This window comes from Hordeum vulgare, chromosome 4H, assembly GCF_904849725.1.
Source record: "Hordeum vulgare subsp. vulgare chromosome 4H, MorexV3_pseudomolecules_assembly, whole genome shotgun sequence".
Taxonomy (NCBI): domain Eukaryota; kingdom Viridiplantae; phylum Streptophyta; class Magnoliopsida; order Poales; family Poaceae; genus Hordeum; species Hordeum vulgare.
Window position 1 is genome coordinate 407,643 of NC_058521.1, and position 144,179 is coordinate 551,821.

General features: G+C 44.5%; 8 protein-coding genes across 11 annotated transcripts; all 8 read left to right on the top strand.

The window, feature by feature from the left end:
- The first annotated feature begins 1,500 nt into the window (after positions 1–1,500).
- LOC123446793 (LOB domain-containing protein 11-like) lies at positions 1,501–3,053 on the top strand. The gene is made up of 2 exons (XM_045123337.1): positions 1,501–1,945; positions 2,086–3,053. The coding sequence occupies exons 1-2, from the start codon at positions 1,601–1,603 to the stop codon at positions 2,416–2,418; spliced, it is 678 nt and encodes a 225-aa protein (XP_044979272.1). The 5' UTR covers positions 1,501–1,600; the 3' UTR covers positions 2,419–3,053.
- A 22,560-nt stretch (positions 3,054–25,613) lies between these two features.
- LOC123446795 (AT-hook motif nuclear-localized protein 20-like) lies at positions 25,614–27,639 on the top strand. The gene is made up of 2 exons (XM_045123339.1): positions 25,614–25,884; positions 26,187–27,639. Exon 2 carries the CDS (start codon positions 26,375–26,377, stop codon positions 27,236–27,238), a length of 864 nt encoding a protein of 287 aa, XP_044979274.1. The 5' UTR covers positions 25,614–25,884; positions 26,187–26,374; the 3' UTR covers positions 27,239–27,639.
- A 6,399-nt stretch (positions 27,640–34,038) lies between these two features.
- On the top strand, positions 34,039–35,290 carry LOC123446796 (spidroin-1-like). The gene has a single exon (XM_045123340.1). The coding sequence runs from the start codon at positions 34,175–34,177 to the stop codon at positions 35,153–35,155; it is 981 nt and encodes a 326-aa protein (XP_044979275.1). The 5' UTR covers positions 34,039–34,174; the 3' UTR covers positions 35,156–35,290.
- Positions 35,291–51,759: 16,469 nt separating this feature from the next.
- On the top strand, positions 51,760–53,943 carry LOC123446798 (ATG8-interacting protein 2-like). The gene is made up of 3 exons (XM_045123341.1): positions 51,760–51,952; positions 52,084–52,809; positions 53,531–53,943. Exons 2-3 carry the CDS (start codon positions 52,108–52,110, stop codon positions 53,612–53,614), a joined length of 786 nt encoding a protein of 261 aa, XP_044979276.1. The 5' UTR covers positions 51,760–51,952; positions 52,084–52,107; the 3' UTR covers positions 53,615–53,943.
- Positions 53,944–56,612: 2,669 nt separating this feature from the next.
- LOC123446799 (atherin-like) lies at positions 56,613–58,592 on the top strand. Of its 2 annotated transcripts, none has more exons than XM_045123342.1 (2): positions 56,613–57,024; positions 57,750–58,592. In XM_045123342.1, the coding sequence occupies exons 1-2, from the start codon at positions 56,860–56,862 to the stop codon at positions 58,548–58,550; spliced, it is 966 nt and encodes a 321-aa protein (XP_044979277.1). In that variant the 5' UTR covers positions 56,613–56,859; the 3' UTR covers positions 58,551–58,592. The 2 variants fall into 2 exon arrangements, 1 of the variants encoding a protein (XP_044979277.1); XR_006631440.1 differs by lacking the exon at positions 56,613–57,024 and adding an exon at positions 57,239–57,607 and having other exon boundaries at positions 57,750–57,832.
- Positions 58,593–69,390: 10,798 nt separating this feature from the next.
- Positions 69,391–71,990, top strand: LOC123446800 (protein SOSEKI 3-like). Of its 2 annotated transcripts, none has more exons than XM_045123345.1 (6): positions 69,391–69,796; positions 69,886–69,955; positions 70,064–70,197; positions 70,295–71,231; positions 71,338–71,491; positions 71,580–71,990. In XM_045123345.1, exons 1-5 carry the CDS (start codon positions 69,553–69,555, stop codon positions 71,468–71,470), a joined length of 1,518 nt encoding a protein of 505 aa, XP_044979280.1. In that variant the 5' UTR covers positions 69,391–69,552; the 3' UTR covers positions 71,471–71,491; positions 71,580–71,990. The 2 variants fall into 2 exon arrangements, with proteins under 2 accessions (XP_044979280.1, XP_044979278.1); XM_045123343.1 differs by having other exon boundaries at positions 71,604–71,990.
- An 8,459-nt stretch (positions 71,991–80,449) lies between these two features.
- On the top strand, positions 80,450–83,689 carry LOC123446801 (ACT domain-containing protein ACR10-like). Of its 2 annotated transcripts, none has more exons than XM_045123347.1 (5): positions 80,450–81,086; positions 81,832–81,937; positions 82,371–82,710; positions 82,803–83,087; positions 83,181–83,273. In XM_045123347.1, exons 1-5 carry the CDS (start codon positions 80,684–80,686, stop codon positions 83,181–83,183), a joined length of 1,137 nt encoding a protein of 378 aa, XP_044979282.1. In that variant the 5' UTR covers positions 80,450–80,683; the 3' UTR covers positions 83,184–83,273. The 2 variants fall into 2 exon arrangements, with proteins under 2 accessions (XP_044979282.1, XP_044979281.1); XM_045123346.1 differs by having other exon boundaries at positions 80,456–81,086; positions 83,193–83,689.
- Positions 83,690–86,666: 2,977 nt separating this feature from the next.
- On the top strand, positions 86,667–87,656 carry LOC123450685 (histone H2B.4-like). Its single transcript, XM_045127819.1, has one exon. It carries the CDS (start codon positions 86,732–86,734, stop codon positions 87,626–87,628), a length of 897 nt encoding a protein of 298 aa, XP_044983754.1. The 5' UTR covers positions 86,667–86,731; the 3' UTR covers positions 87,629–87,656.
- The last annotated feature ends 56,523 nt before the right edge of the window (positions 87,657–144,179 follow it).

Consider the following 144,179-nt stretch of genomic DNA (forward strand, 5'->3'; position numbering starts at 1 on the left):
ATGATCACATTCTCATCTCTCTTCTTTTCTTTCTGGACCAACCCAACCTAGCTACTATCCACTTTACTCGCTTCTTCTCCCTTACGTACACACAGCTAGAGCATATTTACAAACCAACTCCTGTAATCAATTCTTCTTCAGGAAAGAAAAGATTACTCAGGGGACCTGTGTATGTGCATACAACAACTTACTTCTTTGACATAAATATCATCTGACAGCAACCAAATCAGTCCAACAATACAGAGTCAAAAGTGAAAAATAAATGTCATTAGGAACACCGCATCATCATTAGTTCTACTTTGTAGGATGCGAGAGGGGGACTAGCAACTAGTGATTAGTGCCTTTCAGCTTTTCCCTTCTACTATACTCTGGAAAGCTACACCTTTGTGGTTAAATGCTAATTATACTATTTTAATTTTTTAGATCAACTGAACACAGCTGCATATGTCTTGTATGTGTCCAACAAATTAAAGTGCAGTACGGTGGTTATGCGGCAAACAAGTATGCATAACAGCCTGGGAAGATGACTAAGTGCAGAAGCAAAGATGAACAAGTGCAGAAAAGATGACGCGTATTAACTCTCCATTAACTACTTCCTTTCCGAAGCAAAGATGCACTTGTGGGGTGATCAACTGTGGTTCAAGTACTATTTTAAGTTTTAACCATTCAAAAAAGAACCAAAAGTAATGAAACTTGCATAAGTTAAGCAAATAAATAATACGCGGTCAGTTCTGGACAATTAATTTGGTTTCTATATTTCCAGTGATACATGTTTTTTTCCCTGTTGTGGACGGTAACACCTACAGCTTTTTTGCAGGAACAGATGCAGGGGAAATACATATAAAAAAGGCGTAAGAGGTTCCCCAATAAATCAATAATGACTAAAAAGGAAAGGCACATGCTTGATATACACAAAAATGAATGAATAAACACTCGAACAACCCCCTTAGCTAAATGACCTCCATTACAATTAGTAAGGTATCAAGCAGAAAAACAGAGGAAAAGTATGGCTAGAAGGGCATACGGCTAATAGTATGGCTAGGAAGTAGGTTCTTTACAAGAGTATTATGCGCATCATCAAGGGCTTGACACATAGGATGAATGAACATAATCGCATAATCATCTCACAGCATTACGCGGTGAGCTACTTGACATGGGCTTGAGAATGATTATATATATGTTGAACAGCAATCTGTTTCTTCGGTTTCATTCTACTAGCTTTCCCCATACTCACTGCCTTTTAACTCATTGATTGATTGCTGAAGTTACGGCATTTCGCCGCATGTAAGGGTAGTACTAAGTTTGTCAGACATGTTAAGAAAAGGAAAAGTTGGACAACCCATAAGCTGAACCAACGATCAATTGTGAAATAAGGTCTCTCAAGCAAACACATATGGGCTGTGGGCTATTGTTACCTCCTTTGTCGCTTTAGCGCTTCTGAAAGGAATGTCAAATTGGTATGGAACTGGGAACCGGGCTTTTGGATAATGGAATCTGCAGGCCATTAGGGAGACCATGTCAAATTAATTACTCAACAAACTGAGCTAACCCTGGTACGTACCCCCACTGCTGGAGTAGCCTTTATAAATGGGAAGGATTGATGATTCAGTTCACAGGCTGCAAGGAACAAGAGTACACTACCAATATCGATCAGGCACCAGAAGCGATGACAGGGTTTTCCTCTCCATGCGGAGCATGCAAGTTCCTTCGGAGGAAGTGCGTCAGTGGGTGTGTCTTCGCCCCACACTTCTGCCATGAGCAAGGCGCTGCACATTTTGCCGCCATTCATAAGGTCTTTGGTGCAAGCAATGCCTCAAAGCTCCTCATGAGCCTCCCTGCGACCGACCGCCGCGAGGCTGCAGTCACCATCTCTTACGAGGCACAGGCCAGGCTACATGATCCAGTATATGGTTGTGTCGCGCACATATTTGCTCTGCAGCAACAGGTTAGTGAGTTCTGCATTAGTGTGTTGCACATACTTCAACAATAATTCTGCTACTTTCTGAATGTTCATTTGGTGAACTGCTAATTGCATGCACAGTAATAATATATTAGCAAAAATGATAGCTTGAAATGTTCTCATAGGTTGTAACTCTGCAAGCACAGTTGGAGTCGCTTAAAACTGGGGCGCCACAACTGGTGTCAAGCCTGGAAGAAGACAGTATTAAGGCCAAGATTATGGCTTACGAGAAAGGGGAAGCTAGGATGCCACAGCTAGGAGAATCGGTTAAGATTGAGAGTGAGAGCTATTTCGGAGATGATGTCATGGCCTGCACTTCCATGCCATATTCTCAGGGTTACAGTTCACATATATACACAACCGACTATACAGACTCGTTTAATGATGACAGTATCAACAGAAGCACCATGTTTCCCGTTGATATGCAAGAATATCTGCAAGAGAATGGGTATTACTGATACAGAGGGGCTCTAGTTGGTTGCCTTTGCATATATCAACTAGGTGCCACACCATGTTCTTTAGTAGCTGCAAAACAAGCAGTAGCCCTCCTTGGGTCAAATTCTAAGACATGGACAACCATTGTAGAATGTTCCATGAGCAGCCTGTACTAAAATGCTGAATAAAGCAGGGTGTAGAATCGGAGATACTTCATCAATTGTTTTTTTTTTTAGCCTAGTGAGTTGGCAAGAATCAGAGATACTGATATGCCAAGCTATGTTTTTCTTTCTCCTTTGATCATTAATTCATTGCCTGCAAGCTAGATATTCTGTCAAGTTCATTTCACACATTCCAAACCAATACAGTACTAGGTGGAATGGAAGTGAAGATCTGACTCAATGGAAATCAGCCAAATAACTAGTCCACGCCAAAACTGCCCGTGGCCGAGTGGCGGTTCCTAGGTGTGTGACAGAGCCGGAAAGCAGATGACAAGTCTCCGATTGTGATAGATTTAATCAGAAGGTGCAGTATGCAATCCTTAATTAGTAAGATGGGATGGCTGCCATGTTTTTTGTGCGGATTAGGAGGAGGCATTTCGTCGAACAGGTTGAGTTCATGGCGGGTGATACTTGGAGTCAAAGATAGGTCGAGGTAGGCTGACCTGACCTGCACGGTGGACGGGTTGCATAGTGCTGTCAGACGAGGCATCTCGTCTCCAATCGATCAGCCAGTGACATCTCGGACGCCGGCGATCGCCGGAGGCGAGCGGGATTCAACCGGGCGGCCAAATGGTAGTATGGGCCTGGCTATGGGGGATGGGGTGGGCCTCCAAGCTTGAAGGCCTACTTTATCACATTTTTTTATAAGGAGGAAACGAGCCCCCGGTCTCTCATCAATCGATGCATGCAACTATATTATTAAAGATAAATAAAATAGTATCTCAGATCCAAAGAGCTCAAAAAGCCCAAAGCACACCTCAACTCAGCTCTGACTGACCCTAAAGAAAAACTTAGCTCTGACTATCCCCTGCCCTGAGAAGTGAGAAAAAATAAATTAACTCTAACATTTTCCTTGTACAAAGAACATTATGTTCCCACCGTTTATTTTAGCACTTACTCCCTCCGTTCCTAAATATAAGTCTTTTAAGATATTTCACTATGAGTCTACATACGAAACAAAATGAATGAATCTACACTCTAAAATATGTCTATATATATCCGTATGTTGTCCACTAATGAAACCTCTTTAAAGACTTATATTTAGGAACGGAGGGAGTATTTACTAGCTAATCAACATTCATCCAAAAGCAAACAAATAGTAAGAGTAGCACTTTCTCAGCCAGGCAAAAAAACCCTTTGAACTCTATTACCAAAAACGTTGTCCACATAAAGTTGTTTTCTTATGGTGACACGACACGGGTTCAAGCGCAGAAAAGTGAGAACAAAAATATCAATGAAACCTACAAATGAATATCTACAAGTTAAGCAGTTCTATAGATATTCTAGTAAAATTACTTAAGATTACATCAATGTAAAATGCATAACAACTGTAATACTCTAGAAAATGTTAAAACTCGGTGAGGAATTTCAAGAAAAACCAAACGTATTCAAGAAAATTAACCATGGATACTCGTAATTTCACCTAATTGTTATAACATAAGCAAGTTTTTGACACTACACTAGTGTAAAAAAAATCTTTTATATTATGGGACGGAGGGTGTAGTTATTTTTTTGCACCCCCGCCCCCTCAATTTTTCTCATTGTCTTTTCTAGGTTCTTTGTTTCCCGTATAGTATCACTTTCGTGATTTTCCTGTATTCTTATTCTGTTTTCCCCACATTTTATTTTGTCTAGTTCCTTTTAAAAATTGGTTAATTGTATAAATGCCACTCGAATTCTAGCGATTCAAGAAACACCACTGCAATTTTCAAACTTTGAAAAATTTCATTTCGAGTGGCATTTTTCAAAGTCCGCGGCGGCATTTTTTGAAGTTTGCAAAATTTGCAGTGCCGTTTTTCAAAGTTTGGAAATTGCAGTTTGGAATCGCCAGAATTTGAGTTGCATTATTTTTTATTTACCTCACTTTCCTCGTGTTTTCTAAGTGGGAACAAATACTTGATGGTTTTAGGAAGTGAGAGTCTATATATTTTTTGCGCGAAGAGAATAGCTCACTTAGTGGGGGACGATAGTGTAGAATTGTACCTTCTAGGTTCAAGTCCTCCAAAGCATGAGTCGGAAGTCACATTTATATTTTAATGGAGCCCCTTATAAAAAATTTAAAAAATCTATATGGTTTTGGCACTATTGGGAGACCAGAAGTTTTATTTCACTTCCCTACTCACGTGACCCCTCAAACCATGGGTACCTGTGATTGCACCTAATCATTAGTTATTTTGTATTTCCCCTCAAATTTCCTTATTTTATTTTCCCTAAAAAATGCTAGGCTCTTCTTTTTGCAGGGAGAGAGCCTAGCTCACTTAGAAAAACTCTAGCAGACCCCGCATAATGCCGGTCCACAAAACGCGTTTGCAGTTCGCGCAAAATCACTTTTGCGGGCCGGCGCGGGGTGGCACAGATGCAGACCCCCCCAAACGGACCCGTATAAAAGTATATTCGCCAATTATGCTTTTTTACGCGTCGGCTTTGCGGGGTCTGTTCGGACACGGCCGCGACGACCAACAAACATAAAACACTCAATTCTCGCATTTGACATAAGTTCACACAAATAAGTTCAAATTCAAACAAACATAACACACTTTTACGCGGAAATAAAAACCAAGTTCGGTAGGACAAACGCAAAAGATGGCCTTGCATCATCTTGGTCGATCTTCACTCCTTGCCATATCATGGCAATGATCAAGATCTATCTCCTTGCCATATCATGCCACCATATGGAGCAGAGTCTTCCATCCTCCTCTTCAAGATCGCTCTACTTGCCATATCATGCCATGTTTTGGTGATGTCGTCCATGTCATTGCGGTTCATTGACATGATCTTGTTCTCTTCGGCGAGCAAGAAAGATTCTTTGTCGATCAACTTTCACTTCTCGCACGTTTGGAGCAACTCCCAACAATGCTCTAGTTTGAAGAATTTGCCTTCCGAAGCTTCCATGTCTTTGTATCTATGTTGGGCAATCTTGTCTACACAATGTGAACAAAGTGATGTAATCAATTCTCATATGCAAATATGATTACACACAACTTGAACAAAGGCAAAACAAACTCACATAGTCTGACTCCACGGTGCCACTTGAAAGTGCATTGGGTACTTGGTCCAAGCAAGCTGCCCAACGGCTGCACATAGGCTTGATATTCTCCCAACGCCCTTCAAGCGACCTAAATGTGCGTGGAGTTGTATTGGGATACTTTGCCATAATGCGTAAGTATTGATTTTCGATCCTTTGCCAATATCTCTTGGCGGTTTGAAATGTACCCGTGCATGCATCAAGAGACACCGCACTCCATGCTTGGATCAAAGCTTGATCTTCCAAGATCGTGTAGCTCTTTGATCTTTGAACGATTGACAAGTCACGAGCTATCGCAACAAATGGCGCAAACGAAATGAAATGACCATGACCGAAGACGCATACCTTCCGGCCATTTCGTCGAACACCTCGCTTGCGGGGTGAGCGACACCGTTGAACGGCATCGCCGGGGCATCCCTTTCCGGGATGGGGTGAGAGGACGAAGGAGGAGCCTGAATCCTCTTCCTCTTGACGCCCGCGGCCTTGGTGACCTTCTCCACCGTCGGCCGAGATCGCACAACAGCCTTAGCGCCCGGAGTGCGAGCCTTCGCGGCGGGGGCTCTCGGATTTCCGTCCGGCACGGCGTAGGCGGGGCCAACATGGCCGGCGACGAGAGCCGAGGAAGGAGCGGCGCTAGCATGAGCGACGGCGGGGCCAACATTGACGGCGACAAGCGCCGGGGAAGGAGCGTGCGCGACCTCGACGGTGACGGGCGGAAGGAAGGAGGCGTCCATGGCAGCGAGGACGGCCGCGGAGGATGCACCGGAGCTTGCGGTGGTGAGGCATTGGTGGCGGGCGGGTGGGGAAAGCGGGAAAGGCCGCGCGGAAATGTCCCTCCCGCCAAATCTTGCTGCAGATAGAGGCTGAGCTCGGGTCGGCCTCCCAGCCCGTGAAACTAGAGGTTGGGGGGAATTTTTGCCGCGCCCTGCAAAAATATTTACGGGCCGGGGCGGGATGCGGTGTCTGATCGGGTAGGTTTTTCCGCCCCGACCCGCACTTTGACGGTTATTTTGCGGGTCGAGGCGGGATGCGGGGTCTGCTAGAGTTGCTCTTAGTGGGGAGGACGGTGTATAATTCTACTGTCTAGGTTCAAATCCTCCTAGGCGTGAATTTGAATTCACAATTATCATTAGTAATTTTTTTAGGGGGGAAGGGGGAGGGGGAGCGGAGCTTGTAATTTATTTGTTTGAAAATAACCTATTTAGTTCTCATTCACTTTTCTACTCATGTGACCTAGGCGACCAAGGGCGGTGGGAAGTCAACCGTCCACCTTTCCGAGGTCGTAGCTCCCCTCCTTTCGTCTGTCCCTTCGGCGATGGGAGTGGGTAGGGACCCCAAGGCTTCAGTCCAATGGTGTTAGAGTTAGGAGTAAATTTAGGTTAGACGAAGACGTCATTATCGGTGTGGAATAAGGTCTTCATGTCTCACCCTTGTGTCGGTGGTGCTTCTTTATATTCTCAAGGTTTGTTTTCTTTATTTGCAGATTTGTCTCAATGGGGTAGTCCTTTGTAGAAGACAATGTGATCATGTGTCTTGGCCTTCGTCTCTAGTTTCGAGTGATGAAGGTTGGCCAACCTCGGTCTCACCTGTGTGCGCGCGCGTGTGTGTGTGTGCGTGTGCGCGTGCGCGTGTGCGTGTGTTCTACATGCCCTCTTTGGCTTTTTATTCTCTGGGACCACCGACATTTTCTGATCTACATCCACGACTTCTCGACCGCCGCTTGTACAAGCTCATGATTTATATAAAAGCTTGCTCTATTGAGACGGAGGCCTAGAAATGTCTACATGCTTTACTCAAGGCGCACCTCCGTCCGATGCGGGAGGAAGGAGACTTGGGCACTCCAAAAACTTGAATGTATTTTTTAATTTCTGTAAGGGTGTTTTTGTTGCGGTCCCCTCTACTTATATACGGCCTTTTCAAATGGAAAAGAGAGACCAGAAGTTTCCCGTAATAAGATTAATTTAAACTTTAGAAATAATTGAGACACCAAAACATATTCTTATCCTTCCATCTATCCATGCATATGGACAACTATGTTGTCGTCTACTTGTTCTAGAACATGTTAAAAGGAGAATGGGTAACCCGCAACATAAAAATATAAGGAGAATGGGTAAGCTGTTCTTCTAGCAAGTTGTGCTGCTTTTAGCATGACCGAATACACGTGTCGAGTTAAGGAGCAAAGCTTACTCTAAATTAACCAACCAGCAGGATTGATTACATAAACAAAACATGCATGACGATGACGGCCAGGATCATCGATCTTTGATTAGTAGTTGGCCTGGCCAGTACGTAGTGGATCAGTGAGTACACAAGTAGTGTTACTTGGCAACTTGTGCTTAGGACCACCACTAATAGAGCCAAATGGAATCTCATCACTACTTCTCAGTACTTTAAATTAACGAGGGATCAAAGCTAATCGAGACTTGCATGTTCATGTAACATCAATAGAACCAAGCCCCCATGCCATTAGAAGATATACTAGCTAATTCAATAGTTATTTTTTATTTTTGTTTGTGCATGCAATTATCATTATTAAACTCTATATCACCGTTGATCTTAGGTGTCCGGCACGGCCTGGATTTTGGTTTGTTCTTTGAAAGCCCTAGCTACTCCGAGGTTTATGTTTGTTCTCTCTACAATACAGGTTTTCTAGGGTTTAATGTAGTCTCCAAACATGTAGATCACATAAAAAATGTAAAATCATATTTTATGATGAGTTTAGTACCATTAATTTGGTGTTTTATATGCTAGTGACATTTCCTTTATACTAGGTTGTCAAATTAAAAATGTTTAACTGGAAACTTCTATAGTGATTTACAGTTTAGAAAAGATTTAGTATATTATTAACTAATTACTGGAGAGGAAATCAAGTTTATGTTCATCTAGTTATCAGTTGATTCCACTCCCCCTATAGATCCTAAGGATGGCCACTACTTTCAAGGTCAAGGGTTATTACAATGAAACAAAGGGTGAACGATGGTGTGATGTAACTCTACCTACAGTTCAACTTGATGACAATACTAATGTTGTAATATATAGGTTGAGCATAGGTTTACTCAAGTCAGGAGCACAATGGGCATATCAAGTATAACAAGTCCGTTAAGATAGTGACATTGGCAACCACAACGGGCACATCCTCACAAATACTGATAGGAATGACTGTTGACTTGTCAACCATCTGCAAAGAAATCTCAGTAGGAGTGAGTTTGTTCAAATCAAGTCTTTTATATAAAGAGAAAGGCATGACACTAACACCATCCCCCAAATCACATAAAGCAGTTCTAACATAATTTCTCTTAATGGAACAAGGTATAGTAGGTATACCTGGGTCTCCCAATTTCTTAGGAACACCATCCTCAAAAGAATAATTAGCAAGCATAGTAGAAATTTCTGCTTCAGGAGTTTTTCTTTTGTTTGTAACAATATCTTTCATATATTTTGCATAAGGAGGCATTTTCAACATATCAATCAGGCGAGTATGTAAAACAACAGGTCTAAGTATTTCAACAAAGCGATCAAAGTTTTCCTCCTCCTTACTCTTGCAAGGTTTAGGAGGGAAAGGCATGGGCTCTAAACCCATGGTTCTCTTTCCTTACCGTGCTTTCTAGCAACGAAATCCTTTTTCTCATACCTTTTGTTTTTAGGTTGTGGGTTATCAAGATCCTCATCTGGTTCAATATCGATATCATTATTTGGTTTTCCAACATTCTCTCGTTGAGCATCTGTTGGGGAACGTCGCATGGGAAACAAAAAATTTCCTACGCGCACGAAGACCTATCATGGTGATGTCCATCTACGAGAGGGGATGAGTGATCTACGTACCCTTGTAGATCGTACAGCAGAAGCGTTAGAGAACGCGGTTGATGTAGTGGAACGTCCTCACGTCCCTCGATCCGCCCCGCGAACAATCCCGCGATCAGTCCCACGATCTAGTACCGAACGGACGGCACCTCCGCGTTCAGCACACGTACAGCTCGACGATGATCTCGGCCTTCTTGATCCAGCAAGAGAGACGGAGAGGTAGAAGAGTTCTCCGGCAGCGTGACGGCGCTCCGGAGGTTGGTGATGATCTTGTCTCAGCAGGGCTCCGCCCGAGCTCCGCAGAAACACGATCTAGAGGAAAAACTATGGAGGTATGTGGTCGGGCAGCCGTGAGAAAGTCGTCTCAAATCTGCCCTAAAAGCCCCATATATATAGGAGGAGGGAGGGGGACCTTGCCTTGGGGTCCAAGGGATCCCCAAGGGGTCGGCCGAGCCAGGGGGGAGGACTCTCCCCCCCCAAACCGAGTCCTACTTGGTTTGGTGGGAGGGAGTCCTTCCCCTTTCCCACTTCTTCCTTTTTTTTTTTTCTTTTCCTTTGATTTTTTCTCCCTTGGCGCATAGGGGATTGGTGGGCTGACCCCCCAAAATGCCTATGGGCTTCCCCGGAGTGGGTTGCCCCTTCCGGTGAACTCCCGGAACCCATTCGTCATTCCCGGTAACTCCGAAAACCTTCCGGTAATCAAATGAGGTCATCCTATATATCAATCTTCGTTTCCGGACCATTCCGGAAACCCTCGTGACGTCCGTGATCTCATCCGGGACTCCGAACAACATTCGGTAACCAACCATATAACTCAAATACGCATAAAACAATGTCGAACCTTAAGTGTGCAGACCCTGCGGGTTCGAGAACTATGTAGACATGACCTGAGAGACTCCTCGGTCAATATCCAATAGCGGGACCTGGATGCCCATATTGGATCCTACATATTCTACGAAGATCTTTATCGTTTGAACCTCAGTGCCAAGGATTCTTATAATCCCGTATGTCATTCCCTTTGTCCTTCGGTATGTTACTTGCCCGAGATTCGATCGTCAGTATCCGCATACCTATTTCAATCTCGTTTACCGGCAAATCTCTTTACTCGTTCCGTAATACAAGATCCCGTAACTTACACTAAGTTACATTGCTTGCAAGGCTTGTGTGTGATGTTGTATTACCGAGTGGGCCCCGAGATACCTCTCCGTCACACGGAGTGACAAATCCCAGTCTTGATCCATACTAACTCAACTAACACCTTCGGAGATACCTGTAGAGCATCTTTATAGTCACCCAGTTACGTTGCGACGTTTGATACACACAAAGCATTCCTCCGGTGTCAGTGAGTTATATGATCTCATGGTCATAGGAATAAATACTTGACACGCAGAAAACAGTAGCAACAAAATGACACGATCAACATGCTACGTCTATTAGTTTGGGTCTAGTCCATCACGTGATTCTCCTAATGACGTGATCCAGTTATCAAGCAACAACACCTTGTTCATAATCAGAAGACACTGACTATCATCGATCAACTGGCTAGCCAACTAGAGGCATGCTAGGGACGGTGTTTTGTCTATGTATCCACACATGTAAATGAGTCTTCATTCAATACAATTATAGCATGGATAATAAACTATTATCTTGATACAGGAATTATAATAATAACTATACATTTATTATTGCCTCTAGGGCATAATTCCAACAGTCTCCCACTTGCACTAGAGTCAATAATCTAGCCCTCACATCACCATGTGAATTACATTGTAATAAATCTAACACCCATACAGTTCTGGTGTCGATCATGTTTTGGCCGTGGAAGAGGCTTAGTCAGCGGGTCTGCTACATTCAGATCCGTGTGCACTTTGCATATATTTACGTCCTCCTCCTCGACGTAGTCGCGGATGAGGTTGAAGCGTCGTTTGATGTGTCTGGTCTTCTTGTGAAACCTTGGTTCCTTTGCTAAGGCAATGGCACCAGTGTTGTCACAGAACAAGGTTATTGGATCCAGTGCACTTGGCACCACTCCAAGATCCGTCATGAACTGCTTCATCCAGACACCCTCCTTAGCCGCCTCCGAGGCAGCCATGTACTCCGCTTCACATGTAGAATCTGCTACGACGCTTTGCTTGGAACTGCACCAGCTTACTGCACCCCCATTAAGAATAAATACGTATCCGGTTTGCGACTTAGAGTCGTCCGGATCTGTGTCAAAGCTTGCATCGACGTAACCTTTTACGGCGAGCTCTTCGTCACCTCCATACACGAGAAACATCTCCTTAGTCCTTTTCAGGTACTTCAGGATATTCTTGACCGCCGTCCAGTGATCCACTCCTGGATTACTCTGGAACCTACCTGCCATACTTATGGCCAGGCTAACATCCGGTCTAGTGCACAACATTGCATACATGATAGAGCCTATGGCTGAAGCATAGGGGACGGAGCGCATATGCTCTCTATCTTCATCAGTTGCTGGGCACTGAGTCTTACTCAATCTCGTACCTTGTAACACTGGCAAGAACCCTTTCTTGGATTGTTCCATTTTGAACCTCTTCAAAACTTTATCAAGGTATGTTCTTTATGAAAGTCCTATCAGGCGTTTTGATCTATCCCTATAGATCTTAATGCCTAGAATGTAAGCAGCTTCTCCTAGGTCCTTCATAGAGAAACTTTTATTCAAGTAACCTTTTATGCTCTCCAAAAGCTCTACGTTGTTTCCAATCAGTAATATGTCATCCACATATAATATTAGAAACGCCACAGAGCTCCCACTCACTTTCTTGTAAATACAAGATTCTCCAACCACTTCTATAAACCCAAATGCTTTGATCACCTCATCAAAGCGTTTGTTCCAACTCCGAGATGCTTGCACCAGTCCATAAATGGATCGCTGGAGCTTGCATACCTTGTCAGCATTTTTAGGATCGACAAAACCTTCGGGTTGCATCATATACAACTCTTCCTTAAGGAAACCGTTAAGGAACGCCGTTTTGACATCCATCTGCCAGATTTCATAATCGAAAAATGCAGCTATTGCTAACATGATTCTGACGGACTTAAGCATCGCTACGGGAGAGAAAGTCTCATCGTAGTCAATTCCTGGAACTTGTGAAAAACCCTTTGCCACAAGTCGAGCTTTATAAACGGTCACATTACCGTCAGCGTCCGTCTTCTTCTTAAAGATCCATTTGTTCTGAATAGCCTTGCGGCCCTCAGGCAGCATCTCCAAAGTCCACACTTTGTTCTCATACATGGATCCTATCTCGGATTTCATGGTTTCTAGCCATTTGTTGGAATCTGGGCCCACCATTGCTTCTTCATAATTTGCAGGTTCATTGTTGTCCAACAACATGATTGATAAGACGGGATTACCGTACCACTCTGGAGCAGCGCGTGATCTCGTCGACCTGCGTGGTTCAACAGAAACTTGAACTGGAGTTTCATGATCATCATCATTAACTTCCTCCTCAACCGGCGTCGCAATGACAGAGGTTTCCCCTTGCCCTGCGCCACCATCCAGAGGGATGAGAGGTTCGACAACCTCGTCAAGTTCTATCTTCCTCCCACTCAATTCTCTCGAGAGAAACTCCTTCTCGAGAAAAGTTCCGTTCTTAGCAACAAACACTTTGCCCTCGGATTTGAGATAGAAGGTGTACCCAACTGTCTCTTTTGGGTAACCTATGAAGACGCACTTTTCCGCTTTGGGTTCCAGCTTTTCAGGCTGAAGCTTTTTGACATAAGCATCACATCCCCAAACTTTAAGGAACGACAACTTTGGCCTTTTGCCATACCACAGTTCGTATGGTGTCGTCTCAACGGATTTCGATGGTGCCCTATTTAAAGTGAATGCAGCTGTTTCTAATGCATAACCCCAAAACGATAACGGCAAATCAGTAAGAGACATCATAGATCGCACCATTTCTAATAAAGTACGATTACGACGTTCGGACACACCATTACGCTGTGGTGTTCCAGGCGGTGTTAACTGCGAAACAATTCCACATTGTCTTAAGTGAGTACCAAACTCGAAACTCAGATACTCACCCCCACGATCAGACCGTAGGAACTTGATCTTCTTGTTACGATGATTTTCCACTTCACTCTGAAATTGCTTGAACTTTTCAAACGTTTCAGACTTGTGCTTCATCAAGTAGACATAACCATATCTACTTAGATCGTCAGTGAAGGTGAGAAAATAACGATATCCGTCGCGTGCCTCCACGCTCATTGGACCACACACATCGGTATGTATGATTTCCAACAAGTCACTTGCACGCTCCATTGTTCCGGAGAACGGAGTCTTAGTCATCTTGCCCATGAGGCATGGTTCGCACGTGTCAAGTGAATCAAAGTCAAGTGACTCCAAAAGTCCATCAGCATGGAGTTTCTTCATGCGCTTTACACCAATATGACCCAAGCGGCAGTGCCACAAAAATATGGCGCTATCATTGTTTACTCTAACTCTTTTGGTCTCAATGTTATGTATATGCGTATCTCTATCAAGATTCAATATGAACAATCCTCTCACATTCGGTGCATGACCATAAAAGATGTTACTCGTAGAAATAGAACAACCATTATTCTCAGACTTAAAAGAGTAACCGTCTCGCAATAAACAAGATCCAGATATAATGTTCATGCTCAACGCAGGCACTAAATAACAATGATTTAAGTTCATCACTAATCCCGATGGTAGTTGAAGTGACACTGTGCCGACGACGATTGCATCAACTTTGGAACCGTTTCCTACGCGCATCGTCACTTCGTCTTTCGCCAGCCTTCGTCTATTCCGCAGTTCCTGCTTCGAGTTGCAAATGTGAGCAACAGAACCGATATCGAATACCCAGGCACTACTACGAGAGCCGGTTAAGTACACATCAATAACATGTATATCAAATATACCTGATTTTTCTTTGCCCGCCTTCTTATCTGCCAGATACTTGGGGCAATTGCGCTTCCAGTGAACCATACCCTTGCAATAGAAGCACTCTGTTTCAGGCTTAGGCCCAGCCTTGGGCTTCTTCGGCGGATTGGCAACAGGCTTGCCGCTCTTCTTGGAATTGCCCTTCTTGCCTTTGCCGTTTCTCTTGAAACTAGTGGTCTTGCTCACCATCAACACTTGATGCTCTTTACGGAGTTCAGACTCTGCGACTTTCAGCATCGCAAACAACTCGCCGGGAGACTTGTTCATCCCTTGCATGTTGTAGTTCAACACAAAGCCTTTATAGCTTGGCGGCAGTGATTGAAGGATTCTGTCAGTGATAGCTTCTTGCGGGAGTTCAATCCCCAGTTCAGCTAGACGGTTTGAGTACCCAGACATTTTGAGCACATGTTCACTGACAGACGAGTTTTCCTCCATCTTGCAAGCATAGAATTTATCGGAGGTCTCATACCTCTCGATCCGGGCGTTCTTCTGAAAGATAAACTTCAACTCCTGGAACATCTCAAATGCTCCATGACGCTCAAAGCGACGTTGAAGTCCCGGTTCTAGGCCATACAAGACTGCACATTGAACTATTGAGTAGTCCTCCTTACGCGCTAACCAAGCGTTCTTAACATCCTGATTAGCCGTAGCGGGTGGTTCATCTCCTAGCGCAGCATTAAGGACATAATCCTTCTTTCCAGCTTGTAAGATTAGCTTAAGATTACGAGTCCAGTCTACAAAGTTGCTTCCATCATCTTTCAACTTAGCTTTCTCTAGGAACGTATTAAAATTGAGGATGACACTTGCGTGAGCCATGATCTACAACACAAATATATTCAAAGTGGACTTAGACTATGTTCAAGATAATTAGAGTTTAACTTAATCAAATTACATGCTAAACTCCCACTCAAAAAGTACATCTCTCTAGTCATTTGAGTGGTTCATGATCCACCTACACTATCCCAAGTCCGATCATCACGTGAGTCGGGAGTAGTTTCAGTGGTAAGCATCCCTATGCTAATTATATCATCTATATGATTCATGATCGACCTTTCGGTCTCATGTGTTCCGAGGCCATGTCTGCACATGCTAGGCTCGTCAAGCTTAACCCGAGTGTTCCGCGTGCGCAACTGTTTTGCACCCATTGTATGTGAACGTTGAGTCTATCACACCCGATCATCACGTGGTGTCTCGAAACGACGAACTGTAGCAACGGTGCACAGTCGGGGAGAACACAATTTCGTCTTGAAATTTTAGTGAGAGATCACCTCATAATGCTACCGTCGTTCTAAGCAAAATAAGGTGCATAAAAGGATTAACATCACATGCAATTCATAAGTGACATGATATGGCCATCATCACGTGCTTCTTGATCTCCATCACCAAAGCACCGGCACAATCTTCTTGTCACCGGCGCCACACCATGATCATCCATCAACGTGTTGCCATCGGGGTTGTCGTGCTACTTATGCCATTACTACTAAAGCTACATCCTAGCAAAATAGTAAACGCATCTGCAAGCACATATGTTAGTATAAAGACAACCCTATGGCTCCTGCCGGTTGCCGTACCATCGACGTGCAAGTCGATATTTCTATTACAACATGATCATCTCATACATCCAATATATCACATCACATCATTGGCCATATCACATCACAATCATACCCTGCAAAAACAAGTTAGACGTCCTCTAATTTTGTTGTTGCATGTTTTACGTGGTGACCAAGGGTATCTAGTAGGATCGCATCTTACTTACGCAAACACCACAACGGAGATATATGAGTTGCTATTTAACCTCATCCAAGGACCTCCTCGGTCAAATCCGATTCAACTAAAGTTGGAGAAACCGTCACTTGCCAGTCATCTTTGAGCAAAGGGGGTTACTCGTAACGATGAAACCAGTCTCTCGTAAGCGTACGAGTAATGTCGGTCCAAGCCGCTTCAATCCAACAATACCGCGGAATCAAGAAAAGACTAAGGAGGGCAACAAAACGCACATCACCGCCCACAAAACCTTTTGTGTTCTACTCGAGAAGACATCTACGCATGAACCTAGCTCATGATGCCACTGTTGGGGAACGTCGCATGGGAAACAAAAAATTTCCTACGCGCACGAAGACCTATCATGGTGATGTCCATCTACGAGAGGGGATGAGTGATCTACGTACCCTTGTAGATCGTACAGCAGAAGCGTTAGAGAACGCGGTTGATGTAGTGGAACGTCCTCACGTCCCTCGATCCGCCCTGCGAACAATCCCGCGATCAGTCCCACGATCTAGTACCGAACGGACGGCACCTCCGCGTTCAGCACACGTACAGCTCGACGATGATCTCGGCCTTCTTGATCCAGCAAGAGAGACGGAGAGGTAGAAGAGTTCTCCGGCAGCGTGACGGCGCTCCGGAGGTTGGTGATGATCTTGTCTCAGCAGGGCTCCGCCCGAGCTCCGCAGAAACACGATCTAGAGGAAAAACTATGGAGGTATGTGGTCGGGCAGCCGTGAGAAAGTCGTCTCAAATATGCCCTAAAAGCCCCATATATATAGGAGGAGGGAGGGGGACCTTGCCTTGGGGTCCAAGGGATCCCCAAGGGGTCGGCCGAGCCAGGGGGGAGGACTCTCCCCCCCCAAACCGAGTCCTACTTGGTTTGGTGGGAGGGAGTCCTTCCCCTTTCCCACTTCTTCCTTTTTTTTTCTTTTCCTTTGATTTTTTCTCCCTTGGCGCATAGGGGATTGGTGGGCTGTCCCACCAGCCCACTAAGGGCTGGTGTGACCCCCCCAAATGCCTATGGGCTTCCCCGGAGTGGGTTGCCCCCTTCCGGTGAACTCCCGGAACCCATTCGTCATTCCCGGTACATTCCCGGTAACTCCGAAAACCTTCCGGTAATCAAATGAGGTCATCCTATATATCAATCTTCGTTTCCGGACCATTCCGGAAACCCTCGTGACGTCCGTGATCTCATCCGGGACTCCGAACAACATTCGGTAACCAACCATATAACTCAAATACGCATAAAACAATGTCGAACCTTAAGTGTGCAGACCCTGCGGGTTCGAGAACTATGTAGACATGACCCGAGAGACTCCTCGGTCAATATCCAATAGCGGGACCTGGATGCCCATATTGGATCCTACATATTCTACGAAGATCTTTATCGTTTGAACCTCAGTGCCAAGGATTCTTATAATCCCGTATGTCATTCCCTTTGTCCTTCGGTATGTTACTTGCCCGAGATTCGATCGTCAGTATCCGCATACCTATTTCAATCTCGTTTACCGGCAAATCTCTTTACTCGTTCCGTAATACAAGATCCCGTAACTTACACTAAGTTACATTGCTTGCAAGGCTTGTGTGTGATGTTGTATTACCGAGTGGGCCCCGAGATACCTCTCCGTCACACGGAGTGACAAATCCCAGTCTTGATCCATACTAACTCAACTAACACCTTCGGAGATACCTGTAGAGCATCTTTATAGTCACCCAGTTACGTTGCGACGTTTGATACACACAAAGCATTCCTCCGGTGTCAGTGAGTTATATGATCTCATGGTCATAGGAATAAATACTTGACACGCAAAAAACAGTAGCAACAAAATGACACGATCAACATGCTACGTCTATTAGTTTTGGTCTAGTCCATCACGTGATTCTCCTAATGACGTGATCCAGTTATCAAGCAACAACACCTTGTTCATAATCAGAAGACACTAACTATCATCGATCAACTGGCTAATCAACTAGAGGCATGCTAGGGACGGTGTTTTGTCTATGTATCCACACATGTAAATGAGTCTTCATTCAATACAATTATAGCATGGATAATAAACTATTATCTTGATACAGGAATTATAATAATAACTATACATTTATTATTGCCTCTAGGGCATAATTCCAACAGCATCTGCAAGAATCCCATTAGTAAAATCAGGTGTATGTTCATCACCTGATTGGGTTTAAGCATCAGAAACAGAAACATCACGATTAGCATCACGAGGTTTTTCTACCTCAGGTTCACTAGAAGCATGCAAAGTTCTATCATTTTTTTTCTTCTTCTTCTTATAAGAACTCAGAGTATCAACATTAGTTCCGTGGGAGTCTTGTTCAATTCTCTTGGGATGTTTCTCAGGATAAAGAGGATCCCGGTTCATCCTAACACCCCTAGTCATAACTCTAACAACATGATCATTCATATTTCCATTCATTTCAAATAGCAAATCACTTTGAGATTTAGCAACTTGTTCTAACTGAGTTTGAACCATAGAAGCATGCTTACTAACTCCCTTAACATCATTGACAATCCAAAATAGCAAGTCACTCAAGCGATCAATAGCATGGGCATTATGTTCTAACTGTTTCATAACACGAGCGTTGAACTAATTGTGCTTGCCAATATAATTATCAAACTTGAGATACACTGACGAGGAGTCTTACCAAAAGGAACATCATTTTCATCAAACTTCAATAAATAATTTACCTCTACCACCAGTGGTGATGGTGGTGCATTAAGTCCATGTATTTCTTTGATCGGTGGTAAAATTTTAACATCTTCAGATTTAATACCTTTTTCCTTCATGCACTTCTTTGCTTCTTTCATATCTTCGGGACTAAGAAATAGAATACCTCTTTTCTCCGGAATGGGTTCACGTGTTGGCTCAGGAAGTGTCCACTCATTATCATACTTTAAAATATTCATTAATAATTCCTCCGCTTGAGTAACGGTTCTTTTCCTGAAAACACAGCCAACACAACTATCTTGGCAGTCCCTAGAAGCATCATTAATACCATTATAGAAGATATCGAGGATTTCATTCTTCTTCAAAGGATGATCTCGCAAAGAATTAAGTAACTGGATAAGCCTCCCCCAAGCTTGTGGGAGGCTCTCTTCTTCAACCTGCACAAAGTAAAATATCTCCTGCAAGGCAGCTTGTTTCTTATGAGTAGGAATCATATCCTAGGGACTACGCACACAACCAGGAGCAAGAGTATTGTACGAAGCTTTAGCATCTCCCTTTAGTGAAAAGGGGAACAACTTAAGGATATAGTAGTAGCGAATCTTTTCCTCATGAGTAAACAAAGTAGCAATATCATTTAACTTAGTAAGGCGAGCCACAATAGTTTCAGACTCAGTACCATACAAAGGATCAGACTTAACAGAGAATTAATTGTCCTTATCAAAAATAAAGATGGGAGAGGTAGCAAACTTAGGATCACACCTCATCCTCTCCCTCATAGATTTTTCTTTTATCTCTGCAATCACAGTTAGAGCCTCTTCTCTAGTATTGCAATTGAGAATACCTAAAGAAGATTGTTTATCGAAGCATTATTCATCACGTATTTCAGCTCTAGCAACATGGCGAAGCAATAAATGCAGATCAAGTTTTTCAAGAGTTTCAACACTCTCGGCTCTCTCAACCGCTCTAACTCTAGCAAGTTGTTCATCAAAAAAATCACCAAGTGGCACAGTAGTATCAAGCATAGTGCTAGCATCATCAGTAGTATCATTCAAAGCAGAAGTAGCATCATTCATATTCATAGTAGAAGTAACATCATCAATAACATGTGACATAGCATAATTCATAGTAGGTGGTGGTGTCGCAAGATTACTTAAAACACACGGTGAATCAAGTGCAGAGCTAGATGGCAGTTCCTTACCTGTCCTCGCAGTTGAGGGGAAGATTTTAGTTGTGTCATCCTTAAGATTCTTCATACTGGCAACCAGATATAAATTCCAAGTGACTTCACAAATATTGCTATGCTCCCCAGCAACGGCGCCAAAAAAGGTCTTGATAACCCACAAGTATACGGGATCGCAACAGTTTTGAAGTGTAGAGTATTCAACCCAATTTTATTGATTCGACACAAGGGGAGCCAAAGAATACTTGGAAGTATTAGAAGTTGAGTTGTCAATTCAACCACACCTGGAGGCTAAATATCTGTAGCAAGTGATTAGTATCAAGATAATATGATAGTTTGATAGCAAGTAACCAAAGCAGCAGCAAAGATAGTAGCGGTAACAGTAGCAAATTGGTAGCAAGTGTAATAGTACCAGCAGTAATAATAGTAACTTAGCAAGTATCAATATGTGGAAACTCGTAGGCACTGGATCGGTGATGTTGGGTATGTGTTGGATGATATCGATCATGTATCAGTTATAAGCTAGGGCGACACAGAACTAGCTCTAGTTCATCAATACAATGTAGGCACGTATTCCATAAATAGTCATACCTGCTTATGAAAAAGAACTTGCATGACATCTTTTGTCCTACCCTCCGGTGGCAGCGGGGTCCATAAGGAAACTAAGGGATATTAATGCCTCCTTTTAATAGAGAACTGGAACAAAGCATTACACATAGTGAATACATGAACTCCTCAAACTACCCTAATCACCAGAAAGAATCTCAGTTATTGTCACCCTGGGGGATGCGGATCATAACACATAGCAGGTGCATACAACTTGCAAGATCGGATCTAAAACACAAATATGTTGGTGAAAACATAAATGGATCAGATCTGAAATCATGGCACTCGGGCCCTAGCGACAAGCATTAAGCATAACAAAGTCATAGCAACATCAATCTGAGAACATAGTGGATACTAGGGATCAAGCCCTAACAAAAGTAACTTGATTACATGATCGATCTCATCCACCCCCTACACCGACCAGAGAGCCTACGAAGAGATTACTCACTCCCGGTGAGGAGCATCATGGAATTGGTGATGAAGAGAGGTTGGTGATGACGAAGACCGAATATTCCCCTCTCCGGAGCCCCAAATGGACTCCAGATATGGCCTCCCGATGAAGAACAGGAGGTGGCGGCGGTTCCATCTCGTGAAACGTGATGATTCTTCCTCTCTGATTTTTTTCTCCATGAATGTGATTTTATAGGTTTGGAATTAGGGTCATATGGGCCACCAGGAGGTGGCGGCGTCTCGGTTGTTCTTTGCTCCAATATTCCTTATTAATTCCATAAAAATTCCTTGGAAAGTTTCAACTCATTTGGAGAACTTTGATTTCTGTAGAAAAAACAACACCATGGCAATTTTGCTGAAAACAGCCTCGGTCCGGGTTAGTTCCATTCAAATCATGTAAGTTTGGGTCCAAAGCAAGAGCAAAAGTGTTCGAAAAAGTAGATACGGCGGAGACGTATCAACTCCCTCCGTGCAGATCTGGTAGTGTTCGCGGTCACCTTGATCGCCACCACTCGTGCGCGGCGCACCACGAGAGTCACCGCCAGCGTTGTCGGGGTAGCGGAAACCACCTCTCCGGTTGTTGTTGTAGCCGCCACGCCCGCCGCTGCTGCCACCATCGTGACCGCTGCGGCTGTAGTTCCACGGCCGCGAGACGCGAGGTTGGCAGAGTGGTTGGAGAAGGTTGCTTGCTGCGCCGTGATGCGAGCCTCCAATGCTAGGATCAGCGAGAAGAGCTCACTGTTGTTGATCGGCGTCGCAGTTTTGGGACGACTGGAGATGGCAGGCACGAACCCATTGTAGTGGGGTTCGTGCAGCAGCCCTTGAAGGATATGGGAGACGACATCTTCTTCTTCGAGCGTCATCCCTGCGGCAACGAGTTCATCGGTGATCCCCTTCATCTTGGTGAAGTAGGAGGCAACAGAAGGATCTCCCTTGCATGTGTTCTCGAGCACGGAGCGAAGCTGAATAATTCGCTCCCTGGATTGTAAGGAGAAGCTCTAGAGAAGTGCTTGCCTTATGCCAGCAGGAGGACTGAAGGTTGAAAATTGGAGCACAACCTCATGAGAAAGAGAAGCAAGCAGAAACGTCAATATCTGTTGATCCTACGTGACCCAAACGACATGTTGGATTCGGTTTGGAGATGACCTGCTTCTTCCTAGCGGCCTCCGTTTCAGAGAGAAGAACAACAGTTGGCTCCTTGATTGAGCCGTCCAGGTACCCCATCATACTCGTCGCCCGAATATGAGGGTGTACTTGTGCCTTCTACGCTAGAAAGTTCTCATGGGTGGACTTCTCCGTGATGGTGTGGCCAAGCGGTGCGAGCAAAGGGGCGGCCATGACGACGAGGGGGGAGGAGGACAACATAACCTAGATGCGTTGAAAGAGAAAGGTTTGTATGCCATGTGAAAAGTATCGTAGAAGCGTATGCATTTCAGGAGGGACGCGTGCCTGTTTATAAAGGATCTGAGGCCGCAGATTACAGAAGGAGCCGGTCGTTGGATTGATCTCCAAGACTGCATAGAAGGAGCATAGAAGGAGGTAGCGATCCTGGAGGAAAGAATCCCAACTACTTGTCCTAGATTACAACAACCACACGCACACAAAGTCCTAGCCCTATACGGTTTATACTCTCACCGTCTCAAAATTCTTGTCTTAGATTTGTCTAGATATGAATGTATCTAGTCATGTTTTAGTATTTAGATACATCCATTTATAGATAAACCTAAGACAAGAATTTTGGGGCGGAGGGAGTACATGTTTAACACATCCATATGGGTGGTACACGACAGTGTGACAGCCATATTGTACAGAGTATTAGCCCTAACTATTGGGACCCGTACCTAGTCTAATCAGGTGATTAATTTATTGAATTAACAAGTAGGACGGATTTTGGAAGTGTTCGAATGGTTTAATCAACAACAGTGAATCATACGACCACGTGATTATTTTCAGTGAGCAAAGCCATAATGCATAATGCAAGCTACTTCTACTATATACTCCCTCCGTTTTTAAATATAAGTCGTTTTTAGAAATTCCACTACGACCTTCATATGAAGTAAAATATGTCTATATACATCCGTATGTTGTCCATAATAGAATCTCTAAAATGACTTAGGGCTTCTTTGATTCAAAGGAATTCTATAGGATTTTTGGAGGATTTAAATCCTTAGGAATTTTTCCTGGTCCTTTGATTCATAGGATTGGATTCAATAGGAATTTTTCCTATGGGATCTTTTGTACTACATTTCATAGAAAATCAAACATCCACTCCAACCTCTTTTTACAATTCCTTTGTTTTTTCCTGTGGCATCAAACACTCCTTCCTAATCCTATATGGTTCAAATGGACATGCCACTCCAACCATCTATTTTTCCTGTTCCTGCGTTTTCAAAATCCTTCAAATCAAAGAGGCCCTTAGATTTAGGAACGGAGGGAGTATATTTTTCATGGTATTTCCAGTTATGCACGTGTAATTCCTTTCGATCATATCTCTTTGACGTGATATTGTAAGCATTGAAATTTCTTTAAGGACTTTCATCAACATACTGTATGAATCGAAGTGAGCTTAGCTCAGATGGTTATGTTCCTTCTTAAGGAACCAACCCACCCGAGTTGATGTACAAGATGTTGTTCTTGCCAACTACAAGGTGCCTATGACGATTTTATCAATCTTAAAATTTGTTGGTTCGGCCTTTCGGAAGTGATCATAGGGTATGCGTATGTAAGTGTCTGCGTTTGTACTTATCATGTTTCTAAACTACAAGGTGTAAAGTACATGTATATGAACATGGCAAGTCAAAAGAAACAAATACATGATTCGCAAAAAAGAAAAAGAAAAAAAAGAAACAAATACATGGTTCATATATGTAAAGTACATTAACCATTTCAAATCTCTTTTAGCACGCTTTTGCAACGTATTTATATAATTGTAAAACGCTAGTATTTTCACTAGCTAGCAAACAAGCAACAGCTGTCCCGTTTGTACAAAGCACAGATAGGTGGAAGAAAATAAATCAAGCTACATATGATACCTACCTACCTACGTCAGCATGCATGCAACGAAAAATAAATTAAATAAATCAAGCTACATATGCGTCCATGCGATTCTTGCAAGGAGTCCTAATCTCCCTCCTACCCAGCCTAAATGCACTCGTTCCATTGTAAAATATATGAGCATACATAGTATAATTGACCCCACCATTCACCAACACCACACCAAATAATGGTCTTTCACGCATAATTAATTAAGGCATACCCAATAATCCGGTATTGTCTGCCTCTGTCATTTTAATGAAAATTCTGATGCGTGAGTTGTATATATATGTTGATACTCTATTGCTACTACGTTCTCTAACGCACTTGCAATTAATTAATAAACTGTTCCATGCACCGACTGATAGAAAGGTTGGTGGTTTAATCTCATGTTTGTAAGAAAAGAAGTAGGCCATATTATCATTTAGATTCCTCTATTGAATCCACGACTGTTATCCATTTTCCAATACAAATCAGCGTTGAGATGTATCACGGCGTAGAGAAGCTAGTATTCCCAATAGTGATCTAAACGCTCTTATCAGGGAGTACATCTTATATTTAACATAAAATGAAACAATTTGGTTGGGTTGGTAATATATGCCAATCCACATTTGATGGTATGATGGTTTATTTGGAAGTATATACTTAGAGGTAGCTATAAAAGTATACCTTGATCTAGGAATTGGAACTGTTCTACTAGCCATGGGCCAATTTGATCAAACTTAAAGGTCACATTTGGGGGTGGGATATATATATACCTAAGACTTTCGCAATTGTAACATGCTTAATTATATGCACAACATGAAAACCCCAATGGGTACCTCTCACAAAGTGCGATATTTTCCTGACACGGGTCTTGTTAAAATCTTACGTGTGAGGGTTTCAAAACGGATGAAAAATTGCCTCACTTCATCGAACCGGCCTAGAAGTGTGGGTCGTCGAGTTTTGACTGGACTGGCGAGAGTGCCTTAGAGCCCACATACTTGTTATGTAGAAGATCTTCCCAAACCCCGTCGTGAATCTTTGTGCATACATGGTAGATCTTTCTACTTGGATCGACGGTCATTTTCATTTTTATAAACAAATCATGAAATCGGTGTTCAAATTCACGGCGTTGAAAAGTATACCTTGTATTAATTTAACATAAATAAACCGGTTGGTGGGGCTGGTAATATATGCCAATCCACATTTGATGGGAGAAGGGTGACTCATTTTTAAGTAGAATACCTATAGGCAGCTAAAAAAATGGAACCAATAGTGGTCCATGCAATCATACAAAGTATTTTTTGTATGTGGGAGTTGTACTCCCCACCACGTTACCCACCGTAAAATATAGTAAACCAACTTATAGGGGTGCACTTAGCCTTAATTTTCTGTAAGAAGAACAATGCCATGTACACATACTGATAGAGTACTAGTATACATACATACATACATATCGATCGATCTATAGTGAAGTTACAAAAATTATAACTATAGTGGGATGAATTAGCTTGGAGGCAGGTGTGGAACAAGTACAACTAGAAGGTACCCATCAACACACCTCATGCATCCCTCTCCATGACAAAAGCTTGCTTACTCAGCTTCTTTGCAGCAAGCAAGTCTTCCTCCTCCTCCTCTTCATCTACCCTCTATCTATCTAGCTTTCTGGATCCCCCCATATATATATAACACACACCAGCTGAGGCCTCAGCTAGTGCACACCAAGAAAAAGAAGTGGAAACCAAGATCATATATACTAGATCGATTGATGGGAGCTGCTAGCTAGCTAATTCTCGAATAGTTAATTAAGGTACTCATGTAGTTCTTCTTCATCTCCTAGCTAGCTAGCTAGATCGATCAGGGTCATCGATCCCAGCCCATTTAGTTCCATTTCTGCTTTGTTCATGAAATCAAAAGATAACAAGGAGCTTATTCCCAATCCGATCGATCCCCACACATATGCTTAATAAATTCTGTAAACAAGTAGTACGTGCATCCTCTTCTTGTTCCATATATATTGTTCTTGATTTCTTGATTACAGCATGTCCATGTTAATGTGTAGCTAGTTTTCTTGGATCTCTTGTGTGTTGATCTTCATTTGTATATATGCAGATCGAGAAAGCTAGCAGGGCATGATGGTGAAGCTAGCTGGGCAACAAGACAAGTAATTAGTCAAGAAAGCTTGCTACCAAGAAGAAGAAGAAGAAGAAGAAGAAGAAGAAGAAGACCAGATCGAGAAAGGAAGCAAGCACACAGATCATAACTTAGAGAGAGTTAGGTTAGGTCCATCGATCGATCAGATGGCCAACAGGTGGTGGGACGAAGGCCGGCTGGCGGAGGCGCCGTCTGCATCAGGCCTCGCCAGCAACAGCAACCAGAACCAGCAGCAGCTGGAGGACGCCATGGCCATGGCGGCACCCAAGCTGGACGGGGAGAGCAGCCACAGCGGCGGAGGGAGCGGGCAGGAGCAGGACGACGAGCCCAAGGAGGGCGCCGTGGTGGTGCCGCCGAACCGGCGCCCGCGCGGCCGGCCCCCGGGCTCCAAGAACAAGCCCAAGCCGCCCATCTTCGTCACGCGCGACAGCCCCAACGCGCTGCGCAGCCACGTCATGGAGGTGGCCGGCGGCGCCGACGTCGCCGAGTCCATCGCTCACTTCTCCCGCCGCAGGCAGCGCGGCGTCTGCGTGCTCAGCGGCGCCGGTACCGTCGCCGACGTCGCCCTGCGCCAGCCCGCCGCGCCCGGCGCCGTCGTCGCGCTCCGCGGCCGCTTCGAGATCCTCTCCCTCACCGGCACCTTCCTCCCCGGGCCCTCGCCGCCGGGTTCCACCGGCCTCACCGTATACCTCGCTGGAGGCCAGGGCCAGGTGGTCGGGGGAAGCGTCGTGGGCGCGCTCACCGCGGCAGGGCCAGTCATGGTGATCGCGTCCACCTTCGCCAACGCTACCTACGAGCGGCTGCCGCTGGACGACGCCGAGGAGGATCACCAGCTGGAGGCCGCCCGCAGGCACGGCGCCCCGGGCTCCGGTGTTGCTCTTCCTCCGATGATGGCCGGCGACCCCTCCGCGCCGGGGATGCCGATGTACGGCGTGCCGCCCAACCTGATGCCGGGAGGTGGCGGGCACGCGGCGCCGGAATGGGCGGCGCATGCACGGCCGCCCTACTAACATCAATCAATCAGGACTTGAGGAGGAGGAGTCCATGTGTCGATGTCTCCGATCGAGCATCCATCAAGATCATCTCCTCTCCTCATTGAAATCCATCCATCCTACAAATAACTAGACAACTTGCACCTGCATGCATCTACATATATATAGCAGCTGGTAATTAAGTACAATCTCTGGTTTTGCCTTGCTTATCTGCCAAAAATCATCTGGAGTTGCTTGCTCCGATTCATATGTATGATGAGGAATTATAAATGGGCTCCTCTTCCTGCCTGCAGATTGGTTAATTAGTGATTGTATATGGTAAAATACAAAATCTCCAAAAGTATGACTCTTATATATACTCCATGCATCTCTCGGATTATTGCGTGCATATATATCCTACATAGTACACAAAGTTCCTTCAACTTAACTAGATATATTTAGGCGAAGAAGGAATGGTGAATATATATACATATAGATCGTTTCATGCAATTGTAATTCTATGAGCAGAAGAAGCTACTGAGAAATATTGATAATGAATTCCACATTTCTCGCAATAATGTTGCAACATTAATCAGTTCTGCTTGGTCCAATAGATCAATGTATACAAGATACAAATATAATTTTCTTTCTAATTAAACTAACTTTACTTGAGTCATTTTTTTAGCAATTTTTACTTGATCGACATTGCTCATCCTTGGGTTACATGAATTTCATTCCACATTTCGAGAACTTTTTTGACAAGTAGATGTTGCCATGAGCGCATGAGGTGGCCATGTGTGATCAGCTCATCAAGTTTACGGGCCTTTTGAGTCGTGTATGATCCCCCAAACATAGGAATACAAAGTTAATACACGAGAATTAAGTATATTCACATGTTTCTTTATACGTGAATGTATAACGATTAGCATAATTCCTTCACATGTCATGGGGTTTTTGTGGTGGGATTGTGGATATCTTGTTGCAAGGAAGATCCATATTGGATTGCCTCACTTTTTTTTTCTTTATGTTTTGTACGACGATTCGCTCACCATCTTTTCTAAGCTTCACTTCGTACCACTAAGTATTCAGTAATATATGGTTGTGTGCATCAACTAATGCAGAGGCCTGCTATCCTACTTTTCGGAAAACAAATAGTAGTGTGTGTATGGTTGTAGCACCAAAAAATGTTGTTTTTTTCTTTTAGGGATTTAGTGCATTCTTATTAGGTTCCTTGTTTAGGAAAAAATCACAACATGCCTAATTTCATAACAGTTTTGTTTGTGATTTGTCGAACAAAACATTTACAAGGAAATTACAACAAGAGTGAAAACAAGTCGGGTTCAAAGTTCAGGGACACATCTACTTTCATGGTTTGGCAATTCAATATATATAGCTTAATAACTAACCATGCTGTGTAGTTTAATTGTATTTGCTGAACTTATGAGACAGAAGATATCAGTAGCATAACTTGTTCAAAAGTTTAATTGTAGTTTAATTGTATTGACCATTTGCATTTAGAATTAATCAAGTAATAACCAGAAGAGCAGTGTAGTACCTCATCCCATCCAAAACATAAGGTGCAGTTTGAGTGTCCAAATTCATGTTTTATCCATGAATCTCCCGTACAATGTTTAGTCAGGGGTCACATACGGTAGTATTTTGAAATGCTCATCTGATGGTGGATATTTCATGCGACACAAATTATGTATACTGCTTGACTAATTCAAAGGATTAATTTGGATAATCAAATTAAAGAAGTCCAATTAATAGAGGGTATAGTACAGTACGGTGTATAGTACTCCGTCTTGATCCCATCAGTCTAAAAATTTGTCGTAGAAAGGCGACGAGTCAACATGGTGGTATGAGACTTGTGATGAGTAGAGTATACAATGGCGTGGTCCAACATTTGATCATCTCTCTCGCGTGCTTGCAACGGACAGATCGATATGAAAAAGGCTGAGTAGCTAGCTATAACAGATCGATTTTAAATTTAAAATCAAAAGCAAATTGAATCGATCGTAGTGCACATTGGTGTTGATTTTTTGCTGGATGGGATAGCTATGGGACCGATCTACTATTATGCTGGCCGGTTATTAGAGGTGCATGTCCGTACTTTGAACCCCAGATATATGTGTGCGTGCTTCCATTATTCTAGTATACAACTTGCACCCACGCTCATGCATCCTCTAATACACTAATCCTCTTAGAATCACTTAAGTTCTTCAACTAAAATTTGGTCATTCAATTTTGATCGGGTCAACAATTTCTTAAAATTCTTTCATTTAATTTTTTTATACAATACACTATGCTTCTTAATTTCTAAATCTTCAAAATTAATCAACGATTAAAATCGCGGGCGAAATCTAAGCGATCGCGGATCTGAAACCACTCCGCGATTTGCTGCCTTCCAAGAATCACGGGAGATCGCACGACCATCGCGGGCGATTGTGCTGTTTCTTCCTTAACTGTCGCGGCAAAAATCTCGGCCACGATTCCCTCTCTCCCGTGATTTTAATATTTGCAATTAACTGAAATTTAGAATTGGGTCATCCAATTTTGATCGGGTCAACAATCTCTCAATAAGCATTCTCGTTCAAATATTTTAATTCAGACGCTTACTAATTTTGATGCTCTCACATTTGATTGACGTATGCAATTTTGAATTTGGTTCACATTTTGACAGCATCAACGATTACTCAAATCAATCTTCAGTAACCGACGAATAAGAACTTATCAACCTAGTGCACCCTCTCGCCACCTAGAGAAAAGTAGTACCAATGTAGTACATTCAGCACCACATGTAGTTAATGATGCAGAAAATTTCCTCATGCAAATATGGATCAATTAACAGATAACACAGAATCACACCACTGAAGACCAACCAAAACACCACATTAAATAAAAAAACATACTTCTTCATCTCGCCTACTCACCAAACCAAATATTTCGTCAATTCCAAAATGTTAAGTGTTTGAAAAGTCAATTTTTTATACTACGACCTTGTCAGACTTCAGAGCAAGTAATATCAACATTCACAATACTATCTCTATAAGTTAATATACGATTTTTTTTCACATAGACAATGTAAAAAATGTCTTATATTAATTTATGGAGGATGTACTAAATAAATAAAATATGGAAAATATTTTATAATGAATCCAACGACACTTATTTAATATTATGAATATCGATTTTGTACATATTTTATCAAATTTAAAAGAGTTTTTACTTTTGAAAAAACAAATACACCATTATTTTAAAACAAAGGGAGTAAATAAATAGCAAACCCAACATCAACGGCGCAGCAAAGCACGTTTAACCCTACTAGTATACATACATGCGCGAGCGCAAGCACACACCCTGGATTTGTTAGATTTGTTATTTGAATGGTTAACAAACGGCTGCAGCCATTATTGTTGCATTTCAATTATTTGCATGTTTTCCTTAGCAATATTTGCAAGGGTATCCAATAACTAAGCTTAAAAAAGCCTTTAGATTAGAAAAAATCTTAATACATCCTTTTGAACGAGTAATATGTAATGGATGGTCCTAGATGTCGGTCGTCCAATGGGCAGAAACATGCGTCATTCGAACACTCCATCGTACTCCTCGGATGAGTTTGTCTTCTTCACCCGCCCCTGCCCCTCACCACACCGCACGGCTCCGTCCATCAACACAGATTCAGTTGTCGTACCTTACTACATGGGCCAATCTAACCGCACGAGAACGGTGGGCCAATATGTATCATTTGCCATATGTAATTGGCTAATTGCCACAAATAATTTCTTCACACACTTCTCTATTGCAAACTCTTCCATGCAATGGCGGAGACAAGTTTGGGGCAGGTACCGCACGGCTATCACCCTAGGGCTAGTACCAAGATCCCTTATAGTTCTTTTTCTATAAATTACTGATTTTTTTTAGAATTTACCGTTCAAGCTACCCAGCCCTAAACGTAACTCGATGCTAGCTTCGCTACTGTTTCCGTGCATGCTCTTGCTCCAATATTTTCTTCTCTTGAATAAATAACAATGTTGCCAATTACCGAATTAATTTATTATTTTTTTCACAACATAAACTTTAGGCCAAACACTTCTTAAATTGCATGCATCTTTCCAAAGGAACCAGAACACTAAAGAAAAATTGTTCTCAAGGTCCACACACACATATAATGTGTTATGTCCACATATTGGATTGCTATGCAGGTACGCTATACATTTGTTTTTCAATTAATTCAACTACCAGTCGAGAGTGATATTTCGCTCCGAGGCTCAATGAAACCTGGTATTTTAACAATCAAAAATGATATTTGAACTTCCAAAAGAATCAAATATTTTTCATTTAAAATGTATACATGTTCAGTACATATGTGTAAACTTTCATTAAATAATATGGTGATCGGTAAAACCCAAATTTCCCTCCCAGAAAAGGGCCAATTGATATACCTATTTGTCATTTTGTGTACACCACATAAAAAATTGTTATAAAATTTCATACTTACATATTATACATATAATTTGTATATATGCACACTTTTACCATTTTTTCAATGTGGACATAAAGTTTTTTGAGAAAAACAATAAAATCATTAATATGTAAACACACACAGAGAGAGAGAGAGAGCGCAATTTTAGGACCGATGGAAAGATCCACGGGTGGACCGGCCCAGTTAGCGGCAGCGCCTGCGAGTTTGCTGTTTCGTTCGTTTCTTTTTTTTCTATTGTTTTTTTTTTGTATTTTTTTGTTTTTATGAGTTTTTCTTTCTCGACCTTTCCTGTTTTTTGTTTGGTTGGTTTTTTATTTCCCTTTTTTTAATTATTTTTCTTTCTTTTTTCTTCCAATAATACTCTCTTCGTTTCTACATAATTGTAGTTGGAGAGAACTCCCCAATTACAATTATTTTGAAACTCCCCAACTGCGATCATTTTTTTCATTAATATATTATTATGATGAACAATTTGTATTTTTTTCTGTGTTATACAAGATTTAATCATGTAATATTAAAAAAATTCGTCACTAAATGGGATAGATCATCATTTATTTTGGAATTTTAGTAGTGTCTCGCTATGACATTTCCGCAAAACCATATTTATTATGTATTTCCTCCGTCCGAAAGTACTTTGCGTTGAAATGAATAAAATGGATATATCTATATCTAAAATAAGTCTAGATACATATATTTCTATGACAAGTATTTTCGGACGGAGGGAATACATATTACTTAGGACTGAAGAGATTACAGAGGTGAACTACTCTTTTAGTTTCTTCATTGTATTATTTGGATGTATCCTAATTAAATCTTGTGCAGTCCCTTCGAGCCCGAGTAATACTCCTTCTGTTCATAAATATAAATTATTTTAAAGATTTGATTAGCGAATTACATACGACTGTATATATATATATATTTTTTAAAATAAAGATTTATTTATTTTACTTTGTATGTAGTTCCTAATCAAATATCCAAAAAATATATATATTTAAAACGGAGAGAGTAATGTATATCTAGAAGCAAAGATATGATATGGCAGTACTAGTATGTATGTTCAGTGTTAATTTGGAGGATCCAATTCGGGTAGCTACTCATTCATTGTGCTCCTTAATTTCTGCATGTCACCTCCTAATAATAATTAAATAGATGTTGTGCAATCCCTTCGATCCTAAGTAATAATAATTTTTCTGTATATGTGTATGTGTGATAGCATGCTTTACATGTGTGTGGGTCAGGCCTAAATGTGAAGTAGCCCGATCAAGATAGATATGCCATCAACTTGTTCGATGGGTATTTGGGCCATCGTGACATCAAAGTCCCACCACTTTAGTGGGCGTGGCCCAGCCCAGCTGGTCATCAAGATTGACTCCAACAATGATCATTATCAATGCAAGTTTTTGAAAAAAAGGAATTGAATTGGTCATGCAATGCATTGCTTTCATTTAAAGGGCCAATTGTTTAAAAAAAAATATTACAGTCAGGTTGTTCAAACTTGAAAATTCTCATCACTCAAACTAGACTTAATTTGGAAGAATCCAATCCAGTTAGGAACTACTCATTCATCCATTTACTCATTCTAGTCCATGCGCTAGTAAAATCATATTTATCACGTACATACGTATTACTTAGGACCGAAGAGAATCTTGGAAGTGAACTTTTCTTTTAATTTCTTAACTGTAATATTAGCATGTATCCTAATTAAATCATGTGCAGTCCCTTCGAGCCTGAGTAATATTCCTTTCATTTATAAATATAAATATTTTTAAAAAATTCACTAACGGACTACACATGAATTTATATAGACACATTTTAAATTTTAAAATATAAATCCACTTATTTTACTTTGTATGCAGTTTTTAATAAAATATATCTAAACAAACTTCTATATCTATAAATGGAGGGAGTAATATAATATATTTCTAAAAACAAAGATAGGATATGCCAGTACTAGTACTCATTAATTTGAAGGATCCAATTCGGGTAGCTACTCATTAATTTCTGTATGCCACCTTCTAATTAAATAAATAAATGTTGTGCAATCCCTTCGACCCTAAGTAATAAGAATTCTTCTAGATAGTACTCCGAAGATAGAGATAGGATATGCCAAATATTTGTTTTTGTCATGACAACGTACTTAGGACCCTCCCTCGACGCCGTGCCAAGAAAAATACAAAGAAAATAAGACCGTTGACCCCAACCGCACCGCATGCATCCGCACCTAAAAGCATTGAATAGTTGAGGCCGGACCCACTTTCCAGTCAAACATGGCGGGCTGCGGCCCCACCATCCATCCCCAGTGGAGACGCGCCCGGCCCGAGCCGCCCCGCCCCGCCCCGCACGCGCTCTCTATCTCGCCTATTTATGCCGTCGCCACCGTCCACCGGCACCCACCCACTCCACCACCACCGTAGCCCATCGTCATCTCCCACGCCGCCTCGCCGGAGAACAACCACCACCATCCTAGCAAGACCAAGGACAAGGCGAAGATGGGCTCGCGGTACGAGGTGGAGGTGACCGTGGGCGCGGCGCGGGACCTCAAGAACGTCAACTGGCGCAACGGCGACCTCAAGCCCTACGCCGTGCTCTGGATCGACGCCGGCGCCCGCTGCTCCACCCGTGTCGACCTCGACAACGGCGAAAACCCCACCTGGGACGACAAGGTCGTCGTCCCCTTGCCCCCCGCAAGCCGCCTCCAGGACGCCGTGCTCTACCTCGACATCGTCCACGCCAACGCCCCCGAGGGCGTGAAGCCCCTCGTCGGCTCCGCCCGCCTCCCGCTCCGCGACGTCGTCGACGACGCCGGCGTCGGGGGCAAGGTTTCCAGGAACCTGAAGCTCAAGCGGCCATCGGGGCGGCCGCAGGGGAAGCTTGACGTCCGCGTCGCCGTCAGGGAGCCGGCCAGGTACTACGACCCCAACCCTGGCGCCTACCCGGCGCCCGCGGGGTACGGCTCCTCCCGCGATGCCTACGGTGGTGGGTACGGTGCCGGTGCTGGAGCTGGAGGCTACGGCGCCGCGGCAGGGGCTGGAGGCTACGGCGCGTACGCTGCCGCGGCGGCGCCTCCGTCGGGGTACCCGGGCTACGGCTCCACGGCGCCGCCTCCGCAGGCCGCAGCACCGTACGGATCCGCTCCAGCGCCCTACGGCGCCGCGCCTCCTCCTCCTCAGGGAGCAGCTGGTGCGTACGGGTCCTCTGCTCCGGCCTACGGCGCGGCGCAGCCGGCTCAGGGAGCAGGGTACGGGACGACGGGCGTGGCCCTGGACCAGAGCGGCGGGAAGAAGAAGAAGGGGATGGGGATGGCGGGCGGGCTGGCGGTGGGCGCGGCGGCGGGCGTGCTGGGCGGGCTGGCGCTGGCGGGCGGGGCGAGCTACGTGGAGAACAAGATCGAGGACCGCGTGACGGAGCGCGTGGAGGAGGACATGTACGGCGGTGGGTACGGCGACTACGGCGGCGACGACGACTACTAGCCTAGCCTAGCAAGTGATGAATGCATGGATCTGAAGGGAGGCCATGAATGAATGAATGAATCTTTTATGTTTTCGTTGCTGCATGCATGATCATTCCGAGAGTTGAAAAGAAAGATATTTTAAAGTTGAAATTTAGACAATTGTTCAATGCATAGTTTTGTTAATCTCCATCTATGCATGTCGATGAGAATCGGTGTTGAATTTCTTGGTGCAACTTGCAATGGCGGCTTCCACCACAAAATCTTTGTTTCTTCTTCCTTGCAATGGACGCAAGTTGATGACGATGGAGCGACACAACTTGTAGTGGAAGCCGATAAGATAGATGCGAGTGTGAGTGATTTTTCTAGCGGTCTCGGTTTCAATCAAGTAGTTGGATGCCACATATTTTAATTAAAAATGTGTGCATCTGTTGCTTTATTACGGCAATATCACACTATCTTCTCTTTCCTTCAATTCAGCTAATTTTCTTACCCACCTCTCTGACATGTGGGACAACTCGCAGGACCCACCTATCTGGCATGTGGAACAACTAGCAGGACCCACGACAGAGACTAGTGACTAGGGGGAAGGTTGAAGTAAAACAATAATATTACATCACATGCATCCTATGCTATTCAATCTGATTTCATAGTTTGTATCAATTATATCTTGTACACAACATATCCGATAGACAAACCGTTTGGATATTAGTATTCATGATATTTAAATTTTCGAAACAAGATCAATTTTGGACACGGTTGATTTTTCTTTTCAAATTCAAATTATTTGTTCGCTGCAAGTTTTCATTGTTTTTTTTATTCCCGATATCGGGTACTATTTCACTTGAGGTTTCGTTTCTATTTTTGGAGTCTTGAAATAATTTTTCATATCATTTTGTCAAATCATCTTTCATGGTTGGGCTGAGTTTTAAAGGTGTTATTTTCATAATTTTTTTATACGATTTCATTTATGTGGCACGACTATTTTACATCTTGTCATTATTGCTTTTGTGCATTTTCTTTTGCATGTTTCATTATTTTACCATCCGGTATACGCTCTCCATCCACAATATCATATGGCATGCATGTCACAAAAAGCACAGCTCCAATTCCTATGTTAAAGGAGTTTGTGACGTTATAATTTTAATGTCATACTTCTCATGATATTAATAATTTTATCATTGGTCAAAAGGCTACCTCGAAAGACATATAAGAGCATATATATAAGAGGGTGTTTGTTTTCAGGGACTTAAAAAAGTTCCTATAAGTCCCATCTAAACCAAACAGGAGGGACTTATAGGGACTTATAGTGGTCATTTGAGACTTATCAAAAAAGAATCTCAGGGAGGAACTTATTGGGACTTATCGATCGGCCTGCACCTACCCCGCATCGCCCCGCACCTACCCCGCCTCGCTCGTTCCCCGCCTCCTCGCCTCGTTCCTTCCCCGCCTCGCTCCAATCGCCGCCACCGCCGGCACCCTCAACCGCCCCCGCCATGGCCGATGATGAGGAGGACCAGATCCCCTTCTTCTCTCAGTTCTCTTAGTTCCTCTTCGACCAGTCGGCCGGTCATGGCCTTCCTCCGGTTGGACCTGGTCGTGGGAGGCCCGTGCCCCAGGGCGGAGGAGGTCGCAGCCGGTCTCTGAACATGGGAGGGTTATGAACAAGGGTTATGTGAACAAGTGTTTTATTATTAGGGGTAACATGGACTTATAAATCCCTGTAAACAAACAGGTAGGGACTCGGGACTTATAAGTCCCTGTAAACAAACAGATAGAAACTCAAGACTTATAAGTTGGCCCTGTTTGTTTCATAAGTCCTTGGACTTTTTTAAGTCCCAACTTATAAGTCATAAGTCCCTACCTGTTTGTTCATAGGGACTTATAAGTCCCGAGTCCCTACCTGTTTGTTTACAGGGACTTATAAGTCCATGTTGCATTTAATAAAATACACTTGTTCACATAACCCTGGATCATACAAATGAATTGCAGAATAGTGACAACCGAAATAATAATTGTTCATAACACTTGTTCATACAAACGAATTAACACTTGTTCATAAGAACCAAAATAAGACAAAGTACATAACAACCGAGATAACAGAAATTACAGAAGCGAAGAACACTTCTTCATATCATTGTTGTTTCAAGGACCACAACCCATCAGCGACCCAAGCTCTGAATTGATTCATAGCAGCACTGTCCATCTCATTTGTTGAATCATTTGTTGTAGTCGTTGGCATAGACAATGGTACATAATTTTCATCTTGATCACACAAGTCGAAATCTATATCGGCGAGTTGGCTTTGTCTAATAAAATTGTGCAATGCAATGCAAGCCACAATTATTTTGCTTTGTTTCTGCTGTGGATAACTAGGCAAGTGAAACAAAATCCTCCACTTGTTCTTCAGGACTCCAAAACACCTCTCGATGACATTTCTAAGTGAAGAATGGGTGAAATTGAAGTGTTCCTTTTTTCCTCTAGGCATTGTGCCATCACGGTACTCCTGGAAATGATAGGTTAAACCCTTGTATGGTGAAAGATAACCCGGTCTATTTGGGTACCCTGAGTCGACAAGATAGAACTTATTAGGTGGAGGTTTTGGAAACTTGTCATCAAATCTGGATCGGGCATCATTGAAGACCCTCATGTCATGCACTGATCCTGGCCAACCAGCTAGGACAAATGTGAATCTCATATAAAAGTCACACACACATCACATTCTGACTCTTCTCCTTATGTCTATTCCTATGCTGGGCAGCAGTGGCAACTGGTACCACAACTTGTATGTGTGTACCATCTATTGCACCAATGCAATTATCCATAAACGGTGCATACTTTCTAGATCTTAATTTTAAATGCACAGTCCTGAATTGACGATCTATTGGCCTGATGATGTCTTTTGCAAGCTGTTGGGGAACGTCGCATGGGAAACAAAAAATTTCCTACGCGCACGAAGACCTATCATGGTGATGTCCATCTACGAGAGGGGATGAGTGATCTACGTACCCTCGTAGACCGTACAGCAGAAGCGTTAGAGAACGCGGTTGATGTAGTGGAACGTCCTCACGTCCCTCGATCCGCCCCGCGAACAATCCCGCGATCAGTCCCACGATCTAGTACCGAACGGACGGCACCTCCGCGTTCAGCACACGTACAGCTCGACGATGATCTCGGCCTTCTTGATCCAGCAAGAGAGACGGAGAGGTAGAAGAGTTCTCCGGCAGCGTGACGGCGCTCCGGAGGTTGGTGATGACCTTGTCTCAGCAGGGCTCCGCCCGAGCTCCGCAGAGACGCGATCTAGAGGAAAAACCGTGGAGGTATGTGGTCGGGCTGCCGTGGAAAAGTTGTCTCAAATCAGCCCTAATACCTCAGTATATATAGGAGGGAGGGGGAGGGAAGAGGCAGCCTCAAACCCTCAAGGGTTGGCCGAAATTGGAGGTGGAGGAGTCCTACTCCAATCCTACTTGGAGTAGGATTCCACCTTCCCACTAGGAAACTCTTTCCACCTTGTGTTTTTTCCTTCTCAAACCTTATGGGCCTTAGTGGGAACTTATTCCAGCCCACTAGGGGCTGGTTTATCTCTTCCCATAGCCCATGAGACCCCTTGGGGCGTGACACCCCTCCCGATGGTCCCCGGCACCCCTCCCGGCACTCCCGGTACACTACCGATGAGCCCGAAACTTTTCCGGTAATGCACGAAAACCTTCCGGTAACCAAATGAGGTCATCCTATATATCAATCTTCGTTTCCGGACCATTCCGGAAACCCTCGTGACGTCCGTGATCTCATCCGGGACTCCGAACAACATTCGGTAACCAACCATATAACTCAAATACGCATAAAACAACGTCGAACCTTAAGTGTGCAGACCCTGCGGGTTCGAGAACTATGTAGACATGACCCGAGAGACTCCTCGGTCAATATCCAATAGCGGGACCTGGATGCCCATATTGGATCCTACATATTCTACGAAGATCTTATCGTTTGAACCTCAGTGCCAAGGATTCATATAATCCCGTATGTCATTCCCTTTGTCCTTCGGTATGTTACTTGCCCGAGATTCGATCGTTAGTATCCGCATACCTATTTCAATCTCATTTACCGGCAAGTCTCTTTACTCGTTCCGTAATACAAGATCCCGCAACTTACACTAAGTCACATTGCTTGCAAGGCTTGTGTGTGATGTTGTATTACCGAGTGGGCCCCGAGATACCTCTCCGTCACACGGAGTGACAAATCCCAGTCTCGATCCATACTAACTCAGCGAACACCTTCGGAGATACCTGTAGAGCATCTTTATAGTCACCCAGTTACGTTGCGACGTTTGATACACACAAAGCATTCCTCCGGTGTCCGTGAGTTATATGATCTCATGGTCATAGGAACAAATACTTGACATGCAGAAAACAGTAGCAACAAAATGACACGATCAACATGCTACGTCTATTAGTTTGGGTCTAGTCCATCACGTGATTCTCCCAATGACGTGATCCAGTTATCAAGCAACAACACCTTGTTCATAATCAGAAGACACTGACTATCATCAATCAACTGGCTAGCCAACTAGAGGCTTGCTAGGGACGGTGTTTTGTCTATGTATCCACACATGTAAATGAGTCTTCATTCAATACAATTATAGCATGGATAATAAACGATTATCATGAACTAAGAAATATAATAATAACTAATTTATTATTGCCTCTAGGGCATATTTCCAACAGTCTCCCACTTGCACTAGAGTCAATAATCTAGTTCACATCACCATGTGATTCCAACGAATCCAACACCCATATAGTTATGGGGTCTGATCACGTCTTGCTCGTGAGAGAGGTTTCAGTCAACGGTTCTGAAACTTTCAGATCCGTGCGTTCTTTACAAATATTTATGTCATCTTATAGATGCTGCTACTACGTGCTATTCGGAAATGCTCCAAATATCTACTCTACTATACGAATCCGTTTCACTACTCATAGTTATTCGGATTAGTGTCAAAGCTTGCATCGACGTAACCCTTTACGACGAGCTCTTTAACCACCTCCATAATCGAGAAAAATTCCTTAGTCCATTAGTTACTAAGGATAAATTTTGACCGTTGCTAGTGATTCAATCATGGATCACTCTATGTACCTCTCAACATACTTTGAGTCAAGGCACACTTCAGGTGCGGTACACAGCATGGCATACTTTAGATTCTACGGCTAAGGCATAGAAGACGACCTTCGTCTATTCTCTTTATTCTGCCGTGGTCGGGTTTTGAGTCTTACTCAAATTCACACCTCACAACGCAACCAAGAACTCCTTCTTTGCTGGTCTATTTTGAACTCTTTCAAAAACTTATCAAGGCATGCATCTTGTTGAAACTTCTATTAAGCGCTTTCGATCTATCTCCATAGATCTTTGATGCTCAACGTTCAAGTAGCGTAATCCAAGTACTCCTTTGAAAACTTCTTTCAAACAACCTTGTATGCTTTACAGAAATTCTACATTACTTCTGATCCACAATATGTCAACCACATATACCTATCAGAAATTCTATAGTGCTCCCACTCACTTCTTTGGAAATACAAGTTTCTCATAAACCTTGTACAAACCCAAAATCTTTGATCATCTCATCAAAGTGTATATTCCAACTCCGAGATGCTTGCACCAGTCCATTGAAGGATCACTGGAGCTTGCATACTTGTTAGTATCTTTAGGATCGTCAAAACCTTCTGGTTGTATCACATACAATGTTTGCTCAAGGAAACCGTCGAGAAAACAATGTTTTGACATCCTACGTGCAATATTTCATAAATAATGCATCAACAACTAACATAATTCCAACAGACCTTTAGCATCGCTACGAGTGAGAAAGTCTCATCATAGTCAACTGTTTGATCTTGTCGAAAACATCTTTGCGACAAGTCGAGCTTTTCTTAATAGTGACTTATCACCATCATCGTCTGTCTTCTTTTAAAGATCCATCTTTACTCAATAGTCTTATGACCATCAAGTAGTTCTTTCAAAGTCTACACTTTGTTTTATACATGGATCCTCTCTCGGATTTCATGGCTTCCAGCCATTTGTCAGAATCTGGGCCCACCATCGCTTTCTCCATAACTCATAGGTTCACTGTTGCTCAACAACATGACCTCCAAGACAGGGTTACCGTACCACTCTGTAGTAGTATGCGACCTTGTCAACCTACGAGGCTTGTAGTAACTTGATCCGATGCTTGATGATCACCATCATCTGCTTCCACTTCAATTGGTGTAGGCGCCACAGGAACAACTTCCTGCACCCTGCTACACACTGGTTGAAGTGATGGTTCAATAACCTCATCAAGTTCTACTACCCTCCCACTCAATTCTTTCGAGAGAAACCTTTCCTCGAGAAAGGATCCGTTTCTAGAAACAAACACTTTGCTTTCGGATCTGAGATAGGAGATGTACCCAACTGTTTTGGATATCCTATGAAGATGCATTTATCCGCTTTGGGTTCGAGCTTATCAGACTGAAACTTTTTCACATAAGTGTCGAAGCCCCAAACTTTCAAGAAACGACAGTTTAGATTTCTCTAAACCTCAGTCTATACTGTGTCATCTCAACGGAAATACGCGGTGCCCTATTTAAAGTGAGTGCGGTTGTCTCTAATGCATAACCCATAAACGATAGTGGTAATTCGATAAGAGACATCATAGTATGCACCATACCAAATAGTGCGTGGCTATGACGTTCAGACACATCATCACACTATGATGTTCCAGGTGGCATGAACTGCGAAACAATTTCCACATTGTCTTAACTGCGTACCAAAACTCATAACTCAGATATTCATTTCCATGATCATATCGTAGACAGTTTATCCTCTTGTTACGACGAACTTCACTCTGAAACGGAATTGAACTTTTCAACATTTCAGACTTGTGATTCATTAAGTAAATACTCCTGTATCTACTCAAATCGTCAGTGAAGTAAGAACATAATGATATCCACTACGTGCCTCAGCACCCATTGGACTGCATACATCAAAATGTATCACTTTCAACAAGTTACTATCTTATTTCATCTCAATGAAAACAAGGCCTTGCTCATGTGGTATGATTTGCATGTCACTAGTGATTCGAAATCAGGTGAGTACAAAGATCCATCAGCATGGAGCCTCTTCATGCAATTTATACTAACATGACTTAAGCGGCAGTGCCACAAGTAAGTGGTACTATCATCATCAACTCGTATCTTTTGGTACCAATATCATGAACATGTGTAACACTACGATCGAGATTCAATAAACCATTGAAGGTGATTATTCAAGAAAATAGAGTAACCATTATTCTCTTTAAATGAATAATCGTATTGCAATAAACACGATCCAATCATGTTCATGTTTAACGCAAGCACGAAATAACAATTATTTAGGTTTAACACCAATCCCGATGATAGAGGGAGCGTGCGACGTTTGATCATATCAATCTTGGAAACACTTCCAACACGTATCGTCACCTCGCCTTTAGCTAGTCTCCGTTTATGCCGTAGCTTTCATTTCGCGTCACTAATCACTTAGCAACTGAACTGGTATCCAATACCCTCGTGCTACTAGGAGTACTAGTAAAGTACACATCAACATCATGTATATCAAATACACTTCTTTCGACTTTTGCCAGCCATCTTATCTACCAAGTATCTTGAGTTGCTCCGCCTCAGTGATTGTTCCCCTCATTACGGAAGCACTTAGTCTCGGGTTTGGGTTTAATATTGGGTCTCTTCATTAGTGCAGCAACTGTTTTGCCGTTTCACGAAGTATCCCTTCTAGCCCTTGCCTTTCTTGAAACTTAGTGGTTTTACAAACCATCAACTATTGACGCTCCTTCTTGATTTCTACTTTCGCAGTGTCAAACATCACGAATCGCTCAAGGATCATTGTATCTATCCTCAATATGTTATAGTTCATCACGAAGCTCTCACAGCTTGGTGGCAGTGTCTTTTGGAGAACCATCACCATCTCATCTGGAAGATTAACTCCCACTTGATTCAAGTGATTGTCGTACTCAAACAATCTGAGCACACGCTCATCGATTGAGCTTTTCTCTTTTACTTTGTGGACAAAGAATCTTGTTGGAGGTCTCGTACCTCTTAACAAGGGCACAAGCATGAAATCACAATTTCATCTCTTTAGAACATCACTTATGTTCCGTGACGTTTTACAACGTTTTCGGCGCCTTGCTTCTAAGCCATTAAGTATCTTGCACTGAACTATTGTGTAGTAATCAGAAACGTGTATGTCGGATGTTCACAGCATCCACAGACGACGCTCGAGGTGCAGCACACCGAGTGGTGCATTAAGGACATAAGCCTTCTGTGCAGCAACGAGGACAATCCTCGGTTTTACAGACTCAGTCTGCAAAGTTTGCTACTATCAACTTTCAACTAAATTTTCTCTAGGAACATATAAAAACAGTAGAGCTATAGCGCAAGCTACATCGTAATTCGCAAATACCATTAGACTATGTTCATGACAATTAGTTCAATTAATCATATTACTTAAGAACTCCCACTCAAAAAGTACATCTCTCTAGTCATTTGAGTGGTACATGATCCAAATCCACTATCTCAAGTCCGATCATCACGTGAGTCGAGAATAGTTTCAGTGGTAAGCATCTCTATGCTAATCATATCAACTATACAATTCATGCTCGACCTTTCGGTCTCATGTGTTCCGAGGCCATGTCTGCACATGCTAGGCTCGTCAAGCTTAACCCGAGTGTTCCGCGTGCGCAACTGTTTTGCACCCGTTGTATGTGAACGTTGAGTCTATCACACCCGATCATCACGTGGTGTCTCGAAACGAAGAACTGTAGCAACGGTGCACAGTCGGGGAGAACACAATTTCGTCTTGAAATTTTAGTGAGAGATCACCTCATAATGCTACCGTCGTTCTAAGCAAAATAAGGTGCATAAAAGGATTAACATCACATGCAATTCATAAGTGACATGATATGGCCATCATCACGTGCTTCTTGATCTCCATCACCAAAACACCGGCACGATCTTCTTGTCACCGGCGTCACACCATGATTTCCATCATCATGATCTCCATCAACGTGTCGCCATCGGGGTTGTCGTGCTACTCATGCTATTACTACTAAAGCTACGTCCTAGCAAAATAGTAAACGCATCTGCAAGCACAAACGTTAGTTATAAAGACAACCCTATGGCTCCTGCCGGTTGCCGTACCATCGACGTGCAAGTCGATATTTCTATTACAACATGATCATCTCATACATCCAATATATCACATCACATCGTTGGCCATATCACATCACAAGCATACCCTGCAAAAACAAGTTAGACGTCCTCTAATTTTGTTGTTGCAAGTTTTATGTGGTGACCGGGGGTATCTAGTAGGATCGCATCTTACTTACGCAAACACCACAACGGAGATATATGAGTTGCTATTTAACCTCATCCAAGGACCTCCTTGGTCAAATCCGATTCAACTAAAGTTGGAGAAACCGTCACTTGCCAGTCATCTTTGAGCAAAGGGGGTTACTCGTAACGATGAAACCAGTCTCTCGTAAGCGTACGAGTAATGTCGGTCCAAGCCGCTTCAATCCAACAATACCGCGGAATCAAGAAAAGACTAAGGAGGGCAGCAAAACGCACATCACCGCCCACAAAACCTTTTGTGTTCTACTCGAGAAGACATCTACGCATGAACCTAGCTCATGATGCCACTGTTGGGGAACGTCGCATGGGAAACAAAAAATTTCCTACGCGCACGAAGACCTATCATGGTGATGTCCATCTACGAGAGGGGATGAGTGATCTACGTACCCTCGTAGACCGTACAGCAGAAGCGTTAGAGAACGCGGTTGATGTAGTGGAACGTCCTCACGTCCCTCGATCCGCCCCGCGAACAATCCCGCGATCAGTCCCACGATCTAGTACCGAACGGACGGCACCTCCGCGTTCAGCACACGTACAGCTCGACGATGATCTCGGCCTTCTTGATCCAGCAAGAGAGACGGAGAGGTAGAAGAGTTCTCCGGCAGCGTGACGGCGCTCCGGAGGTTGGTGATGACCTTGTCTCAGCAGGGCTCCGCCCGAGCTCCGCAGAGACGCGATCTAGAGGAAAAACCGTGGAGGTATGTGGTCGGGCTGCCGTGGAAAAGTTGTCTCAAATCAGCCCTAATACCTCAGTATATATAGGAGGGAGGGGGAGGGAAGAGGCAGCCTCAAACCCTCAAGGGTTGGCCGAAATTGGAGGTGGAGGAGTCCTACTCCAATCCTACTTGGAGTAGGATTCCACCTTCCCACTAGGAAACTCTTTCCAGCTTGTGTTTTTTCCTTCTCAAACCTTATGGGCCTTAGTGGGAACTTATTCCAGCCCACTAGGGGCTGGTTTATCTCTTCCCATAGCCCATGAGACCCCTTGGGGCGTGACACCCCTCCCGATGGTCCCCGGCACCCCTCCCGGCACTCCCGGTACACTACCGATGAGCCCGAAACTTTTCCGGTAATGCACGAAAACCTTCCGGTAACCAAATGAGGTCATCCTATATATCAATCTTCGTTTCCGGACCATTCCGGAAACCCTCGTGACGTCCGTGATCTCATCCGGGACTCCGAACAACATTCGGTAACCAACCATATAACTCAAATACGCATAAAACAACGTCGAACCTTAAGTGTGCAGACCCTGCGGGTTCGAGAACTATGTAGACATGACCCGAGAGACTCCTCGGCCAATATCCAATAGCGGGACCTGGATGCCCATATTGGATCCTACATATTCTACGAAGATCTTATCGTTTGAACCTCAGTGCCAAGGATTCATATAATCTCGTATGTCATTCCCTTTGTCCTTCGGTATGTTACTTGCCCGAGATTCGATCGTTAGTATCCGCATACCTATTTCAATCTCATTTACCGGCAAGTCTCTTTACTCGTTCCGTAATACAAGATCCCGCAACTTACACTAAGTCACATTGCTTGCAAGGCTTGTGTGTGATGTTGTATTACCGAGTGGGCCCCGAGATACCTCTCCGTCACACGGAGTGACAAATCCCAGTCTCGATCCATACTAACTCAGCGAACACCTTCGGAGATACCTGTAGAGCATCTTTATAGTCACCCAGTTACGTTGCGACGTTTGATACACACAAAGCATTCCTCCGGTGTCCGTGAGTTATATGATCTCATGGTCATAGGAACAAATACTTGACACGCAGAAAACAGTAGCAACAAAATGACACGATCAACATGCTACGTCTATTAGTTTGGGTCTAGTCCATCACGTGATTCTCCCAATGACGTGATCCAGTTATCAAGCAACAACACCTTGTTCATAATCAGAAGACACTGACTATCATCAATCAACTGGCTAGCCAACTAGAGGCTTGCTAGGGACGGTGTTTTGTCTATGTATCCACACATGTAAATGAGTCTTCATTCAATACAATTATAGCATGGATAATAAACGATTATCATGAACTAAGAAATATAATAATAACTAATTTATTATTGCCTCTAGGGCATATTTCCAACACAAGCTTGATCAGACATGCCAAAACCTTATCAAACTTCCTTACAATTGTCTCCAATGACCTAACAAATCTGTTTTCTGCTTGTCTTACAGATTGAGGGGAACCTACTATCCATAAAAACAGGCCTAGAGACTCAACTGATGACATTCTTTTAGTGGACTTTAAACCATAGGAATCAACAAGCACACTATACAATTTCTCAAACACTGGTCTGTGCATTCTAAACATGTTGTAACAGGCCATTTCGTTGTGTAGTGTTGTCATAACCCAGTCATGCCCAGACTCTATTGGTACTCTTCTAGGTCCTTTGTTACAGTAAGAGTCCAAGTGGTACATACCAATCATGCAGGCCATCTGCATCATTCTTCTCTTTCTTTTTTGGTGCATGAACAACATCAGTGCTTCGTCATCACTGCTGCTCCCATCATCACTGCTTATTCCATCAACACTGTTGTCATCATCCTGAAACATGCAAACATTAGTACAACTTATTCATCATGCACCACCTCTGGAACTTGAAAACATTAGTACGTGCAAATTAAACACTTGAACATGGAATGGTCATTTAACAAGGTCACACAACACAAGTCCATTACATAGTTCTATTAAAAAGGACAATCAAGATAACTAGTACACTAGTACAACTTCTTCATCATGCACAACCTCTTCAACCAAGTCAGCCTAGCCTCATTAGTTGAAATGTTCTCAAATATGACTTTGTTTGCCTCATCTGCAAAAAGTTGAGTCGCCATGAAGTACTCAACACTTGTTTCTTCTGCACCACATTTAACTGCCAACAATTGACAATGAGTAATGGATTCCTTAGTGTTGTTTGATTTCTTCTCTCTTGCCTTGTCCTTTGCTTCCTGCCTTTTGTTTGCATATTCAGTGATCATGTCAGAAGTGTTATCACTGTTAATAGTATTGATGAGCCCTGTCATTAGTTTCACCATTGGGCTCTTGTGTTTCTTTCCTGGGCTTGAAGCTGACTGTTCACCGCCGCTGCTCCCCCTCTTCTTGCTCGTGGTGCTCATTGGACTCTCCTCATTTCCATCATCGGCAACATCATATTCTTCTTCATCATCTTCATCTAAGGGCACATAAGCTGATGATCCATCAACTGCCACACCTTGAAATAGCTCTATTAGCATATCCAAATACTCAGGATTGCCACCCTTGAATTTTCTGACATCTGGTCTCTCCTGCATCATTAGTTAGATAATTAGTACAAGGCTGAATAATGTAAACAAGTGTGAGCAATTCAGATGTAATTGGAAAAATAATGTATGTACCTTAATTATTTTTTTCCACCACTCATTTGATGCGGTTATAGCTCCATCTCCAGTTCGGCCACAACCAGTTTGCTGCCCCAACCACACCCAAGCAGTATAGTAGCTCTTGAGTCTAGCAATGCAACTTTTGAATTGCTTGGTACTATGCAGGAGGCCCACACGCTGATAAATTTTTTTCTTCATGTTATTGTATGCTCTACTTGTCCAAACACCATTCACACAGTGCCCATCCCTAGCTTCCTCACAGGCGATGTTACAAAAGAAAGTAATATGCGCGTCTGTCCAATCGGCCTTTGCAATGGTTTTCTAAACAAAAATAACAAGTGCACAATTCGAACATAAATAACAAGTAGACATTTCAAACCAAAAACAACAAGTTCACACAATTAGCTAGCACAAAAAAAAGATGAATTTTAACGCTGATACAAAAAAAGAACTATATACACAATTTAAAAAGTTACCTCTCCAAAACCATTGTTGTCATCTTCATCTTCAAAGCCTTCATTCCCGTCGACATCTTCTGAAGACGCAGCAGTTGACGACACACGTTGCTTCCCCGCAGTTTTTCCTCTAGTGCCGACAGATGAGGACGCATTGGCTCGACCTACGCCGCGCCCGGTGACCTGCGACACGGTCCTCCCACGGCCTATGACGCCCCCTCAACGGCAGCTACGGCCTGGGCGACGAACGGACGCAGGTGAGAGCCGGCTCGACCTCTGATGTTCAGAGACCGGCTGCGACCTCCTCTGCCCTGGGGCATGGGCCTACCACGACCAGGTCCGATCGGAGGAAGGCCATGACCAGCCGACTGGTCGAAGAGGAGTTGCTGGTACGAGCCCAATTCCGGGAAATCGTCGACGTTGCTGTTGAGATCCAAGGAACGCCCGAAACCCATTCCCCTCCCGAGATTTCCACCGGCGGATGAGAACTGAGACAAAAAAGGCATCTGCTCGTCCTCCTCATCAGCCATGGTACGGTCACCTCGGACGCAGGGATCCTCATCAGCCATGGCGCGGTAACCTGCAGTTAATATGAATCATCATCAGCCTAATTGTCAACAGCAAACTAGAAATATTATCATGTGCAAGAATTGATTATTAACTTGCAATGGATGTATGAGTGAGTGCACCGATCACAGTTTGCTACATGTGTTAGCAAAAATTCAACAGCCCTAATGCAGTACTCGATCAAGCTGAGACGTAGGTAGCATACCAGGATATATATGGGACAATGAATAATTAGATGTGCCAATCAATATAACCAGCCAGCAGAAAATATGAACCTGCAGATGAACTAGCGAACCTGCAGATGAACTAGGGAGACGAGGCGGCGGCCGGGCGGCGGCCGGGCGGCGTCGGGGCGGGCGGCGGGGCGGCGGCGTCGGGGCGAGCGGGCGGCGGGGCGGCGTCTGGGCGGGCCGGCGGCCGGGCGGCGACGGGGCGGGCAAGGACGGGGCGGGCGGTGCGAGCGTCGAGTCGTCCTGTCCCTGGAGCGATCGGGGCAGGCGGTGCGAGCGTTATGGGACCAGAATATAAGTCCCAATAAGCTCCTATTAGAGAGTCTTATTTCATAAGTCCCAATTAACCATAATAAGTCCCAATAAGTCCCTTGTGTTTGGTTTAGGTGGGACTTATAGGGACTTTTTTAAGTCCCAAAACCAATAAGGCCCTGTTTGTTTCATAAGTCCTGGGACTTTTTTAAGTCCCAACTTATAAGTCATAAGTCCCTACCTGTTTGTTTACAGGGACTTATAAGTCCCGAGTCCCTACCTGTTTGTTTAGGGGGACTTATAAGTCCATGTTGCACCTGCAGATGAACTAGCGATCAAGTCGAGTACTGTGGATGAACTAGCGAACCTGCAAATGAACTAGGGAGACGAGGCGGCGGCCGGGCGGCGTCGGGGCGGGAGGCGGCTGGGCGGGCGGCCGGCGGGGCGGCGGCGTCGAGGCGGGCGGGCGTCGGGACGGGCGGGCGGCGGGGCGGCGGCGTCGGGGCGAGCGGGCGGCGGGGCGGCGGCGTCGGGGCGGGCGGGCGGCGGGGCGGCGGCCTCGGGGCGAGCGGGCGGCGGGGCGGCGGCGTCGGGGCGAGCGGGCGGCGGGGCGGCGTCTGGGCGGGCCGGCGGCCGGGCGGCGACGGGGCGGGCGGCCGGCGGCGGGCGGCGACGGGGCGGGCGGCCGGCGGCGGGCGGTGCGAGCGTCGTCCTGTCCCTGGAGCGATCCGGGCAGGCGGTGCGAGCGTTATGGACGAGAAAATAAGTCCCAATAAGCTTCTATTAGAGAGTCTTATTTCATAAGTCTCAATTAACCATAATAAGTCTTAATAAGTCCCTAGTGTTTGGTTTAGGTGGGACTTATAGGGATTTTTTTAAGTCCCAAAACCAATAAGTCCCTGGAAACAAACAACCTCTAAGTCCCTGGAAACGAACACCCTCTTATGAAACAAACAGGGTCTAAGTCCCATTATTGTATCCAGTTGAATTTTGAACTTGTTCAAACCCTGTCTAATTTTTTTCTTGTTTTAAATATTTAAATGCGATGAATATAGATCTACAAACGGATCATTGGTTCAAAGTTAAAAGTGTTATGAAGTGAGTAATTAAGTCAAAAGTATGAGTTGATGAACCTAAGCTGAAAGAATAAAATATGTCGAGAGCAATAAATTCCTACTGTCAAACAGTGATTGAAGCCCAGCAAACAAAAGCAAGCAATCCCATGTGTTTAAGCAAAATGAATGAAATACTTCGTATCTGATTGCATACGCACACGTCAACCAAACAATGCCACAGAAGCCCGTAAGTTGATTCCGTAAAAAAAGTTCGTGGGTGTAGCGTTGTCCAACAATAATAATCGATAGAGGGACTTTGCTAGACGTACGGACTTTTACGGGGGATTTACAGGCTCCTTAACGTTGATTGGCCGGAATTGATTAAGATGCAGAGCCTCATCAGTGAAATTCAGGGGATGGCCAATTAGAAAAACGCACAATTCCGAGTTCGTAAAACTCTGTAAAATGTGTCCGTAAATTTAGCATTATTGATAGACAGATACCACATAGAAGAGAAAGAAGAACTGATGTATGGTTGGGCCGGTTAGTGCGGATGACACATGGAGCCGGTTCACATGGTAACGATTGTACTGCACCGTGCACTACAGCGGAGGATCCTGACCCGATGGACCCACCTACTTAGAGGTTGGGTAGTTGGGCCCACTTGGCAGCATACCTGGCCAAACGGCACGGCCCGTCATATTCATGCCCGGCACTACAGAACACGCCTCGTCAGAGCACGTTTATTAAACGGGTCGTACCGTGCCGGCCTGCGTGTCCGGGGTCCAGGCCCAAGCACAGCCCGCGGTACGCTGGGGCACGCTGACCCATTTGATTATTTATTTATTTTTAAAACAGACCAAAAAAAATCAAAAATCCCTCCTAAGCCCTCATAATCTCCCTCCTAAACCCACCCTCTCCCGCGCCTCCTCCCTCCCGCGGTCCCACCCCAGCCCGTTGGCCGCCTCGCGCCCTGCCCCGCTCCAACGGCCGGCCGCTCCCATCGCCCGAGGCGTGCCGTGCCGTGTCACGGGCCGGCCAACGCTAATCGTGTCATGCCGTGCTGGCACGCGGGCTCGGGGTGGCGGCCCACGGCGTGCTCGTGAGTGGCCCGAGCACGATTAGCCCGTGTCATGGGGATGTCGGGCCGGGCCGACTAGCACGGATCGTTTGGTGAGATTTGCTTGGCAGTACTTGGAGTTAAAAAAATAATATCCAATTCATGATGTTACCTGACGAGAGGTTGGTGTGTGTGATAAGTTTGGGACTTGTTTCACTCAACTGCCCACCCACGCCACGCAAGGAAGCAAGCAAGGAAACCGTCCGTCCCTATCTCTCATCTATCCATCCATCCACTTCTTCCTCTTCCTCTTCCTCTCTGCTCTGCTTTGCTTCTCGGCCAAGCCAAAGCCATCGCCTCTCTCCTCTCCTCTCGCCGGCGACGACTCTCCGGCAGGTAATTTAGGCGACCTCCCCTCCATTCTTGTAGGTTTCTTCTTCTGCTCATAGATGAATGGATCCATCCATGCACTAGAATCTGACAGCCAGCGCCTCTGTTCCTCTGCATCTGTATAATCAATCCCACAGGCCACACCAAGCAACAAGGAGGAAATGGCGGGCAGCGACTGGGAGGTGGTGTCGCTCACGGCCTCCACCTACGCCGCCGCACCAGGAGGACCAACCTCGCCACCGCCACCGCCACCGACCCTCCTCCACCCCCTCCACAACACAGAGACAGAGACAGAGCTTCCCCCTCTTCTTCTTGTCCCAAATCCTCCTGCTCCCCCTCCACACTTGTTCATGTCCCAGCACTTCAATCTGCCAAAGAAGGAGCCACTTTTTAGTAGTACCCATCTTCTTGAGAATACCGGAGGCCAAGAATTAGAATCCGACGACCCTGCCGTGCCGGACGCTGACGCCGACGGTCTCAACCTCAACATGCCCTGCCCACAAAACTACTGGGACGATGCGCCGGTTCTTGCTAGTCCCGCCGGCAGTGGCCCGCAGGAAGAAGGAGGAGGAGGGGAGGAGCCGCAGCAAACCACCATGCCCTGCTCTCTTCCTGACGCTGCTGCTGTGGGTTCTTCTGCCCTTCCTGACGACGCCACGGCGGCTGCTCCTTCCGGCGGAGGAGGAGTGGGCGCTTGCAACTGCAATGCCGCTCAGGCCTGGTGGGAGAAGACCTTCTCCTTCCCGCGCAGCGACGGCACGCAGCCCCTCGCCTTCCGCTTCGTCTTCGTCGCCGGCAAGCTGCAGATTCAGGAGGAGGACAACCTCCGCCCTGCCCCTGTCCCTGAATTCGGCCAAACCCAGGTAGTACCTACAAACTCCGCTCTGTTTTAGACCAACAACTCTGTTTTTTCTGCTGCTTAATTACATTACATACCATTATCATTGAGTAGCTAGATAGGATAGACACATGATGAGGAAATACCAATTGCTGATTCTGATTGAAACCAAGTAAGTACCAAGATTTGTAGACTGATTGACACCAAGCCGCTGATGATTAGCACTGGAGCAATAGTAATACACGTGCAACCAAGAGTTGCAATGAAATGTCAGGACAGTGAATAGTAAGCTAGAGCACTAGGGTAGTCCTGCATCATTCCGCTGTATGTAGTAGAGTAGTAGTATATGCTTGCTTGCCAATGACCCGGGGAATTACTTCTACTTTGCGCACAGCCCTTGCTTGTTGCAATTTTGCACCGGTTATGGATTCAAAATCTATGATAACATCACTTTTTTCTCTCTCTTTGCTGTGGGAAATTAATTATTTCACAAGATCTCAGCTGCACGGTGACTGAGAGAAAACCCTGGAGTTTGTGCAAGTGAGGCTCACATCTCATCTGTGTGCTAGCTAGCCAAATACACCACCACACTAGCATAATTGTGTTGTGTAGCCTAGATACAATTTTGACACTAAGTAATGCTAATGATGATTATTACTACAGCAATACATTTGCAACCAAGAATTCCACTGAAATTACCTGAACCTATAACATCCTTTTTTTTTGCCATTGTAAAATTATTTCAGAAGATAAGCTGCGTGAGTGAGCCACTTGGTCAGGTGAAAGTCGGCATGCTTGGTGGTGGAAGCCCTGTCGCTCAGCAAGGGTAAATTAAGTACACAAGCTGCATAGTATGTTGCTGACGATGACGATGATGATGAAAAACTAGTGTGGTAGCTAAGAAGTTGATGATGACTTCGATCGATGATGATGACGAAAATGGTGTGATGAATCTTTCTACTTACTGTTATATGTAAGTGGAGTGGTAGTAGTTAATCAGAGATATTTATGGTTGAGCAGTAGTATTGGTTAATTCCATCTTGCTAGCTAGAGTGGTGCTTGTCAAATAAAGTGTGTTTAAGCAAACAGAGATATATAATTCTTCTTAGAAGATCATCAAGCATATTGTATATGAGATGAATGCGGTTTTGTTGGCTTCTGTTTGGCGCGCAGGTGATGTGGACATGTGGTGATAAGTACTACCTTCCCTTTGTTGTTGTGCCTTAATATAACCCGTTTTTGAACGGAAAATGCCCCTGTGAACCTGGTGATAGATGAACCCTATAAACTATTTCACGGACGTTTTTTGGCAATTCAAGAGAAAGTCATAAATCTTTGAAACTTTTTTGCGAACAAACTTGACTTATTGTCCTACTTGTAAGAAAAATTGACAAAAAAAAAACTGCCTTAAGAAATTCTGAGTATAACAACAAATTGTCCTTGACAATATAGAGTGAATATAACACCTAGTCATTTCGCCCCCCAATTTTGTTTTACAGGTAGGTCAATAAATCAAGTTTGTTGCCAATAATTTCGTGATTATTCGACCAATTTTGACGAAAAACTTTAGCGTGTGTGCTAGCTAAGTAAGAAGTTGATGATGACTTGGACCGATGGTGATGACGAAAAGGGTGTGGTGAATCTTTCTACTAACACTGATATGCAAGTGGAGTGGTAGTAGTTAATCAGAGATATTTATGGGCGAGCAGTAGTATTGGTTAATTCCATCTTGCTAGCTAAAACGTGTGGTGCTTGTAAAATAAAGCGTGATCAAGCAAGCAGAGAGTATATTTCTTGTTAGAAGATCATTGACCAGGTATACATGAAATGGACGGGATCTGTTGACATCTGTTTGGCAGACAGGTTACGTGGTGATGTGTGCTACCTCTGTAATTTAATACTATAGGACATTTTAAAAGTTTAAACTTTGATATAAAACGTTTTTGTGCTTCAAGTTAAACTGCAAAAACTTGTTAAATTAAACTACGGGGGTAGTAAGAGCCAAAAGGTTGGTGTAGAAGATCATTGAGCAATTATTTTTTTTGCACGGTTGTAGGTGTGTGTGCGTTTGTGTCCGGTACTATAGAGATGGATTGTTGTTGAGTTGGGTATCCATCAACATCAAACATATAGAGCTAGATAGTATACTACTATCTCTGTACCATAATATTTATTGTTGAAGAGAACTAGTCTAGTCTAGTTCTTTCCGACAACAAGTATTTAGGAACAGAGAAAGTACTAGTTTGTTAATTATGTAAGTGCCAGACAATTAAATAGTGCAATCATAGCGTGTAAACAGTCCTAATATACTCATGGACAACACAGTGTTATTCAGATGAGTGTAATATTATGCGTGGTGTGTTTGTACGTATGTTGTACGCCGTTGAAGGTGATCTACTGTCATAATAGTACTACTCCGTAGTACTATGTTTGTGTGTTGTACGCCCCGGCCGGCCCTAATTGAAAGGCATGTAGACAGCGAAATATAAGTATGTTCACATCTATACCTTGCAGTCTAGTTGGCCCTAATTAAAAAAGTAACCTGGCCCAAAAAAAAGTTTGACCTGGTCGTGCTCGTGCATGCATGACCAGGTCAGCACTCCAGCTAGCTAGTATGCCACTAGAACGGGTCAACATATGGTATGCATGGATCAACTCAAGTGCACGGCGCATCCATGTCATAAACAAATGACGATTTGGGTGTCTATTTGGTCAAACCTTTTCCAAACACCCCCACGAACGTAAATTCAGTTATTTACATTTGTGACTATCTACTTGTTTATAAACATGATGCCTATATACATACTTGTTATATCTATTATAAAACGGTGTGAAAGCCTATAATTCAGCTCGTTTGGCATAGTAATATTGCACCAACTATTCTTCTTTTCGAGACTTCGCGTCTCTGAGTGAGAGAGGCATCATCAAATGCCATCGGCAACGAACGTCAGGGTCCCGAGCACACGACACGACAATTGTCGAGTGACCATATTAAGAAACTCCTCCATCGAGATTGGTGGTGCCTTGAGTTGAGTCACGCTCCGCTCGCCTTGCCCTGAGCAAGGGGAGAAACCCTCATATGAAGGTAAAAAAAACGTACGGGCCACGACTGCCGCCGTCGCACCCAAAATGACTATTGTCCAGAGGCGGCGCGCTCGGAGGGGCAATGGCTGCTGCCCACGGCGTGGTGTAGAAGGAGAATGGTGCCCGGATTCCCGATTTCAGGCCAATGTTGGAAGAGGTGAGGCCGACCATGGTGCGGCTTTGGGTCTCCCGTTGGAGAGCATGAAGTGCCAGTGAGAGGGCAAGAGTGTGGTGTGAATGAGAGTGGGAGGTGACTCGAGAAACATAACCTTCAATCTAAGACTACTATGCCACATCAGCACTTTCATGCGGGTCATCCTTGTCATGAACCGATTTAAACGAGCCAAATCGCCAACTCTTCTCACATGGTAGCGTTTTGCCACAGATTAAGAAAAAAGTGATGGTTTTCGGCATAAATTTGTAAAATGATAGTTTCTAAACACGTTTTCACGAAATGTGATAGTTCTTAGTTAAATACTCGTGCGAGGGCAATGCAATGGTGCATAGTGGGTGATGCGTGAGACAGATAGATAGATAGATAGATAATGCGTGATGCGTCGTTGTCATGGTGCACGAGCGTGCGCGCTTGTCGTGGCTTCTTCACCTTTGCCAATTGATTGACGACCCGATCAAACCGTCTCTTTTCCCTGTCGATGGCGACGGCGCCGATGGGTGCCCTGCTCCACACGTACGTACGTACGTTTGGGACAAACGGAGGAGAAGAAAAGGAAGAAGACAACACCGCGTTCCCTCCACCTTGCTTCATCTATCTATCTATATATTTTTCCTTGCTGGCTTCACCACTTCACCATGAGGGGATGCAGCTACTTTACTTCCTTATCAACCACCACCACCGATTAGCTGCTCTTCTTCTTCTTCTTCTTCCTCCTGCTGCTCCAGCTAGGACTAGCAGGCATCCTTCCTTGTTGCCATGCGTGCATCATAAATTAATTGATTAGCTAGTTAGTACATCGACTGCAGACGGGGTAGGATGCAGCAGGCAGCAGAGGCGGAGGGCAGCAACAGCAGCGTGCACACGGTGAACGCGGCCGCCGTCGTTCTGGCCGCCGCCGCCAGGAGCAGCGACGGCCTCCGACCCCAGCTCCACCATCTCCAGCAGGAACAGCTCCACGGCCACGACTCCGACTCCGCTACGGTATGCTTGTTTGGTTCGATCCATCCCTTTTTATCTTGGTGTATTTTTGCAGAATAATTAATACTGTACTAGGATAGCTTGGTCGTTCCTTCATCGATCGATCCTATCTTGATTCGTGCTTGTGTTTGACGTGTTTGAGGGGGTTGGCTTTGTCAAATCCGGCTGTAGCAGCTAGCAGAAGTGTCCGGTCGGTCAGTGCCTAGCCCTAGCCTACCATACATCTCAGCCTCGATCACGGTTGTGTGTTTGCTTGGCTTGGCTTATCTTACCTTTGCCGCACGTGCTGAATGAAACTACTGGTGCTGGCTTGCTACTAGTTGCTGTTGTATGTGTGATGTATCCATCCACACAGTTTACTTTTGACATTTCCTGCGTTCATGCATGTGTTGCCATCTTGTTGGCGCCAAAAGTCACTCACTCTTATTACCTCCACCACTCATCTCGATCAAATTTTAGGCAATTGGCAATGGCATCACTGTACGTGGAAACTAACAAGCCAGGGATAGAGAGTCAATTCTCCACCTGCATGCATCATCCATGAGCCACTCATTTTGTTCGGCTGCCTGCCAAACCAATTAACCAGGTGTTATATATTTTGTGCACTCAACCATATAGTACGAGTATAATTGATTGATTGATTGATTGATTCACTCCTTCACATTGCTTTGCCTCACAACTCACAAGTGCTAAAAAGTTACTGACAGTTGCTCTGCTTTGCTTTCCAGAAGAAACGGTGGTGGTCGCGGCTGTCGGCCACGCTCTGCTTCCGGCCTCACCACCACGGCCACCCGCGCCGCGTCATCGCCGCCGCCTACGAAGACGGCGACACGCCTTTGCCACGCGCGGCCGCCCACACCGCATCCGCGTCGGCCTACGTGCACCAGGCCCCGCCGGCGCAGCCAGTGTTCGCCTTCGCGGCGCCGCCCTCGTCGCCGGCCTCCTCGCTCTTCCAGTCGGAGGCGCCGTCGCCGGTGCTCCTCGACCTCCACGGCACGGCGGGGAGCTCGCCCAGCATGTTCGCCGTGGGGCCCTACGCGCGCGGGCCGCAGCAGCTGGTGTCGCCGCCGGTGCTCTACTCCGCGCTCACCACCGAGCCGTCCACCGCGCCGCGCACGCCCCCGGCCACCACCGGGCCGTCCTCCCCCGAGGTCCCCTTCGCGCGCTTCGTCCACGACGGGCACGAGCTGCTGTTCCACCACGCGGCGTACCAGCTGCGGCGGCAACCGGCACCGCCCCTCGCCTCGCCGGGACCGGAGGCGGGATCCCCTTCGTCGCCCTCCTCGCCGCGACTGTTCCGGAAGCTGCACCGGCGCAACGTGCAGGGCTCGCTTCTCGACGGCCACGTCCCCGTCACCTCCTCCTGTGAAGGCGCCGACGCGAGAGAGCAAGAGGACGACGATGTGCCCGATAGCGCCGGGGAGTTCGTGTTCGGCAATGCCGATGGTGGTGTCGCCGCGCCGGAGGAGGGCATAGACGGCAAGAGCTGGCATTTCTTCCCCACGGCCGAGCATCATGCTAAGATTTGAGTCAAAACCTCTAAACTTTTCCTGCTCTGCTCTTGGCTGCAACAACCAAATACTCGTGCTTCTGCTTGAATGCTAACTAGTAGGAGGATTAACCTCATTCTTCTTTCAGCAAAACAGTTATAAGAGAGAGAAAATTTTTGTAGTACTACAAATCTCCAGTACAAATCTTCTCTTCTTCATGTATGTACAAAGTATAAACAAGCGGATAATAATAGATTGTGACCACTACTTGGTCAGTAGCATGTCAACATATTTGACCAGGAGAGGGGGTTAATTCCATCTATCTATAGTGTGCTACTTCCTCTTTTTTTTAACCCGCGGCCTCTGTATCAATCGATGCATGCAACCATCTTTATTAATTATTTTATAAATGTCTGATAAAAATATACATCAAACCATCCAAAGCCATCATTCACATCTATACACTCGATAATGAGAAGTGTTCTTACTCCCCATATCTAAAATCGGTGTTATCGTCAATCCATCCACATAATGTATCGGGACCAACGGTCGATGCAGCAGACCTAAAGCGCACACCACATGCACACATTAAAAGCCGTCATCATCATTGGTCCACTGACCCAACTTCAGGAGAGAGATCCGTATCATCTTTGCCAGTCCGAACATCCATCGACGCCATCACGGCGCCAAACAGCGCCAGCACCCTGCGCTCATCCGTCCAGACGCAAAGATTCTGGAAGAATTGTCGTGCATAGCATGTGTCAACCAGACATGACTCAGTGTAGCACCTGTCGGCCAGGCATGACTTGACAGCTCCACCAAATCTCGGGGCAAGATGAAGCTGCTCCACCTCCTGCCTCTGTCATCCAACGCTTCTCCACAAAGCATGCTCCCAAGAGAGAAACGGCACCGCAGTACCGTCATCGTCCGATCTGGAAGGCCATATCTTAGGGTATTTTAATATTTGACGGGAAAACAATTTAAAATTGTAACTTAAAACAATTACTTCAACAATTATTTTGGTATTCCAAACAATATTTAAATTTTTTGAACATGTTTCAACAAGATAATAAATTTCAAGAATGAAAAAATGAATTAACAAAAAAAAAAGAACGAAAACGTAACAATAAAAAATAAAAAATGTTGAGCTGCTTGTAAAAATTGGCTTCATTCCTAATTTGTTACCATTATTCAAAAAGTGTTGTGCTTCAAATTTGGTTCACCTTTTAAAAAAATGTTTATGTTTTGACATTTTGAGCAATCTTGAAAAATGACACATTTTTTTCAAATTTCCATACCATTTTTAAAATTGTCAATATTTGTATTTTATGATATCTATTCAAATGCAATGATTTTTTAAAAAATTGTGAACAAACTTTTAGAAGTGTGAGTCTTTATTAAAACAAAGAAACGCAAATCAAAATAAATGAACAAAATGAATAAAAAAGGAATGGTGGGACAGTACCGGTTCGATTGAAATACAAAAAGGAACATAGAATGATTTTTTTTGAAAACAACAACAACAATACAAATAAGAAAGAAACAGTGCAAAAAAGACTGGTTCACTATAGTAAACCGGTCGCTAAGGGATTGTTCTAGTGGTTCGCATTTCCTAGTTAGATGTGAGTATACGTGAGCATATGTCGGGCCGGGCCAAAAAGATCATGATAATAAAAACCCAGGTTCGTGCCAAGCCCAGCCCGACTGGCAGGTCTAGTAAACCGGTCCCGACCTCGAGCCCGAAAAAGCCGTACATAGCCCGGTTGGCCCGGCTCGAGTACGGCTAAAATTGGCTTTTCACAAGACTTAGCCCGACCCGGCCAGATCGTCGGGCTCCATTTCCATGCCCGAGCCCAGCCTAAGGGCATGACCAGGCTCGGTCCGGGATTTTCGGGTCGGGTCGTATCCGGCCATCCGGGCCTAGCTGCCCATGCCCACGTATAGATGTTAGCGACGATACATGGGTTGGGCCACTTCCAGTTTTGCACAGTTCGGCTAAACGGTTTTGAAAGGTTACCTGAGTTATCGGCAGTGTGGCCAACCGGTTTTTTCCTTTGTTGTTATTTTCTGATTTTTTGGTTATCCTTTGTCATTTTTTCTTTTTCTTGTTTTGGCTTATTTTTATGTTTTCTTTCTTTCTCTTCAAGTTTGTTTTATTTTGAATAAAATGTTCACATTTTCCCAAATTCATTATATTTTAGAAAAAAATGCTTCTGTCAATTTTCCTTCAGATTTTTTTAAAATTATTTGCTTATCTTTAAAATGTTTACATATTCAAAAAAGTGTAGATTTTAAAAAGTTGTTTGGCAATCCGAAAAGCACATGAATTTGTTTTTCTCGCTTTTAAATTTTGTTCAGAAATTAAAAAAATTATGTTATAAAACTCGTTCGTGAATTCCAATAATGTTTTAGAATTTTGGAAAATTATTTTAAAAAAGAATCACAAATGAAAAATTCGTCATGTTCTAAAATTTGTTTTCGTATTAAAAAATAAATCAGGAATGTAAAAAGTCTTCATATTTTTGAAAAATTGTTCGTAATATTGGGAAATGAATGAGTTTTCAAATTTTGTTACTACTTTTAAAAAATGTTCGAAAGTTCCAAAAATATTTAGAAATTTTAAAGTTTGTCACATTTTTTTTTAAAAAAAAAACGTTCCTAGTTTCCAAAATGTTTTCAAACAGGTCAAAAATTTGTAGGGTGTAGGAGGAACACGCTAGAGTGAACATGTCGTTGCATTCAATTCTTGAATGATTTGCGCTTGAAGCTGTCACGGTCAATCGTTGTCTCTAATGGCTAGCAGCACTTGATGTCGTCTGTTTGATTGTTGCCAACAGGGCTTGCTTTTCGTGATTTTTTCGACATCGTTCTATTGCCTTGTACGACTGTTTCCCCATCTTTATGCACCTACGTGCTACTTCAGCTGCTAGAAGATGGATATAAGCTTGACACAAGTTTTAATTCTAGAATTACATACACGTCTATAAATCCATTGCAGATTCTTCAGGTCAAATCCACAACCCATCAACAGATTACATCCATGAAGTTGTTGTATGTATATGTGTGTGTGTGTGTGTCTTCCTTTCATTAAGTATACCACTCATATTAATGGTATCAATCAATAATGCGTGGTGGTAATTTTGTGTGCGTCTAGGTGTAGGCCGAGCGATGCAGGTGGATTGGGCTTGGGCTTGGGCTTGGGGGGTGAGGGCGTGGTGCTGCAGCGGAACATGCAGCCAACGGTCTTGAGGTCGCAGTTGGTGATGCAGAGCGGCAGGGTGGGACACGCGATCACGCAAGGGATCATGCACCCGAATACGCACGTCATCACCGCCGTGAAGCACCCCATCATGCACTGCATCATCCCATCCAGCTCCACCGGGTGCCCCATCGTCGTCTTTAACGCCACCGCGGTGTGAGCGTGAACGGCAAGGACGTCGGCGAGGCCAGCCAGGGTGACCAAGGTGATGAGGAGGGCGGCAGAGCCGGCGGTAGCCATGGTAGCTAGCTGATCTTCACTTTGCATGGTGAGATCCTCATTGATAACATAGCTCTTTATATAGGCCTGGGTTTAGCAATAGCGTATCGAACTCGACCTGCATTTCTTGTGTGTTCCTTCTATTGTTGCTTTTCCACTCACTCATGCACACATGACAAGTGTACATGTGATAATTATATAATGTATAATATATGGATGCATGAAATATGTGTGAGCCACGAAACGTGTATCAAATAACGCTTGTTTGTTTGTTTGTTGGACGATACCGGTGTATCTTCACTATCTTACTACTAATATAATTTGAGAAGGCACCATTGAAGCCTCTACGAGAAAATATTATCGTCTTTCAAAACATGTCCATCCGATTACCCTAAGCACAATCTGGATGAAGTATAACAATGAGCCTCAGTTTCTCGATCCACGGGTACGCCTCTTCGTCTTGTCCAAGTAGTTCCCCCGACATTTTAAATGGTGAAGAAGTTTCCATACTATAAAAACGTCCTTACAGTAAAAGTTAAGCAGTTATTGATCATTTGATGGAATCATATATTTCTAAAAAATCTCATTTTTATCATACCATTTATATGTTAAGTAACTAACTAGTACGAATGGTTGCATGAATTGATGCAGAGGTTGGGGGTGATCCTCCTTTTAATTATTATTTTTAACTAGTATGAGATAATAGCATGGTAAAAGTTGCATCAATTGACTTTTGTTTGCCTCTTATATACATTTACAGGACATTTTATTTGGCTTTCTTAGGTCTACCATATTTTTATAGAATTGTTATGCCACACATGTTTTCCTTTCGTTTTATGAAATGTAAAGGTGGTACTTTCAATATAAGCGGGAAAAAGACATTATTTACCAGACAATGGAAAATAGTCAAGGCCAGGTTCAAGTCCTGAACACCCAATGGTGCTAGCTCATCGGTTCTCCTAAATAAAAATTCCACATATGCTACTGCATATTGGACGAGTTTTTATAGGCACATCCAGTGAAGATACACACATCTAGAAAAAATTGTTTCGTGAATCCAGTCTGGCCCCGTGCAATATGGAATTCAACACCTTGCTATAATCTCCACATTATAGCAGGACACATAGAAACAATGGAAGCATTAAGGCTATGTCACTTGAGTATTGATTTACCGAAAGGAAAAACATTATGAAACATGTTGAGGTAGAAATAAGGTTTTACCAATACGTTTAATCTAGAGAAGCCACATGGACTCAAATACGAATATGAGAGATTGAGAGAGAGAGAGAGAGTTTTTTGATCCGAGAAAGATATTTTGGGGGTAGAGAGACCAGTTAATTTAGTCTGTGCCTTGAATCTTCTAGGACCGCAATATCTGGGAACGTTCGATACCAGAGATGGCATTTGCGAATGACTCAAATGTCATTTTTACAACATCAGCCAGATTGCATTTCTGTTTTTCTACAGGAAAAGTGACCCCTAGGACAACAGCTAGCTTGTATTTCTTTCTAGAATATAGAATTACATACACACATATAAAATTCCATTGCAGATACATGAGAAACTGACAACCCGTCGTGGGATTACATGAAGTTGGAAAATCAACCTAGCTGGTCGATTCGGTCTATATAATTGACGTGCATAACACAATCACACAGTTACGAGTTATGGATAGAGCATATCATATCATATCACTCCGTGTGATATACATATGCATGTGTCTTGTTTTCAGTCGATCCGTATATGTGTATAGCATATCACTTTTGTAGGTATCATGCGCGGTGATTGTCGGCGTCTGGAGGTGGAGGTCTTGGTCGTGTTATGGCCGGGCAGGCGGGGCAGGTGGCTTGGGTGGCGCCGGTGCCGGCGGCGAGGGCGTGAAGGCGCATTTGATCATGCCCATAACGTAGGTCTGGTCACAGCCGAACCAGCAGAGCGGCATGTCGGCGGGGGGCTTGGCCATGCACCCGAACACGCAGCCCATCACCGTCGTCCAGCACCCCATCATGCACTCCATCATCCCTTCCAGCTCCGGGACCGTCATTGGCTGGTTCGTCGTCCATGCCGGCACGAAGAGTTCCGCGGCGCGAACAGGCCTCGGGACGCCTGTGGCGGCGTGCAGGTCGGCAAGGCCGGCCAGGACGACGAGGGTGACGAGGAGGACGGCGGAGCTGGTGGTGGTAGCCATCCTGTTGCTGTTGCGGTTGTGGTTGTGGTTGTGGTGATCGATCGATGGGTTTTGTGTGGTGAGCCGTTGTTGGTTTATATAGGGGATGGAACACCTGCTTGTACTTGGCTGGGTTTAGTGTGGCGTATGACACTCGACTTGCGTTTTTGGTGTGTTGTGCCGTTGCTTTTCCGTTACGGGTGATTAACGTATGGATGCATGAAATATGTATGAACCAACAAGTAGTACGCAGGAGTAGCAATGTGAGTAGCTAATAATGTTTGTTGGGCCATACGGGCGTATCTTATATGGAAAACGATAGAGCTCACCCGACTGATCACGGTGCACGCATCGACTGCCTTGGATCGTCCTTTGATCGGACGGACCATATCGCAATTCTCTTCCATGCGTCCACGTGTCCATGCGTCCACATGTTGCAAACACCCGAGCGCAACATGTCTTAGGTTGCGTATTTATTTCTTGGTCGCGTTCTTTTGTCCGCCACATGTCACTGCTCTTACATCATAGGGTGCCCATCTTCACCTTAGAGCATCTCTTGTGGCTTGTCTAAATTTGATAGTCTATATCTTTACATGCATAACGCCGTAAAAAATTTATTTTAGACAACCTCGGTTTTTCAGCGGATTGTCTAAATTTGATAGTCTATATTTCCAATGCCTATATTTTTAACAACTATTTTTCAACGACTCTATTTCCGACGGCTCTATTTAAAACGCATCAACAAATTAGAAACAAAGATGATCATTCTCAGCTTCAAGATGATCTAGTTGAGCACCTTTAGTAGAAGTTTGGACATGAATGATGTAGTACAAGTGACAAATAGTTCAAGTGATAATAAATAGTTGGGAGAACAACAATTGAAGGTCGACCAGATGTGCTCTGGCAGCGAGCAGTGATCTCATCTTGTTTTTTTCTTGTATAATTGCTTATGTGCAGCACTCATACCAGATGCATGTGTCCATGAGCATGATTTTCTCCTCTATTTCAAACTGTTTTCGTGCATCCTCCCTCTCTTGCAATGCAATCTGCTTCTTTTGCAATTCAAAAGCTATCGCGTAGAGAGCAATTTTTGTGGCCTCTTTGATATCATCCTTCTCTATCTTCTCTGCCCACACACTTTCTAATGATAACTTGCAAGCACTATCAAAGGATTCAAAAGCTTTACCTTTCGACAAACGTTCTTTCTTGTCGTTTTTCATACCAGGTCTTAGCTCTTCTTCAAGAGCATTCGTGCATACGTCGAAGTCTTCATCATTAGAGGTTGTACCCGGACTTGCATTCGAGATCTTTTTTTTTCTTTTGAGGAGGACGGACGTGTCTGTCACTTTGGATACTTTTCAAACTCTATATAGCAATGCATCAGTGTAAATGGTTTTTTCTCATCCAATTCAATGTACAAGTGGTGTGCATCTCTTTCCTGCAAAAGGAAATGGAGAGTTAACACTTGCATACAACACATATGGAATATTAGAAGCGAATTAGAAAATAGATGCATACCTTGTCATAGAGAGTCATGCCGCCGCCGTTTCTATTTAATATCCGTTGAACACATGCACAGAACTTGCTCGTGAGTGCTGAAATAACGTTGTAGGGACAAGTGAGTTCATTAGAACCACGCTCCGGCCATGACAGTTTTTTGTGAGTGTTGTAGTAATCTGAAATCCTACCCCAATATGTAGTTGAATTATGATCCGTCCAGGTCACCACATCCAAACTAGTGTTTGTCCATGCTTGGATCAACACCAAACCTCACCACCTGACCAAAATTTCCCTTTTGTGGAGGTTATTTTTGTCGATCTTGGTTTCATAGATGAAGAAATTTTTTGAGTTGGCATGGTCACTTGTTCCCCGACTGGGATGCAATTTGCTGTTCCAACCCAATTTATGTCACTCGATCCCACATTCATCATGTGCAGAAATGAGGAGTTATTCATTTGTGAGTCGATCTCACTTGAGTTTTCCATCTGCACACAAACAATAATTCAACAGTATATGTAGATACCAGTAGCAGCAAAACAAAGAGCAATATATAATAATATATACAGAGGCAGAGCCAACCAAATTCTGGATGCTCTTATCCATCCAGAAACATCTCAGGAATCCTCATCCCACCTCCCCCCCCCCCCCCTCCCTCTCACTCTCTCAGCACCTACCGCTGCACAATCTGGGAGGCCACTCAATGCAGTCCATGTCACTTCTGCAAGCGCACCTAAGCATGGCAGAGTAAATGTGAAAACACAAAGACCATTACAGTTTAAACACGACTTACCTAAATTATGAGCTAAAACATTAGACCGCCGATGAATAAACTTGACCTGAGAAAAAGGGATGTTCGACATACCATCTTTGATCTCTGAGACCACAACACCCACGAGAGAACGATCACGGACATGGGCATTGACTCTCTGCACGAAGGAAAGGCAATCGGAGGTGAAGATCACCGAATCGCATCCCTTCTCGCGTGCAAGTTTAACTGCTCGCCGAAGGGCCCATGCCTCGGCTAATTCTGGTGCAGGGCTTCCATAGTTGGCTTCTTGACATGCAATAACATATTATCCATCAAAGTTGAGGGCAACCACACCTGCACCAAACTTACTCGGTTTGAAGAAGATCGCAGCATCATACATGAATAATACAAACCCTGGCGGTGGCGGAGAACAAAAAGTACCCTAGGCAATGGTCTCACGCCTATGCACAAGATTCGGTTTGTATAGGTGCCGAAAGATCAAATCAACATAAGGTTTTATCTTGAAAACTGTACGGACAGGATGTGGCTCATCTTCATTGTTTTGAAGAGAATTTTGTGCCTCCCAAATATACCTATGGGCCAGTTCTTTTGCTGGCTTCTAGAATAAGCTGGAATAAGCTATCCCATACTCAGCTTATGCTAGAAGCCCAATGATCAAATTTATGTTTTTAGAAGTCTAATAATTAAGACTTGACTAGTAGGCTTCTAAAAATATATTTTTGGTTGGGCTTCTAGAATAAGCTGGAATAAGCTATCCCATACTCAGCTTATGCTAGAAGCCCAATGATCAAATTTATGTTTTTAGAAGTCTAATAATTAAGACTTGACTAGTAGGCTTCTAAAAATATATTTTTGGTTGGGCTTCTAGAATAAGCTGGAATAAGCTATCCCATACTCAGCTTATGCTAGAAGCCCAATGATCAAATTTATGTTTTTAGAAGTCTAATAATTAAGACTTGACTAGTAGGCTTCTAAAAATATATTTTTGGTTGGGCTTCTAGAATAAGCTGGAATAAGCTATCCCATACTCAGCTTATGCTAGAAGCCCAATGATCAAATTTATGTTTTTAGAAGTCTAATAATTAAGACTTGACTAGTAGGCTTCTAAAAATATATTTTTGGTTGGGCTTCTAGAATAAGCTGGGTAGGGGCAGCTTATTCTAGAAGCTCAAAAAAGCCACCAAAAGAACTGGCCCTATGTGAAGGATGAAGGTTAAGGTTCGTTCTGCTAAATCTTGGATGTGTCTTAGCTCTATGCATTTGAATTTCATTATGCATGAAAAATTTAACATGCCCTGCTGTACCACTTTGATTATGCATTTGAATTTCATTATGCCCAAAATTTCGTTCTGCTAAATTCATTATGCATTTGAATTTCATTATGCCCAAAAGAACAATGAGCCTTGATTTTAATGCCGTTCGATTCAGTCGGTATCACTTTGAAGGAAATTCTGGCAATCGTCAATGTACTGTTGTTGGCGCTGCTGAAAGTACATTGTTCTTTCAACCAATTAATTTCTTAGCATTACCGACAGCTGCCATTCCTGTAAGGAAATCTCTTACTGATTTCAAACTGTCATATCCTTTTGGCTATTTATTTCTTTCATGACTTTGTGTCTCTCCAGCACATTTCAACATATGACTGGTACACAATTTATAGCTTTAAATCATCTACCTAGGTGGTCTCTGCTGTGTAGCTCTACTCTTTAAGTGGCACACAAAGTACAGTCGTGACTTCTGAGTCCTGTTTTCTACCACATGCAACATGCCCTGGATCATGGATCTTCATAGGAGTATATGGTTAGCTTATTGCTTGGTGAAAAAATGATATCACTTGGACATTGAGCTTATCTGAAATCTGAAACACATTTACTTACCCTCAATGAATTAAACACATTTACTTACTTACTTACTTACTTACCCTCAATGAATTTTTTTTAATGTTTATAGCTCAGCTGCAACTTTGGACGGAGATGTTCCAGCCTGTGAGGGGCCAGCTGCAGACATGCATGAGTTTGATTAGGCGCGCTGCTTAGTTGACATTCCATTCAGCCAAACAATAAAGTGGGGTAACCAACAATAATTCTGCCCTTTCTAGGAATCCTGAAAAGGGTTATAACCATGCATGCAGACCCAGCAAGTACTTGTGACTGAATTGCTCTTTGCAGAATGTGAAGATTGTCATCTAATAAAGTCGCCCATGCATGTCTGCTCTGCTAGAGACTAGAGTGGTTAGCACCTGATGCCTTTGCGGGTATGCATGCTAGGACCAGGGATAAATACCATATGCTAGCAGGTAGCCATTATCTATTGGGAAGGAAATAGGTTAAGAGTACTACTAGTACTTTTGTAGATATACTCCATGTTGAGTTTTGTTCTGCTCCATGCATCCGAATTTCTTTCTCCCTGGATAAATTTGAACTTCACTTTAGTAATGCTCGCTCGGTATCAAATTAAATTTTGTTACTTGTATCAATCTACCCCGTGCATACAAATTTCTCTCTTCCTTGAGAATTTGAACCTATCTTTAGTAATGGTTGGTTTGAAAGGAATTTTCTTATCACCTCCAGGTCAGGGGAATCAAAGAGGGCAAGAACCCAAGAGGCGCTCCACTAGCCTGCGTTCTGCACTGCAAGAGCAAGCATGGGGTGGGGGTATGTGGAAAAAGCTGGAGATGCAAAGGCAAAGGCAAAGCAAAGCTCAAAGGAAAGGAGAAAGGTGGCCGCACTGCATTGCTGTTGCATGGAGTAAAAGTGAAACCAACGAAACAAATCTCACTCACCCCCACGTACTCCGGCCATCACCCAGCAGAGCAAGAGCACAACCAACCAAAGTCCAACTGTAGTCCGGCCATCCTACATGTGCCCCATGTGGATGTGGGCAGCAACGACACCAAACAAACACTCGTCCGTCCCCGTATGTCTTCCTTCCTTCCTCAACACTCCTCTGGCTCCTCCTCCTCCTCCTCCTCATTTACAAAAGGGCTCAGGTCTCTTCTCAACACCAAACAGCTAAGCTTGGGAAGACGAAGCACAGCAATACCTGACGGCTGACAGTGAGTGAGTGATCATCCTCCATCCACAAGCAGCAGCAGCAGCAGCAGCAGGTCCACATATACCATACATATATGTCGTTGGAGGATCCACGGAGCGCCATGGAGGGGAGGGCGAGGCGGCGTGCCAGCCCGGCCGGGATGCGCACCAAGCCTACTGTCAGGGTGGAGCCGGAGCCGCCGCCGACGCCGCCAACCAGGAGGCACGAGCCAGGGACGAGGGCGGCGGTGGTGTACTACCTGACCCGCAACCACCACCTGGAGCACCCGCACTTCATGGAGGTGACCCTCGCCTCCCCACAAGGCCTCTACCTGCGAGGTTAGTCGTCTGTAAGCTGCAACTTGGCTCTGCCTCATCAGTCGGGTCGTTTGTTCTAGGATGAATGATTGCCTTACCTATTTGTTCAGATGTGATTGGCCGGCTGGACGCCCTGAGAGGGAACGGCATGGCCGCCAAGTATTCTTGGTCCTGCAAGAGGTAACGTACATACATACATACATACCCATCGATCGACCCGTCTGCGGTTGTGGAACCAAGATGCATTGTGTTCATCCATAAGTAGGGCAACGATGCGATGCAATGCAGGAGCTACAAGACTGGGTTCGTGTGGCACGACCTCTCCGCGGACGATCTGCTGCTGCCGACGCAAGGAACAGAGTACGTCCTCAAGGGCTCCGAGCTCCCGTTCCACCACTCAAACCTGCCTCTGCCGCTGCCGGGTATCCATTCCATGAACCTTATGAGAAACTCTAATCTGTTCCCTCATCCAACTACTGCTTAATCATATCATATATTACACATACACTGCTGTTTCAGATCATCAGCAGAATAATGCAGCATGTGCAAAGGTTCATCAGCCCTGCAAGCCGGCTCCACAACAAGACTCGCCTCCTTCTCCTGGATCATCATCAAACCAGGGGTGGGCATCGAAGTCTCCATCTCCTATCCCTACAACTTATCCTGCGGTTCCAGCCATCAAAGAGGACTTCAAAGTACCGCCGCAACCACCGTCACCGTCACCATCACCACCACCAACGACAACAACCAGTGCTGCCGTCGTTCCAGCCATGAAAGAGGACGCTGTGTCGCCGTCAACACCGTCTGCCTCCTCGAGCAACTCGTCCCCTAAGACGAGCATGGCTTCTTCCTCGGGCACAAGCTCGCCCAGCCCCACCAAACCCGCAGCGGCCACACAAACTGAAGATAAAGCAAGGTGGGACGACCTGAAGCTGCAACGCACACCGGACGCAGCAAGACCATCATCATCGCCGGAGAGGAGGCCAGAGATCGTCGTGGACGAGCCTCGTGGGCTACGTGCGCCCGCAGGGGAGCACCCTCGTAGCCGGAGGAGCGGGACGCTGCAGTCTCTGATACGGGCGGAGGCGGCCGGCAGGAGGAGGGCCCTTCCTCTGCCGGAGGAGGACGACACGGCTGTTGCTGCTGCTGCTGCCACGGGCGGGTCCGTCAGCGGCAGGCTCAAGCCGGCCAACCTGCTGATGCGGCTCATGGCGTGCGGGCCGAACCACCCCGGCTTCACCTTGGTCCACAACTCGTCGTCGTACAGGCCGCCGCGGTTCGCGCAGCTCGAGTACCCGTCGTCCCCGGAGCTGCTCCCACTCGGAGCGCTCAAGCCCGGAACGGCCGGCGCGTCCACTGTCAGAGCTTCGGGGACGGAGAATTGCAGCGGCCGCCTGCTCGACGGTGCACTTAAGCTCTCTTCTTCGTCGTCGTCGTCTCGCAGTCACCATGAAGGGTACGTACGTACGCAATGCCGATCGATCGATCCCCTTGGACATAATGATCTGTGTGCTGATTGACCCATACCAACATCGATCCTGAAGCACGTAGCACAGTTGCAGAGTTGTTTGCGAGGAAGAAGCGTGGGCAAAGGAGGGCGATGTTTCGAGAAGCGCGAGCAAGAGGACGGGCGATCCGTCGTCGGGGAGGATGGCCTCGTCCAAGGTTGTGTCGTTCCGGGACGTCGACGAATAGGCCATGAAGATGGAAGGAAAGGTATACAAAGCGGTACAAGATCTGTTCTGTGTGTCTCTGTTTTAAGATTAGTGTATTCCATGTTTGAGGATGCATGTGTGCAATGCAGCCAACTGATGATGAACTACTGCAGGAAGGAATGATTCAAGAACTCATCCCGTACTATGGAATGGAATTGGGTGCTTCTTCTTGTTTGGCTGTGAATTTAGTGCGGATCGGACATAATAAACACCACACAGTGTTGTCGATGGGTTCAGTTCAAACCAGGACAAGAACTACTGCAGGAAGGAATTTAGTACTCCCTCCGTTGTGTAATTCTTATCGAGGGTTCAGTTCAAACCACGACAAGAATTATGGAACGGAACGAGTAGCTATGTTGGTAATTAGTTTTTTTCTTTCTTTTTGGCGAGTGATGTTGGCAATTAGTTGTTACAGAATGTAGCAGGTAGTAGTATATATGTTGGTAGTAACTCTTGTTGTGAAAATGGTAATGAACATGCCGTTGTTGTTGTGCTAGTAATGAAGTTTGCTTAGGGAGCAAGCAAGTTAGTTACTCCTACCTCCTTGGCTAATAATACACTCACGAGTAACGTTTGTGGAGTACAAACGCAAGCTGACCGAGATTCAGATCTGCCAGCTACCACTCAACTCGTTGTATTAGAGCATCTACAGCCGGGCGCCTCAAGTGCCCGCGCAGATGGTTCAGTCAGTATTCGGTCATGAAAACATGATCCAAAAGGGTTCCTCAAACGCCTGTGCTGATCGATATCCCTCGTATCCCGTCCAAATACAGGAGGAATATGGAACCCGTCTGGAACGTCGAACCGACGATAGGGTCCCACGTCCGGGCGTGTCTGTCACGTCGGATTGATGATTGGGCCCCACACGGAATCGTCCGGAAACCCAACAATTCAACGTACGTCTCCTCCGATGGCGTCGCTCCGGCTCGTTGCCTGAGGTCAAATCCGGCTATTTTAAGCCCGCCTACGTCCCCTTGGCCAGATCCACCTCCTCCCTCTCCGCGCCGCCAACCCGAGCCCGTCCACCTTCTCTCTTTTGAGGAACAAATCCAAGTGAGGCGTGACACTAGCATCGCTGTCGGCCTACATTCAGAATCGCCGGAGCAGGAGGAGGAGGAGCAACAACATCCGGTTCTGATGAAGGAGGAGGACAAGGAGCTGCGGCTGCCGGCCATGTACCCGGAGCCGGATACAGAGATAGTGGACATCTCTCACAAGGATTAGGATAATATAAGATAGTCGATCTATATAATATGTCGTATGCATGCTTCTATATGAATTTAAGATTTTTACCATATAATACGTCCGGTTATGAAAAATGAATTTAATCCTTAACTGGCCAGAACGTTTAAGATGCCGAATTAGCCTATCAGGGCTGTAGATCTGTTAGAGCAGAGCAGAGAAGAGCTGAGCAGTACTCTTGTCTACTCCACCGCTGCCATGAGTACGTACTAGTATTTCACCTCACAAGGTTGATGGGCATAAACAGTATTAGCATGCTGTGATTTTTGAGCATGCAGCTAGCCAGCTGGTCTCTACCACTGTGATTGAAAAAAAAATGCATTCCCTTCTTTTTAGAAAAAGAGGATTACCTCCGACCTCTGCATCCGAACGATGCATACGGCCCCTTTATTAAAAAAGTAAAGATAGTGCGGCTTCACAAAGTCTTGAACAAAGAAACAAAATAGTGTAAAAAAGATAAAAAATGCCACAACCGGCAAAATAGGCCTAGATGTCTACTCATCTATCCTATTAGTGGACTGCCATCCAAACCGGTTGAAGATATCCCGCGCTATCGTCTCCTATCGGGTAGACCCAGTAACCAAAGGCTCCCTGGATTCCACAGGAGTGAGTAATGATCAAGTACGGATCGATGCAGCCGCTCTGTGTAGTACCTGCAAAAAATGTATATGTGTATGTCTGTCAAACACCACATCGTTCCTACAGTTCCAAATAGCCCAGAAAAGTGCACAAACTCCAATGCGGATGTGTCTAGCAATAATCAAAGGAACTCCATCTAGCCACGTCCCAAATAACGTGTCAATGCTGTCCGAAGGTGAAATATTAAAGGCTATTCGAACAGTTTGCCAAAGAACTTTCGCAAGAGGGCATTGGAGAAAGAGGTGTGAAATATTTTCCTCGTTGTCACAGAAACTACAAGTGGTGCTACCCTCTCAATTTCGTTTAGCCAGGTTGTCTTTTGTTAGAATCACCTTCTTGTGTACAAACCACATGAAGACCTTAATCTTTAAGGGAACCTTTACTTTCCAAATATATCTAGATTTTGGGATAACACTTGTATCAATAAGATCAAGATACATAGACTTAACTGTGAATACTCCACTATTTGTTAGCTTCCAACGCACCCTATCAGGTTCGTCAGAAAACTTTATGTCCATGAGTCTTCTAACTAAGTGAAGCCAATCTGCCCATCTATGTCCTATCAATGCCCTTCGGAATTGTATATTTAGAGGGTTAGATTGGAAAATTGTGGCTACATACGCATCCTTGCGTTGCACAATATTATAGAGGGTTGTATATTGAGTGGCTAGAGGCATCTCTCCCATCTATGTCCTATCAATGCCCTTCGGAATTGTATATGTAGAGGGTTAGATTGGAAAATTGTGGCTACATACGCATCCTTGCGTTGCACAATATTATAGAGGGCTGGATATTGAGTAGCTAGAGGCATCTCTCCCAGCCACGAATCCTCCCAGAATCTAGTACCCTCCCCATTTCCAATGATGAATTTTGTTCTATAAAAGAAGGCTGATCTTACTTTCATCAATTCCTTCCAGAAAGGTGAGTCATTTGGTCTGACGTTTACATGAGCAAGGGTCTTGGAATGTAGGTATTTATTTCGTAAAATTTGTGCCCAGATTCCATCTATCTCCACTGACAGTCTGAACAACCACTTACTCAGCAGACACCTATTCTTCACCTCTAGATTCTCAATGCCCAGACCACCTTGGTCTTTGGGTCTACAGATAATATCCCATCTGGTTAACCTGTATTTCTTCTTGTCTCCATCTGCCTGCCAGAAAAATCTCGACCGATAGAAGTCTAATCTTCTTTGTACCCCTACCGGTACCTCGAAGAAAGACAACAGAAACATGGGCATACTTGTGAGAACCGAGTTGATTGAAATTAATCTACCTCCATATGATAGCAGTTTACCTTTCCAGCAACTTAGCTTTTTCTCAAAGCGATCCTCAACATCTAAGACGCCAAATAAGTAAAGGGAAACACTAAGCGTTCGCCGGATGATTTTAGAAAATAATCCGTCACCTAGCTAGCCGTTGGATGCCCGAGCTAACAGTCGTTTGATCTAACGCGCCCGCATCCCGCCGCATGGTCAGTAGTTATTTCCTGAAACGACGCTCGAGTTGTAAAAACTTTCGCTTTGTTGCAAGAAATAAACTTTTGATCCGTTAATTCCTGAAACAACGGTCGAGTTTCAGAAACAATTTGTTTGTTGCAGATTTTTTTTTCTTCGTCCATCTGTAACATAGGTATTTTTACGAAAGAATTTTTTGCAACAACGGTCGAGTTTCAGGAATTTTTGCAAACAAAGTCAGGTTGCAGAAGCACTACCCCAGCCGGGATCCGGTCTGGCGCGGGGAGGCAGGGCCGACTCGAGTCGGCCGGCGGAAAGAACGTGCCGGCGATGGCTGAGGGCTCCGGTGGCGGCAGGATCGACCGGCGGCGGCGCACCACGGCGGGGCATGCGGGACCGGTGGCGGAGGGGGCGGCGGGGCTGCAGCAGCCAACAGCAGAGGGGCGGCGAGCCACAGCAGGCCGGCGACGCGAGGTCGTCGGGGCGGAGGCACGGGCTGGACAGTTTCTCTGAAACAACTGCCCAATTTCAGAAACCGTGCCCCAGTTTCAGAAAATCGTTTGACGCAGGGTTAGATGAAGTAAGATCCGATTGACGAGGAAGCGGTGGACAATTTATTTGGATCCGTCGGTGGAAGGTAAGAATTTCGCATAAGTAAAATATAAAAGTAACATTTCAGTATACGCTATTTTATGAAAACAGAGAAAATATTATACTCCCTCCGTCCCGTATTAAGTGACGCGGAGAGAGAGCTAAGTCAGTACAAAATTATATGCAAATGGCCTCACTTAAATCGGGACAGAGGGAGTACTATGTACGACTCATCAATGACATTAGAAGATGACATCACACGATATGTGTAATTAGGATTTGATCGACACACCTACAAGGACCAAAATAAGAGAGCTTAATAAATGAATGGATGGACGGACTTTAACCGCCTCAATAATTTTGGTTGTACCATAACGGATGGACGGACGGATGTTTTTTTCTTCTGGTACTCTCTGGACTACTAGTGGTAAATTTAAGAAATGCCACCACCCCATAAACAAAAGCAAAAAAATCAAAGGCAGACAGCGATGATGGAGTTGGTGGCACTGCAGTGAAGTGGATCATATGCATGCATGGTTGATTTTTCAACCTAAAATGGAGAAGCAGTAGAGCTCGTGATCTCCTTTACCACTGCTTGACTTGTTATGGGTATTTTTCAACCTGTTTCATTATTGCCACAAAGGCTGCTACATCCACGTTTTGTCATGCATCCTACATATTCGACTACATATTTTTTAGGGAAACAACATGATTCTGCTACGTATTTTTATTAGTTTTCAAATAATAGTGCTCCATATGGCCCAAGAAACCACAACTGTTATTCCAAAAGCGAAAGGAACTTGAAGTAGCTGCTTAATTGCACCAAGTTCATCTTGAATACCCATATAATTTGGTGACCATGCTCGGCATATATAGCTCCAGCATCCCTGGTTTCAAGCACACCAGAATTGCACAGGACACAAGAATATGAAGGAAGGAAAAAGGTTTTCCTGAGAAGCATTGCCCTGGTGTTCAATCTTTTGTTGATTAAGAGCCAAAAGAAAATCTTGTGCTTGAGTTGACAACATGTTTTCCAGGTCCACTTAATAACTGGCACGGCCGGGGGAAATTCAGTGAGCAATTTATATGCATGTGATACTTTAAAGGTTGGAGAGCCAGATGTCATTTGCCAAGTCTAGTTCATCTGAAAGCACCAATTGATGTAAATATTCGTCCATCTCCTCAAGTTGGATATATGCTTCCTCTCATAGTGGTAAATGAAACTGGCCAGTCAGATCATCTAAATGCCATATTTTGAGACATACTCCCTCCGTTCCTAAATATAAGGCATTATAGAGATTCCATTAGAAGACTACATACGAAGTAAAATGAATGAATTTACATTTTTAAATATGTCTATATACATCCGTATGTAGTTTATAGTGCAATCTCTAAAATGTCTTATATTTAGGGACGGAGGGAGTATATTTGATGATTCTAGACAAAAGAATACAAGGGGCATTTATGCAAGAGTGGCATGTCCTCCCATTTATCCCAAAAGTCCAATGAGGTTAGTTCCATTCTGAATGATACAAACAACATGGTCTTTATAGATTGTCAATAGCTTCAGATAACCCATCCACCAGATAGAACGGATGAGGGAAAATTACGTAGACTTTCATAAGCATAGGATTTTTTATGATGAAATGGATGATAAAACATAACATGTAAAGATCACGTAGCATGTGTAGTTGCGACTTGATCGCCACACCCACGCCCTTGGAGCAATTTATTTACATAACCGATGACGACGCCTGGTGCGTCTGTGAGAGGCACGGGTCAAGATCTCTGAAAAAGGGTTCCCCCATTCTCTTGCTTTGAATTACAAAGCAACCGGCATCGATACAACCCACGATAAGTATTGGAACGGTGCCAGTCACACAAGAAAAATGGAAGAGGAGTAGGGGGCTGCACCTGCACGGTGCCCCGACCGCCTGCCGCGGAGACGGCGCTTAGGGCACGGGAGTGGCTTCACGGGTCGCACAAGATCCTCTACACTATTGGACGTTGGACGATGTTGTAGTGCTGAAGACATACGGGGCCAGGTTCGTATGTACGGTGCTGCACATGCATGGGTTCAGGCCCGTATTGCACGGTGCGTTACTGCATATATCATCCCAACACGATAGGGATAGGGACAGGGACGTAGAGATGGATGGATACCGAATGGACGGCTCAATTGTTTTTGTACCAAGTGGATGGATGGAGCTCAAATTTTTATACTACGTGGGTACTTTCTCTACTACTAGTGGTAAAATTAAGAAATGCCACCACCACCATAAAAAGCAGCAGCGGGAGAGATCAAGGCAGACAGCGATGTGGATCCTCACTTTGGATTTTTCAACCTCTCTCTTCTCTTCTCTTCACTTTGTGCTTGACTTGCATTGTGTTGTGGCACTAGCACGTGTGTGCTCAGTTACCGGGGGCAAAGCATCGGTCTCCATCGCCACTTGCTTTGCCATACACACACACACACACACGGCTAATATTGTGCTGCGTGTCACTCTCGCTTGTGGAAAGTATTGCCCATACCGCATGCAGCAGGAAAGGAAGACTGTTCTTTCGATGTGGATCTCCAAGTTTGAAACTTCAATCTAGTACCATTGCTCAGATTCCCCTCCTCCTAGGATGGCATGCAGGACACACACTGTTTTTGTTTCCTTTTTTTTTATTTCAAAACACACATCTTCCAACAAATGTTACTATGTTGCAAAGATTTGTTGTGTACCTTATATATATTTTTCTTTCTTTTTATTCCCAGACACAAATTTTCCAACAAAAGTTATGTTGCACAGACTTGTTGTGTACCTTACATATTTTCTTCTTTCTTTTATTCCCAGACACAAATTTTCCTACACAAGTTATGTTGCAAAACTTTGTTGTCTACCTTAGTATATACTCCGGTCTCTCGAAGATGCCCATAGGGATATGATATATGTTCATAGGTGTGAGTGTATTTCTGCATGTATGAGCATCTGCGTCTATACCGTATTAAAAAACAATATTCTGGTGGTTCAACATCAATCGTCTTCAAAACATACCTCACACCAATCATATTCTAGATTTTGATAAAATTTGATTTGAGTTGAGTATGTGAGTATGGATAGGAAAGTTGGGAATTTTTTGATTCGGTAACATTTGATTTGATTTGGATATGGGTAGGAAAACACAAGATTTTTTGTGTGTGGCTTAGTTGAGATTTTGATAAGATTTGATTTGATTTGGTTGAATTAATGCATGGGAAAGGAGTTGGATGGAGGTGAAGGCGAACGTGCAATGACCAACTCCCCTTTAATATAGAGATGGACGCGGAGATATCAATTTCGGTATAGGTGTCGGTTGTCTATACTTTCAGTTGCAATCTTTCCTTTATTTTTACTAGGACAATGCCCGTACGATGCGACGGGATATATATATTCTAGTATGTTGGTTCGTGATTTGCATGTCCATATTAATGCAATTGTGTAAATAAATGTTTAATAATCCTGATGTGGTTTACTTTACTGTTTGAGGAGAAGTTTGTTAAGTGTTATGTAAATTAAAGTGAAATTGATTCAGAACGTAAGTAAAGATGATTGATTAGCGCACACTGGAGAGGTGCGAACAAAGGGAACAATGGAACAAAAAATCGTCTAGACGAAACAAATAGGTGAAGGTAGTGGTGAGAGGGAAGAACCGGTTGATGAAGCGGATCCGCTAACAGGAAAAGGAACACTTTGTTTTCTAAAGTAAGTAGAGAAAATTGGATAGCCGTGGTCACAAACTGGAATATACTCATTTCTCATATTTTACTAGTGAAGCCCGATGAACCATAGGTACGGGCATGGCGCGACACATAATTTTCATGATGTTCACTGTTGCGAGCCAGTTCTTCCTTAAGTTTTACACTATGGTTGCCGCAGCTAAAGTTAAGTGGTGATTGGCTAGCAGTGGCAATGGAATGAGCGATTAGGGTTGGTCGATGCTAGGGTTGCCCAACCAAATGAATGTGATGATGCCTTCAATCTTACATGTGTGTTATCCTATCAGGTAAGTGCTAAGATGATAAAATGGGTACTTTGTATCTGAAACTTATTGAGTACTCTGACTAAGAACAAAACAACTTGAAAATATGTAATATCCACGGTCGAAAATGGAATTTCCTCCTTTTCCATGCCCCCCAACCAAGGCACTCTCCAACTCTTCTCTCTTAAACGACACTTCACTTAATTGTATGCATTTTATAGCGAATCCTAGTTTATCAAAGAAAACCAAAAGATTATTCAAAACAGTGCGCTATTTTCTCTCTTAAACAATGCTTCACTTAATTGCATGCATTTTATCGCGAGTCCTAGTTTATTGAGGAAAACTAAAAGATTATCCAAAACAGCGTGCATTTTATCACTTCCTTCATTCATCATACAGTGCATGCGTTTTTTTTTTTCCAAGAGTCAAGCTTCATAAGCTTTGACTAAGTTTATATAAGAAAATATTTACATTTATGGCATCGAACTTAGCAAAACTCCATGGTAAATAAGCTTTGTCTAAATTAATATAGAAAAATACCTACATTTATGATGCCAAAGTTAGCAAAACATCATGAGAAGTAATTTTATTTTCATTGCTGCTCTGATACGTTGGTCCAGTGAAGGCTTAGCACGAAGATTTTCTGATTGTATGGTACAACAAGGTTTTTCAGCTTTGATAAGGGAGAGGCGATGACGGCGTCATGCCTTCGTCTCGATTTAGTGCTTCTAGTCATCGTTAGATGGTTCACGTACCTGCCTTTTTTTTTTTGAACGTTTCTTTTACTGGCATGGTCAATGATGAATAGGTTGAAGGTTTTTCCTAAATAAAAATGTAAAGCTAAGCAGTACTGTACAATTCAGTGATGTGTTGGACCATGGTGGTTTCATACATATGTGACCTCTACTCTCCATGTTCTAGTTGGCTCCGGACATCTTGGGTACATACAGTCATACACGTATGTATATACAGTACGTTTTGGGATAATATATACAGTACATATATCCTCTCTCCCGGCCGTATCCTCAAATTTAGATTCTTCCTATGCCAAAGAGCGTGGGAGGAGAGGAATCCACTCCCGAAGATTCCTCGTCCCCTCCCGCTCCGGCCGGCAGCGGCCACCAACAACACAAGACAAGATCCCCCTCCCCTCCCCTCCAGCCGCCGCCACTGTACCACTAGCAGTAGCAGTGAGCAAAGATTTGATTTTTGCTTCTCGCCGGCCATAGACCAAAACAAGAAGAGGAATAAGATAGGGCGATGGGGATCCCGAGCCCGAGCGACGAGGTGGTCCAAATCCGGCACGGGGACGCGGCGGGGGACCCGACCGTGGTCACCGTGAGCTGCCCCGACAAGACCGGCCTGGGCTGCGACCTCTGCCGCCTCGTCCTCCTCTTCGGCCTCAACGTCCTCAAGGGCGACATGAGCACCGACGGCCGCTGGTGCTACATCGTGCTCTGGCTCGCCGCCTCGCCGCCGCCCCGGGCCCGTACCGTCGCCTGGGACCTCCTCAAGGACCGCATCGTCCAGCTCTGCCCCGTCCCCGCGCCCTTCGGCGTAGACACCGCATACCTCGCCGCCGCAGGCCTCGCGCTTGCCGACGGGGAGCCCCAGGTCTTCCTGCTCAAGTTCTGCTGCTACGACCGGATAGGCCTCCTCCACGGTTGCTACTACTGCTCTGCTAGTTTTGCTTCAGATTATTAGATTAGATACTGCTTGAATAGCCTAATTGGTTAACTCAATTTCTCCGTAGCTTATCTCTAGGCACTGCTCGATCGATGCCGTTTTACAAGAATTGTTATTTCTGTTTGGCACTACTAGTCTTGTGTAGTACTACCTCCGTCCACAAATACTTGTCCTAGAGATGAATGCATCTAGACTTATTTTAATTGTAGATACATCCATTATATGCATTTTTAGGACAAGTATTTTCGGACGGAGGGAGTATGATATTACTCACTCACTCACTGACTGACTGACTGAAGAAAATCACAAGTATGTTCCCCTCTGCGACTCGCCTCATCGGCGGATTACATCGACTATTGACTGACTATAACTGATTGACTTTCTGGCTGCTATGGTTTCTTTGTGAGGCTATTATTAGTCTCCTAGTAGACCGCTCACAGACGGAATTCATCGATTCATGTGTTTATCTACTCTGATGTAATCCATGTGTATTCCTGTAGGCCAACTTCATTTCGCACTAATATTGTTTGGCACCTCATTTCTTGTGACCCTGGTAATGGTATTTCCTCCGAGGAAATCGTACCATTAGCTTAGGACGTGTAATCCTAGCTTGGTGGTCTTGATGGATGGACATGTTTTACAAATGTTCTTCTAGTGATGAAAGATCATGAGGGGATTCAAAATAATCCAGACCTGCCTGCTGGGAATTCTGTGTTTTGCAGACGTGACATGCGTGCTGTGTGAGATGGAGCTCACAATTAGGAGGGTCAAGGTCTCCACCACGCCCGACGGCAGAGTCATGGACCTTTTCTTCATCACCGATGCTAGGTCCATTTCTTATCTCCTCATACAACCTTTTTGCTGCCTCGTATACGCTTCTTTTGTTTTGTTTGTCAATGCCACAAGAAATTATTGTTCCAACCTTTTCTTTATTCACCTTCTACAAACTGCTGGTTAAAACAGTGTTCATTTTTGAGGTATATATGGTATTGTCTTAGCATATGGTATTATGATGAGAGCATATGATCCTCTCTATATAACTCGTTAATTACTTGCCTGACCAGTATGAAGCTGCTCATGTTTTTTTCCTTCAGTTCACTAGGCTATCTTCAGTTGTATAGATCATGTTTAGTAAGGTCCATCATTTGAAATGCAAGACTTTTCTGGTTTATGTTTGGTAATTAGGGTCAATCATTTCAATTATAAGTATCTCATACCTTTGTGATGGTAAATGAATGGATACCTTGTGCAATGATTTCAGGGAACTTCTACACACAAAGAGCAGGAGGGAAGAGGCCTATGAAAAGTTGCAGAGCGTCTTAGGCGACTCGGTGACGAGTTGCGAAATAGAATCAGCGACACAAGACATGTCTTCTTGCCTCCAAGCATCCGCGTTGTTGCCGCCTCTTGTCCTTGAACAAATGTTCAGCGAGGTGGATGTCGTAGATGAGCAATCGAACCGCTCACGGTCCGACAGTAGACTGTCGGTCACGATGGACAACTCCCTCAGCCCTGTGCACACCCTGATTCAGATCCAGTGCGGTGACCACAAGGGCCTCCTGTACGACATCATGAGAACGGTCAAGGACTGCAACATCCAGGTAACAACAACAGGAGCATAAAATAGATATCATCGTCCACGGTGTTTCTATGTCTTTGCGGTACCAAATAAGGTAAACTCGTTTGCTGTCAGGTCTCGTATGGCCGGTTCTACGCGGGCCAGAAGGGCCGGTGCGAGGTGGATCTGTTCGCTGTGCAGTCGGACGGGAAGAAGATCCTCGACCAGCAGAAGCAGAGGACGATGTGCTCTCGACTGAGGACGGAGCTGCTGCGGCCACTCCGCGTGGCGCTGGTGAACCGGGGTCCCGACGCGGAGCTGCTGGTGGCGAACCCGGTGGAGGTGTCTGGCAAGGGCAGGCCGCTGGTGTTCTACGATATCACGCTCGCGCTCAAGAACCTCCATAGACGGGTCTTCTTGGTAATGCAATCCATGAATGTTCACGTCTATGTAACAACAATTGTGCATCTGTCTGTGATCAGTTGTCCATCATTGTTGACATAACAATCAAAGTGATCCTTGCAGGCCGAGATCGGGCGGCACATGGTGAACGATCGGGAGTGGGAGGTGTACAGGGTGCACCTGGGCGAGGACGACCACGAGCTCTCGTGCTCGGTGCGGAGCAAGATCGTCGACAGCGTCACCAACATGCTCATGGGCTGGGACTGACTTACTGGTCATTGTCTTGCAAAAGACAGAGACCGGTTTAATTTGTTTGTTTTGTGTAATGTAGGTGCCATCGACTCAGTTGTACATAGGCAGGGATGTTGATGGCTGCTGCTGCTTCTGTTTGTAAATTAAAGTGGTTTCAGGTTGTTTTTCACTGCCTAGTTAGGTCATGCTGCATCAGTCTGAAATACTACGATTGCCTAGTTAAGTGTTGTTGTTAGGCAATGATGGTGCATAGACCTGTGTTCTTGGGTCTCAAGCATGTAGTCTATCTTTGCCCAGCTAAGCTGGTGTACTAGGATTAGCTAGTGATTACCACAATAGGGCAATGCTTGCTGATTTTATTATTTTTACATATAGGGGCCGTCCATACAAGCTTTACACTTTTGTGATGCAATAACAAAGGCCGTGCTCCTGTCGTGATGCAATTTCAGTACCCACCTAAACACGAGGACGATGTTCATCCAACGGGAGACCAGGATATCCTACCCGCCCATATTCTTGGGCATGCAGATATCGGCCCACTTCGACATGTGGTACTTATGTCGGCATTCAAAATGGAAAAGGTCTTTATCGAATGGAGTATGCACCCCGTGCGGCAAAATATACATCCGCATTATATAGACGAGACTAGAAAGATTATAAGGACAGTCTTACTTCCCTTTGAAATAAATCGTCTGTACCATGGTTTAGCCCGTGCGGCGACCTTCCCCATGAGAGGGTCGAACACACTAAGAAGAAACCTTGGGTTAGAGAGCGGCATCCCCAAATACTCGATGGGGAAGGTGGCCAACTTGCAGCTCATGTTGTCTATGATCTGTTGCCTCTCGGTCTCAGAATAACCAAGACGATCACCTTGCTTTTGTCAAAATTAATTTTTAGCCTTGCCATTCCTTCAAAGCACAAGAGAAGAAACTTCAAGTTAACGATGTTCAGGTCATAACCCTCTATCATAAACATGCTATCATCCGCATGCTACAGGTGAGTGACCCCACCTAGAGATAAGGGGCGCCACCATCCCTCTCAGGTGGCCGGCCGCCCTCGCCTTATCGAGGATGGTTGTAAGGGTGTGTAATGCGAGGTTGAAAAGAAGCAGGTAAATTGGGCCCCGCTGCACAACCCTGCTCTAGAATTGGTAGAAAGGGCCCACCTCCCTATTAATGTTGATAGTCGTACTCCCTGTCCGCACTAGTTTCATAACCCAAGAGCATCAATGGTCATCAAACTCCTTGCGCTTAAGTTAAATCAAACCCTGAACTCCCAATCTCTGAAATTAGCACACCAAACTTTTTTATCCCGGTCTATTTTGAACCTTCAGAGGATTTAGCTGGGATTCGCTGAACTGGCTAGCCCATTAATGCAGTCGCTCGCGTTGGTCTGGTTTTCATGATTTTTCTTTATTTTTTCATTCGTTATGCTTTAGTTTTTTGCCGACTTTATCTGGTTTTTCTTTCTTCGTTATACTTTTGGTTTCTTTTGTTTCTTTCATGATTTTCTTCATATTTTTTTTACTTTTCTTTTGTTTCTGTACCTGTAACCAGCTTTCTTTTTTGCACATGTCTAATTATTCTTAATACCATAGTAAATTTTTAGCACAAATATATTTCTAATACACCGTATTTACATTTTTTGGATACTTGTTTTCCAAAAAATTGAATACACGCTAATATTTTTCAAATAGATGCTTTACATTTCTTAACGTCATTTTTTTTGAAACTACATGACTTGTTTTACATTGTTAGACATTTTAAAATTATCTAAACTTTTTCAAACACCTGTCACGTATATTGTTTTAAGGGTATGACACATTTTTTACACCATGCAATATTGTTTTACATTGTATACACTTCTTTCTGAAAATGTCACAAGCACATTTATTTAAACTCATGAACAGTCTTGAAATGCCACATACTTTTTTCTAAACTTGTGATATATTTTAGATGTAACAAACATTTCTTTACACATTTGTTTAGGTTTTTAACTTTGTTCCCATTTTTAAAGTTTAGAAAAAGTGTTTGCACTTAATAAATTCTGGATTCAAAATAAATATATTTCAGAAAGTGTTTGCTTTTTCGAAATTGATTATTTTTCAAAGCAATAGTTTTTTTATAAGTATTCAGATTTTTTAAAAAGTTCTCACACTCTATAAGATGTTCGTACATTCCGAAATAGTTTACATTTCAATATTTGTTTTCCCAAAAAATAAATTCGAAGTTCGTTTCTTCAGTGTTTTCCAAAACACATATAATTTACGAAATTGCAAAAACATTATTTAAAAAATTTGACACAACTTTGGAAAATCCATATCATTTTTCGTAGCATGTGAAAAACTATTGAAATTCTGAAGTTTTTTGACAAATGTGATTTTTTAGATATCACATACAGTTTTTAAAATGTGAATAGAATTTCAAAATTCTAAAAAAATTTAAAAAACAAAAAGTGAGTTTCTGCTAAAACAAAAGAGAACATTTTTAACTTTCGGACAATTTTAGAAATGCGTCAACATTTTAAAACTTCATGAATTCTTGTTCTTGTAAAGTGGGCAGGCCCAAATTCTCAGCTCCGGGAGTAGTACGTAATCCCGGTTGGGATTGTAGTATTCCTAGCGTGTCAAACAGATCTAAGGTCTAAAATAGACCGGAATTATAAGTTCGGAGTGCCAATTTTCGGGATTCAAAGTTTAGGTTTTGGTTTAGCTTTCGTCTACCACTTCAAGGTTTGTTTTAGACTTTTTCCTTTTAGAAACTTCATTTATTTCACTAGTGCTCATTTATATTTGTTTTTCTCACGCGTTTTACTTGGTTTGGTTGGTAGAAAAAGAGAAAGGAAGTAGGGAGCCCAGACGGACCTCTCTCTCTCTCTCTCTGCTGAAGAGCGTCCAGAGCTTGCGTGGCGTTACAGTGTATCACCTCAGCAGTCAAATTTTGCATGGCCAAGATTTGAGTTGAATTGCTCCCGCGCGCGCTGCTTAATTATCCCAACCAAACCAAACCAAGCATGGCATGTTCGAGAAAGAAGGCCACCGTGCATGACATGCAGCGCAACGCCTTGCATCGAGACATGCAGTCGAGAGGTCGTCGGTGTCGGTCGGTCACACACAAAACCCAAGGCACAGCACTGTACTCTAGTAACACAGCACAGCACAGCACAGCACAGCACAGCACAGGGGTGAGTGTACGTTCTGGACAGTTTCTTACCGCGCGTCTCCCCGTGTTACCACGTCGCCGGTCTCACCCACATCCCTGCCGCGTGTCCGACCACCCTACACGTGCCACTCCATCCTCCCTCCATAAATATACACCAGCTCTGAAGCTCACTCCAACACAAACACTTGTGCAAAGCCACTTCACTCTCACTACTAGTTCACCCTCCACACCAGCCAAGCAGCAGTAGCGATGGCTCCCAAGCGCCGCGGCAGCAAGGTGGTGAGCTCCGTCGTCAAGACCAAGACCAAGGTGGTCGAGGAGACCGTCCAGGTCGCCACCGCCATCCTCCCCGACTCCGCCACCCAGGACGTCGACGACCAGCCGGAGGTCGTCGACGTCTCACGCTCCCGCGACGTCCGCGTCGAGGTCGTCACCACCCCCGACGCCACCACCACCAAGAAGCAGCCCGCCGCCAAGAGAGGAGGCGCCGCCAAGTCGCCTGCCGTGCCAGTGGTGGTGCCGGTCTCACCTTCACCGGAGGTCCAGCCGGCTGGAGGCGACGGCGCGCCCAAGCCGCAGCCGGAGGAGCAGCAGCAGGGCAAGAGGAGCAAGACGCCGGCGTCGCTGCAGAGCCAGGAGACGCAGGAGGAGCCCTACGCGTACCAGGACGAGACCACCAAGAAGAGGCCGGCGCAGGAGGACGGCGAACCCATGCCGGAGGGCCCCGAGACGCCGACGCAGAAGAGGGCCAAGACGCGCAAGGCGGAGGCGTCGGCGAGGAAGAAGATGTCGTCGTCGTCCGCAGCGGCGGGAAAAGGAACAGGGAAAGGACAAGGCGGTCGCCGTCGTCGGCGGCTGGGCGGCAACAAGGTGGACATGGGGTACAAGGCGTACGTGTACCGGGTGCTGAAGCAGGTGCACCCGGACCTGGGCGCGTCGGGGAAGACGATGCAGGCGCTGGACATGATGATGGCGGACATGTTCGAGCGTCTGGCCACGGAGGCGTCGCGTCTGGCGCAGTACGCCGGGCGCGCCACGCTCACCTCACGCGACGTGCAGAACGCGGTGAGGCTGGTGCTCCCCGGAGAGCTCGCCAAGCACGCCATCTCCGAGGGCACCAAGGCCGTCACCATGTACATGTCATGAACTCTTAACTCAACTGGAGATCCATCTATCCATCAATCCATCCATCCCATCAGAAGCAGAGGGCAGCAGCGGTGTGCATGCATGCATATGCATGCTCTCATTACTCGTTACTCGTTAGTGGTCAGTTCGACAAGTTTAGGGTGTACGTTGTTGGCAACTTGGCATACATGGTGAAACGACTACTTTTGGTGAAACTGTTGGTCTGGTAGTAGTACTTCTATCTACCCTGGTAGTATTACGCAGTAAGTATTAGCTAGCTAATCAAGAGGTCATGTAGTAGTTAATTAGCAGTAGCATTGGTGCTAGCATCCTTCCTTAATCTTCAGGACACGTATGCATGGTATGAAATGTATGGGTTCAGTTTGTAATGTTTGTTTTCCTTACTTAGTTAAGCAGCAGCAGCAGCAGCAGCTTGTGTTCCAACTTCAACCATGCATGCATTTCGAGGGACATGCAATAAATATGTTTGAGCTGTTAGCAAATCAGATGGATCGGATCTCCTGGAGGAAACAACAATTTCAGTACGCTCTCCGGCTCTCGTGCAGCTTGACTTGACGCCCCCTCTACCGGAAGGGGTGATGGAGGTGCCACGACATTCATGCATGGGCCTGGGACTCACCAGCTTGACGCACGCCCTCTACAGGAAGGGGAGATGGAGGTGCCACGACATTCATGCATGGCCCTGGGACTCACCAGCTTGACGCGCCCCCTCTACGAGAAGGGGAGACGGAGGTGCCACGACACGACATTCATGCATGGCTCTGGGACTCACCACACATGCATGCAGCCAGCTTGACGCGCGCACTCTATGGAAAGGGGAGATGAAGGTGTCACGACATTCATGCATGGCCCTCGAACTCACCAGACATGCATGCAGCTTGACGCACGCGCTCTACGGGAAGGGAAGATGGAGGTGCCACGACATGCATGCAGCTTGACGCGCGCGCTCTACGGGAAGGGGAGATGAAGGTGCCACGACATTCATGCATGGTCCTGGGACTCACCAGACATGCATGCAGCTTGACCGCGCGCTCTACGGCAAGGGAAGATGGAGGTGCCACGACATTCATGCATGGCCCTGGGACTCACCAGACATGCATGCAGCTTGACGCGCGCGCTCTACGGGAAGGGGAGATGAAGGTGCCACGACATTCATGCATGGCCCTGGGACTCACCAGACATGCATGCAGCTTGACGCGCGCGCTCTACGGGAAGGGGAGATGAAGGTGCCACGACATTCATGCATGGCCCTGGGACTCACCAGACATGCATGCAGCTTGACGCGCGCGCTCTACGGGAAAGGGAGATGGAGGTGCCACGGCATTCATGCATGGTCCTGGGACTCACCAGACATGCATGCAGCTTGATGCGCGCGCTCTACGGGAAAGAGAGATGGAGGTGCCATCCCCAGGGCCATGCATGTCGTTTGCACCCGCTCGTGGTACTACACTTAGCATGGAAGTTATCTTATAAATATCATCTTATAAAGTTATCTTATACTCCCTCCGTTCCTAAATATAAGTCTTTTAAGTAATTTCACTAGGTGTCTACATACGAAGCAAAATGATTGAATGTAGACTCTAAATTATGTCTATATACATCCGTATGTGGCCCACTAGTGAAATCTCTACAAAGACTTATATTTAGGAACGGAGGGAGTAAATATCATGTAAGATAAATGATGAGGTAGTAGGGTGCTAGGGTTTGCGATTCACATGTCATGTCGCATCTCTGTTTCCTCATCTATGGGCCAGATCTAGGGTTCATCCTCCTCCCCCGGCCGATTCGTTACGTTGGTGGTTGGGCTAGGTCACCGGGGAAACGAGATCGCCGATTCGTTACGATGGTGGTCGGGGAAGGTCACCGTCGCTCAGATGGCTGGGGCTCAGGTGGCCGGGGAGTCGTCTGCATATATGCAATATGTATATATTACAGATTTACAGAGTAGAGGTGATAGAAAAACAAAAAAAACCACTCCTGTCCAGCCCTAGCGGCTCAGCCCAGCTAGCTCGCAAAGCAGCCACACCCACATACGTACCGCCACCGCACGGGAGCCACACGTCCCCGCAGGAATGCATCAGTTGCCGACTTGGCATTTTGTTTCTGAATCCCCTCCTGATTTTTCTCGATCAAATAAGGAACTACGAAGCGACGAACACGCACAACGAAACATGGAGTACGGAAATGCGACGCATGGCGACACCACACGGCCGCATCGAACCAAGAGCTGAGTTTGGGGATCAAATCGACAAGATCATCATTTAGAAGGTAATTGTCAGATCAATCTATTCCTAATTTATGAGTGAATATTTTCTGGTGGTCTCAAACTCTCAATCTAAAAGCCTCAAATCATCAATCTCTCATCTCGTATTCGCGTCTCTGACTTGACTTGCAGCGTAATCATGTTACTTAAAAACATCTACCTGGCTGTCATTCATTGATGATTTTGCGTCAAAAAATGCACGAAAGTCTCGTTTCTCATGATTAGTGGAGGTTAGCATGCTACTTCTATATGTTTTTTGCGGGCTGTAACTTTCATGATACTTGGTTTGGAACAAAGACAGGGATTTTTTATATTAATTTAGTAAAAAATGATTACTTTTATGAATTTATAGCAATTATACATGTTCATGTATCGAATAGGATTTTTCTCTTTATTGGGCCCATTGGTGGAGTTCACACCGGGGCCTTTGAAATCACAGAGCCGACCCCGCCTAGGTTCAGGCGCTTAGCATTGTTTCTTTCCGATGTCACCACACTCATCTCTCTCCTATTAATTAGCTTGACACATCAATTTTTTTACCTATGTGGCAGTCTTAGCACCTCTACAAGATGGAGCATTGGGAGTAGCCTTATCACCTTTCTCTGTCCCTCTCTCTTTCTTTGTCCTTTTTTCTTCTCGCACAAACACATCCTTATCCTTTTTTCTTCTCTCACAAACACATGAGATGCAGCAACGCCGGTGTTGCAACGTCATTGTCGGTGCTGGAACGACCAGTTCGATCTGCAAGACGGTGCTGCAGTCATGCCCTGCTTCATGCCGATGCTACGACGACCTACCGCAAGGCGGTGCTGCACCGTCGTCGTTGTGCTGTGAGCCAGATGTTGCGACATCGCTCGTCAGAAGTATCCGGTGCTGCAAGGCCACTTGCGGGCTGGAGCGCCGGTGCTTGCCGAAAGCATCTCATGCTGCGAGGTCACTCGTCTGCGGGAACGTTGGTCCTGCGAGGCTGCTCGCCTGAAGAATCCCCTGCTTCGAGGGCCGCTCGTTGGTACGATATGACAGTTTCAGATCATACCGATTTACCTCCATCAGCATACAATACCTTGCCACTATTATAGCTACCACTAAGGTAGTGCTAAAGTACTAAGTTAGTAGTATACGAGTACAGAGTTTGCTTTTCGGACCCACATATGACGTAACCTCCATTACCATATAAAATTTTGACGTTCTTACCGATTTACCTCCATTACCAAGTAGTACCTCACCATTATTATAGCTAGAACTAACGTAGTGCTATAGCACTAAGTTAGTACTAAGACAATACAAGGTTTTGGTTTGGGACCCATAGTCCACATATGACCTCGGATTGAATTTATCCAAGAGTAAACGTTGTTCTGATTGACCTCCCAAATGCTTTTATTATTGATTTATTTCATTCAATTCTATCTTGAATTTCGATCAACAGTTGGTCTCTGGACCGATCAATAACGGAAAACGGAAAAGTATGGATCCAAGCAGCTAGCAAACGAGGCCGGTGTTGGATGCCCGCCCCGACACACGAATGGGGACCCTTGCACGTCCCATTGGCTAACCTATTCCAATCGATGTGTCGACATCGGCATCCTCCAACGTTCCTTTCCAATGGGAGGTGACCTTAATATGTTGGGAATTACTTAAATACGCAACGGGCATTCTAAGTGGGAGATTGGTGTTGCACCCATGATTCATTGAGATTCATCACCGTCATATATAAGTTTGCTATTCTTACCACTTTACCTCTATTAGCATATAACACTTTGACGCTCTTACAGATTTACCTCCATTACCATGTACTACCTTGGTGTTATTATAGCTAGCACTAAGCTAGTACTACAATAATAAGATAGTACTAAGCCATGACCAATTTTGGTTTTGGAACCGACATGCCACATATCCTCCATTACAATAGAACACCTTGATACACTTACCAATTTTCCTCCGTTAGCATATAGTAACCTACCACAATTACACCTAGCACTAAACTAGTGCTACAGTACTAAGCTAGTACTACAACACTAAGCTAGCTAGTACTACAATAATACGTAGTACTAAGCCATGACCAATTTTGCTTTTGGAACCCACATGCCGCAAATCCCCCATTACCATAGAACACCTTGTTACACTTACCAATTTACCTCCCTTAGCATATAGTAAGCTACCACTACTACAAGTAGCACTAAGCTAGTGCTATAGTACTGAGCTAGTGCTACAACACTAAGCTAGTGCTACATCACTAAGTTAGTACTAAGCAAATAACACGTTTGGTTCTAGGACCCACATGCTACATAACATCCATTACCATATAACAGTTTCAGATCATACCAATTTACCTCCATCAACATACAATACCTTGCCACTATTATAGCTACCACTAACGTAGTGCTAAAGTACTAAGTTAGTAGTATACGAGTACAAAGTCTGGTTTCCGGACCCACATGTGACTTAACCTCCATTACCATATAAAATTTTGACGTTCTTACCGATTTACCTCCATTACCAAATAGTACCTCACCATTATTATAGCTAGCACTAAGGTAGTGCTACATCACTAAGTTAGTACTAAGACAATACAAGGTTTTGGTTTGGGACCCATAGTCCACATATGACCTCGGATTGAATTTATCCAAGAGTAATAGTTGTTCTGATCGACCTCCCAGATGCTTTTATTATTGGTTTGTTTCATTCAATTCTATCTTGCATTTCGATCAACGGTTGGTCTTTGCACCGATCAATAACGAAAAACAGAAAAGTATGGATCCAAGCAGCTAGCAAACAAGGCCGGTGTTGGATGCCCGCCCCGACACACGAATGGGAACACTAGCACGTCCCATTGGCTAACCTATTCCAATCGATGTGTCCACGTCGGCATCCTCCAAGGTTCCTTTACAATGGGCAGTGACCTTAATATGTTGGGAATTACTTAAATACGCAGCGGGCATTCTGAGTGGAAGATTGGTGTTGCAGCCATGATTCATTGAGATTCATCAACATCATATAATAAGTTTGTTGCGCTTACCACTTTACCTCTATAGTACTAAGTTTGTACTAAGCCAATACAAGGTTTCGTTTTGGGACCCATAGGCCACACAAAACCTCGGACTAAATTTATCCAAGAGTAAAAGTTCTATAGATCAACCACCGAGATGCTTTTATTACTGATTTGTTTCACTAAATTCCATCTTGCATTTTGATTAATTGTTGGTCTTTGCACCGGATAATAACGGAAAATAGAAAAGTATGAATCCAAGTAGCTAGCAAACGAGTTGGTGTTGGTTGCCCGCCCCGACACACGAATGGGGACCATGGCACATCCCACTGGCTAAGTTATCCCAATCGATGTGTTGTCATCGACCTCCTCGAGAGTTCCTTCCCAATGGGCGCTGAGCTGAATATGCTGGGAATTACTCAAATATGCATCATGCATTCTAAGTGGAAGATTGGGCTTACAGCCAAGATTCATTGAGATTCATCACCATCATATATAAGTTTGCTACTCTTACCACTTTACCTCTATTAGCATATAACACTTTGACGCTCTTACAGATTTTACCTCCATTACCATGTATTACCTTGGTCTTATTATAGCTAGCACTAAGCTAGTACTACAATAATAAGATAGTACTAAGCCATGACCAATTTTGGTTTTGGAACCGACATGCCACATATCCTCCATTACCATAGAACACCTTGATACACTTACCAATTTTCCTCCATTAGCATATAGTAACCTACCACTATTACACCTAGCACTAAACTAGTGCTACACTACTAAGCTAGTGCTACAATAATAAGCTAGCTAGTACTACAATAATACGATAGTACTAAGCCATGACCAATTTTGCTTTTGGAACCCACATGCGGCAAATCCCCCATTACCATAGAACACCTTGATACACTTACCAATTTACCTCCCTTAGCATATAGTAAGCTACCACTACTACAAGTAGCACTAAGCTAGTGCTATAGTACTGAGCTAGTGCTACAACACTAAGCTAGTGCTACATCACTAAGTTAGTACTAAGCTAATAACACGTTTTGTTCTAGGGCCCAGGTGCTACATAACATCCATTACCATATAACAGTTTCAGATCATACCAATTTACCTCCATCAACATACAATACCTTGCCACTATTATAGCTACCACTAACGTAGTGCTAAAGTACTAAGTTAGTAGTATACGAGTACAAAGTCTGGTTTCCGGACCCACATGTGACTTAACCTCCATTACCATATAAAATTTTGACGTTCTTACCGATTTACCTCCATTACCAAATAGTACCTCACCATTATTATAGCTAGCACTAAGGTAGTGCTACATCACTAAGTTAGTACTAAGACAATACAAGGTTTTGGTTTGGGACCCATAGTCCACATATGACCTCGGATTGAATTTATCCAAGAGTATACGTTGTTCTGATCGACCTCCCAGATGCTTTTATTATTGGTTTGTTTCATTCAATTCTATCTTGCATTTCGATCAACGGTTGGTCTTTGCACCGATCAATAACGAAAAACAGAAAAGTATGGATCCAAGCAGCTAGCAAACAAGGCCGGTGTTGGATGCCCGCCCCGACACACGAATGGGAACACTGGCACGTCCCATTGGCTAACCTATTCCAATCGATGTGTCCACGTCGGCATCCTCCAAGGTTCCTTTACAATGGGCGGTGACCTTAATATGTTGGGAATTACTTAAATACGCAGCGGGCATTCTGAGTGGAAGATTGGTGTTGCAGCCATGATTCATTGAGATTCATCAACATCATATAATAAGTTTGTTGCGCTTACCACTTTACCTCTATAGTACTAAGTTTGTACTAAGCCAATACAAGGTTTCGTTTTGGGACCCATAGGCCACACAAAACCTCGGACTAAATTTATCCAAGAGGAAAAGTTCTATAGATCAACCACCTAGATGCTTTTATTACTGATTTGTTTCATTAAATTCCATCTTGCATTTCGATTAATTGTTGGTGTTTGCACCGGATAATAACGAAAAATAGAAAAGTATGAATCCAAGCAGCTAGCAAACGAGTTGGTGTTGGTTGCCCGCCCCGACACACGAATGGGGACCTTGGCACATCCCATTGGCTAAGTTATTCCAATCGATGTGTTGTCATCGACCACCTCGAGAGTTCCTTCCCAATGGGCGGTGAGCTGAATATGCTGGGAATTACTCAAATACGCATCAGACATTCTAAGTGGAAGACTGGGCTTACAGCCAAGATTCATTGAGATTCATCACCATCATATATAAGTTTGCTACTCTTACCACTTTACCTCTATTAGCATATAACACTGTGACGCTCTTACAGATTTACCTCCATTACCATGTACTACCTTGGTGTTATTATAGCTAGCACTAAGCTAGTACTACAATAATAAGATAGTACTAAGCCATGACCAATTTTGGTTTTGGAACCGACATGCCACATATCCTCCATTACCATAGAACACCTTGATACACTTACCAATTTTCCTCCGTTAGCATATAGTAACCTACCACTATTACACCTAGCACTAAACTAGTGCTACAGTACTAAGCTAGTGCTACAACACTAAGCTAGCTAGTACTACAATAATACGATAGTACTTAGCCATGACCAATTTTTCTTTTGGAACCCACATGCGGAAAATCCCCCATTACCATAGAACACCTTGATACACTTACCAATTTACCTCCCTTAGCATATAGTAACCTACCACTACTACAAGTAGCACTAAGCTAGTGCTATAGTACTGAGCTAGTGCTACATCACTAAGTTAGTACTAAGCAAATAACACGTTTGGTTCTAGGACCCAGATGCTACACTAGTGGGGACGGGGCCTTTAGCCCCGGCCCGTAAGGGGCTTTAGTCCCGGTTCACCAACCGGGACTAAAGGGGCGGGACTAAAGGCCTAACCTTTAGTCCCGGGCCTGTTTCAAGCCGGGACTAAAGGTGCTCCACGTGGGCGCCTCGTAGCGCCCCAGGGGCAGGCCCTTTAGTCCCGGTTCGTTACACGGACCGGGACTAAAGAGTTTCAGATTTTGCTTATTTTTGGGTTTTTTTTTGAATGAAATTATTTTTTGGGTTTTAGGGTTTTAGGGTTTAGGTGTTCGGGAGATTAACGTGATGCCTCGTTTGGTGTTCGGGAATTAGTTTTCATATAATTTAAATAGAAATAATTATGCATATATATATATATAAGATTAACTTATCTTACAAGCGAGCATGTATATACAATTATATGCAGATCTGAATTATCGGGACTAGAGCCCGTCTATTCGATTACATGGACGAACATCAGTAATGGCCCCTAGCTACACTAAATCGTCCTTTGTCATCTATAGCTTCCGTCCTGAGAAAGGTCGCAAGCTCCTCTGCAACAGCAATCGCGTGTTGCTCTGGTAGGACCTTCATCCTCATGGCCGTGTACTATATAAGAAGAGGAGATGAATATGAATATCAATCATGATAACAAAGAATGACGGGTAAAAATAGAGGTGTGAATGTTCATTGCTTACGTCGAATCTGTGATCCTTGTGCTCAGAGGTAAACGTGCGAATGGTCTCGCAAACATAGTATCCGCATAGATGCGTTCCCCGTGGCTGCTGGTCGCACTTTACGAGAATAGAATATATATAATCAAAATAATAATCTAGCATCATAAATGTATTGAAAATAGAAGTATATCATACTACTACTTACCTGAGCCGCTCTAAAGGTTAGCTTCTCAGGCTCGATACCGGGAGTCACGCACTTGAACCGCTTCCAAACCCTGCCCGACAAGGATAATGATTTGCTAAGTTTTTCATTAATTGATATATCAGAAAATCATCGAAAGAGACCGATAGAGCGCAAGAATGATTGAAATTACCCTTGGAGCATGTCCTGCAGGCTTTGGAACTGTTCCAAGGGTCTCTATAATGGGTCGAAGGCATCAACTCTTTCCTTATCAATTTGAATGTCCAACAGAATCCAATGGAAGCTCCACATGTATATATATATGTGTGTAAGTAACTTATCAATTACACTTATAAGTGAATGGACACAACAGAGTAAAGACCCTCACCTGAAGTTGTATGGAAACAGTATGTGGTCACAGAAATTTTGATATGTTAGAAACCTTAGAAGGTTTTCCTCCGTCTCCTTGGGTTTATCAGTTAGTGTCGCTATATGTATTTTATCTGGGTCAATAAACCCAATATTTAGGATGTTCTTTTTTTTACAATCCACAATCTTCATTCTGCATAATAGAGTACAAGTTATATATAGACAATGAATTGAAATAACTAAACAAGTTATATGTAGACAACGAATTGAAAAACTTACAGACAATAGCAACTCATAAGCGATTTGTCGAGGGCGTCGCCATTGTACATCTGGAAGAGTTCATCAAAGTCGATATGGATTTCTTCGGGGCGGCCATAGTACTCCCGTGGGACACTCGCCTGAAGAATCCCCTGCTTCAAGGGCCGCTCGTTGGTACGATATGACAGTTTCAGATCATACCGATTTACCTCCATCAGCATACAATACCTTGCCACTATTATAGCTACCACTAAGGTAGTGCTAAAGTACTAAGTTAGTAGTATACGAGTACAGAGTTTGCTTTTCGGACCCACATATGACGTAACCTCCATTACCATATAAAATTTTGACGTTCTTACCGATTTACCTCCATTACCAAGTAGTACCTCACCATTATTATAGCTAGAACTAACGTAGTGCTATAGCACTAAGTTAGTACTAAGACAATACAAGGTTTTGGTTTGGGACCCATAGTCCACATATGACCTCGGATTGAATTTATCCAAGAGTAAACGTTGTTCTGATTGACCTCCCAAATGCTTTTATTATTGATTTATTTCATTCAATTCTATCTTGAATTTCGATCAACAGTTGGTCTCTGGACCGATCAATAACGGAAAACGGAAAAGTATGGATCCAAGCAGCTAGCAAACGAGGCCGGTGTTGGATGCCCGCCCCGACACACGAATGGGGACCCTTGCACGTCCCATTGGCTAACCTATTCCAATCGATGTGTCGACATCGGCATCCTCCAACGTTCCTTTCCAATGGGAGGTGACCTTAATATGTTGGGAATTACTTAAATACGCAACGGGCATTCTAAGTGGGAGATTGGTGTTGCACCCATGATTCATTGAGATTCATCACCGTCATATATAAGTTTGCTATTCTTACCACTTTACCTCTATTAGCATATAACACTTTGACGCTCTTACAGATTTACCTCCATTACCATGTACTACCTTGGTGTTATTATAGCTAGCACTAAGCTAGTACTACAATAATAAGATAGTACTAAGCCATGACCAATTTTGGTTTTGGAACCGACATGCCACATATCCTCCATTACAATAGAACACCTTGATACACTTACCAATTTTCCTCCGTTAGCATATAGTAACCTACCACTATTACACCTAGCACTAAACTAGTGCTACACTACTAAGCTAGTGCTACAATAATAAGCTAGCTAGTACTACAATAATACGATAGTACTAAGCCATGACCAATTTTGCTTTTGGAACCCACATGCGGCAAATCCCCCATTACCATAGAACACCTTGATACACTTACCAATTTACCTCCCTTAGCATATAGTAACCTACCACTACTACAAGTAGCACTAAGCTAGTGCTATAGTACTGAGCTAGTGCTACAACGCTAAGCTAGTGCTACATCACTAAGTTAGTACTAAGCTAATAACACGTTTTGTTCTAGGGCCCAGGTGCTACAGAACATCCATTACCATATAACAGTTTCAAATCATACCAATTGACCTCCATCAGCATACAATACCTTGCCACTATTATAGCTACCACTAACGTAGTGCTAAAGTACTAAGTTAGTAGTATACGAGTACACAGTTTGGTTTCCGGATCCACATGTGACATAACCTCCGTTACCATATAAAATTTCGACATTCTTACCGATTTACCTCCATTACCAAATATTACCTCACCATTATTATCGCTAGCACTAAGGTAGTGCTACATCACTAAGTTAGTACTAAGACAATACAAGGTTTTGGATTGGGTCCCATAATCTACATATGACCTCAGATTGAATTTATCCAAGAGTATACGTTGTTCTGATCGACCTCCCAGATGCTTTTATTATTGATTTGTTTCATTCAATTCTATCTTGCATTTCGATCAACGGTTTTTTCTTTGCACCCGATCAATAACGGAAAACAGAAAAGTATGGATCCAAGCAGCTAGCAAACAAGGCAGGTGTTGGATGCCCACCCCGACACACAAATGGGAACACTGGCACGTCCCATTGGCTAACCTATTCCAATCGATGTGTCCACGTTGGCATCCTCCAAGGTTCCTTTCCAATGGGCGGTGACCTTAATATGTTGGGAATTACTTAAATACGCAGCGGGTATTCTGAGTGGAAGATTGTTGTTGCAGCCACGATTCATTGAGATTCATCAACATCATATAATAAGTTTGTTGCGCTTACCACTTTACCTCTATAGTACTAAGTTTGTACTAAGCCAATACAAGGTTTCGTTTTGGGACCCATAGGCCACACAAAACCTCGGATTAAATTTATCCAAGAGGAAAAGTTCTATAGATCAACCACCTAGATGCTTTTATTACTGATTTGTTTCATTAAATTCCATCTTGCATTTCGATTAATTGTTGGTGTTTGCACCGGATAATAACGAAAAATAGAAAAGTATGAATCCAAGCAGCTAGCAAACGAGTTGGTGTTGGTTGCCCGCCCCGACACACGAATGGGGACCTTGGCACATCCCATTGGCTAAGTTATTCCAATCGATGTGTTGTCATCGACCACCTCGAGAGTTCCTTCCCAATGGGCGGTGAGCTGAATATGCTGGGAATTACTCAAATACGCATCAGACATTCTAAGTGGAAGACTGGGCTTACAACCAAGATTCATTGAGATTCATCACCATCATATATAAGTTTGCTACTCTTACCACTTTACCTCTATTAGCATATAACACTGTGACGCTCTTACAGATTTACCTCCATTACCATGTACTACCTTGGTGTTATTATAGCTAGCACTAAGCTAGTACTACAATAATAAGATAGTACTAAGCCATGACCAATTTTGGTTTTGGAACCGACATGCCACATATCCTCCATTACCATAGAACACCTTGATACACTTACCAATTTTCCTCCGTTAGCATATAGTAACCTACCACTATTACACCTAGCACTAAACTAGTGCTACAGTACTAAGCTAGTGCTACAACACTAAGCTAGCTAGTACTACAATAATACGATAGTACTTAGCCATGACCAATTTTTCTTTTGGAACCCACATGCGGAAAATCCCCCATTACCATAGAACACCTTGATACACTTACCAATTTACCTCCCTTAGCATATAGTAACCTACCACTACTACAAGTAGCACTAAGCTAGTGCTATAGTACTGAGCTAGTGCTACATCACTAAGTTAGTACTAAGCAAATAACACGTTTGGTTCTAGGACCCAGATGCTACACTAGTGGGGACGGGGCCTTTAGCCCCGGCCCGTAAGGGGCTTTAGTCCCGGTTCACCAACCGGGACTAAAGGGGCGGGACTAAAGGTGCCTTTAGTCCCGGGCCTGTTTCAAGCCGGGACTAAAGGTGCTCCACGTGGGCGCCTCGTAGCGCCCCAGGGGCAGGCCCTTTAGTCCCGGTTCGTTACACGGACCGGGACTAAAGAGTTTCAGATTTTGCTTATTTTTGGGTTTTTTTTTGAATGAAATTATTTTTTGGGTTTTAGGGTTTTAGGGTTTAGGTGTTCGGGAGATTAACGTGATGCCTCGTTTGGTGTTCGGGAATTAGTTTTCATATAATTTAAATAGAAATAATTATGCATATATATATATATAAGATTAACTTATCTTACAAGCGAGCATGTATATACAATTATATGCAGATCTGAATTATCGGGACTAGAGCCCGTCTATTCGATTACATGGACGAACATCAGTAATGGCCCCTAGCTACACTAAATCGTCCTTTGTCATCTATAGCTTCCGTCCTGAGAAAGGTCGCAAGCTCCTCTGCAACAGCAATCGCGTGTTGCTCTGGTAGGACCTTCATCCTCATGGCCGTGTACTATATAAGAAGAGGAGATGAATATGAATATCAATCATGATAACAAAGAATGACGGGTAAAAATAGAGGTGTGAATGTTCATTGCTTACGTCGAATCTGTGATCCTTGTGCTCAGAGGTAAACGTGCGAATGGTCTCGCAAACATAGTATCCGCATAGATGCGTTCCCCGTGGCTGCTGGTCGCACTTTACGAGAATAGAATATATATAATCAAAATAATAATCTAGCATCATAAATGTATTGAAAATAGAAGTATATCATACTACTACTTACCTGAGCCGCTCTAAAGGTTAGCTTCTCAGGCTCGATACCGGGAGTCACGCACTTGAACCGCTTCCAAACCCTGCCCGACAAGGATAATGATTTGCTAAGTTTTTCATTAATTGATATATCAGAAAATCATCGAAAGAGACCGATAGAGCGCAAGAATGATTGAAATTACCCTTGGAGCATGTCCTGCAGGCTTTGGAACTGTTCCAAGGGTCTCTATAATGGGTCGAAGGCATCAACTCTTTCCTTATCAATTTGAATGTCCAACAGAATCCAATGGAAGCTCCACATGTATATATATATGTGTGTAAGTAACTTATCAATTACACTTATAAGTGAATGGACACAACAGAGTAAAGACCCTCACCTGAAGTTGTATGGAAACAGTATGTGGTCACAGAAATTTTGATATGTTAGAAACCTTAGAAGGTTTTCCTCCGTCTCCTTGGGTTTATCAGTTAGTGTCGCTATATGTATTTTATCTGGGTCAATAAACCCAATATTTAGGATGTTCTTTTTTTTACAATCCACAATCTTCATTCTGCATAATAGAGTACAAGTTATATATAGACAATGAATTGAAATAACTAAACAAGTTATATGTAGACAACGAATTGAAAAACTTACAGACAATAGCAACTCATAAGCGATTTGTCGAGGGCGTCGCCATTGTACATCTGGAAGAGTTCATCAAAGTTGATATGGATTTCTTCGGGGCGGCCATAGTACTCCCGTGGGACACTCACCACGATCATCGTTCTCCCATTCTTTGATTCACTTAAGTACCATGTATGCAAGTAACGCATATTTGTTGGGAGATCATCTTTGCTGACCAAAGGCGCTCCCATGACAAACTGTGGCTTAGGGGCTACCACAGCCTTGGGTAACCCGTCGTCTTGGGAAGCCAGAATATCTTCAACCGAGATACCCCATTCAGCCGCCCACTTCTTTGCTAATTCGAAATCTTGCCCCTGCACCGGAGGGGAGACATTCTCGGTTAACACTCTGAGGGGTGGGATCGACTGTTTGGCCTGTTGTCCAAGCTGAGGAACGTCTGATTTTTTCTTGCTTGTAGTTGAACTTGATTTGCTCCCACTTGCACTTGCACGTGATCTGCTCTTTTTCACTTCCTTCTGCAATGTGCGTGTATAGTCATTAGGCTTATGGTGTAAGTCATACTGTGATGGAAGGTTCGTGAAGTATTTTGCAAATGCTATTTGCTTCTCAGTGTATTCCGGGCGGGGCTCGGGTTCCTTGTTTTTCATCTGCGCATCATGATGTTCCTTTGCTATCTTGGCGTTTTCCTTGGGGGTACGATCATAAGGTCTGATAGGAAGATTAGCATGAGGTACCTTTGGGAGGGGCGACCGTTTGCGCTTTGGGGGGCTCCGTCGCTTAGAAATCGTCGGCGGAGCATTCTTGGTGGCACGCTTCTGCTTAGTATCCGGAGCGGGCGGTGGCGGAGACGAACGACTCAAGTCCGGCGGCGGTGATCGAGATGGACTCGTGTTGTGCTGGCCTACGTCATGTGGAGGGCTTGGAGGTAATGGAGGTGTAGGTGACCTGCGACGACTCGGAGGCGGTGTTGTCCTTGGGGCCGAGCCTGGAAGCTTGATGTTGTTCTTGTCCCATAGGATGACTCCACCCAGTACTTCTCCGAGTGTCCTCTCATCTTCGGGTCCAGCTATGTCGAGCTCCATATCATGAAACCCCGTCATGATTTCATCCACCCCGACTTTAGCAAAGCCAGCTCGAATCTCACGGCCATGCCAGCGTGCATCAGGGCCAGAAGGTAAAGCTTGTCCGACGGCCACCTTCATGGATATGTTCTTGAATTTCTGATGGAGTTCACATGATGTTGACTCCTTGATTCCATCCACGGGGTAGCCGGGACCGCCCTCTATCATTCTTCGTGCATCGTCGGGCGGGGCCTCAGATTCAACCATGCTGCTTTTCCGCTTAGATGGGGCGCCGGTAATATCAAGTGCAGGATCTTCCTGGCATGCTACTCCTCTAAGCTCATCAATCTGCTTCTGTTGCTCGTTAATCCTGGCAAGCAACTGGTTGAACTTGGCATTCTCCTCATCCTGCTGCCGCTTCTTTGCTCTCTCTCGGCTTCTGTAAGTGTCTTGGTCTCTGGCAAACCCAAGCCACCACGGGTAAGAAGGACCGAAGCCTCGCGTTCGTCCTCCATGTTCGTCATTGCCAAGGACCATTGTGAGCAAATCTTTCTCTCTATCTGCAGTGAACTTTCTTTTTCCCTCCTTAATTTCTTTCACTATCCTTTTCCAATTCTCCCTGGGTATCCTAAGACCGTCACTGCAGATGAGGTCCCCTGTTTCTTCGTCGTACGAACCACCATGCGCAAGGAACCAATTTCTTGCTCTCAGTTCCCACTCATCACGGAGTGGTTCAGGTACGATGCCTTTATCTAGCAGGTCTTGCTCTTTCTTATCCCACTTTGGGATGGCAGTCTCATAGCCCCCTGGCCCCATCTTGTGGTGATATTTCTTCTTGTCGGCATTTATCTTGTTCTTTTCTGATAATGCCTAGGCATCTTCTGACTCCTTGTACTCTTGAAATGCCTTCCAGTGATTCGCCTGCTTGGCTAGATACCCCTCGAATACTGGCACTTTCTTTGTCTTCAGATAGTTTTTCCATAGCTTCTTCTTCCAGCTACGGAACAGTTTGACCATCTTCTTTAGAGTCCACTGCTTGACTTTGGCCCTCAGTTTGTCTGCGGCGTCTTCATTCTCACATTCTGGCAGGTTGAAATGTGACATGAGATCATTCCAAAGATTATCTTTGTACCTTTCGGCCACATAGTCACTATCGGCTGCCCCTTTGCGCTTGTTCCACTCCCGAACGCTGATCGGGACGTGAGCCCTAACAAGAACTCCGCATTGCTTCTTGAATGTGTCAGCAACATTCTTAGGAAGCTTGGGTTCGCCCGTAGGCAATATCACCTCAAAGGTGTAATGTGTCCGTGCATCCAACTTTCTAGTCGGGCCTCGCTTCGTAGCTTTTCTCGATGTGGAGGCCTAAGAGGGAGAAACATTCGTCAAATGAATGTATATGTATACAATATAGAGCTATCTCCAATATTTTTCACATATTACAAGTGATTGTCGAACTTCATATGTATACCTCGCCGGACTTTATTATTTCTTCACCGGCTTCTCCACCGGCTTCTCCATCAGTGGAGCTATCACCTTCTCCGTCATTGGACCTATCTCCTGCCCCATCGGCTTCATCTTCGTGTCGCTCGACCTCCATTCCATATCCGGAGGGGTTTAGATATGACGACGGAGATTCAGCTGGTTCAACGTCGGGACCGTCTTTGATTATATCTTTGAGAAGTTCTTCCTCTTCGAGGTTCCTAATATGTGGATCCATAGTTCTGCAAAAAACGGACATTTGATTAACTAATAAACTAACAAATTATATAAGAGGGGTTGGAAACTTCGAAGTGTCGTTTTATATAGGAGGACCTTTAGGCCCGGGTCTTGGCTAGAACCTAAACTCTAAAATATGTCTAACGGATTCTCTTAACCTTTGTACCAAAAAAGAATTATTCTATCAGGAACTCCGTTACAAAACAACTTTAGTCCCGGGTCGTGGCTCCACCCGGGACTCCTAGATTTCTGCATAGTATTCAAAGTAGGAGTACTTTTCCAATTTGAGCATTCAATAAGAAAAACCAAATCGTAAAATAAAGTAGTATTCAAATTAGCATGCATTCAATTATAAGCAAATACAACATCTCTTTTGTCCGTACATCGTCGAATATTATCACTAATACTCCTGAATACTATCATACATATAGCCCCTCTGATCAAGCAGGTGTCCTCCGCTGAGTCGACGACGAGGATGCGGGATAGGCATTGTAAAATGATTTAAAAAAATAAACTAGTTCTATTAATTTTCTTGCTAAAAATAAACTATTAATACTTAAGCATATACAATAGCAAAATTAAACTATTAACACTTAAGCATATACAATAGCAAAATTAAGCAATAATCTAAGAAACACTATTAACACTTAAGCATATACACTACGCTAATAACAATTAAGCAATAATCTACTTCTTCTTCTACTTCTACTTCTACTTCTCCTCTTCTTCTACTACTTCTCCTCTTCTCTTCTTCTACTTCTCCTCTCCTCCTCTTCTAATTTTTTCTCTTCTTCTACTTCTCCTCTTCTTCTATTTCTCCTCTTCTTCTCCTCTCCTCCTCTTCTTATTCTCCTTTTTCTTCTTTTCTTCTCCTCCTCTTCTTATTTTCCTTTTTACTAATCTTATTTTCTTATTTTTGTTCATATTTCTTCTTCTTGTAACCCTAACCTAATTCTAAATATTACTAACCCTAATAATCTAGCACAAACCTAATAACAATAGGAATTAAATGACAAAAAAAATCCTTTTCTTTTTCTTCTTTTCTTCCCTTTTTCTTCCTTTCTTCTCCTTTTTCTTTCTTCCTTTCTTCTCCTCTTTCTTCCTTTCTTCCCTTTTTCTTCTTTTCTTCTCCTTTTTCTTCTTTTCTTCTCCTTTTTCTTCTTTTCTTCTCCTTTTTCTTCTTTTCTTCTCCTTTTCTTCCTTTCTTCTCCTTTTTCTTCCTTTCTTCTCCTTTTTCTTCTTTTCTTCTCCTTTTTCTTCTTTTCTTCTACTGGCCGGAGTGTTGGGGAGGAGGGGGCGGGGGGCTTACCAGCCGGAGGTGTCGACGGGCGCGCGGCGAGGAGGACGGCGGCGTGCGGCGAGGAGGACGGCGGCGGCGAGGAGGACGACGGTGACGGCGAGGAGGATGGCAGGCGGCGGCGAGGAGGACGACGGGCAGCCTGACGGCATCGTCGAGGTCGTCGGTGTGCCGCGCCGGGCAGGAGAATGAGAGGAAGAAGAAGAGAAATGGACGATTTGGGTTGGAATTTTTCTAAGTCCCGCTTATATAGGTGGATCTTTAGCTCCGGTGCGTGGCTCCAACCGGGACTAAAGACCCCCTTTAGTCCGAGCTGGAGCCACGACCTGGGACTAAAGGCCTCTTTTCGGGCAGACGAGAAGGCGGGAAGCAGGGGCCTTTAGTCCCGGTTGGAGCCACGCACCGGGACTAAAGCCCCTTCTCGGCAGGCGGCAGGCGAGGGGCTTTTGTCCCGGGTCGTGGCTCCACCCGGGACTAAAGCCTCTCCTCGCCTGCACGATTATTTTGACTATCCAAACTATTAACTATTTTGTTATTTTCAATTAAAAACTATGTTTATTAAAATTCTTTTTGCATATTTGAGAATTTGAAAAAACTATGATAATGAAAAGTGTTTGAAATTGAATAAATAATGCAAATCTATTTTCTATTTTCAAAAGTAATTATTCTGACTATCCAAACTATTAACTTATATTTTTTTTGAGCTAGTTGACCCTGAAATTGAAAAGCACTACAAATGAACTCTGAAAATGTTGAAAGTTGGCATGCTATCATCATTTCACCCACATAGCATGTGTTAAAAAGTTGAGCGGGCTACGACAAAAACTGGATGCACTTCGTGTACAAAACGGACAATCTCTCTCGAAGTATCAGGGTTTCGAACGAGAACTCATCTCTTACAAAGGGATTTCATTTTTTTGAACTTATTTGAACTCCATACTTTTTGTGTGTTCAAAATGCACCATTCAAAGGCACATCACAAAATTTCAACAATTTCTGACTTCATTTGGTATTCTTCGTGCATTTACTTATTTTTTTTGAGCTAGTTGACCCTGAAATTGAAAAGCACTACAAATGAACTCTGAAAATGTTGAAAGTTGGCATGCTATCATCATTTCACCCACATAGCATGTGTTAAAAAGTTGAGAGGGCTACAACAAAAACTGGATGCACTTCGTGTACAAAACGGACAATCTCTCTCGAACTATCAGCGTTTCGAACGAGAACTCATCTCTTACAAAGGGATTTCATTTTTTTGAACTTATTTGAACTCCATACTTTTTGTGTGTTCAAAATGCACCATTCAAAGGCACATCACAAAATTTCAACAATTTCTGACTTCATTTGGTATTCTTCGTGCATTTACTTATTTTTTTTGAGCTAGTTGACCCTGAAATTGAAAAGCACTACAAATGAACTCTGAAAATGTTGAAAGTTGGCATGCTATCATCATTTCACCCACATAGCATGTGTTAGAAAGTTGAGAGGGCTACGACAAAAACTGGATGCACTTCGTGTACAAAACGGACAATCTCTCTCGAAGTATCAGGGTTTCGAACGAGAACTCATCTCTTACAAAGGGATTTCATTTTTTGAACTTATTTGAACTCCATACTTTTTGTGTGTTCAAAATGCACCATTCAAAGGCACATCACAAAATTTCAACAATTTCTGACTTCATTTGGTATTCTTCGTGCATTTACTTACTTTTTTTTGAGCTAGTTGACTCTAAAATTGAAAAGCACTACAAATGAACTCTGAAAATGTTGAAAGTTGGCATGCTATCATCATTTCACCCACATAGCATGTGTTAAAAAGTTGAGAGGGCTACAACAAAAACTGGATGCACTTCGTGTACAAAACGGACAATCTCTCTCGAAGTATCGGGGATTCGAACGAGAACTCATCTCTTACAAAGGGATTTCATTTTTTTGAACTTATTTGAACTCCATACTTTTTGTGTGTTCAAAATGCACCATTCAAAGGCACATCACAAAATTTTAACAATTTCTGACTTCATTTGGTATTCTTCGTGCATTTACTTATTTTTTTGAGCTAGTTGACCCTGAAATTGAAAGCACTACAAATGAACTCTGAAAATGTTGAAAGTTGGCATGCTATCATCATTTCACCCACATAGCATGTGTTAAAAAGTTGAGAGGGCTACGACAAAAACTGGGTGCACTTCGTGTACAAAACGGACAATCTCTCTCGAAGTATCAGGGTTTCGAACGAGAACTCATCTCTTACAAAGGTTTATTAAAATTCTTTTTGCATATTTGAGAATTTGACAAAACTATGAAAATGAAAAGTGTTTGAAATTTAGTACATTCCATACATGCACTACATAAAAGGTTTAATACATTATTACATTATTGCACCAATATTCCTATCTATTATTTCTGTTTTCTTCTGGGTCGTAGCCATGGAGAATCTTCATCATTCAGTAGGATGCTTGGGTCAGTTTTCACTTTGAAGGGCGGAATTTCATGAAACTTATTATAATCTTCTGACATGTCTGTCTTGTCATCTACTCCCACGATGTTTCTTTTCCCTGAAAGAACTATGTGGCGTTTTGGCTCATCGGACGATATCTTCTTTTGCTGATTTCTTTTTCTCATTTTTGTAGACATGTCCTTCACATAGAAAACCTGAGCGACATCATTGGCTAGGACAAATGGTTCGTCCATGTACGCAAGATTGTTGAGATCCACTTTTGTCATGTCGTACTTTTGGTCTTCAACTACCCCGCCTCCTGTCAGCTTCACCCATTTGCACCGAAACAAAGGGATCTTAAATGTAGGTCCATAGTCAAGTTCCCATATCTCCTCTATGTATCCGTAATATGTTTCCAAACAGTGCCCATTCTCGTCTGTTGCATCAAAGCGGACACCACTATTTTGGTTGGTGCTCTTTTTATCTTGGGCAACCGTGTAAAATGTATTCCCATTTATCTCATACCCTTGGAAAGTACATATAGTCGAAGATGGTGGCCTGGCCAAACAGTACAACTGATCTCCAACGGTGTCTTCATTCATGAGATGTGCCTGCAACCAACTGCCGACAGTCTTCTCGTGTTCCCCTTTAATCCAAGAGTCATCCTTCCCCGGGTTTTGGGAGCGTAGAATATTCTTGTGTCTCACGATATACGGAGCCACCACGGTGGAATTGTGTAGAACTGTGTAGTGTGCTTGAGAGAAAGAATGCCCGTCCATACATACTTTTGCTTTCCTTCCTAGTGTGCCTTTTCCTGTCAGCCTACCCTCATACCGAGATTCAGGAACACCAATCGGCTTAAGGTCAGGAAGAAAGTCCACACAAAACTCAATGACCTCCTCTGTTCCATAGCCCTTGGAGATGCTTCCTTCTGGCCTAGCACGGCTACGAACATATTTCTTTAAGACTCCCATGAACCTCTCGAAGGGGAACATATTGTGTAGAAACACAAGACCAAGAATTCTAATCTCTTCGACTAGGTGAACTAGGAGGTGTGTCATTATATTGAAGAAGGATGGCGGGAACAACAACTCAAAGCTGACCAGACATTGGACCACATAAATCTATAACCCTGATAGACTTTCTCGATCGATTACCTTCTGAGAAATTGCATTGAGGAATGCACATACCTTCACAATTTCCAGGCGAACATTTTCCGGTAGAATTCCCTTCAATGCAACCGGAAGCAATTGCGTCATAAGCACGTGGCAGTCATGAGACTTTAGGTTTTGGAATTTTTTGTCTTTCATATTTACGATTCCCTTTATATTCGACGAGAAGCCAGTCGGGACCTTGATACTGAAAAGGACTTCAAAGAAGATTTCCTTCTCTTCCTTAGTAAGAGCGTAGCTGGCACGCACTTGAAACTGCCCTGGATGCATGCCATCTCTTCCTTTATGACGTTCCTGGTCCTCCCATGCTTCTGGTGTATCTTTTGACTTCCCATACAAGCCCAGGAAGCCTAGAATATTCACGCAGAGATTCTTCGTCACGTGCATCACGTCGATTGCCGAGCGGACCTCATGGACTTCCCAGTAGGGTAGCTCCCAAAATATAGATTTCTTCTTCCACATGGGTACGCGCTTATCAGGGCCGTTAGGAACAGGTTGGCTGCCAGGACCCTTTCCAAATATTACTTTTAAATCTTTGACCATATCAAATACTTCAGCACCAGTACGGATGACAGGCTTCCCCCGGGGTTCTGCCTTGCCATTGAAATGCTTGCCTTTTTTCTTTAAGGGATGCTTGGGCGGAAGAAAACGACGATTGTACGGGTACACATTCTTCCTACATTTGTCCAGATATATACTTTCTGTCTGATCCAAACAGTGCGTGCATGCATTGTATCCCTTGTTTGACTGTCCTGAAATGTTACTAAGAGCAAGCCAATCATTGATGGTTACGAAAAGCAACGCTCGAAGGTCAAATTCCTCTTGTTTGTGCTCGTCCCGCACACGTACACCTGGTTCGGCCCACAGCTGTAAAAGTTCATCAACTAATGGCCTTAGGTACACATCAATATCGTTGCCGGGTTGCTTTGGACCTTGTATAAGCACTGGCATCATAATGAACTTCCGCTTCATGCACAACCAAGGAGGAAGGTTGTAGATACATAGAGTAACGGGCCAGGTGCTGTGACTGCAACTCTGCTCCCCAAAAGGATTCATGCCATCTGTACTCAGACCTAACCATAAGTTCCTTGTGTCAGCTGCAAATCTCGGGAACTCTCTCTCGATTTTTCTCCACTGCGACCATCAGCGGTGTGCCTCAACTTATCGTCTTTCATACGATCTTCCATGTGCCATCGCAACAACTTCGCATGATCTTTATTTCTGAACAGACGTTTCAACCGTGGTATTATAGGAGCATACCACATCACCTTGGCAGGAACCCTCTTCCTGGGTGGCTCGCCCTCAATATCACCAGGGTCATCTTTTCTGATCTTATACCGCAATGCAGTGCATACCGGGCATTTATCCATATTCTCGTACTTCTCACCGCGGTAGAGGATGTAGTCCTTGGGGCATGCATGTATCTTCTGCACGTCTAATCCTAGAGGGCAGACAAGCTTCTTTGCTTCGTACGTGCTGGCGGGAAATTCGTTCTTTCTTGGAAGCATCTTCTTCATCAGTACCAGCAACTTTTCGAATGACGAGTCAGTCACACCGGTCTCTGCCTTCCACTTCAACAATTCCAGTGTGCTACCCAGCTTCTTCTGGCCATCTTCACAAGTTGGGTACAACAATTTGTTGTGGTCCTGTAACATCTGCTCGAACTGCAACCTCTCCTTTTCTGTGTCGCAACCTCGCCGTGCATCAGAAATGACCCGGCCAAGATCATCAGCGGGCTCATCTGGTTCCCGTTCTTCATCCTGATCTTCTTCTTCATTGTCTTCCATTGCGGTATCAGCATACTCAGGGAACATAGATCGGTAGTTGTCATCATCGTTCTCTTCTTCTTCATCGTCGTCTTCCATCATAACCCCTCTTTCTCCGTGCTTGGTCCAAACATTATAGCCCGACATAAAACCGGACCGAAGCAGGTGGCTCTGAATGACTCTTGAGGAAGTGTAATCCTTCTCATTCCGACATTCAACACATGGACAAAACATAAAGCCACCACCATGCTTGTTCGCATTGGCTGCATCTCGAAAAGAATGCACGCCTTCTCTGTAAGCGGTTGTGCGTCGATCACCGTACATCCATGGATGGCTCATCTGTGTTATACGACAGTATATCAAATACAATCATGATCCTAAAAATTAGTACCGCATGGTCTAAACGAGGAAATATAGTTGCTAACCTTTTAGAATAAGTAGAAATAATGAGGAAGAGGTTTAAGCGTGGCTCAGGCATCTCATATCGTAGTTGTGTTCGGTGAACTGAAGCGGCATCGCTCTAACACACATTTCAACAAACACCTCTAGTGCATAAAAAAAGTGGAGAGCTAGCACACACCCACAATATTCCATCCAAGAAAAATGCAAGGAAGAGGGGAGAGGGGGGCTGTGCTATATATAGGCAGAGGACTTTAGTCCCGGTTTGAGACACAAACCGGGACTAAAGGTGGCGCACATCTGGGCTGCCCACGGCGTAGCCCTTTAGTCCCGGTTTGGGACACGAACCGGGACTAAAGGCTCCTTACGGGCCGGGACTAAAGCCTCGAGGAGGCATTGAGAATTGGGGCGACGTGGCCGGGCCTTTAGTCCTGGCCCGGAGGCAGGCCGTGACTAAAGGGTCCCGGCCAAAGGCCCGTTTTCCACTAGTGCTACATAGCATCCATTACCATATAACAGTTTCAGATCATACCAATTTACCTCCATCAACATACAATACCTTGCCACTATTATAGCTACCTCTAACGTAGTGCTAAAGTACTAAGTTAGTAGTATACGAGTGCAAAGTTTGGTTTCCGGACCCACATGTGACATAACCTCCATTACCATATAAATTTTTGACGTTCTTACCGATTTACCTCCATTACCAAATAGTACCTCACCGTTATTATATCTAGCACTAAGGTAGTGCTACATCACTAAGTTAGTACTAAGACAATACAAGGTTTTGGCTTGGGACCCATAGTCCACATATGACCTCAGATTGAATTTACCCAAGAGTAAACGTTGTTCTGATCGACCTCCGAGATGCTTTTATTACTAGTTTGTTTCATTCAATTCTATCTTGCATTTCGATCAACGGTTGCTCTTTACACCGATCAACAACGGAAAACAGAAAAGTATGGATCCAAGCAGCTAGCAAACAAGTCCGGTGTTGGATGCCCGTCCCGACACACGAATGGGAACACTGGCACGTCCCATTGGCTAACCTATTCCAATCGATGTGTCCACGTCGACATCCTCCAAGATTCCTTTCCAATGGGCGATGACCTTAATATGTTGGGAATTACTTAAATACGCAGCGGGTATTCTGAGTGGAAGATTGGTGTTGCAACCATGATTCATTGAGATTCATCAACATCATATAATAAGTTTGTTGCGCTTACCACTTTCCTCTATAGTACTAAGTTAGTACTAAGCCAATACAAGGTTTCGTTCTGGGACCCATAGGCCACACAAAACCTCGGATTAAATTTATCCAAGAGTAAAAGTTCTATAGATCAACCACCCAGATGCTTTTATACCTGATTTGTTTCATTAAATTCCATCTTCCATTTCGATTAATTGTTGGTCTTTGCACCGGATAATAACGGAAAATAGAAAAGTATCAATCCAAGCAGCTAGCAAACGAGTTGGTGTTGGTTGCCCGCCCCGACACACGAATGGGGACTTTGGCACATCCCATTGGCTAAGTTATTCCAATCGATGTGTTGTGATCGACCTCCTCGAGAGTTCCTTCCCAATGGGCGGTGAGATGAATATGCTGGGAATTACTCAAATACGCATCTGGCATTCTAATTGGAACATTGGGCTTACAGCCAAGATTCATTGAGATTCATCACCATCATATATAAGTTTGCTACTCTTACCACTTTACCTCTGTTAGCATATAACACTTTGACCCCTCTTACAGATTTACCTCCATGACCATGTAGTACCTTGGTGTTATTATAGCTAGCACTAAGCTAGTACTACAATAATAAGATAGTACTAAGCCATGACTAATTTTGGTTTTGGAACCGACATGCCACATATCCTCCATTACCATAGAACACCTTGATACACTTACCAATTTCCCTCCGTTAGCATATAGTAACCTACCACTATTACACCTAGCACTAAACTAGTGCTACAGTACTAAGCTACTGCTACAACACTAAGTTAGCTAGTACTACATTAATACGATAATACTAAGCCATGACCGATTTTGCTTTTGGAACCCACATGCCGCAAATCCCCCATTACCATATAACACCTTGATACACTTACCAATTTACCTCCCTTAGCATATAGTAACCTACCAGTACTACAAGTAGCACTAAGCTAGTGCTATAGTACTGAGCTAGTGCTACAACACTAAGCTAGTGCTACATCACTAAGCTAGTATTAAGCAAATAACACGTTTGGTTCTAGGACCCAGATGCTACATAACATGTATTACCATATTATAGTTTCAGATCATACCAATTTACTTCCATCAGCATACAATACCTTGCCACTATTATAGCTACCACTAACGTAGAGCTAAAGTATCAAGTTAGTAGTATACGAGTACAAAGTTTGGTTTCCGGACCCACATGTGACATAACTTCCATTACCATATAAATTTTGACGTTCTTACCGATTTACCTCCATTACCAAATAGTACATCACTATTATTATAGCTAGCACTAAGGTAGTGCTACATCACTAAGTTAGTACTAAGACAATACAAGGTTTTGGTTTGGGACCCATAGTCCACATATGACCTCAAATTGAATTTATCCAAGAGTAAACATTGTTCTGATCGAACTCCGAGATGCTTTTATTATTGCTTTGTTTCATTCAATTATATCTTGCATTTCGTTCAACGGTTGGTGTTTGCACCGATCAATAACGTAAAACAGAAAAGTATGAATCCAAGCAGCTAGCAAACAAGGCCGGTGTTGGATGCCCGCCCCGACACACGAATGGGAACACTGGCACATCCCATTGGCTAATGTTGGGGATATTATCTGCTGTGTGACCCGCCCTTGCTGGGCCGGGTCACCAAGAGGACGACCCAATAGGCCCAGGAGCTGGATGGCGGTTCAAGATCCTCGTGGAGAATCAATCATCGGGGAGTTCTCGAGTCTTGGAAAGCACGGCGACTTAGAGATAGAAAGAATCATGACTTGTATGATGGTAAGGACTCTTGTAAAACCCATAGGGCTCGACCTATATATAAAGGCGAGTCCCAGGGAAGGAGAGGGCAGGTTAGAAATCATCGAAAGCTAGGTCAGTCGAGTTAGGCCCTCCTTGTAATCGAAACATCATCAATACAGCACAAAGCAGGATGTAGGCCTTTACCTCCTCACGAGGGGCCGAACCTGGGTAAATCTGTGTCTCGCTCGCGTTCAACCCCTTTGAGTCGCCACCAAGGTGCGATGGCTCCAACACTAAGTCCTTTCACGAGGACATCTGCTGTGACAAAATCATGACAGTTGGCCCCACCGTGGGGCCTACGCACGGTGGAGTTGAGTTCTCAAAGGGAGCCCTACCAGGGTCAGGGAGTTACGCAGCTAGGCTCATGACTCGGAGCCGCTGCGGAAAGTACTACATCGACAACTCGTTGTGGGGGCCCGAGGCCGATTCAATTGAATCAGGCTACAGAGTTCCATTCGGCAATGTCAACATCTTCATCGGCATGGTCGGAGCACCCGTGCCTGAGCTGGACACCTCCATCGACATCATAGAGCCGGCCAGGTATATCCATCCTGTTGCGATACCAAACCTAACACGCCCAGTCTTCGTTGGCTTCACGCAGGGCTTTGATGAACCAGAGTGATCGGCGACTCAGGAGACTACGCCGGTCAACACGGACGACGAGTCATCCATGGGCAACACAGATTCAATTCAGTCTCTGCACGAGGGCTGCCTCAGAGATCTGTCGCTGGGAATGGACCCGAGGTCCTCGACCGGGCCCGCCGTCAAATCGTTGTATAGATGGCTGGGGCGACTCAATCCCAGCAATACCCTGCAGGCAACGACGGGGCTGGCGAAACATCCAAGAGCCCAGCTGCGATCTTGGTGGACTTATCGGCCGAGATAACAAGGATCATAGCGACCCGTGTGACGGCGGAAAACCAGGGCACGATAAATGCCGAGTTGGCAAAGCTACGAGATGAGATGGCGAAGGCTCAACGAGATGCTGAAGCAGAAGCCGCCAGGATTGAGACCCGGCAAGCTCAGATCACCGCCGAGACAGCCCGCTTGAACACCAAAAATTGGCGACTCAAAAGGCATCAGCGCGCGTCCGACGCCGTTCATCAGAGGAGGCACCAGGGATGTTTACCCCTGATATGAACCCTACCCGCCTCTTCGACACTCCGCGCACCCCCGGGGCAGTAACCGTTCCAGGAGGAGGGCCAACTCAGCCACCAAACCAGCCGCTCTAGCCAGTAGTTGATCGCGTTCCCCGCTTCCAGACGCCTCAGGGCCACTTTTCCAACCCCGTGGACAACGTGCTCGCTGCAACTCGCCACCTAGAATCCCTTCCGATTTATGGCAACACTCCGGCTGAAATAGAAGCAAGAAACGCCATTGAGATGTTGAAGACGGCGGTGGTTCAAAACGCGCAATTCTCGCACAGCCTCGATCGGCTGCACTCCACCCCCCAGGCGAGCCACACTAGAAGCCGGCCAGAGGACCAACCCGCCATAACCAGAGGACCGCGACACCCACCTCAGGTTAACCCGCCTGACCATCGGGACCCGCCTGGCCGGGACCACCAGGACATTCAAACCAGCCGAGCGCCGCTTATCGGAGGTGGCAGGCAAGTAGGGGTGCCATGCTTGGCCCCTGCCCTTCACAATGAGAGGATGCCGAAAGATTTTAAAGGACCAAGGAAGGTGCCCAATTACACCCCGGACCTTGAGCCGGCGTCATGGGTTGAGAGTTATGAAATCGCAATGGACATGCTCGATGTAAGTGAAGCGGTCTGTGCCAGGTACTTTACAATGATGCTCGAAGGGACGGCGCACACTTGGTTGAAGAACCTGCCACCCAACTGCATCCAGACTTGGGCTGAACTGAAAGAGCGTTTCATCAAAAACTTCTAGGGAACTTGCAAACGCCCGATGATGATAGTCGACTTGCAGCACTGCGTTCTGCGCCCCCAATGAGTCGGCCCACCACTGGACGTGGCGGGTTGCAGAAATCATCCACTCATCCGATGGCATCACGGCGGCTCAGGCTGTGTTGATCATGGAGCAAAACTGCCACTATGAGCCCTTGGTGCAGAAGCTGGGGCGACTCAAGCGCAAGGTCCAGGATATGGGCGAATTGATGAACACCCTCACCCGGTACGCCGAGGCGGACGATACTAAAGATCCAGGAGAGGACGGCAGTAAATCCAACTCGCCGAGGAAAGGCGAGTCGTCCAAAAATCACCCCCGGTTTCAGGGACGCGCCCATCATAACCATGGCGGGAACGGCAAAAGAAGGCAGTAAGAAGGGTCCACGGACTTTGTCGCCAATACCAGTGCTAATAATGGAAACCAGTGCCAGAAGAAGAGGGGTTACAGTGGCAAGAAGCCGCACAACTATAATGAGATACTTAAGGGCCCCTGCCCACACCATGCCAAGGCGGATGGACCGGCGACTCACTCTTGGGAAGACTGTTACGTGATGCACGGATTTCGGGCGGAGGCGATCAAGAAAGGTCAAACTCGTGACCAGGGCCAACGACAGGAACAGTTCGGTGCACCTAATCAACGTCAAAACCCGTTCGGCGGCTTTCCCGAACCAGGGGCCCAGGGCGGCTCGCAACCAAGCAGTGGCCAGTATCCGGTGCATAACCAACAGCGATATAACCCCCCCAGATTGTTTCAGCAGCCACCCCCGCAGGGGGCTCCGCATGGGCAAGATGATCATGGCGGGTTCCGCAGCAACCCCAAACAATTAAGCAGCGGGCAATACCACGTTTTCACCACCAGTGCCTGTAAGCGAGATAAGAAGGTGAAGCACCGAACGTATAGTGTATCTGAGCTGACACTCCCCAGATACCTCCACTGGTTCGAGAAGACTATCTCGTGGAGTAGGGAAGATCACTCGCCCAAAATTGACAACCCCGGCGACTTAGCATTGGTCGTGGCCCCCCAAGTCGGAGGATATACCCTATCGAAGGTGCTTATGGATGGTGGCAGCAGCATCAACATTTTATATTTCGACACCTTTCGAAGGATGAACCTATTAGAGAAATACCTAATGCCGTCAACCACGGTATTCCACGGTATCATTCTAGGTAAGTCGGCATACCCAATTGGGAGGGTCAAGCTCACTGTGGCTTTTGGTACAGCATCCAACCACAGGAGCAAGTCACTTATATTTGCGGTGGTCAAGCTAAAGAGCCCTTATCATGCGTTGTTTGGGTGACCGGCTTATGCCCGTTTCATGGCTCACCCCTGCTATGTTTTCCTTAAACTCAAGATGCCTAGTCCTAAGGGACCCATCACGGTCAATGGTGACAGGAGGATAGCAAGGGAGTGTGAGGAAGGAGATGCGGCTTACGCAGAAATCGCTTGTGCTGCAGAAAAACTCAAGTATCACCAAGCTAATGTTGATCGGGCATATATGTCGCCCCTCAAGAAGCCAACAACAGAAGCTGAGCCGCCCTCAAGTTCAAACCGATGGATGACACTAAAATGGCGGACTTTGTTCCTGGCGACTCGTCCAAGCAGTTTACTATCGGGGCGGGTCTGGATCCCAAATAGGAAAGCGCGCTCATCGAATTCATCCGTGAGAATCGGGACCTCTTCGCATGGAAACCTTCTGACATGCCTGGTGTACCGAGAGAATTCGCAGAGCACCATCTTAACGTTGACCCTAAAGCAAAGCCAATTCAGCAATATCTTCGCAGGTTCAATGAGGAGCGACGCAAGGCAATTGTGGAAGAAGTCGCCCGTCTTTTGGCTGCCGGATTCATTGTAGAGGTTTTCCACCCCAAGTGGTTGGGTAACCCGGTCCTGGTGCTAAAAAAGAACGACACTTTCCGCATGTGCATCGACTACACCGACCTCAACAGAGCTTGTCCAAATGATCCTTTCGCCCTTCCCCACATTGATCAGATCATTGATTCGGTGGCGGGCTGCGAGCGCTTGTGTTTCTTTGACGCCTACTCCGGATATTACCAAATCAAGATGGCTGTGGAAGATCAGGAGAAGACAACTTTCATAACCCCGTTTGGGGCTTTTTTCTATGTATCCATGTCGTTCAGGCTCTAGAGCGCCGGGGCGACTTACCAGCGCTGCATCCAAAACTGTCTCCGTGGCCAAATCGGATGCAACGTCCACGCTTATGTTGCTGACATTGTGGTTAAAACTCGTAAGAAGGAGACGCTCTTGGAGGATCTCAAGTAAACTTTTGACAATCTGCGGGTGTATCAGACGAAGCTTAATCCCACCAAATGTGTTTTTGGGGTTTCCGCAGAAAAACTGTTGGGTTTCTTGGTGTCCGAACGCAGCATTGAGGCCAACTCGGACAAAATCGAAGCAATTACTTCGCTTGGGAAACCAGCGAATATTAATCAAGTTCAACGCATGGCGGGTCGTATCACGGCTTTAAGTCGCTTTATAAGCCGCCTGGGGGAGAAAGCTAGTCCCCTCTATCAATTGCTTAAGAAAGCTGACCGTTTTGTCTGGATGGACGAGGCCAATGAAGCTTTCGAAGCCCTGAAACACCAGCCGGTTAACCCGCCAGTTTTGGCCGCCCCGACTGAAAAGGAGCCTATGCTTCTATACATCGCGGCGAACTCCAAGGCGGTGAGCATGGCAGTAGCTGTCGAACGGAAGGAAGAAGGAAAGGAATATCCGGTGCAATGCCCGGTGTATTTCATTAGCGAGGTGTTTACCCTCTCCAAACAACGTTATCCGCACTGACATAAGTTGGTTTATGGGGTCTTTATGGCGAGTCAAAAGCTCAAACACTATTGCTACTGCAACAAAAGACCTTCCAACGGCGCCAGAAATAGGCACGTCGATGGGAGAATACTTGGCTTGATCTTTCTGCTGCGGCTACGCCTTAAGGGACTTCCTAGGCAAGTATGCAAAAGGTTTCCCCCGTGGCCTTGGAGCCTTGCGTTGGTGTTCCCTCGAAGCGGAAAGGGTGATGTAGCGTAGCGGTGGTAAGTATTTTCCTCAGTTTGAGAACCAAGGTATCAATCCAGTGGAGGAGTATCTCAAGATCCTGCACAAACACAAAAACTTGCTCCCAACGCTATGAAGGGGTTGTCAATCCCTTATAGATCGTTTACCAAGTGAGAACTGAAAGCAACAAAGTAACAAAGCAAAGTAAAAGAGGAGATGTAAACGATGGATGTGAATAGACCCCGGGGCCGTAGTGTTTACTAGTGGCTTCTCTCATGAAAGCAAGTAGACGGTGGGTGAACGAATTACTGTCGAGCAATTGATAGAACCGCGCAAAGTCGTGATGATATCTATGGCAATGATTATATCTATAGGCATCACGTCCAAAACAAGTAGACCTATACTTTCTGCATCTACTACTATTAATGCACACGTCGACCGCTATTCAGCATGCATCTAGTGTATTAAGTCCAAAAGAACAGAGTAACACCTTAAGCAAGATTACATGATGTAGATGAACAATCTCATTTCCAGTTTCTATGTTTTCTAGCATGACCAAACGATCATCCCCAAGACTAATCATAACGGTTTTTCTTGGCACAAACGCAAAAGGAAACACAAAAACACAATCATAACAGAATTATGAAAGTGTGGAAAACACAAAACAGAAAGAAAAAGGATAAATTCGTTGGGTTGCCTCCCAACAAGCGCTTTCGTTTAACGCCCTTAGCTAGGCGAAAGTGATGGAATCACGTATAGTCATCTTTGGTTCTCAAACCATAGGTAGCCCTCATCATAGATTCATAAGGCAATCTTATTTTCTTTCTAGGAAAGTGCTCCATGCCCTTCTTTAAAGGAAATTGAAATCTAATATTCCCTTCCTTCCTATGGATGATAGCACCAATAGTCCTTAGGAAAGGTCTACCAAGAATAATGGGACATGAAGGATTGCAATCTATGTCAAGTACAATGAATTCCACGGGTACATAGTTCTTATTTGCAACAATAAGAACATCATTGATCCTCCCCATGGGTTTCTTGACAGTAGAATCTGCAAGATGCAAATTAAGAGAACACTCTTCAATCTCATGAAAACCAAGAATATCACATAAAGACTTTGGAATCGCGGAAACACTAGCACCCAAATCACACAAAGCATTGCACTCATAGTTTTTGATCTTGATTTTGATAGTAGGTTCCCACTCATCATGAAGTTTTCTAGGTATAGAGACTTCTAGTTTGAGCTTCTCTTCAAGAGATTTCATCATAGGATCTACGATATGCGCGGTAAAGGCTTTGCTTTGGCTATAAGCATGTGGAGAGTTTGCAATGGACTGCATCAAATAAATGCCTTCAAACAAGGAGCAATTATCATAATTGAATTCCTTGAAATCCAAAGTGGGAGTTTCATTACTACCCAAAATTTTGACTTCTTCTACTGCACTCTCCACACCTTTATCATCGAGATAGGTGGACTCCGAATCATTGGGGCGTCTTTCAACCAAAGTGGATTCATATCCAGCCCCTCCATAAGTAGGTTTGACACGCGAAAACAAAGATTCAAGAGGAGACACACCAAGCACTTTAAGATCTTCGTGATTTGCATCACTAGAACGCACCCTTTTAAACCATTCATGTCTAGCGCGAATTTGGGCGGTTCTTTCTTTGATCTCATTCATGGAGATATGCATAGCTTTCAAAGTTTCATCCAAGTTGACCTTGGGAGGAGCACATCTAACTTTCAAAGCATCAATATCACAAGACATCCTATCAACGCTCTTAGCCAAATCGTCTATTTTGAGTAGTTTTTCCTCTATGGACGCATTGAAAATCTTTTGAGAGTTGATGAACTCTTTGATATTACTCTCTAAATCAGAGGGTAATTTGTTGTGATTTCCATAAGTGTTGCCGTAGGAATTGCCATAATTGTTAGAGGAGTTACTAGGAAAAGGCCTAGGAAGATAGTTTCCTCTAAAAGCATTATTGTTGCCAAAATTGTTCCTACCAACAAAATTCACGTCCGAACTAGCGTTGCTACTCTCAATAAAAGAAGATAGTGGCATGTCATTAGGATATACGGTAGCGTTTCTACTAGCAATCAAATTCATCAACTCGTCCATCTTAGCACTAAGTGAGTTAATCTCTTCTATAGCGTGCACCTTTTTGCTAGCAGGCGACCTTTCAGTGTGCCACTGAGAGTAGTTGGTCATGATATTGTCTAGGAGTTTTGTAGTGTCTCCTAACGTGATTTCCATGAACATTCCACCTGAGGTAGAGTCCAAGATATTGCGAGAAGCGGAATTCAAGCCAGCGTAAAAGATTTGTATAATCATCCACAAACTCAAGCCATGAGCGGGACAATTTCTAATCATAAGCTTCATCCTCTCCCAAGATTGTGCAACGTGTTCATGATCAAGTTGCTTGAAATTCATGATATCATTACGTAAGGAGATGATCTTAGCCGGCGGAAAATACTTGGAGATGTAAGCATCTTTGCACTTATCCCAAGAATCGATACTATTTTTAGGCAAAGAAGAAAACCAAGTTTTTGCACGATCTCGCAACGAGAAAAGAAAAAGTTTCAACTTAATCACGTCATTATCCACATCTCTTTTCTTTTGCATATCACAAAGCTCAATGAAGGTATTGAGATGAGATGCGGCATCTTCACTAGGAAGGCCAAAGAATTGCTCTTTCATAACAAGATTCAGCAAAGCTGCGTTGATTTCATACGATTCCGCACTAGTGGCGGGAGCAATCGGAGTACTAATAAAATCATTATTATTAGTGCTCGAGAAGTCGCAAAGTTTGGTGTTTTCAGCCATGATGACTTCAACAAACAAACAAGCACACAAGCAAGCAAGAAAACCGGCAAATAGAAATGGAAAAGGCAAAAGAAAACGGCGAAGGAGAAAGGCAAATGAAAACGGCAAATGTGAAGTGGGGGAGAGGAAAATGAGAGGCAACTGCCAACAAAAGTAAATGCAAGAGAAGAGTTTGTGAGACCTACTTGGATAGATCTTGATTTCTCCTCCCCGGCAATGGCACGAGAAATACTTCTGCTACTGCAACAAAAGACCTTCCAACGACGCCAGAAATAGGCACGTCGATGGGAGAATACTTGGCTTGATCTTTCTGCTGCGGCTATGCCTTAAGGGACTTCCTAGGGAAGTATGCAAAGGATTTCCCCCGTGGCCTTGGAGCCTTGCGTTGGTGTTCCCTCGATGCGGAAAGGGTGATGTAGCGTAGCGGTGGTAAGTATTTCCCCCAGTTTGAGAACCAAGGTATCAATCCAGTGGAGGAGTATCTCAAGATCCGGCACAAACACAAAAACTTGCTCCCAACGCTATGAAGGGGTTGTCAATCCCTTATAGATTGTTTTCCAAGTGAGAACTGAAAGCAACAAAGTAACAAAGCAAAGTAAAAGCGGAGATGTAAACGATGGATGTGAATAGACCCGGGGGCCGTAGTGTTTACTAGTGGTTTCTCTCATGAAAGCAAGTAGACGGTGGGTGAACAAATTACTGTCGAGCAATTGATAGAACCGCGCAAAGTCGTGACGATATCTATGCAATGATTATTTCTATAGGCATCTGTTGGGGAACGTCGCATGGGAAACAAAATTTTCCTACGCGCACGAAGACCTATCATGGTGATGTTCATCTACGAGAGGGGATGAGCGATCTACGTACCCTTGTAGATCGTACAGCAGAAGCGATTAGAGATCGCGGTTGATGTAGTGGAACGTCCTCACGTCCCTCGATCCGCCCCGCGAACAATCCCGCGATCAGTCCCACGATCTAGTACCGAACGGACGGCACCTCCGCGTTCAGCACACGTACAGCTCGACGATGATCTCGGCCTTCTTGATCCAGCAAGAGAGACGGAGAGGTAGAAGAGTTCTCCGGCAGCGTGACGGCGCTCCGGAGGTTGGTGATGATCTTGTCTCAGCAGGGCTCCGCCCGAGCTCCGCAGAAACACGATCTAGAGGAAAAACTATGGAGGTATGTGGTCGGGCAGCCGTGAGAAAGTCGTCTCAAATCAGCCCTAAAACCTCCGTATATATAGGTGGGAGGGAGGGGAGGAGGCAGCCTCAAAACCCAAAGGTTTGGCCGAAATTGGAGGTGGAGGAGTCCTACTCCAATCCTACTTGGAGTAGGATTCCACCTTCCCACTTGGAAACTCTTTCCACCTTGTGTTTTTTCCTTCTCAAACCTTATGGGCCTTAGTGGGAACTTATTCCAGCCCACTAGGGGCTGGTTTATCTCTTCCCATAGCCCATGAGACCCCTTGGGGCGTGACACCCCTCCCAATGGTCCCCGGCACCCCTCCCGGCACTCCCGGTACACTACCGATGAGCCCGAAACTTTTCCGGTAATGCCCGGAAACTTTCCGGTAACCAAATGGGGTCATCCTATATATCAATCTTCGTTTCCGGACCATTCCGGAAACCCTCGTGACGTCCGTGATCCCATCCGGGACTCCGAACAACATTCGGTAACCAACCATATAACTCAAATACGCATAAAACATCGTCGAACCTTAAGTGTGCAGACCCTGCGGGTTCGAGAACTATGTAGACATGACCCGAGAGACTCCTCGGTCAATATCCAATAGCGGGACCTGGATGCCCATATTGGATCCTACATATTCTCCGAAGATCTTATCGTTTGAACCTCAGTGCCAAGGATTCGTATAATCCCGTATGTCATTCCCTTTGTCCTTCGGTATGTTACTTGCCCGAGATTCGATCGTCAGTATCCGTATACCTATTTCAATCTCGTTTACCGGCAAGTCTCTTTACTCGTTCCGTAATACAAGATCCCGCAACTTACACTAAGTTACATTGCTTGCAAGGCTTATGTGTGATGTTGTATTACCGAGTGGGCCCCGAGATACCTCTCCGTCACACGGAGTGACAAATCCCAGTCTTGATCCATACTAACTCAACTAACACCTTCGGAGATACCTGTAGAGCATCTTTATAGTCACCCAGTTACGTTGCGACGTTTGATACACACAAAGCATTCCTCCGGTGTCAGTGAGTTATATGATCTCATGGTCATAGGAATAAATACTTGACACGCAGAAAACAGTAGCAACAAAATGACACGATCAACATGCTACGTCTATTAGTTTGGGTCTAGTCCATCACATGATTCTCCTAATGATGTGATCCCGTTATCAAGTGACAACACTTGCCTATGGCCAGGAAACCTTGACCATCTTTGATCAACGAGCTAGTCAACTAGAGGCTTACTAGGGACAGTGTTTTGTCTATGTATCCACACAAGTATTGTGTTTCCAATCAATACAATTATAGCATGGATAATAAACGATTATCATGAACTAAGAAATATAATAATAACTAATTTATTATTGCCTCTAGGGCATATTTCCAACAGTCTCCCACTTGCACTAGAGTCAATAATCTAGTTCACATCACCATGTGATTCCAACGAATCCAACACCCATATAGTTATGGGGTCTGATCACGTCTTGCTCGTGAGAGAGGTTTTAGTCAACGGTTCTGAAACTTTCAGATCCGTGCGTTCTTTACAAATCTTTATGTCATCTTATAGATGCTGCTACTACGTGCTATTCGGAAATACTCCAAATATCTACTCTACTATACGAATCCGTTTCACTACTCATAGTTATTCGGATTAGTGTCAAAGCTTGCATCGACGTAACCCTTTACGATGAACTCTTTAACCACCTCCATAATCGAGAAAAATTCCTTAGTCCATTTGTTACTAAGGATAAATTTCGACCGTTGCTAGTGATTCAATCATGGATCACTCTATGTACCTCTCAACATACTTTGAGTCAAGGCACACTTCAGGTGCGGTACACAGCATGGCATACTTTAGATTCTACGGCTAAGGCATAGAAGACGACCTTCGTCTATTCTCTTTATTCTGCCGTGGTCGGGTTTTGAGTCTTACTCAAATTCTCACCTCACAACGCAACCAAGAACTCCTTCTTTGCTGGTCTATTTTGAACTCTTTCAAAAACTTGTCAAGGCATGCATCTTGTTGAAATTTCTATTAAGCGCTTTCGATCTATCTCCATAGATCTTTGATGCTCAACGTTCAAGTAGCGTAATCCAGGTACTCCTTTGAAAACTTCTTTCAAACAACCTTGTATGCTTTACAGAAATTCTACATTACTTCTGATCCACAATATGTCAACCACATATACCTATCAGAAATTCTATAGTGCTCCCACTCACTTCTTTGGAAATACAAGTTTCTCATAAACCTTGTACAAACCCAAAATCTTTGATCATCTCATCAAAGTGTATATTCCAACTCCGAGATGCTTGCACCAGTCCATTGAAGGATCACTGGAGCTTGCATACTTGTTAGTATCTTTAGGATCGTCAAAACCTTCTGGTTGTATCACATACAATGTTTGCTCAAGGAAACCGTCGAGAAAACAATGTTTTGACATCCTACGTGCAATATTTCATAAATAATGCATCAACAACTAACATAATTCCAACAGACCTTTAGCATCGCTACGAGTGAGAAAGTCTCATCATAGTCAACTGTTTGATCTTGTCGAAAACATCTTTGCGACAAGTCGAGCTTTTCTTAATAGTGACTTATCACCATCATCGTCTGTCTTCTTTTAAAGATCCATCTTTACTCAATAGTCTTATGACCATCAAGTAGTTCTTTCAAAGTCTACACTTTGTTTTATACATGGATCCTCTCTCGGATTTCATGGCTTCCAGCCATTTGTCAGAATCTGGGCCCACCATCGCTTTCTCCATAACTCGTAGGTTCACTGTTGCTCAACAACATGACCTCCAAGACAGGGTTACCGTACCACTCTGTAGTAGTATGCGACCTTGTCAACCTACGAGGCTTGTAGTAACTTGATCCGATGCTTGATGATCACCATCATCTGCTTCCACTTCAATTGGTGTAGGCGCCACAGGAACAACTTCCTGCACCCTGCTACACACTGGTTGAAGTGATGGTTCAATAACCTCATCAAGTTCTACTACCCTCCCACTCAATTCTTTCGAGAGAAACCTTTCCTCGAGAGAGGATCCGTTTCTAGAAACAAACACTTTGCTTTCGGATCTGAGATAGGAGATGTACCCAACTGTTTTGGATATCCTATGAAGATGCATTTATCCGCTTTGGGTTCGAGCTTATCAGAGTGAAACTTTTTCACATAAGTGTCGAAGCCCCAAACTTTCAAGAAACGACAGTTTAGATTTCTCTAAACCTCAGTCTATACTGTGTCATCTCAACGGAAATACGCGGTGCCCTATTTAAAGTGAGTGCGGTTGTCTCTAATGCATAACCCATAAACGATAGTGGTAATTCGATAAGAGACATCATAGTATGCACCATACCAAATAGGCGTGGCTATGACGTTCAGACACATCATCACACTATGATGTTCCAGGTGGCATGAACTGCGAAACAATTTCCACATTGTCTTAACTGCGTACCAAAACTCATAACTCAGATATTCATTTCCATGATCATATCGTAGACAGTTTATCCTCTTGTTACGACGAACTTCACTCTGAAACGGAATTGAACTTTTCAACATTTCAGACTTGTGATTCATTAAGTAAATACTCCTGTATCTACTCAAATCGTCAGTGAAGTAAGAACATAATGATATCCACTACGTGCCTCAGCACCCATTGGACTGCATACATCAAAATGTATCACTTTCAACAAGTTACTATCTTATTTCATCTCAATGAAAACAAGGCCTTGCTCATGTGGTATGATTTGCATGTCACTAGTGATTCGAAATCAGGTGAGTACAAAGATCCATCAGCATGGAGCCTCTTCATGCAATTTATACTAACATGACTTAAGCGGCAGTGCCACAAGTAAGTGGTACTATCATCATCAACTCGTATCTTTTGGCACCAATATCATGAACATGTGTAACACTACGATCGAGATTCAATAAACCATTGAAGGTGATTATTCAAGAAAATAGAGTAACCATTATTCTCTTTAAATGAATAATCGTATTGCAATAAACACGATCCAATCATGTTCATGTTTAACGCAAGCACGAAATAACAATTATTTAGGTTTAACACCAATCCCGATGATAGAGGGAGCGTGCGACGTTTGATCATATCAATCTTGGAAACACTTCCAACACGTATCGTCACCTCGCCTTTAGCTAGTCTCCGTTTATGCCATAGCTTTCATTTCGCGTCACTAATCACTTAGCAACTGAACTGGTATCCAATACCCTCGTGCTACTAGGAGTACTAGTAAAGTACACATCAACATCATGTATATCAAATACACTTCTTTCGACTTTTGCCAGCCATCTTATCTACCAAGTATCTTGAGTTGCTCCGCCTCAGTGATTGTTCCCCTCATTACGGAAGCACTTAGTCTCGGGTTTGGGTTTAATATTGGGTCTCTTCATTAGTGCAACAACTGTTTTGCCGTTTCACGAAGTATCCCTTCTAGCCCTTGCCTTTCTTGAAACTTAGTGGTTTTACAAACCATCAACTATTGACGCTCCTTCTTGATTTCTACTTTCGCAGTGTCAAACATCACGAATCGCTCAAGGATCATTGTATCTATCCTCAATATGTTATAGTTCATCACGAAGCTCTCACAGCTTGGTGGCAGTGTCTTTTGGAGAACCATCACCATCTCATCTGGAAGATTAACTCCCACTTGATTCAAGTGATTGTCGTACTCAAACAATCTGAGCACACGCTCATCGATTGAGCTTTTCTCTTTTACTTTGTGGACAAAGAATCTTGTTGGAGGTCTCGTACCTCTTAACAAGGGCACAAGCATGAAATCACAATTTCATCTCTTTAGAACATCACTTATGTTCCGTGACGTTTTACAACGTTTTCGGCGCCTTGCTTCTAAGCCATTAAGTATCTTGCACTGAACTATTGTGTAGTAATCAGAAACGTGTATGTCGGATGTTCACAGCATCCACAGACGACGCTCGAGGTGCAGCACACCGAGTGGTGCATTAAGGACATAAGCCTTCTGTGCAGCAACGAGGACAATCCTCGGTTTTACAGACTCAGTCTGCAAAGTTTGCTACTATCAACTTTCAACTAAATTTTCTCTAGGAACATATAAAAACAGTAGAGCTATAGCGCAAGCTACATCGTAATTCGCAAATACCATTAGACTATGTTCATGACAATTAGTTCAATTAATCATATTACTTAAGAACTCCCACTCAAAAAGTACATCTCTCTAGTCATTTGAGTGGTACATGATCCAAATCCACTATCTCAAGTCCGATCATCACGTGAGTCGAGAATAGTTTCAGTGGTAAGCATCTCTATGCTAATCATATCAACTATACAATTCATGCTCGACCTTTCGGTCTCATGTGTTCCGAGGCCATGTCTGCACATGCTAGGCTCGTCAAGCTTAACCCGAGTGTTCCGCGTGTGCAACTGTTTTGCACCCGTTGTATGTGAACGTTGAGTCTATCACACCCGATCATCACGTGGTGTCTCGAAACGAAGAACTGTAGCAACGGTGCACAGTCGGGGAGAACACAATTTCGTCTTGAAATTTTAGTGAGAGATCACCTCATAATGCTACCGTCGTTCTAAGCAAAATAAGGTGCATAAAAGGATTAACATCACATGCAATTCATAAGTGACATGATATGGCCATCATCACGTGCTTCTTGATCTCCATCACCAAAACACCGGCACGATCTTCTTGTCACCGGCGTCACACCATGATTTCCATCATCATGATCTCCATCAACGTGTCGCCATCGGGGTTGTCGTGCTACTCATGCTATTACTACTAAAGCTACGTCCTAGCAAAATAGTAAACGCATCTGCAAGCACAAACGTTAGTTATAAAGACAACCCTATGGCTCCTGCCGGTTGCCGTACCATCGACGTGCAAGTCGATATTTCTATTACAACATGATCATCTCATACATCCAATATATCACATCACATCGTTGGCCATATCACATCACAAGCGTACCCTGCAAAAACAAGTTAGACGTCCTCTAATTTTGTTGTTGCAAGTTTTACGTGGTGACTGGGGGTATCTAGTAGGATCGCATCTTACTTACGCAAACACCACAACGGAGATATATGAGTTGCTATTTAACCTCATCCAAGGACCTCCTTGGTCAAATCCGATTCAACTAAAGTTGGAGAAACCGTCACTTGCCAGTCATCTTTGAGCAAAGGGGGTTACTCGTAACGATGAAACCAGTCTCTCGTAAGCGTACGAGTAATGTCGGTCCAAGCCGCTTCAATCCAACAATACCGCGGAATCAAGAAAAGACTAAGGAGGGCAGCAAAACGCACATCACCGCCCACAAAACCTTTTGTGTTCTACTCGAGAAGACATCTACGCATGAACCTAGCTCATGATGCCACTGTTGGGGAACGTCGCATGGGAAACAAAATTTTCCTACGCGCACGAAGACCTATCATGGTGATGTTCATCTACGAGAGGGGATGAGCGATCTACGTACCCTTGTAGATCGTACAGCAGAAGCGATTAGAGATCGCGGTTGATGTAGTGGAACGTCCTCACGTCCCTCGATCCGCCCCGCGAACAATCCCGCGATCAGTCCCACGATCTAGTACCGAACGGACGGCACCTCCGTGTTCAGCACACGTACAACTCGACGATGATCTCGGCCTTCTTGATCCAGCAAGAGAGACGGAGAGGTAGAAGAGTTCTCCGGCAGCGTGACGGCGCTCCGGAGGTTGGTGATGATCTTGTCTCAGCAGGGCTCCGCCCGAGCTCCGCAGAAACACGATCTAGAGGAAAAACTATGGAGGTATGTGGTCGGGCAGCCGTGAGAAAGTCGTCTCAAATCAGCCCTAAAACCTCCGTATATATAGGTGGGAGGGAGGGGAGGAGGCAGCCTCAAAACCCAAAGGTTTGGCCGAAATTGGAGGTGGAGGAGTCCTACTCCAATCCTACTTGGAGTAGGATTCCACCTTCCCACTTGGAAACTCTTTCCACCTTGTGTTTTTTCCTTCTCAAACCTTATGGGCCTTAGTGGGAACTTATTCCAGCCCACTAGGGGCTGGTTTATCTCTTCCCATAGCCCATGAGACCCCTTGGGGCGTGACACCCCTCCCGATGGTCCCCGGCACCCCTCCCGGCACTCCCGGTACACTACCGATGAGCCCGAAACTTTTCCGGTAATGCCCGGAAACTTTCCGGTAACCAAATGAGGTCATCCTATATATCAATCTTCGTTTCCGGACCATTCCGGAAACCCTCGTGACGTCCGTGATCCCATCCGGGACTCCGAACAACATTCGGTAACCAACCATATAACTCAAATACGCATAAAACATCGTCGAACCTTAAGTGTGCAGACCCTGCGGGTTCGAGAACTATGTAGACATGACCCGAGAGACTCCTCGGTCAATATCCAATAGCGGGACCTGGATGCCCATATTGGATCCTACATATTCTACGAAGATCTTATCGTTTGAACCTCAGTGCCAAGGATTCGTATAATCCCGTATGTCATTCCCTTTGTCCTTCGGTATGTTACTTGCCCGAGATTCGATCGTCAGTATCCGTATACCTATTTCAACCTCGTTTACCGGCAAGTCTCTTTACTCGTTCCGTAATACAAGATCCCGCAACTTACACTAAGTTACATTGCTTGCAAGGCTTATGTGTGATGTTGTATTACCGAGTGGGCCCCGAGATACCTCTCCGTCACACGGAGTGACAAATCCCAGTCTTGATCCATACTAACTCAACTAACACCTTCGGAGATACCTGTAGAGCATCTTTATAGTCACCCAGTTACGTTGCGACGTTTGATACACACAAAGCATTCCTCCGGTGTCAGTGAGTTATATGATCTCATGGTCATAGGAATAAATACTTGACACGCAGAAAATAGTAGCAACAAAATGACACGATCAACATGCTACGTCTATTAGTTTGGGTCTAGTCCATCACATGATTCTCCTAATGATGTGATCCCGTTATCAAGTGACAACACTTGCCTATGGCCAGGAAACCTTGACCATCTTTGATCAACGAGCTAGTCAACTAGAGGCTTACTAGGGACAGTGTTTTGTCTATGTATCCACACAAGTATTGTGTTTCCAATCAATACAATTATAGCATGGATAATAAACGATTATCATGAACTAAGAAATATAATAATAACTAATTTATTATTGCCTCTAGGGCATATTTCCAACAGCATCATGTCCAAAACAAGTAGACCGATACTGTCTGCATCTACTACTATTACTCCACACGTCGACCGCTATCCAGTATGCATCTAGTGTATTAAGTCCATAAGAACAGAGTAACGCCTCAAGCGAGATGACATGATGTAGAGGGATAATCTCACACCAATGATAAAACCCCCATATTTTTACCCTTGATGGCAACTACTAGATGTGTGCCTTGCTGCCCCTACTGTCACTGGGAAAGGTCACCACATGGCACAACCCAAAACCAAGCACTTCTCCCATTGCAAGAATCATAGATCTAGTTGGCCAAACAAAACCCAAGACTCGGAGAGACTTACAAGGATATCAAATCATGCATATAAGAAATCAGCAAAGACTCAAATATATATCATAGATAATCTGATCACAAATCCACAATTCATCGGATAGATATCCATGAAGATCATGGAGAACTTTGTATTGAAGATCCAAGAGAGAGAAGAAGCCATCTAGCTACTAACTAGGGACCCGTATGTCTGAAGTGAACTACTCATGAGTCATTGGAGGGGCGATGATGATGATGAAGAAGCCCTCCAACTCCAAAGTCCCCTCCGGCAGGGTGCCGGGAAGGGTCTCCAGATGAGATCTCGCAGAAACGGAAGCTTGCGGCGGCAGAAAAGTATTTTCGAGGCTCCTCTGATTTTTTCTGGAATATTTGGGAATTTATAGGCCAAAGATCTAGGCCAGTGGGTGGCCAGGGAGGCCACAAGACTGCCCACCGCCGCCTCCCCCTGGTGGCGGAGTGGGGGCTTGTGGGCTCCCTGGAGCCCACCTGGCTTGGCCCAAAGGCCCCCTGGTCTTCTTCCGTTCGGGAAAAAATCTTTTTGGGGTTTTTCTTCCGTTTGGACTCCGTTCCAAAATCAGATCTGAAAAGAGTCAAAAACACGGAAAAAACTGGAACTAGCACTTGGCACTGAATCAATAATTTAGTCCCAAAAAAGATATAAAAGGTACATAAAACAACCAAAGAAGACAAGATAACATCGTGAAACCATCAAAAATTATAGATACGTTTGAGACGTATCAACTATTTCCAAGAACATCCTATCACGGTGGTTAGCTCCGCCCCTCTTGGGGACATCATCCAGAACCGAGAAGCAACGAGGCGAATCACCAAATGGGCGATTGAGCTTGGGCTGCACCACGTGCGGTATACACCTCGCACGGCCATCAAGTCCCAGGCATTGGTCGACTTCATCAATGATTGGACCGAATTGGAGATTCCGGAAGACAGGCCTGACCTCACGTACTGGACTATTTATTTTGATGGGTCTAGGCAATTGGAAGGCTCGGGGGCTGGCGTGGTGTTGATTTCACCCCAAGGAGACAAGTTCTGTTATGTTCTCCGACTCATGTTCCCGTGCACCAACAACGCTGCGGAGTATGAAGCCTTGCTTCATGGTTTGCGACTCGCCAAGGACATGAACCTTACACGCGTCAGATGTCTTGGTGACTCTGATCTGGTGGCTCAACAAGTTTCAGGTACATGGGACTCCCGGGACCCTTTGATGGCGGCTTACAGAAGGGCCGTGTCTGATGTGGCGGGTCATTTCCATGGCTACCAAGTTGATCATATCGACCGGCGACTCAATGAAGCAGTTGATGCCCTCTCACGCCTCGGCTCACAATGTAAGCCGGTTCCTCCTAATGTTTTCTGGACGTTTTGCATAATCCTTCCGTGTGGTTGCCCTCAGAAGAGGAGTTGGCGATACCAGATGCTGAGTCCCAGCTGGTGGCGGTTCTTCGTGTTACGCCGGATTGGGCTCTTCCTTATTTGGCGTACCTTACACGAGGCGAGTTGCCTTCGGATGAGGTGTTGTCTCGCCAAATTGTTCGTCGGAGCAAGTCCATGGTCATCATCAACGGTGAATTATATAAGCGAAGTACCTCTGGGGTATTTCAAAGATGCGTTTCTTCCGATGAAGGGTGCGTAATTCTGAATGAGATCCATGCCGGAGATTGTGGGCATCATGCCGGGTCACGTTCCCTGGTCTCAAAGGCGTTCCGACATGGATTCTTCTGGTTGACGGCTCATGGGGACGCAGAAGAGATAGTTCATCGATGTGATGGCTGTCAACGTTATGGCCGACAGGCCCATGTGCCGGCTCAAGAACTGAGGATGATCCCTATCACCTGGCTCTTCGCGGTCTGGGGGTTAGACATGGTTGGCCACTTCAAAATGTCATCCAACAAAAAAACTCATCTGCTGGTGGCGGTTGATAAATTTACCAAGTGGGTCGAAGCAGAACCTGTCGGCAGCTGTGATGCAGAAACGGCCGTCAAATTCTTGAAAAAGTTGATCTTCCGGTTTGGATACCCGCACAGTATTATCACTGATAATGGTACGAATTTATCACAAGGAGCAATTCAGGAGTTTTGTCACCATGAGCACATCCGGCTTGACGCATCTGCGGTCGCTCATCCACAATCTAATGGGCAGGCGGAACGGGCGAATCAGGAAGTATTGCGAGCAATCAAGCCGCGACTTATGGTTCCCCTGGAGCGCACCCCGGGGTGTTGGGCTTAGGAGTTGCCTTCAGTATTATGGAGCATCCGGACCACCCCGAACCGTTCTACGGGTTTACTCGTTTTTTCTTGGTGTATGGGGCAGAAGCCGTTCTTCCCAGTGACATTAGGCATGACTCGCCCAGAGTCGCTGCTTATGTGGAACAGGACAACAAGCTGGCACATCAGGATTCTTTGGATGCTTTGGAGGAAGCACGCGATCTGGCTGCTTCCCGATCGGCTATTTACCAGCAGGACTTGTGGCGTTATCATAGCCGCGGAGTCAAGAGCCGAGCTTTTCAGGAGGGCGACTTAGTGCTCCGTTTGATCCGAGATCGCACTGGCATGCATAAGTTGTCACCACCATGGGAAGGACCGTTCATCGTCAGCAAAAACCTTCGCAATGGGTCATACTATCTGGTGGATCTTCGGCCTGATCGGTCAACCATGGAGGCTGAGTCAACTCGCCCTGGAACATAGCCCACTTGCGGCCTTATTACACTTGAGCTATTGGCTCCGTTTTTTTTTCTTCTCTTCATCTTTTGGAAAATTGGAAGTCTTTCATTTATATAAAGCAATAAAGTTGATTCCCACGAATTCTGGGTTTTTCCTGCCACTTCATCTTATTGAAAGCATGGATCTTTATTGCTCTTCGACAAGTCGCCCAAGCATGGGCGCTATCCATACCAGAGAGCATAAGTCGCCATGCTGCACTTATTACAACACTGGGTATCGATAAGCCAAAGAGGATCAAGTCGCTACAAGCGCACGATTCAAACATGGGCGCCTTATATGATTCTGGGGATTAGGCCGGCTTACTTGGGGGCTATTAGCTCTCAGCTCGTTTTGTGGTAAGAGCGTATACGCTTCTACAATCCTATAACTGGTCTTTCCCCTAAACATTGGTCACATGGGGGCTTCCTCTCACCGAGATCAGCCTTACTACCCATTTGGCTAGCGAAAAATTACCGCATTACAAATGGTTATACTGGACTGTGTGTTGGCCGACTCGCCATATGGACCCATGAACTGTTGGCGAGTCAATCCGCTCTATGGACCCTGAACTCGCCTTGGTTAAAACATGCATGGTACCGGCTAGTGCCCCACATGGAGAATAGAGAAACCATTGGTTCATTGAACCTGCTTCACTGAAGCTTGACTCATGCCTGATCAGCCGATCTAAATACTTGAGCTTTTTTACACAAAAAGTCTCCCTCGGGTAGCACTTGAGTTAATCTAACTCGTCCTATCCTGTCGTAACTTGAACAAGCCGACGAAATTCTTACTTTCACCTTCCTGGCACTGCCATGAGGTTTCACAAATTCTTATGACTCGCCGGATCTTTTTGAACCAGTTTTTTCTGCATATAATTCGCCAGAACACCTTGAGTAGGTTATTATTTATCATCCATTACTCATTGAGATGGTTTGATGTATGTTTTTAGCCCACAGGTTGATGATCAAAATCTCTGCTAACATGGCGGGTTAAGCATCATAAGGCACCCCAAGGGCGACACTAGGTTTTTAAAGATCACAGAAAGGGATTTTTTTCTACAATAACCTATTACATGGCTCCAATGGCCGATTCAGTAAAGATCTATTCCGCTGGTGCCCCCGGGTCAGCTTGCCCTGAGCTTTGGCCGACTTCAAGTTGTAAGTCGCCCAGGACCTAATTGCACTTGGTTAGAGCGGCAAATTCGTCTTCATCATTCAAGAATGCCGAGAGGTCCGCTTCCAAATCAAAAGGGTTCTTGGGCCGACGAGGAGTCAAGCTGGTTGTCACAAAAGTGGGCGGGTTTACTTTCTTATTTTTGTCATCATAATCAGCTTGGTACTTTGACAAATCCAAGCTTGCTACCAGCTGAGTCGCCGCCGAGCGTGACTCTTTGACAACGCGCTGATAATCGTCTTGGGTAAATTCTGACTCGTCATCCTTGAGCTGTGGAAAGCCTGCTGTTACTTCTTCAGGTTTCAGTTCTGGAGCATATGCTAAACACCGACTCAACGTAGTCAGTACCCCTTTCCGGGTGGCTGATCGGGATAGCTCAACTATTTGAGGCAGAAGGGTAGATAAGCATCCAAGCATCTTTTTGATTGAGGTTATGGGTTCCTTGTCGCCCATCACTGCCTTCACGATCAGCACGCTTCCAGTATACAGTTGCTCCCTCAATGTGTAAATCGCCTTTAACCTCAAGATACAATCGTCCTGAAGATTGGCGGCTCTCGGACCTGTATAACGGACAATAATGGTCAGTACTTTCTTCACACTAAGTTTTGCCTTTTCAAAGTACAAGATCAGGGATTCCTTCTTACCAAAGATAGCTTGTGCCATGTTGGAGATATGTTGCTTTAAGCCGGCCAGCTCTTGCTGCACGGCTTCCAGTTTTGTTTCAGCTTTTTCCGCTCGCTTCAGCGCGATGGCTTGATCAGCTTGAGCCTTCTTGTTGGCGGCCTTCAGCTTTTCCATCTCAGCTAAGATCACCTGATATTTTTCTTCCGCTTTAGCCCGCGCTTCTTGTTGGTCGGCTAAAATTTTCTTTAAGTCGCCCAACGCCGACTCAACTTGGGCGAGAGATTCCTGTCAAACATATTATCAAGGGACAAGTCTCAGAATTATTGCAAGCAACACCCCTAACACTTGGGGGCTAATGTACAATTTTTTAGACAAAATTATACCACATCAAGACCCGGCTCATCTTTCAAAAGATGACCCGGCCCTTGGGGGTTACAGGTCAAAAGTTTTTTCTAACATCAAGACCCAGCTCATCTTTCAGAAGATGACTCGACCCTTGGGGTTACAGGTCGAAAGTTTTTTCTAACATCAAGACCCGGCTCATCTTTCAAAAGATGACCCGGCCCTTGGGGGTTACAGGTCGAAAGTTTTTCTAACATCAAGACCCGGCTCATCTTTCAAAAAATGACCCGGCCCTTGGGGGTTACAGGTCGAAAGTTTTTTATAAACATCAAGACCCGGCTCATCTTTCAAAAGATGACCCGGCCCTTGGGGGTTAATGAGGAGGATATGCATTAAGGCGTACCTCATGTTTATTCTTCATCATAAGGAGCAGATTCTTCTCCATTTCATAACTTGTCTCCAGGCGACTTGCGAAGCCGGAGCAGAGTTATTAAAATTCAAAATTCTCATACCGAGAAAGTTTGGCCTTGGAAATTTCATGTCCAATAGAAGGCTGGGATGATGTTGATACATGCTTCGATAAGACTGCCGAAGCCGGCTTAGAGAAGCCAGTACCAGTGATGATTACAACATCCGGAACTTCAGCCATTTTCAACGGACTTGGCGGGTTGGGCGTTTCCGTGTCTTCCTTGGGAGAACTTGGGAGGTCCGCTTGGTCATCAGGTTTATCCTTTGCCGGGTTAGCATGAGCCGGCGCCGGTTTTTCTTTAGGCTGTGGAGCCGGAGTGGAAGATGATCTGCCAGTTTTCCTCTTCTTCGCTTGTGCTCTAAAAAGAGAAAGGGTTATGCTTAAAAGCAAGCATCATCATCAGGACAAGTGTAAGTATTATAAGGACCTACCCTTGAACGCGAATCATTGGCGGAAGGGCTGACATCACTGAGTCGCCTGACGAAGGGGGAGAGTTCTGCAAAAGTAATATCTCAAAATATGAGCAAGTTACAAGTATGATCCAAAAGAAAACAGAGGGGGATGTTGCTAAAGGATACCTCATTCTGCCGTTTCTTGGTAGGAGTTTTCGCTCGTAACCCGGACACCAAATCTCCTGAGTGGCTCTGAGTCTTCCGATAGGAAGTGTGTTGCGCTTTCTTCAAAAGGAAATTAGGATCCAGACAAGCATTCGGGTGAGACATGGGAACTTTCCAACAAACCCGCCTGGCCGGCTTAGGCGGAGGAGAAGATGAGTCGGAAGAAATATAAATTACCTCTACAGTGTCCTCTCGGCTTTCGTTACCATCATTCTATACATAAGAGATGCAGAGATGTAAGCACAAATTGGAGCAACAGATGTCAAGACAAAGAAGATAGAATTTTTACCTCTGAAGATGCATCGCCGACTTGGGATTCGTCCACATCGGGCGATTCGGTGATGACGGCTTTGTTCTTTCCCTTGGTTTTCCTCTTTGGAGGTGGTCTGGTTTGCTTCAAGGCCATCTTTTTTGGCCTCTTTGACCAGAATCAATCACCTTTCTGAGGAGGAATTTTCAGTATGCAAGTCAGAATCTGAATAAGTCAGAAGGAATGAACCAAGGGCGGGTTAAATTATTTACCTTGGGTGCCGGGTTAATCTTGCAGAACGGCTTAAGCCCTATCTGGCTGCACTTGGCCAAAGGCTCGCCAGTTAACTTCTTGATGATAAGCACGATGTCTTCTTCTGTAAGTGCGCGGAAGTAACATTGGGGGTGGTCCAAAGTCCCATCAAACTCGCACATCAAGCCGTCTCGGCGACTCAAAGGAAGGATGCGCCACTCCACCCAGTAGCGGATCAAGTCAACTCCAGTAAGACCGTTGTTTGTTAAGGATCGTAACTCGGAAAGAACTGGGATAAAATCCGCCTCGTCCTCTTCGCTGAGCTTGTCTGGGAGTTTGAAGTTGGTGGGCAGGCGTTCTTTCTTATAGCCAAGGAGTTTGTTCTCAGCCGGAGGGGAAGTTTCCTCGCAGTAAAACCAAGACTCGCCCCAGCCTTTGGGATGGCTAGGCATGGCGAGTGACGGGAATGAGTTGTCCCTGCGGTGTTGAACGTTGACCCCTCCAAGTTCTAAGCTAGGGCCATTGGAAAATTCGGTCTGGCGATTCAAATGGAATAAATACCAAAACAAAGGGACCGATGGTTCCATCCGCAAGTAGGCTTCACAGAATTCTTGGAACTGGCATATGATGCTAATCGAGTTGGGACCCAGGTCTTGGAGGCGAACGTTCATGAAGGCCATAGCATCTTTGAGGAATTTTGATCCTGGCGTCTTAAAACTCCGTTCGAGGTGCTCAGCAAAAACAACTATTTCCTCTTCCTTTGGGTTGGGGATTTCCTCGCCTAATCCGGATCGCCACCCGATAACTTCTTTCGGGTCAAGATTCCCCATTTTTACACAGTCATTGAGGAAGGCGTCGTCAACTTTGGTCGAGAGCCAATCGGCCTTGAACGCGGTGCCCATAGCTACAGAGGAAAGGTTCACTGGTAAATTAACTCGCCGAACATCTGTTGGGCGGCTAAGAGGATCTGTTCACCCGCCAAATGCTTATTGAGAGGCTAAGAAGATCTATTAACCCGCCAAATATTTGTTGAGTGGCTAAAGGAGATTTGACAGAAGCCTTTTTTAGATCCTCAAACAGGGGCTAATCGACTGAGGATATGGTCGATGCTACCGTGCCTATATGGGGGCATTCGAGGTGTTCTAAGGAACCGACAGGCGATGAACATCGAAGAGCTAAGATATGTTTCTAATGGCGAAGGACTGACCTTATGATGGCATTCGGAGGCGACCGAGGAAGATCCGCGGCGAGTGTTGTGCACTTGGTCGGCTTGGAGATGCGTCGGACGCGGTGGCCGGAGACGGAGGTCCTCAGGCGGAGATGGAGTTATTGGTGCAGTCGCGAGGAGGAAGAGGCAGACGAAATGGGTAGGTGGAGATGTTCTCTACCCCCTTCCCCGAGCCTATTTATTGGGTCGGGCGCTGGAATCAAGGCGCCACGCGCGGGAACTGAAGGCATGATAAAGATTCGCCATAATAGCGCCAAGATTTTCGGGATATCTGTGCCGAGAGATCCGTTGGGGATTGCGTCATCATTTCCTCCGAGATTAAAGGGATAAGATGATGTCATCAGGAAACGGTCCGGCGACTGGGATATTTCCGCGAAGGGTGGTGGTTTAGGCGCATGGCACATAAAAAGAGAGGAATGAGTCACTCCTGACTAGGTAAGAGTATTGGCGTGAACAGGTTCAACTCAATCTGGGGACTAATGTTGGGGATATTATCTGCTGTGTCACCCGCCCTAGCTGGGCCGGGTCACCAAGCGGACGACTCATCCTTTGGCGATTCAAGCTTTGGCCCAATAGGCCCAGGAGTTGGATGGCGGTTCAAGATCCTCGTGGACAATCAATCATCGGGGAGTTCTCCAGTCTTGGAAAGCACGGCGACTTAGAGATAGAAAGAATCATGACTTCTATCATGGTAAGGACTCTAGTAAATCCCGTAGGGCTCGACCTGTATATAAAGGTGAGTCCCAGGGAAGGAGAGGGCGGGTTAGAAATCATCGATAGCTAGGTCAGGCGAGTTACGCCCTCCTTGTAATCGAAACATCATCAATACAACACAAAGCAGGACGTAGGCCTTTACCTCCTCATGAGGGCCCGAACCTGGGTAAATCTGCATCTCGCTCCCGTTCAACCCCTTTCAGTCGCCACCAAGGTGCGATGGCTCCAACACTAAGTCCTTTCACGAGGACATCTGCCGTGACAAAACCACGACATCTAACCTATTCCAATCGATGTGTCGACGTCGGCATCCTCCAAGATTCCTTTCCAATGGGCGGTGACCTTAATATGTTGGGAATTACTTAAATACAAAGCAGGCATTCTGAGTGGAATATTGGTGTTGCAGCCATGATTCATTGAGATTCATCAAGATCATATAATAAGTTTGTTGTGCTTACCACTTTACCTCTATAGTACTAAGTTTGTACTAAGACAATACAAGGTTTCGTTTTGGGACCCATATGCCACACAAAACCTCGCATTAAATTTATCAAAGGGTAGACGTTCAATAGATCAACCACCCAGATGCTTTTATTACTGATTTGTTTCATTAAATTCCATCTTGCGATTCGATTAATATTTGGTCTTTGCACCGGATAATAACGAAAAATAGAAAAGTATGAATCCAAGCAGCTAGCAAACGAGTTGGTGTTGGTTGCCCGCCCCGACAGATGAACGGGGACCTTGGCACATCCCATTGGCTAAGTTATTCCAATCGATGTGTTGTCATCGACCTCCTCGGGAGTTCCTTACCAATCGGCGGTGAGCTGAATATGCTGGGAGTTACTCAAATACGCATCTGACATTCTAAGTGGAAGATTCGGCTTACAGCCAAGATTCATTGAGATTCATCACCATCATATATAAGTTTGATACTCTTACCACTTTACCTCTATTAGCATATAACAATTTGACGCTCTTACAAATTTACCTCCATTACCATGTACTACGTTGGTGTTATTATAGCTAGCACTAAGCTAGTACTACAATAATAAGATAGTACTAAGCCATGACCAATTTTGGTTTTGGAACCGACATGCCACATATCCTCCATTACCATTGAACACCTTGATACACTTACCAATTTTCCTCCGTTAGCATATGGTAACCTACCACTATTACACCTAGCACTAAACTAGTGCTACAGTACTAAACTAGTGCTACAACACTAAGCTAGTTAGTACTACAGTAATACGATAGTACTATGCCATGACCAATTTTGCTTTTGGAACCCACATGCCGCAAATCCTCCATTAGCATAGAACACCTTGATACACTTACCAATTTACCTCCCTTAGCATATAGTAAGCTACGACTACTACAAGTAGCACTAAGCTAGTGCTATAGTACTGAGCTAGTGCTACAACACTAAGCTAGTGCTACATCACTAAGTTAGTACTAAGCAAATAACACGTTTGGTTCTAGGACCGAGATGCTACATAACATCGATTACCATATAACAGTTTCTGATCATACCAATTTACCTCCATCAGCATACAATACCTTGCCACTATTATAGCTACCACTAACGTAGTTCTAAAGTACTAAGTTAGTAGTATACGAGTACAAAGTTTGGTTTCCGGACCCACATGTGACATAACCTCCATTACCATATAAAATTTTGACGTTCTTACCGATTTACCTCCATTACCAAATAGTACCTCACCATTATTATAGCTAGCACTAAGGTAGTGCGACATCACTAAGTTAGTACTAAGACAATACAAGGTTTTGGTTTGGGACCCATAGTCCACATATGACCATAGATTGAATTTATCCAAGAGTAAACGTTGTCCTGATCGACCTCCCAGATGCTTTTATTATTGATTTGTTTCATTCAATTCTATCTTGCATTTCGATCAACGGTTGGTCTTTGCACCGATCAATAACGAAAAACAGAAAAGTATGGATCCAAGCAGCTAGCAAACAAGGCCGGTGTTGGATGCCCGCCCCGACACACGAATGGGAACACTAGCATGTCCCATGGACTAACCTATTCCAATCGATGTGTCCACGTCGGCATCCTCCAAGGTTCCTTTCCAATGGGCGGTGATCTTAATATGTTGGAAATTACTTAAATACGCAGCATGCATTCTGAGTGGAAGATTGGTGTTGCAACCATGATTCATTGACATTCATCAACATCACATAATAAGTTTGTTGCGCTTACCACTTTACCTCTATAGTAGTAAGTTTGTACTAAGCCAATACAAGGTTTCCTTTTGGGACCCATAGGCTACACAAAACCTTGGATTAAATTTATCCAAGAGTAAATGTTCTAGATCAACCACCCAAATGCTTTTATTACTGATTTGTTTCATGAAATTACATCTTGCATTTCGATTAATTGTTGGTATTTGCACCGGATAATAACGGAAAATAGAAAAGTATGAATCCAAGCAGCTAGAAAACGAGTTGGTGTTGGTTGCCCGCCCCGACACATGAATGGGGACCTTGGACATCCCATTGGCTAAGTTATTCCAATCGATGTGTTTTCATCGACCTCCTCGAGAGTTCCTTACCAATCGGCGGTGAGCTGAATATGTTGGGAATTACTCAAATACGCATCACGCATTCTAAGTGGAAGATTGGGCTTACAGCCAAGATATATTGAGATTCATCACCATCATATATAAGTTTGCTACTCTTACCACTTTACCTCTATTAGCATATAACACTTTGACGCTCTTACAGATTTACCTCCATTACCACGTACTACCTTGGTGTTATTATAGCTAGCACTAAGCTAGTACTAAAATAATAAGATAGTACTAAGCCATGACCAATTTTGGTTTTGCAACCGACATGGCACATATCCTTTATTACCATAGAACACCTTGATACACTTACCAATTTTCGTCCGTTAGCATATAGTAACCTACCACTATTACACCTAGCACTAAACTAGTGCTACAGTACTAAGCTAGTGCTACAACACTAAGCTAGCTAGTACTACAGTAATACGATAGTACTAAGCCATGACCAATTTTGCTTTTGGAACCCACATGCCGCGAATCCCCCATGAGCATAGAACACCTTGATAGACTTACCAATTTACCTCCCTTAGCATATAGTAACCTACCACTACGACAAGTAGCACTAAGCTAGTGCTATAGTACTGAGCTAGTTCTACAACACTAAGCTAGTGCTACATCACTAAGTTAGTACTAAGCAAATAACACGTTTGGTTCTAGGACCGAGATGCTACATAACATCCATTACCATATAACAGTTTCTGATCATACCAATTTACCTCCATCAGCATACAATACCTTGCCACTATTATAGCTACCACTAACGTAGTGCTAAAGTACTAAGTTAGTAGTATACGAGTACAAAGTTTGGTTTCCGGACCCACATGTGACATAACCTCCATTACCATATAAAATTTTGACGTTCTTACCGATTTACCTCCATTACCAAATAGTACCTCACCATTATTATATCTAGCACTAAGGTAGTGCTACATTACTAAGTTAGTACTAAGACAATACAAGGTTTTGGTTTGGGACCCATAGTCCACATATGACCTAAGATT

Excerpts from the sequence above, each read along its gene's own strand:
- LOC123446793 (XM_045123337.1), top strand. The coding sequence starts at position 1,601 with ATGATTCAGTTCACAGGCTGCAAGGAACAAGAGTACACTACCAATATC. Across the intron at positions 1,946-2,085 it reads TATTTGCTCTGCAGCAACAG|GTTGTAACTCTGCAAGCACA; the intron begins GTTAGTGAGTTC and ends ATGTTCTCATAG.
- LOC123446795 (XM_045123339.1), top strand. The coding sequence starts at position 26,375 with ATGGCCAACAGGTGGTGGGACGAAGGCCGGCTGGCGGAGGCGCCGTCT.
- LOC123446796 (XM_045123340.1), top strand. The coding sequence starts at position 34,175 with ATGGGCTCGCGGTACGAGGTGGAGGTGACCGTGGGCGCGGCGCGGGAC.
- LOC123446798 (XM_045123341.1), top strand. The coding sequence starts at position 52,108 with ATGGCGGGCAGCGACTGGGAGGTGGTGTCGCTCACGGCCTCCACCTAC. Across the intron at positions 52,810-53,530 it reads CTGAATTCGGCCAAACCCAG|AAGATAAGCTGCGTGAGTGA; the intron begins GTAGTACCTACA and ends AAATTATTTCAG.
- LOC123446799 (XM_045123342.1), top strand. The coding sequence starts at position 56,860 with ATGCAGCAGGCAGCAGAGGCGGAGGGCAGCAACAGCAGCGTGCACACG. Across the intron at positions 57,025-57,749 it reads ACGACTCCGACTCCGCTACG|AAGAAACGGTGGTGGTCGCG; the intron begins GTATGCTTGTTT and ends TTTGCTTTCCAG.
- LOC123446800 (XM_045123345.1), top strand. The coding sequence starts at position 69,553 with ATGTCGTTGGAGGATCCACGGAGCGCCATGGAGGGGAGGGCGAGGCGG. Across the intron at positions 69,797-69,885 it reads ACAAGGCCTCTACCTGCGAG|ATGTGATTGGCCGGCTGGAC; the intron begins GTTAGTCGTCTG and ends CTATTTGTTCAG. Across the intron at positions 69,956-70,063 it reads TATTCTTGGTCCTGCAAGAG|GAGCTACAAGACTGGGTTCG; the intron begins GTAACGTACATA and ends GATGCAATGCAG.
- LOC123446801 (XM_045123346.1), top strand. The coding sequence starts at position 80,684 with ATGGGGATCCCGAGCCCGAGCGACGAGGTGGTCCAAATCCGGCACGGG. Across the intron at positions 81,087-81,831 it reads CCGGATAGGCCTCCTCCACG|ACGTGACATGCGTGCTGTGT; the intron begins GTTGCTACTACT and ends TGTGTTTTGCAG. Across the intron at positions 82,711-82,802 it reads TCAAGGACTGCAACATCCAG|GTCTCGTATGGCCGGTTCTA; the intron begins GTAACAACAACA and ends GTTTGCTGTCAG.
- LOC123450685 (XM_045127819.1), top strand. The coding sequence starts at position 86,732 with ATGGCTCCCAAGCGCCGCGGCAGCAAGGTGGTGAGCTCCGTCGTCAAG.